This window comes from Castanea sativa, chromosome 7 (assembly GCF_040712315.1).
Source record: "Castanea sativa cultivar Marrone di Chiusa Pesio chromosome 7, ASM4071231v1".
Lineage (NCBI taxonomy): Eukaryota > Viridiplantae > Streptophyta > Magnoliopsida > Fagales > Fagaceae > Castanea > Castanea sativa.
The window spans coordinates 46,943,481-47,087,659 of record NC_134019.1 but is presented as its reverse complement, the minus strand read 5'-3'; the positions used below and the strand labels follow the sequence as shown (position 1 = coordinate 47,087,659).

Below are 144,179 nucleotides of genomic sequence, written 5' to 3'. Positions count from 1 at the left end.
CTTCACCACAAGACGTTTCCGAGGGTCATTTAAACCTCTAACATTCCACGAAATCATTTTTATCTTCATAAAAACTAAAATATCCCCAACTACAAACACCATCACGAGACCACACTCTATCTTCTGTCATAATTCACCGAAGAAAACAAGTTTTGCAGCTCTTTGCAACCCTTATTTTTGGGCTTAGCCACCTTATTGCTGCCCATTACTTTCCTGTGTAACACATTGGCTGCCTCCATCTCTGATTCAAGCCTTTGTAAGAGAGCAATGCACAATTTCTCATGTCGAGTCATAGATAACCCAACCAATTTACTAAAGTCAGGAATTCTGTGCTTCACCCACCCAGAAATATCTATGTTAGTTTCAATACTAAAAACCTCATCAACCTCCTCCAACTCTGCCAAGGTTGTTGAACCACTCGGATCAAAGATTTGCAGAGGAAAGGCAACCTCACCCACAACAGCTGCTTCCTCCACAATCATAACCTCCCCAGGAAGGCAAATTTCCTTACTATAAAAAGAATTAACCTCCTGACCCACTACTCCCAAGCCCCTTGGTCCAGCTCGCACCAACTCCAGAAAGAGGTCAGGGAGAAAAGGTCCTAACGACCGTGGCACAAAATTGAGATTCACTGACCTCTTACCTTCAGAAAACAACCCCCTCGAGTGCGAAGTGGAACCGAAAAAGTAATTCCGGCCACAGCTCAGCCTGAAAACCATCGCCGGAGGGGACTCGGCACACTCCGCCACCCCTACCGGTGGCGCGCGACACCGATGAGGCGAACCCACCAGATCCCCGGTGCGCCGCGTCGCCGGTAACGGCAAAGCAGGGCTCGTCGGAGACTCTTGAGACACCGAAAGGCACAGGCCACCCTTATCGGCCTGAGCCCGTACCTTCGGAGACCACACACGACCTCCGGCCACCTGCGACGGCGTCTCAAAACACGTCGGCCTCACCCCTAGACATTCCCCAGTCTTCTCGTGATTATCGGCTAAGGGTTAGGGCTCAACCCACTTATCGGAACACTCCCCAGGCTCAAAGGATAATGGGCTTGTGAGCTGTGGGCCTAAACAATTCTCACTAACTGTCATTTGGGCTACCATCTTGTTTGGGCCCAAACCCAGACCCAACTTACCCTGAGGCAACTCCTTACCAGCCCGTGAAACCCATCTGTCTTCTGATCTCTCCCTTTCTTCCTATCCCAGGAAACCCGCCTCCTCTCCATCGCATCAACCTCCACGATAAGACCTCTCCCTGTCCAGCATGGTCTCCTTACATCACTCCTTTTCCTATTGTCATAGGCTTTTGCATTCAAACTGAAACTTGGGAAGTGTATCCTACTTTCTGCCACTGACTTCTCATTAATGCACTTCTCCCTCCTATCACCTCCTCCCACCACCATCTTATCAGACTTACCTACCAGAAAAACTCCCACCTTAGCACCTGTGAAATTCCGGTTTCCCTCCATCTTCTCCCCTCCTAAATGCATCTTCATCCCCTTGGCAATGGAACCTACCTGCTTTGGCTGCTTTCTATCCTCTACTCTTCCATGAATGCCTTGCACAGCTTCAGCAAAAGTTCTAGGTTGTTGATTCTCCAGATATTGCCTATGCACCTGAGGAATAAGAGTTGGAAGACCTGTTCCACCCACTGCATATTGGGAGGGGTACAACACCTTTCTTAGTTCAAGGCCAAAAGCCCTCCAACCATATCTCTCTTTGCCTTCAGGGATAATGATCGACCTCCTACACCCGCCAACTTTTAGTTCAGTCAGAAGTAAAAACTGACCAAAGGAGTTGGTGCTACGCTGGAGAGTATAAGCAGTGTCACCGTCCCTGAATGTAAAGAACTGTTGAGAGCTTGTCCCAACAACAGTGTGTTCAATATTCTTCATCAGCCATAGTGCTGCATTCTTACCCATGAAGACTGATCTCATAGAATATTTGCCCCTCTCATAAATCTGTAACAAGAAATAACGCCCCCCTTCCTCTACAACTAATTGAAAAAACTTGGATTTGACAATGAAATTGTGAAAACCCCCCTTAAATCTATCTTACTGAAGTACTCCAAAGAAAAAAATTTGAAAGAAAAAAGCAACTAGCAGGATCAGAAATGTTATTTAACAGAATAAAGCTTTTTTTTAAGTGGGTTTTCAAGGACTACATCAATAAGGAAAATAATTCTAAAACAAAACATAATCCCACATAATCTTCAGTTAGGATAAATAAATTAATAAATGAATAATAGCACCTGGTTTTTAGGTTTTTGGGGACATTGAACAGGCTAGGTAGAATTTATTCTTCTACAAGCTGCTGAAAGACTAATTAACTAATAAAATATGTGTTTGGATGCATTGCGTTGCATGCATAACATCTACTGTATAAGAATTAGGAGTCATTACATGCAAAACTCATGAATGTTGACAAAGTACTCATTATCTATCCACAAAAATAAATAATAAATAAAAATAAAACTCTCATGAATGTTGATGAATCTGAACTTGGCATTATTTTGGTTCTGTGACTCATCTGGAGTTGGAGAAGAATATAGCAGGAAAGTCTGAATGCTAGTCACAAGAAGCAGAAGTGTATTTTTGGTTACTGTCCAAGATTGTGTGGGAATAATTCAGGGAAGGGTCGACTATCTTACTACCAAAAAAAAAAAACCTTAGTCTCAAATGCAATAAATTAAATTTTATGTGCAACTGGCTTATAATCATTGTATTTGAAGCCTTCTTGATAAAATAGAAAGAATCAAATAGGAAATTGGGTTCTTCTCTTTTCTTCCTGATTAATTTTAAAATTGCTATTTTTTGTTGCAACATATTACCAAAACAAAAATTTTCATGATTTAAAAAGAAAAATATATATTTTATCTCTCCAAAAAATTGGAGACGGTAAGGTTGCCTGCCAATCACCTCTTTTATACCTCACAAAAGTGGGAGTTTTGTGCACTAGGTACAACCATTTTTTTACCCATAATTTTTAGGATTTTGTGGTATACTGACCTTGTTACTGGAGAAAACCATTGCCTAAATGTTACTTTCTGTTTCATTTTTGTCTGACCTGCTGCATATATTTTTTCTTATATGTGCAGTTCTCCGGCATAAATGGGGTTCTGTACTACACACCTCAAATTCTCGACCAGGCTGGTGTTGGAGTTCTTCTTTCAAACTTGGGCCTTAGTTCGTCTTCTGCATCTCTGCTTATTAGTGCGATGACAACTTTGTTGATGCTTCCTGCTATAGCTGTTGCAATGAGGCTCATGGATGTCTCTGGCAGGAGGTACTTTATTCCTCTTTTTGTCCATATTCTTTAGTAACTTTTTTGAAAAGTATATTGTTTAGTAACTTTGTTGAGAGGACAACAATGTCTGTTGCCATATGATAATATATATTTTTTTCAGAAGGTAAAAGCCTAAATTTTTATTCTTTGTACCCAGTTGTATAATTGTAGGTCTTGGTTGAAATTCATAAAATGTTGCTTAGGTGGTTTTGTTGATTACTTGCGCCTTTTTGAGTTATAACTGTCAATGAAACATGTCAACTAAATTCATGGCACTTTCTGGTTTTTCCAAAGGAGAGGTCTAGGTTTCAAATCCCCCCTTCCTTATCGTTGTAAACTTGGTAATTATCAAATTATAATAAATAGAAAACTAGATCTCCATCAGTCCTATCCATATTGGGATATGATCAGATTGATGCGTGGGTCTGTGTCAGGTTTGGGTTAGATGGCTCTTATAATTTGTTGCTGCACATAAAAAAAAAGGTATCTGTACCATTGAATCACAGATATATGTTCATAATTAATGGGCTTCTCTCTTGATCTATCTAACCCCTTAATGAAAAAGCAATTGGTCATTCATCATTGACTTCTAGGAGGATTGACCCTATTTAGGCTGCGTACGAGGTGGGTCACCCCATTAAAAGGTCTTCCAACAGCTGTCCCCATTTTAATTTGCATCAGTTATGAGAAAACCCAAAGACAATCCATCTCTATTTTAACCATCATGGCTACTTATCAAAAAAAACCCAAGGACATTTTCTTTTCCACTCAAATGCATGTCTTATATATCTCCCTCCATAATGTTTAATTTGTCCATCATTTCAATTTAGGATGTCCAAACATATTGCCTGCTATGAAAAGTTAATAGACACAATTTACATAACTTTCTTAACCTACCTTTATTTGAAAAGTCAATACTCCCATCGTTTTATTATAGCTTAAATTAAGAAGATAATTTTTGGACATTAATAATATATATATATATATATATATATATATATATATATATATATATATATATATATAAATTTTAAAGATAAAAATGACCTTCCATTAAAGGTTGGATTTTCTATGGTGAACAAACAAAATGGGACAGTAATTAGCTTCCCGAGTATGGTGATCCTCAGGAAACTTGCACATATATGTAGATTTGTGTCATGTTTCCTAGTCACAAAATATTTTGTGAATTTCAGCTACAACTTGAAAAAAAACTAGAACTTAGTTTTAATCTTTTTCATTTTTCACCATTGCACAGTTGGTTAATATTTTATTCTAACTATCGTGTTTAAGTAATACTGATGGTAAGAGGCATGAGTGGATGGTTCTCTTTTTGAAGTGCTTGAATGATCCATTTGGATCAGTATATAGCCTGGACAGTCATTTAGTGACAGAATCGTTTCTAGAGACTAGCCAAGAAGGCTTGGGACTTTGAGAGAACAATTATTGCCTTTTTCTTTTCCTGCTGATTTCCTGTTGAACTTTGCTTAGAGTCTTGTAATGTTTTATGTGCAGCTGGAGTCACAATGAGTGTTAATTTTGTGTCTTTTTTTTTTTTTTTTTTCCTTGGGAATAAATGCTTCACATGTACTGGAATCTGCAAAATTTTGCTTGAACGAAGAAGTTTTCCTGCTGTATGTGATGATGAGTAACATTAGGACTTCCAAAGTCCTTGACATTCATTTCATTGTAAGGATGTCTACAAAGATGTTCGCATGAATGGATGATAAGAAAGATGCCACTAAATGCAAATATGTCATGTCATATAAAATCAATATCTTACCTCTGCTAATTTGAGTTTGTTAGTTTGATGTGAACTTGTGTACATTTTCCCTTAATTGCTTTGTTCTTTCATGTTTTGGTTCATCTCATGGTTTGTTTTTCGTTTTTTCCCCATTGCAGGACTTTGTTGCTTACCACAATCCCTATCTTGATAGTATCTCTTGTCATCCTAGTCCTTGGAAGTCTTGTGGATATGGGCAGTGTTGTGAACGCATCAATCTCAACCCTTAGTGTTATTCTCTACTTCTGCTTCTTTGTCATGGGGTTTGGGCCAATCCCCAACATTCTCTGTGCAGAGATCTTCCCTACCCGAGTTCGTGGCCTCTGCATTGCCATATGTGCCCTCACATTTTGGATAGGTGACATCATTGTCACCTACACACTCCCAGTGATGCTCAAATCCATTGGCCTTGCTGGTGTTTTTGGTTTGTATGCGGTTGTGTGCCTCATATCATGGGTGTTTGTTTTCTTGAAAGTCCCTGAAACCAAGGGTATGCCACTTGAAGTAATTACCGAGTTCTTCTCAGTTGGTGCTAAGCAGGCTGCAGACACCAAGAACAATTAACTTGGTTGCCATGATGTATTGAAAATTTTGACTAGTGTTTGTCTTTCTGCTTTCATTTGGGTCAGTTTTTTTTTATCATATACTTTTTGGGGTATGGGAAGCTTGATTTCTGTAGGATAAAAAAAAAGGTATCATATTTTTCTTGTAAACATTAGTTTATGGCTGAAATGAATGACTTTATAGTAGCTGTGCTCTTGTTTAAAAAATGAAACTGTTGAATGACTTCTTGTGATGCTAGGCTGATGGCAGAGGTGTTGCAGCTTGAGGGATGAGGATAATTTTTTGGAAAATGTACTACAGTGGGAGAAGTGTGAATTGCAAATTTTTTGTTTGCATTTAGGGGAGGTGCTAATGTGCTAATCTCATGAAAGCTGAGCAACAAGAAGGACCAGAGGAAAACCTTACCAAAGTTGTAATTAGTGCAATTTTTATTACTAGAGATTAATATGCATGCATGCCCAGTTAAAATCCATCTATCCCCTTGAGGCCTTGAGCATTATATGAGCAATTCCAATGACATTAGCCACTCGGGGGAAAAAAATAGTGACACTGGCACGACATGACAGGATAACTCATGGCACATGCATGGCTTCCTCACCAGATAAACATTGCACACAAACAACAAAACCCAAAGATCTACTTGTTTGGTTTTCTAGATGCTAAATTAAAAAATTTAGGTGTAAATAAAAAAAAACAAAGGCACATGCACGGCTTCCTCACCGGATAAGCATTGCACACAAACAACAAAACCCAAAGACCTACTTGTTTGGTTTTCTAGATGCTAAATTAAAAAAACTTAGGTGTAAATTAAAAAAAACAAAGGCACATGCATGGCTTCCTCACCAGATAAACATTGCACACAAACAACAAAACCCAAAGACCTACTTGTTTGGTTTTCCAGATGCTAAATTAAAAAATTTATGTGTAAAAAAAAAAACAAAGCTTGGGCTATGCTCCAACTCATAACAGTAGATGAGATTCCCAGTCGAACTTTAGAGGATTACAAGCATTAATTTAATATGTATATCATTGAAGAGTTCTTTGAAGTCATCTATAATGGCTCTTACAAATCTGCCATACATAAGCAACCTAGAAAAAACTAGTCTAACAAAATACTAAACTGTTGGGACTAGCTGGCGAGAAGTCTTCGGTGCAAAAGGATTGGACTATTTTTCTCTGAATCACATAATAATTTCTTAGTTTAGGATTGAAAGAGACCCAATTATTAAGTGTTCCATTAGGAATTGAAAAATCTTTAATCAATCTTAGCAAATTCCTAATATTAGCGCCATGTCAAGTGATAACTGATAAGATGATAATCATGCTATGGAATAATTAAAAACGTTGCCGGATTTTCAAGACTGATTAAAGCTTGGTTCCAATTAATGTATATGCACAACTTCTAACCCTTAATCATTATCAAGAAATTAAAGGCAGAAAAATATACATCAAAATAACAACAATACTAAAAATGTTTGTAGTCCTAACCATAAAAAATTCATTAATCTAAAATTTGAATAAAAACAACAACAACAACAACAACAACAACAACAACAATAATCATAATCGCTGAAACAAAAAGCAAAAAAACTTACATTAACCAAAAACTTACAATCTTTAGTTGTGCACGCTGAAGCAAAATAGAAGAAAAACTGAATAATCAGAGAGATGAAAAGTAGAAGTGTAAGTTTGTAAGAAAACTTCAGGAAAGGCTTGCCTTTTATTACAAAGATGTGAAATAAAAGACAAAAAAAGTCATTTGTCACGGGTGGCAAATTGAGATAGATTTTCTTTGTCACATCAATCATTTTTTTTGCAGAGATTCTTATTCAAGTACCGTTTGATTCTTAGCTAAGAATCTCAGCAAAGAATCTATGTATTGCAAAAATCTCATTTGTCACATCAATCATTTTTTTTTTTCTTCTATAACTTTCATGATTTAAAATCTATGTACTTTGAATAAGAATCAAACGGTACTTAAATTTGTTTCAGACAGAAGGATAAGAATCCCTCTATTTCGGTAATGCCATTGCCACAATTGATTTTCCTTTTTAAATTTTTTTTTCTTCACATTTTCGGTAATGGCATTGCCACAATACCCACAATTCTTTTTTTTTCCCCCTATTTTGGCAATAACATTGCCACAATTCTTTTTTTCTTTTTCTTTTTTTCTCTTTTCCTCCTATTTCTGCAATACCATTGCCACAAATTTTTTTCCCCCCTATTTCGATAATCCTATTGCCATAATTTTTTTTTTTAAAACCTTTTCCCTCCATTTTTGGCAATGGGATTGTCACAAAACTTTTTTTTTTTTTTTTTGTTGCTTTTGGGCACTCACGCACGGGCATTGGGTACTCACTGACTCGGGCAGAGGCTGGGCAGAAGGAATTTCGATAATAGTATTGTCGAAATTCCAAAATCTCTCTCTCCTCATTTTTCCTTTTCTCTCTCATACTTTTCTTAGAATTTCGGCAACACTATTGCCGAAATTCATTCTCTTTCCTCATTCTCCTAAATAACTTCGAACAGTGCCTATAACCACAAAAAACTCCATTTTTTACAATATTTACCCGAAAGACTCAACTTTCCATAGTATGTAAACATTCCAATAAAGCATGGAAAATCATTTTAGCCTTATCTCCACAACATTTTTAGGCTGGGTCTAAGAGTATTAATTTTTTTTTTGATACACACACTATATTGTTGGCATAAATCCACTTTTGGTCTCTACATTTTGACCTTATTTCTATTTTGGTCTCAACATTCTTATTTTACAGTTTTTAGTCCCTAAATGAAAAAAGCATTCCATTTTGATTTCTACCGTTACTCACTTAACGGAAGTATTCTACACGGCAAACGGAATATAGTGCTGACACACTTAATGCTAACGTGACCATTTTAATAATAATAAAAAAAAATTATTTGGCAATTAATAAATGACAAATCAACATTTTGATATATTAAAAAAAGCCACATTAAAAAAAATAAAAAAATAATTAAAATAAACATGATTTTTTAAAAATAAAATAAAATATTCTTTTCATTATATATATTTTTGGAAGACATGTTATTCACTAGAACATGATTGTATGTTCTTCCCTGAACTCTCTCTCTCTCTCTCTCTCTCTCTCTCTCTCTCTCTCTCAATTGAAAACCCCAAATCTTAATGGTTTTGTGGGTATTTTTTTCAAATTTGGGTGGGAGTTGTGTTTGTTATTGTTGGTGTGGTTGAGGGATTGAGCTGGGTTTGTTCGATTTTTTGGGTATTTTGTTCATGATTGTATTGATTAAATTTATGGATTTAAATCTATTTTTTCTTGTGTATAATTTGGTTTATGCATATATGTGGATTGATTTTGTTTTGTACAATATTCATTTATGATTTTTTTGGGTTCAATTTTCTTGTGTTCTTGTGTTTGATTTTCTGGGTTTGTACGATTTTTTTGGGTTTGTGCTCTTGTGTGTTCTTGATGAAGAGGATGTCAGATTTTAATCATGTGTTGTTGACTTCTAATTCAGTTTTTTCCTTTATTTTGTTAAAATTGATAAATTAATTTTTAGGCGTAAATGCACTTTTAGTCTCTATATTTTGACCCGATTTCTATTTTGGTCCCTACATTTTATTTTTACCACTTTTAGTCCCTAAACCAATTAACGCGTGATATTTAGGTCCTTACCGTCATCCAACTAACAGAAAATGCTGACATGACTAACGGCACAGTAAAATAATAATTAAAAAATCTATTTTGGCATTAAAAAATTTCCACGTCAGCTTTTAAATTAATTTTAATTAAAAAATTAAAAACATAAAACTGTTTCTTTTTCAAAATTTTCAGATCTAAAACTGATTTTTTGTGTGTTTGAAACTCGTCACCTCTAGAAACTTTCTTTCAGATCTGTGTGTTTGAAACTTGCTTTCAGATCTGAAACTCATCGCCTCTGGAAAGCTCGTTAAGGTGAAAAACTTGTTCAAGCTCGCTCCTGCCGCTCCGGTGAAGAAGTCCTCAACCGTTTCTGCTCCGGTGAAGCCTAAGTCCATTGCAAAGCCGAAGGCAACCAAAGTGGCTCCCAAGGCAAAGAAAGTTTCAACCAAGCCAAAGCCAAAGCCAAAGGCAAAAGCCGTAGCGTCTATGAAGCCTAAGGCGAAGTCCGTGACTGCAAAGCCAAAGCCAAAGGCGAAGGCAAAACCAGTTGCGAAGCCAAAGGCGAAGGTGGCGAAGACTTCAACGAGAACAACTTCGTCGAAGAAGGCGGCGCTGGCAAAGAAAGCACCAAAGCCGAAGAGCATGAAGTCTTCGGCGGCAAAGAAGAAAGCTCCGGCGAGCGTGAAGTTAGGGTCTGGTTCCGTCTCGGTGGAAGAGAGTTTTGTGTTGTGTTGTGGTTTGTTTTGTTTCTAATGGGGTTTAGGACTTGAATCTTTGTTAGATGTTAGAAGTTAGAACGCTAACAACAAAGATTTCATCTTTCGTTTTTGGGTATTGTTTAGAAAGTTGGGGTTCTTTGATTAAATTTTGATTGATTCGTACAGCTTTGAGTCCGATTCGCAAAGAATCATTGAATTCTGCTGGGCATTATTGAAGCAGGAAAGGATCCATTCTTGTATACTTTACTGTTGCAGGGTTTGTTGTTGTTGTTAGTCTGATCGGTGTGGGTTTGTTGTTGTTGGTTTGGGTGTGGTTCAGTTTGATCTATTTTGTTATTGTTGATGTTCATGTTCTTTGATGTTCATGTACTTGATTCTGGGTTTGTTGGTTTGGGTGTGGTTCAATCTGATCTATTTTATTGTTGTTGATATTCATGTTCTTGATTCTGGGATTGTTCATGTTCAATTTTTTGTTTTTAATTTTTTTATTTAATTAAAATTAATTTAAAAGCTGACGTGGCAATTTTTTAATGCCAAAATAGATTTTTTTAATTATTATTTTACTGTACCGTTAGCCACGTCAGTATTTTCTGTTAGTTGGGTGACGGTAAGGACTTAAATGTCACGCGTTGATTGGTTTAGGAACTAAAAGTGGTAAAAATAAAATGTAAGGACCAAAATAGAAATCGGGTCAAAATGTAGGGACTAAAAGTGCATTTATGCCTAATTTTTAAAATCCTTAGCTAACGTGAATCTGACGTGGTATTTAATAAACAACAAATAAATTTTATTATTATTATTATTTTAATGGCCACGTCAGCATTAAGTGTGTCAGCACTATACCCTATTTGCCATGTAAGATACTTCCCTTAAGTGGAATGATTTTTTCATTTAGGGACTAAAAGCAATAAAATAAAAATATAGAGACCAAAATAGAAATATGATCAAAATGTAGGGACCAAAAGTGCATTTACGCCTACATTGTTAATTTGTTATGATTTTATGAGTTAGAGTAGGACCAAACCTACACATCTTGAGAAGATTGATCAAGAAAAGTCTTACTCCCTTAAAAATTAAAACTGAAGAAGCCTTACTATGGTATTTTGTGTAATAGTTAACCTTTCGAAAAAGTCATCCCATATGAGACATCCTAGTGTTTTCAAAGTAAACATTTAGGTTCAAATTTCTTATTCTCCAATTCTTAAATTATAAAAAGAAAAAGAAGAAGAAGAAAGGTTATATCCAACCGTTACCTAAGGTTATAAATCCAATAAGGGAGAGGCTTGGGTCCATCCATCCTCTGAAGGAGATTGTGCTTTCTCTTCTTCTTCTTCTTTCTTTTTGTTTTTGCTTAAATGAAAGGAGAGCTTTTATTAAGAACAGCCAGAGAGGGGAAGAGAGGAAAACGCAAAGAGGGTTAGATGCAAAAAAGGCCTACAAAAGCCAGGGGAGGAACCCAGCCTCATTCTAAACAACCCATGGAAAAGAAGGCGGGCCATGTCCCACAACTAAAGACCCAAAGATGGAAGTAGCTAAGGACCACACCACAGAGAGCCACATGGAGCAACATTCTTTTCTTTTTAAGGTGTTTTCTGAATAGCATGTGAAGGAAGTGAACTAGTCATACATAGGGCTTCTTGATCCAAAATGCATACTCAAATTTTTTTTATGCATGCTGTGGCAAGCAATAAAGGGAATATGTGACATAATTCTATACAGCCTAAAGAATAAGCAATTTTTCTATGCATACAGAGAAATACTTCAAGATTCAGTTTTTATTTATCTAAGTGAATTGGGAGATGTGGTAACAGAGATAATCGTAAAGTAAAAAAAAAAAAAAAAAAACCAAAACCAAAACCATAGGAAAATATAAAACATCTTCTTAACAAAGGAAGAACCTAATTTTAACTGGTAGTTAGTGAACAATTGTCAAAATTGGTTGCTGGTTTCTGCTACACTCAACTGTTAAATCAAAAACCAAATCCGAAATCAATGATGCTTCACCAAAATACAAAATTTACCCTCTATTGCAATCATCACAATCATCTAGGCTTGCATTGATTTTGCTTCTACATCAAAGCCAAACACCAAACCAAAGCTTTCACCCAAAAAAAAAAAAAAAAAAATTTACCTTCTATTGCATTCATCATGATCGTCCAGGCCTAGGATTAGGAATAAATTTCGTTTTTGGTGAAACCATTGATTTTGGTTTGGTTTATGCAAAACTCTACAACAAAGCAAAGCAAAACCAAACCAAAACCAATGCTTTCAACAAAAATAAAATCTACCCTCTATTGCAATCACCATCATCATCATCATCATCATCTAGGCTTGCTATCAACAAGCCTAGCACCCACCCGATCAAGCTGATTCAGTGCCCCCACCGCCTTCAATCCCCCTTCTCTCCAAAATGCAGCCCTCATTTTCTTAGTTGGAGCCTCGAATTCAGGGCTTACCTATACAAAGTAAAGATCTTTCTTTTCAGGGAAATTCAACTTCTTCAAATCCAAGGGCTCGTAGTTTCGAATCAAAACGAAGCCTCCCATTATCGGCGTGATAACCGGAAACCTTCTCCTCCAATTTCAATCCGGCGAGCACCAGCCCCTCCTTCTAGAGCTTCCCACTGAATAGTTCATTGACTGCGATTGCTCCGGCGGCAACGCTAGATCCGAGTCCACTACCTAAAGGCAAGCCTTTTCCTAGCGAGAAAAGTAGTCCAACCGATCGGATTCCGAGCATGTTCATGACCTCAATCACGGCGATTCCAACGCAATTAGAGAGAGGATCACGGATATTTGCGTGATGGCGATCTCTCCGGGGCGGACGGAGAGGGAGACGAAGTCTCCGAGACCGTCAACGGCGAAGCCAGGCTGAGGTAGGCCACGGTGGCAGGAGCAAAGGTTTTGACGGAGGCGAATACGGGTTTGGGTTCGGGTATGTGGGTGGGTCTTGAATTCGGAATAGGGAGGTTGCAGTTGCAGCGTAAAGAGTTGAGCTTGAGAGTGGGTGAGATAAGATTCAATGTAGAAGGAGGTTGATACCAAAGAGCCATTGCTTTGTTTTTGGGTTTTTTTTCCAAAATAGCACTGAATTTCAAACAATTTTGTTAGTTAGTATGTTTTCAAAACAATTTAGCAAAATAATATTTCGAGTGCAAGGGACTCGATTTGGTTAAGATATCATCAAACCAAAGACCCAAAGTCAACGAAACATTATCAAACATCATTGCCTAGAGCTTGGTCGCTGCCGCCACCTCCTCTTGGAACCTTTGCCGTTGTTGCCTAGGTTCAGTCTGAGCTGAACAGTTTGGGTTAGGGAGATCTGGGTTCGTGGGTTTCTTCCTTCTTCGTTTGGTCTGGGTTTTTTCGTGTTTATTCCTTCTTTGTTTGATCTCTCTGGTCTGTTTGCCTTCTTCGTGTTTCTTCTTCGTTTGGTCTGGGTTTCTGGGTAATTCTTCTGGTTTGTTTTCCTTCTTCGTGTAGTTTGAGTTTCTTCCTTCTGGTTTTATGGAACTCGAGTGTGTAATGCTTGATTTCCATGCATGGAACTCGAGTCTGTAATGCTTGATTTAGTGCACCAAAATCAAGTTCCTTGCACTTGAGATGTTAGCTTGCTAAATAGTTTTGAAAACATGCTAACTAACAAAATTGTTTGAATTTTAGTGTTATTTTGAAAAAAAAAAAAAATCCCTTTGTTTTACCAGCCTTTTGCTTTGCTTTTAGCTTAGCACTCAGTCACACAAACACTGTGATAGTGAGAGTGAGAATGAGAGAGGCTTGGGGCCAATATACAATTTACAAAAAAAACTACCTTAAATTTTGGATCAATGTTTAGGTACTACTAATTTTTTTTTTTAAAGAAAATTTTGATTTGCTCCTTAATAAACAAAAAAGTTACTTTTTTTTTTAAGAACAAAAAAATTGCTTGATATTGTGAAAATTTCCAACATTTATCTCCATTTTTTACTACTAATTTTTAGCATATAGGACATTGTGCATAAATTGTCATAATGTAGTGTGAGATCAAGTGTGAGACTTATGCAATTAAGACAAGCTATTGGAAGTTTTGTTTTGGTTTAAAAATTGATAAGACAATTGGTTGACTTGAAGCAGGAAACTTTGAAACAGTATTAAGTGTCTTTGTACTTAGAGAGCAAATTTGATGTACTTTGAAAAATTTTGGTAATATCTTGTATTAGCCAAAACCTTTACCATAGATTAATCTAGTAAATAGTACTTTGTGTAACATCTAAATTTTAGGGTACATTTGAATGGAGGGAGAGTTTCTCCTTGGTTTCTGTCTCTCTCTCTCTCTCTCTCTCTCTCTCTCTCTCTCTCTCTTACCTATCTCTCTTTTGATGGTTCTATCCCAAATATAAATAATTTTTTTTTTAATGTCTCTTTTAATGGTTAGATATTTACAAATTTGAACAAAATAGAAATGGAATCAAACATTGGTTAAATAGAAATGGAATCAAACGTTGGTTTAAAGGGCAGGGTCTCTAACCTTGGTACAAAAAGAAAACAACTCCAAACTTTTAGTCTTAGAATTGTAAGAGCATTGGCATAGGTGTGCCAAATGCCAAATTTTTGGCATTTGACACATCCAACACCAAAATCTTAGCTTCCTGAAGTGTTTCAAATCTCAAAAAATTTTCCAACATGCTATAGTATCGCTCTATTAATAGAACGACATTGTAGCAAAATCTCAAAATTTTTATTTCTTTTTTATTCACCTTGGTGAGCCCTCTCTCTTTCTCATTTATTGTTTACTCTCTCTTTTCCCCTCACATGTCTACGTTTTAATATTTGTATATATTATTTTAATGTATAGAATTGAAGAATAAAAGATGTGATGTATGATGAATTGTAAAATGATATGCTAAAATAATAAAGTAGCATTTTTGGTGTTAAAATGACATTTTTAGAACATCTGATGTTGATGCTAACAAAAGAGAGTATTGATATTTGAACCAAATACATTTGTGTAGACCATCAAAATCTTACAACAATACAAGCTGAAGTATATACTATAACAAACAAAATGATCTCTACTTGAAAAGCTATTTGAATTTCATAACCTGTTGCACCTATATCTTGCTTGAAAATTAGTGATATAATTAGGACAAATTAAAATTGTTAGTGAACTGAAATCTCGCAGTCATGCCTCTGCTGAGAACTGTCCATTTGAGTTCTCTTAGATTCATCTTCTTTCACACGACTACTTGATTGCATTTCTTCACGTTTTCTTTTTGACTTGCTTTTGTACACATCTTCCTTTTCATCAGCAAATGATAGGAATGTCCGCACACGTGCTGAATGTGAGCCAGCACCTCTAGAAGGATCGGATTCTTCAGGAATTCCATGCCTGCTATACTGGCATAATATCAAGCAAAAGTATATAAGAAGAGCAAGAATACATGCTGCCCCACAGATGAGAAATAGACCCAAGAAGCTTTCTAATTGAAGCTCATCTGATTCATTAGCCTGGGAACCACAAGATTTCCTTGACAACCACTTGTCATGGATCCTTTGGAGTTCACCATTCTCTGATAGGGTGAGTATGGCGGTAGACAGGTCCAAGGCTAAAGGGGAGTCTCTTGGAAATGCCTTAATAAGAACACAAAAAGTATAAAAATCAATTGAACTAAACGAATGTATTTAAGAAGATTATATTGGTATCAATATTGACTGTCAAAAATAATGAGCACAGTAGATACTGAAAAATTCCCACAGACATGAGCCAGTTAAATTATGGTTTCTGAGAAGATTGATGATGTGTTATTAGAAAACTCAAGCAAAGATATAGTTCAATGGCCATGAATATCAGTTTTTGTGCTCTATTTCAAATGCTTTATACTGAAACAAAACTGAGGGTCAGGATATGGCCAACCTTTAAAAGAAAACATCTTATTTTCAAAGCAATCATTCATTAGCTTCTCTTAAAGAGAAGTATGACACCAGCTCTTAGTGCAATTATTTCAATGGTTTATAGTTCATCTAGATGCCATTCTTATTTCTTTGCTTCCAAATAAACCCATATTCTTTTTTGTTTACCCCATCTCTGTGTAAAGAATATGGTTCTATCCACCTTGATACTGTCAAATAAAATATTCTATATATATATTTTAATTTTAACTGTCAGTGCTTTGGTTACTTACCAATTCACTTTTGTGCTAACTAACCTGCACACACATCAACCTTCAAGCATTTAGAATCCAGCTAAAATTTTACACAAGTTTCTATTCAAGGCCATATAATTTGAAAGATAAAATCAACTGGATGAGCAGGTGTAGAAATGACAACTAAATTAATCTACGTGTTGAGATACTTACAAATCCCCACCCGCTTTTGGTGAACTCTTGGCCTCTAATTTTAAACTTGCAGTGGTCTGACAGGAAGAGCTCTATATATGGCTCTTCATCAACCACAGCAGCAACAGTTCTGTTCTCAAGGGCAACAGCATATTCTTCTGGTGAGCCAAGAGCAACTAGTCTAGATTTTGGGATGTTGAGTTCCTCCATCAAATAGTTTTCAGCAAAAGATCCTACTTGGAATCCTATCCGTTCAGTGCTAGTCACCAAGGAATCAATTCCTGTGATGGGGGAGGAAAGCTGTTGCACTGTGAGTATTGATGTCAGGCTTGCTGTATAGCTTGAGTTGATTATGAGAACCACAAAAAGCCAGATGATAATCACAACACGACCAAGTGTGCTCACTGTATTTTCTCCTGGAAATTTGAAGAATCCAGAGTTGGCACTATTGGGTAAGGTACTGTTAAGATCCAGTAAATTAATATATTGTAGACTGTCAAAATGGAAATACTTACTATGCGCAAAAAACATGGTAGAGAAGCTAAACCTGCAAGATTAAAAAAAAAAAATGGCAGATGAGACATTACAGAAAGAACTATGTTAAGATGATGCAAAAAATTCACTTGTCTGTGTTGAACCCCATTGTCAGGTTAGATACACCATGACTGGTTCTTTTATTGTTCATTCATGTGAGGTACACAAAATTTTTATTTTAATTTATTTTTGGCACATTCAACAGAAGTTAGATGCTGGTCTTTCCTTAAACATGAAAGCCATATGTTGATACCATGTACACAAAAATTTCTGTCTTATATGTCCAATGTGCAAAGTACTCACCATAGTATTGTGGCTATTTGTTTCCTAGGAGGTCCTCGGAATTCATCATTTATTCTATGTTCAAGAATCCACACAACAGTTCCAATAATAAGGAAAAAAACTGCTGTGACAGCCCACATGGATGGAGTAAATGGTCTTAAGAATGTCCAGGCACTTGAATTTGACTTCTTGACAGGGGCCACCACAACTAGTCCTGACTCTATATATGGCTGAGTAAAATCCACTATCTTTGTTCTGTTTGGGACAATTGCAATGTCACCTACAACAGCATCAAAAACCTACAAAACAAAGTCACAGGATCACTTGGAGCCATATACAATGTTTTATCTGTAATTGTAAGAAAAAAAAATTTCTCATTAAATTATACTCACATTTGTTGTGATCATATTTACAAGCTCAGAGTAGCTTGGATTCTTATGACCATCTCCAAAGAGAATGAACCTATATGGAACTGCATAAGGAAGCAACTTTATGGCAGCAAGGAAGACATCTATGCAATATCCTTGGACCGTATCAGTACCATTTACTCTTGATCGTGAGACAAAGTCCTGATAACTAACTCGGTTTGGAACTCCAATTCTCAATGGCCTTCCATTGTTTGCAAAAACCCATCCACGAGGCTTCTCTGTAGTTCCTCCAGGCCATACCACACTGTCTAATTGCTGACTCGAACTAGAACGGTTTGGTGGTCTTGTATAAAGTGTCTCCGGGGTCACAACAGATAGTCCAGAATAATTAGACCAGTATCCAATCTGCCTATGACCAGTTTCAATCACGTTAAGGATATCAAATGAAGGATGGAATGGAGATCTGTCAGGACTAAATTGAATAGGTCCCGTCAAACCTGTCATATTGGTCCGCAATATGTTGTCAAGCAGCTGCTTCCCCCCATCAAAAATGCTTAACGCACTAAGATTCAGAGTCCCTTTCCCCATACGATTTAAATAAGAACCGTTGGAGAATGAAATTGTTCCTTGCTGATCAAGCAACAAATCTACTGCACGAGCAATCATCCAAACAGTATCATAGGCATATAGACCGTAAGGGTTGAACCCAATAGAATTATTACTCAGCTTTTGCCACCGTGACATAAAAGCACTTTTCCTTGTTGAATTTGGTGTGTGTGGACGAAGTGTCAGAACTCCTTGGATAGAGTGTGCAGTTTTTGAAGGAAGTGGTGAGACTGAATCTAGAACAGTAGATAGCCAAGTGGAAGCTATCCAAACATACCCATGATCCATCATTCCAAGATTCTGGGCCTCCTTGAAAACCAAGAGACCTGTTTTGGAGTAGGTATGTAAAACAATTACTCGAGCTTCCATCATTTGAACCTTTACTAGTTGATCTCTAACGTCACTTTGTGTTGCTGTAGGGTCCGGGGGAAGTGCTGCTTTATAAGTAATTTTGCAGCGTCTTTCTGCAAGTTTATCACCTAAAGCAGTAATACCATTTCGGCTCTGATCATCATCGCTATAAACTGCAACAATCTCTCCCCAACGAAAATAACTAATCATATCAGCAATAGCAGTCATCTGGAATTCATCATTGGGTGCTGTTTGTATAAAGTAAGGGTATTGCAGACGTGATAGGGTGGGATCGAGTGCTGTGAATGACAATAAAGGAACATGGAGTTCATTTGCAAGATGTGAGAGTACATGGGCCATCACAGAATGTTGTGGACCAATTATAGCTACTGTGTCAGTCTCCATGAACTTTAATGCTGGAATCAATGAAGAAATGCGAATCATGAACATTATTGTCCAACCAAAAATATAAACTTCTACTTAAACAAAAAGAAGCCAAGTACTTATGAGGCCAAATTAAGAAGAAAGCAGACAGCTAAAATAAACAGGCAAGAAGTATTCACGAAAAAGAAAAGTAGAAAAGTTTACCCCCAATGATGCCAAGAAATCCACTAAAGTTGGAATCATGCATAAGTATAGACAATTTAGTTCCACCAAGAATGCTTGGATCAGAATTTATGTCATCCTCAGCAGCCTTAATTGCAATCTGTGATACCTTCCCATTGATCGTGCTAAATGTGAAGATAGCTCCAACATTAACTACATCAGGTCTTGAAGCCCCCTCAGAGAATATTCCAATATAGAGAACAAGAATTGACACATGCCAAACCAGATTCATGGTGATACTAATTGATAAGCCTCACTGCTGACTGTCCTGAATGAAACAGACCACACTTGCCAGAATGAAAATAAACATAGGAAATTTGCAAACAAAGCTACCAAAAGGTCCAAAACACACTGAATATCTCCCACATCAGCATCATAAGCAACTTATACTAGTATAGGAGCATCTCCAATCAAAAGAAAATGAACTTAGGAAATATGCAAACAAAGCTACCAAAACACAATGAATATCTCCAACATCGGCATTAGAGGCAACTTATACTAGTATGGTAGCATCTCCCATCAAAATTAAATTTAGGAACACCACCTTAGTGTCCTTGTTCAAGGCAATTAATATAGCTTAATAAACTCAAAGACAAAGAAACTGAAAAGCATTAGGCAATCCAATATGCTCAGGAAATCTTGAAAAAGAAAAAGAATCACCCTTCTAAGTTCTGAGTGACATTCAGGGCCAAAGGCAATTAAATTAATTAAATTTACAATTTGCATTACTTTAACCCCCAAAAGCAACAGGCAGACAATGAGAAACAAAAAACACAATTTTGTCCCACAAAAACAGCTAACTTTAAATATAAGAAGTACCCATGAATGGTTAGTACTTCAGGCAACTGCAAAAAGTTCACAAAGATTAGATACGCACCTTAAAGAGAGAACATTTGGAAGGAAGAGCTGTAAGACAAACCACCTCCAACTCTAAAAAGAAGGAAAGATACATTAATGCAAAAGAACCAGTGTTAGAACGACTGAAAAGGAAAGAGTAGCGAATACAAATATAAATAAATAAAATAAAAAAGAGAACACTCACAAGAGAAAAGCTTGAGTGCAAAACATAAGGAGGGAACAAAAGCCACTTAGCTCAGCAGTAACCACTTTCCTATTATTTAATTATGGTGTGAGAGAATACTAAAGGATATAGAAAGAGAACAACTTGATGAGTTGGGTTTCCACCTTGTGGAGGGTGTATCTGAATCATGACTTTTGAGTTACACTCTACTTCTTGTGTCAGTCACTCTCTCAAGGGCATGGTTGAATCCTTTTGGAGAAAAGAGACAATGATAACAGAATATCTAAGGCAAAGTGTGGGATGGAAGTCCAGTACCAGTAAAGGACCATGTTTCTTTGATAGGTTTATAGTTTGGAAAACGAAGGGAGTGGTGATGAAGCAGCGATGTTGATGCGCAGTGAAGACAACAAGACAACAAGCAAACTGGCCAACCAGAAAGGAGTTTTCCACTAATAAGCAATTACTATAATCAATTAAAGGTTAAATCAATGAAGCTTTTTGGCTTTGTTATTAGAGCTCCACAGCAGTGGTGCTAAAAATTTAGCAATTTAGCTCCATTAAAAGTTACTTTATCTATTTTATTTATACACATGCTGCAGCAGTGGATCTATTTTAGCTTTTAACACAATAAAATAATATAAATATCACAATAAAATAATATATCTACCACAATAAAATAATACATCTCACTACAATAAAAACACCACAATAAAAAAGGTAATGTGAACACAAAATAAAAAATTAATTTTTTTTTAGCTCTCATGAACAGTGCACATCTATCTATAGATGTGCACTAAGAAGAATGAAATTTAAAAAATATAGATTTAACCATTTCTTTGCATCTTCTTTTTGGTGTTTTGGTAGAGCTAAAATAGCTATATAGCTATTTAGCTCCACTGCTGCAAGTGCTCTTAGTTGTTACTCGTTAAAAAAAGATGGAGTATTATGTCGGTCGTATTCAAAGTAGTAATTTTCTATTGTATTCCAAACTCCAAAGTAGTAAACTAGTAATTATCTTGGGCATATTCCCACTCGGTATAGTGGGAAAACTAGTAAATATTTTTCATATTACAGTAATGAATTAAACCTTCCTCTCATCTATTTTCACTGTGACTTCAATTATTCGGACTTACTAGTATATGAGAGGATGTCCTCGATATAACAGGTGTATAAAACATCCCATATTTTATGTTTGTAGGGTCCACTTTAATGTGAGGGGAGCATTATACTCCATTACACCTTATAACACCCGGTTGTGAAGCCTATAACTGTATGAAACACAAAATGTGAGAGAGAAAATACATATATACAGGGAGAATGTATTTTTTTTGCATTAAATATATGAATCTACTATTAGAAATACATGGTTAAATGTTAAATTATCGATTCTTCCATTGGTTAAAGCTTTTGGGAAAATCGGTAATTTAATATAGTATTAGAGTAGAAAATCTTGAGTTCGAAGTTTTTGGGACAATCAGTAATTTAACATCCACAAATTCTAAAAAGAATAATGTATACATCAAAAAGTTTGAAATAATTATGGATGTATGTTGGACAGTGGCGGCTCCGAGAATTTTTTTAAGGTGGTCCTTAAGAAACTTAAATTATACAAAATCTAATAAAAAGATAATTTCATATATTGACAAAAACACACACACAAATACATAAAATCTTACAATTTCCTTCTATAAATCTTTTTATTTTGAAATCATTACATGATAGGCTCATTATCAATGTTGCAAGTTACATCTCTTCAAAATTTTAGTTAAATAAAAATTTTCTTGGACTTTTATTTTTGTTTGTAAAGACTTAATATATTGTTAAGTGGACCAAAGTTTAAGAATAAAAATTGGCTACAAACTTTGTTGTAGTCACTCTCACTAAATGAATTAACATTGTTATATATTTTGAAAATCTAATCAATAAATTACATGTTCTCTATATTCTGAAAACACGTTAAAATTTCATGCTAATCGGATGTTATTTGTCATTCGATCCATAAAACTATCTTTTATAATTTTGAAATGTTGCAAGTATGAAAGATTTAAGAAAAAAATGTAATTAAATAATAAATTTGTTAAAATTCACGTCTAATAAAAAAATATTGAATAAAGTTATAGTTTTAATTTACAACCATATTTGTTGTCAAATTTTGTCCAAGATTTAATTATATTGGGCCCAAAAGAAAATTTAGAGTGATCACAAAAAATTTTTAAATATAAAAAAATCATAAATTTATAAATAATAATTGTCTTTTTTTACAAGCCAGGGTGGTTTTGTGACCACCAGAACTCTATGTCGAGCCGCCCCCTGAAATTGGATACATGAGATACTTATTTTTTTAAGTTAGCAGGTGCTTAGGTAGACTGTCATCATGTCTAAGTTAGACATGATGACATTTGACTCTTGTAGTGATGATGATATTTGCTATGCTATTAAAAGGAAATGGGAAACGTGCTTGGATAGTTGGATTGTGATTAGATGCGAGGGTGAGCGGAACAGTTTAAGATGTTGTCTCTTTGAGTGGCACAGCCACTTTCTTCTCCAAGATAATCAAATGAATTGGAGCTTGGAGCCTATAGGCTTCTGTGGTTTCACTTTTCACATTCTAATGTCTCTTTTTCTCCTTTTTGTTTGTCAAAAGGAATCTATTGAGTGCATTCTGCGATCTGGGTTAGGAGTAAGGACCCTCTTCACACACTTCACTTTCATCAGTGGATTTGTTGAACAAAATCCTAGGGGACCACTGGAGCAATCAATTCTGAAATGTCAAAATAATTAAAAATTGTTCACAATGTCTTGCCCATATAGGATGTAATTTATGCCTAAGAGGATAAGACATGTAGGTTTACTGGTAGAAACAAGCACCCACAACAAATGTCTGAGTATATAAATGTAAAGCATTGTATCAAAAGATAAAACTTAGATGCTGTTTCTCCACTGTTGCACCTTAAATTTTGTTAATATATTCAAACATATGCCATTATTGATTAATAAATTATGAAATGTGTTATCTTTAGCTATGTAAGTTATTGATAAATGTCATCATATATTTGAATTTAATTAAAATCTAAGATACAACAAATCTTAGGAATTGTTTGTCATCAAAATATCTCAAGCCATTTTGATGTTGCAACTTTCAAGAAGAGCCCAGACAATTCAGTGACATGTGAAAAGTCAAATATATTGGCAGGTGGGGAATATTATTATTGGGTGGAATAGACAGGGCAAGTGGTGGACCTGGTGGACCTTGTCAGCTCTAAATTTCAAAGGCATCTGCAAGGGTCTCTCAATGGAAGCTCCACCATGTTCTTTTAAAAAGGATCAATTGTCCTAAACATCATTAATTACTGTATTTATAACACCTATGTTTCTAAAGCTTGTAGGGCATATCTAAATTTTAACCAAAATACCCGTGACACTGGCTTGAAAGCGACGCCCATCTGCACATGTCATATATAATGTATGATTAAACATGAGAACTTACTTCTTCTTTTTTTTTAAATAAATATTTTATATAACCACTTCACATATCACACCTATTTTTTTACCATTTACTATCTTCCTTCCTCATCAGGAAATGCAAATAATGAACAAAAAATGCAAATATATAGCTACAGTAGCCAAAATTTTGCATTTAGGCCATTTTGCATGGTCTAATGCAGTGCTCTTATGTGCCTATTTTATTTGTCTCATTGGATAAATAATGGTAGAGATATTTATATAAACTAGTTTGAATTATTGCCCGTTTGGATACCATGTTTTCATGTTTACGTTTTCATTCTTGCATTTTTTTTTTTTTTGGGTTCAATCGCAGTTTTTGACCAATTCAACAGTAAACAGTGCATTCATGCACTGTTTACGAACTCACAAATTTCACTTTTCAGTAACTTTTTCATTAAAAATAGGTCTAACGGCACTATTTACACATTTAAAAATTATTTTGCTACAGTGTTTTCAGTTTTCAACAAAATAAATTCTATCCAAACGGACTCTTAAGATTAGTTTTTTATTGATAAATGATAGAAAAGTATTTGCTTTTATCAATTTTAGAGGTTTTGGTTCCCTTCAAGCAACCAACAAAAAAAATTGGGTACTCAAGCTAACACTCTAGCTAATATAATTATGGCCTTTGAAGTTTGAATTGCTGGCTAAATGGATGCATAGTTATCAAGGCCCTAGTTTTTAATCCATTCAAACTGAAATTGAAATCCGATTAAAGTTTTATCTATGAGGTATTTCATTTTGTAACGTGATATATAGCAATAATAAAATGATGAAAAAGTTTCCGGTCAATCTAATTAGGTGTAAGAGTGAATTAAAAATTAATACAATATTTTAAGAACAAGATGAAGAATATAATTTAAGAAACAGATAAAGAATGAACTCGTGGAGTGCCTGTGTAATTATTAATTAAAAAAAAGAAGAAAAAAAGCATGTATAGCAAAACAAAGCATGTGTGTGTAACACTCTGGCATCAACTGCCTAGAATTTGACATTTCTTGGTAATAGTTCTTTTGCCTATAAGTGCTGTGCTTGTCTTATACGTCCTTTACACAAGGTAAGGACCCCAAACCAGGCACATTTTAAATGACATTTCTTTTAGTTCACTATCTATCAATTTCAAATTCTTTAAGACCATTTTAAATGACACTTCATGGCTTGAAGAATATACAACAAAAAGAAATAATTCATATAAGTGACATCTTAGCCACATTCAAGTTTGATAAGGTGAAGGATGCTTGATAACAATTCTAGGCATTCAGAAGTCTAAAACTAAAAATTGGAGTTTGTGTTCCTTCCATCTGAAGATTTAGGGATTGTACAATTAACATGTCTGATTCACCATATGGTTGCCCAGGTTTACACAGCTCCAGAAAATGCACCTTGATTTTCTGTATGGTGTCAGCTTTGCTTGAACATGTTGAAAAAAGAGGAAATATTTCATTTTCCTGAACTAAGTCTGCTCAATTGTATTGTAGAGATCAGAAAAGCATGAGCAAATGAGCCCAATTTAATTCACAATAAAAATCAACAAATGATTTTTCTAATATTTAAACCAGTCAATGCTGAAATCTTTCACTTTATAGGTTTAATTTACACCCTTGTATATATAATGAGCCGTATGACAATTACAACAAGCTTACCTCAGTCGAAAATCCTCTCTCCGGTTGAGAGTAATAAAAATCCAAGAGAGCTGATGATGCAGAGCACCCCCGGTATCATGAACACTGATTTCCAGCTTTCTGGACTCAAAAGATCTGAATTATCAGTTCTACCAGCTTCAAGAAGCCTCCCAGTAAAATCAACTCCAATAATGCCAGCTAATGTTCCAGCAGTGTTAGAAACTCCCATCACAATTCCTGCATATCTTGGAGCAATATCCATGTGATTCACAGCAAATCCAGCTCTTCCTAGTGCCAGGAAACCAAGTGCCATAGAAGAACAAAAGACAGCCCCACAAGAAGTGTGGAAATAAGGAAGTGCCACCAATGCAACAGAAGCAACTACAAATCCTATTGTGTTTAGGAACTTCCTGGTTCCAGTCACAGACAAGATCCTATTGGTGATCAAGTGGTCAGCAATTACCCCACCAACATTTGAGAATATAAACATGTTAAGAAAAGGTATCATCTTATAAAAACCCATTTCCTGAAGACTAAGCTGGAGGCCTTTTTCAAAATACGTTGGCAGCCAATTCATCAACACATATAATGCATAATGGAATGTGAAATTGTTTACCACAATTGCCCAAACTGGTAAGCTGACTAAGATGCTCTTCCATGGTATTTTAGCACTTCTGATAGAACCTCCTCCATTCTCCACTTTGATCTTCTGACTCTCTTTTATTGACGAAAATAATTGTCCAAAACCAGCAGCATTGGATTTTGGATGCTCAGGCAAAGGAGGGTCACTGGCATAGTTTAACCAAAGCATTGACCATACAGCACCCAATGCTGCTTCAGCAAGAAAAACAGATCTTGGGCCTCTCAGCTTCACAAGGCTTGGGAGGACAAGCATTCCTGCACCTGCACCAAGGTACATCCCAGATGTTGCAAGAGAAACACATCTAGACCTCTCATGAGGTTGAACCCACTGTGCTAAGACAGTGTGGATAGATGGGAAGATAAACCCTTGTGCCATGCCTACAAGAAAGCGGGCTATCACCAAAACTATGACATGATTTGGATCTGTTGGGACAAAACCACAAGTTAATGACCATAACATAAATGAGACGAGGAGAACACATCTTCCCCCTACTCTCTGAGCTGCCCATCCTCCTGCCACTTGTGAACAGGCATATCCATAGTAGAAAGTAGAAAGTATTGAACCTTTAATTGATTGGTTTACACCAGCAGCATCAGCCTCAACAGTGTATGCAATTGAGAAGCCCACGCGTTCTACATAGCAAATAAACGTACTGATGAAGGTTAAAAGGACAATCATGTAACGCTTGGGTAGTTTCATCCTCCTCAATACTTGTTCTTTTGTGGAAGAACCACATTTATTTACACTATTCCCTCTGCCAATAAGCCTTATTTCCCGAAGCTCATGTCTTATCAATCCTAACATCAAGTTCTTCAGGAGAAGATGGCAGCAGTTTCATGCCCTTAACAAACCTCTGTTGAAGAAGATGGTCTAGAAAAAAAAATGGACTTAATAAAAGGAATGTCTATGTCATTTATATCAGCATGTATGCAGATATCAAGGCACTATCAACATGCAAAACATGTTCAAATTGTTTAAAGGAATGTAACAGGCTATTAAACCTTGTAACTGAACAGCTCATAAAATTTAACAGATACTATTTGATGTGCCCGGCGTGTTGGAAGAACTGGCCATTTCAATGGACCCAACTGTCAACCAGGTAAATCCTTGAGTAAAAACCAGATGCAAGTTATTTGAATACATCAACACAATTCACCCACTTCTTCTCACACGTCTAGAAGCAAATGGCAAATGATCCCAAACATTTGTTGGAATTACTTTTACAATCATATGAGGAATTGCTTATTGGTGCAGTATCAGCAGGGAGTCATCACCCAACAACAACCTACGTTATTAGTCCCAAAATTTTGGGGTTGGTTATGGTTATGGATCCTCAAACGACTAATCAAGGAAATGGTGGATCCATTAACAATAAAGTGAATAAATTTTACTTCGGCGGTAAACCTACTTCAATTCTCCACCATGCTCGGGACTAGCTTTGAACAAATATATGAGACTAAATACATGAGGACAAAGCTTGGCTCCAAATTGGTTTGGAACTATTTTTTTCAACTTATTACATATGTATTTAAACAAGTCACATAACTCACTAGAAAAATCATGTCGCTAAAACTACACATGGATGGTTTCTTCAATCACCACATCATGGGATTGGAATAGGGTAGCTCTAAACCAATTTGAAGCCAAAGTTTTTCCAACACGGAATCAGTACCTTAAAAAAGGTACATCAATTTCAATGATTAAGCATTCATGATTATGATTACAAAATTCCATAATCTCCCAATGTTGGATAAATTCTCCAATACATTGTTGCACTGTTGTAGTTATGGATTCTGTCTCTCTACCCTCCTTTTTCCACCTCAGAAACAAGTTTCGAAGATATTAAATTAAACCAGCTCAAAAAGTTGTCATGATTACCTTTTAACGACTATTTTTTAAGCCTAAGAACAACAAACCACGCATTGGAATTATTCATTCAATCAAAGTAAATAACAGGAAAAAAAAAAAAAAAAATCCCCTATTGTGTTAAATATGGCAAACACATTGTAGGCATTTCCAAGAATATTTTAGAAAACAGCTCAGAACAAAACACTTTCAAGCTTCAAAGAGTGACACGTAGTAAAAGATGTAAACCTTGATAACAAAGTATATATTGCGGCTCTAAAACTGACTTTCTGTGCTTTGCCTTCATGTCCCATACCCACACAATTCAGGTGGGAACTTTTTATTACTGTTTTCCAGTCTGTGTAGGTTCCATTTTTGTTACTCTTATGTAAACAAATTCAGAGTTAGTCCTCAAATGACAAAATGGTAATAATCTAGGGAAAAAACTTAGCTCCAAATCCATTTAAAGTTGTTTTCCTCAAATTCACTATGTGACGATTGAATAGATTTATTTGAGGATAACAAAAATGACTTGTCCCACTCCACCTTAAACAGATTTTCCCTGACCCAAAGAGGAGATGGGTGGGGACAGGTTTTGCGCGTCCTCCCTTGAATGCGTGTGTATATATATATTTAACTTATTTATACATATAATATTTTCTATACTTATCTTAGTTATACATTTTTTAGTATTATCTTCAAAAATACCTATGGCCACTTCTGTTTTAGTACTTTCATAATCACCCTTTTTCCTTTATCTTATCAACGTCAGTGCAATCTCATTAATATTAGTAAAATATTTCTAACTTATCCCAAACTTGACTTGATTTGCTACCACCTTGTACGAGTTTTCCCCACCTTAAAGAGGGCACGAGATAGGGACGGAACACCCGTAATTCGATATCACTCTGCTCCATTGCCATTAATCCCTAAAAGCCATCCATATGTAGTTTGATTATGACTTGTTGAATAAGTTATGTAACTTGTTTAAATATAGTTTTCTCAATCATTATATAACCAAATAAGTTTAGAGCCTAATAATATCCATAATTTAGTCACTAAATCTTTTTCTTTTTCTTTTTTTCGTGACTAACGAGATACTAATCACCATAATTTTTTAATTACCAAAGTTGAACCAAAACCATAAAAGGACAAAAATGGAATTAAACTCATATATAAGGAACAAAAATCAAATTAACCCATAGATGAAAGGACAAAATTGTTCAATTTTTGGAATATCAAGAATCAAATTTGAATTTTTTTAGATTTGAAAAATTAGAATTGAACTTAGCTCAAATTTCAAGGACTAAAAATATAACATTTTACCATATTTGTTTTCCTTTTCACATTGTTTTCTCTGGCTTGTTTTTTTTTTTTTCATTTTCAAAAATGAAAAAACATGCGTAGAAAAGCGCATCAAAAAGCATGCCTTGTTTGTGTGTGTGTTTGGTAGATGTTGTAGAAAACATGCACTTTTCTTTCATCTGTTTGATGCATGCATATTTATTGGCTCATTAAAATAAGAAACACGTTTGGATTGCCTCTTCTCCATCCGTTTTCTATTAACTTATGACTTATGGCAAATTATCAGATGAGAACAAAAATATTATTAACCTTTTCAAGTTAGGCCTTGTTTAACTTATATGTAAATCCATGAGTAGACTACATTATCTCTTTATATTTTATACGCACAAGAAACATCAAGACTATTTCATCTATAACAACATTAAAATTTAAGTGTTTTTTTTTTCTCTAACTTTAAAATTATACACAAAATATAAGCTAACAGATCAAAAGGTAAATTACGTCCTATTAATACTAAATTTAGTTTGTATATATAAAATATAGAGAGCATGTATCAGTGTATCTAACAATAAGATTCTTAAAATATTAATTTAATAATTACTAGTATCACGCCAAGATAAATTACACCATATAGCCACAAAGCTTTCGTTATTTATTTTAACATAATTTGGCTATAATGATGTGTAGTCATAACTCATCAACAAGACAGTAAAGGTAGGGTCCTCATGATAGATAGTTTTAACACCACTTTTATGGGAAACTAGTCGTAGACCTGCCCGATGCGAGAAGAAATTTGATATAAATATGTTTTATTGGATAATTATTGAATTAATATATTAGATTGTATATTTTTAAAAGTCAATATGTGTGTTATTTGAAATTATGTTTTATATTAGAAGTTGTGGTGTAACAACTAACAAATTAAATATATTTTGTTGTTGGGTATTATTTATAATGAAATATGTAGGAAAATACAACGTAATAAATTTTATATAAAAAAAATTTACCGTGTGAGTGTGAGAACTATTAGACTAAGTTCTAACTATGTATACTTTGTTTATTACTATACAGATGTATGTGATTCAATACTTATAAGAATATTTTTCTTCAAAACATAGATCCACGTCTCTTTCTTCCACACAATTGAAACTAAGTGAAAAAGTATATAGAGATAGCTATGCGATAGATCATAATCAATAAATCATATATCATAGAGTGGAAATATAAAATAAAATAAAAGGCAAAAGGCAAACTTTATTTCATTATATGAACATATGAACAAATCCTGCAATATATAACTCTTCAAATTCATAAACAACATGATTACTTAGATTTTATAGTAAAATAAGATCAATCCATTCATCATGACATTGCTGTATACGTTAGATATAATTATATAAAAATCATGTTTTGTTGATCATGTTTCATAAACCAAAAGTATCATCTATACATTTAATAAAATCCTTAAAGAGTAACACATGCGAATTCTTAATTTGAACAGCCGATTATATATATATATATATATATATAGAGAGAGAGAGAGAGAGAGAGAGACATATATAGATGGTAGTGGAGGGGGATGGTGGGTTTTGAACCACAAATAGGGGACACCATAAAGAATGTTGCTAGGCTATTACTTGAACCCCAAAAAATTAATCTAAGGGACTAGACATAAGGATAATAGGAATTTCAAAAAAGAATCAACCAAATTCCTTAAGTTTCTATACATAAAAACATTAATAGCATAATGATGCTCTAGAGTAAATTGAATTTTTTTTTTTTTGGCTTTTTCCTTAAAGATGATCAACTAAACAAAGTAAAACCTTACCAAGAAAGCTCAAATTAGCTAAAAATTTAATGGTGGAGATTCCTATTATTTGTAATAGAATGAACAAAATAAAAACCACAAACAAATTTGAGAAAAGACACATTAGATTTCTAAAAGAAATTTTACCAAACATATGGGATGTAATATTAACAAAATTATTGCACTGGAAACTTTTTGACACTTTACAAATAAACACAACAAATGTTCATTATAAATATGTTTCGTATCAATATTAGGAATTTCCACAACAATGATAGGCCAAATAAAATTGCATTAACAATTCTAAGTCTCAATAAAAAATAACAAAAGTCAATATCATTGAAAAATTTGGAAAGGAAAACAACAAAATCACTTCAAAAAATGCAAGAACACTAAAAGAAAGGAAAACGAAAAAAAAAAAAAAAAAAATTATTGTGCATTTTGTTTACCTCAATGGTCTTCCTATTGTTGCCTTAACATTAAAAGTTTCTAACAAAAGTAATTGATGTATTATCAAAATAGTGAAAACTAAAGCTTGATTGAAAAATATGGAAAGCAATTAGTATTGTGCTAATTTTTTTTGTTGTAGATGACGGGTGATTGTATCTAGAATGTGCATTGGTATATATAACACTGTAAAACTTAAATAAATAATCAGTGTATGAATGAAAGAAAGATAAGGTTGTGAAAAACCAAAATTTTGGAAGAGAAAATACTATAACGGTAGATAAACAAAGAGACACTTAATGCTTGAGGTCTTCTCAAAATGGTGAAGCTAAAGCTTGATTGAAAAATATGAAAAACAATTAGTATTGTGCTAAATTTTTTGTTGTAGATGATGGGTGATTGTATCTAAAATTTGCGTTGGTATATATAACATTATAAAACTTAAATAAATAATCAATGTATGAGTGAAGGAGAGATAAGGTTGTGAAAAACTAAAAGTTTGGAAGATGAAATACAATAACGTTAGATAAACGATGAGACACACTTGAAATGTTAATTTATCTACTAAAAAGATAATGAATTATTCAATTTTAATAATTCATTAGAAAGAAAAAAACAAAAGGTTGAAATCGATTAGGGTAGTTGAATAATCAAATATTTGTATCCAATGAATAATAATGTTTGTCCATGACCTATATTTAATTATTTTATATGAGAAAAATGATTTAAAAAGAAAAAGAAAAAGAAAAAGAGTATGATGTGACTGATGAGGTGGTTCAACAAAAGCATAGCAATATTAATTGTTACGTCTCAGCTTTTATGTAATACTAGTAAGTTACCCGTGCAATGCACGGATAATATTGTAATTTTTTATAGCATAATTGTTATAAAATTTTATTAGTAATGAGTTCATAGTCAATTTTAATAATTCATTGAAATTAAAAAGAAGAAAACAAAAGGTTGAAATCAATTAGGATAGTTGAATAGTCAAATATTTGTATACAATGAATAATAATGTTTGTCCATGACCTTATTTAATTATTTTATATAAAAAAAATCATAAAGAGAAAAATGATTTAAAAAGAAAAAGAAAAAGAGTATGATGTGACTGGTGAGGTGGTTCAACAAAAGCATAGCAATATTAATTGCTACGTCTCAACTTTTATGTAATACTAGTAAGTTACCCGTGTGATGCACGGATAATATTGTAATGTTTTATAACATAATTGTTATAAAATTTTATTAGTAATGAGTTTATCATAAAAAGTAACAATTATAAATTGCAGACACATATTCATTATAATTATTCAATTAAGTAATAAAAAAAATACCTTTGAAGAAAAATTATAGAATAAAATTTCTTATAGAATATGTCTTTTTCTCTCCATAATTCTAAAACAAAATACACATCTCAAACACCCACGGTTAATCACATCGTTTACAAACCCACAAATTTACAACATCCGACCTTGACATCAAAATCATAATCGCCGTTGTCACTCAATATAAAACGCAAGCCCTCCTTCCTTGGTTGTAACTAACTCAAACAGAGTAGGAGTAGATGAAGTAACAATGTTAGAGTTAGGTAAGTGTCGTCGAAAGATTAAAGATAAATGACATAATTTTTTGTCTATATGTATTTGACATGGGATAGCATGAAGGGCAATAGGTAGATATATATAAAGGGTTAGAAGTGCAAGAGGTGAAAAGAGTGAATTAAAATGCAAAGTGTTTTGTGTGTATGTGTGAGAAATGAAATATCTTCAAATATTGAACCAAATAATACAAAGAATATCTTTTTTTAATTAGAAAAGTCTTAAAACATTGAACCAATTAAAACCAAAAGTCAATAATTAATTTGTTCTTATTTCTGATGTGAGTTAAGGTATTTCAATTCTCTTCACAAAGTGCGCCACATGACAGAACTTCATACTCTCCTGTATGAGATCTCTGCTTTTATAATAATAATAATAATAATAATAATAATAATATATATATATATATAGATGGAAAAAACTGTCAAAATATTAATTTTTTTTTTATAAAAACTTTCTTTAAATAGATTATTAATCATTTCTCTAAGGGTATCCGTTAGCATTTTCCTTTTAAAAAATTTACGATCTTTATCATGAGGTCATTTCATTTGCACATTTATTTGCTTCTTTGAAATACGGGTCATTCTATTGTGCCATTTATTTTTTGGGTATAGTACTCATCTAAATCTAAACCATTAAATCAATTGTGTTTTGATCTTGACCATTCAATTATTTTAAGTGGACACCATATAAACAAAAAATCAAAAACAAAAAAACAAATTTGAGACTCTTCTCCTACGCTTCGCTCTTCTCTCTGCTCTACTTCTACACTTCTATCTCTTCTCTCGCTTATTTCATCTCACTTCTTCTCTTCCAAACCAACCACAAGAAACCCTATGGAAGACCCACAAAAGAAAAAAAAAAGTAATTCAATTCCCTCCCCGGCCAAATTCAATATCATACTTGTATAACATGTTGATTGAATTCTAGAACCAAAGAAAATTATTTTCTTGGTGTTTTTATTTTTTGCAGTGAAGTTTTGTATATTTATGTTTTTATCGTGGTCTATGACGTGGATATGTTTAGAGATTCATATCATCAGTTTTAAATGAAACTGGAATATCAGTCATGCGTGAGCATTTCGTTTTGCACTGCTTGGATATAGTTAGCAATTGGGCATAGTTGTGGAATTTTATTCAATAACTAATAACTATTGCTGATTCCATTAACGTATATGAGTATATCTATCATGGCATGATAAATTATTTTTCATATGAATATTGTGGGACTCTGACTCATGTGGCATATACATAGTTGTTGAATTTTATTCAATAACTATTGCCGATTCCATTAACGTATATGAGTATATCTATCATGGCGTGATAAACTCTTTTTCATATGAATATTGTGGGACTCTGACTCATGTGGCATATACAAGGCCGAATAAAGGGGAGATTTTAAAACAATTTCTTTAACTTTTTTTTAAAAAAATTTGCCAAATGTATACTAAAGTATATTTATACTATAAAAAAAAAAAAAAAAAAACTAAAAGAGAGTGAAGTTGTAGAATAATCCTAATGGAATGAATTAAGAAACCGCGTAGTTCAGTTCAGATATTTTTAATTTTTTACCTCTTTTTCGCTTTCAAGTTTCAGCCACACATTTAAATCTTATGATCTACCCCAAGTTTCTCGTCAATTACCTTAGAGCATTTTCATTAACAATTGTAAATGATATATATAGGGAAAATTTAACATAAAGGCACAAAAAGTGCCTAGCAGCGGAACTTGTAAAATCTTACAATTGCAAACTTTTTTGCAATTGTGCTACAATGTCATCCTAAATGTAGGATGACGCTGTAGTAATTTAGTAAAAATTATAATATATTTTAATTAATAAAGTGGAAGAGAGAGGTGGGAGAAGAAAGTGAGAGAATTATATTAGAATATATTATATTATTTTAATAGGTAATATATATTATTTTAATGAATAGAATAAGAAAATAAAAGTTGGGATGTTGGGTGTATTGTAAAATAGTATAGTATAATTGATGAATTAGTTTTTTAAAATGATAAAATAGGATAGGATGATATTTTCCACCGTGAAACCTCTTAGCCTCGTGACTTGTGAGACATGCTCAGGAATAGTGATGCAGTTGGGTTTATAAAAAGGGATTTAATTAAGTGTAATACTATATGCATATAAAAATGCATAATTTTGTACCACAAATGTTATGTGTGATTATGATCCATGTAGGGAGTCTAAGAACACACTTTTACTACTCACAATTTGATATATGATAAATTATAGTATAAAATTATACATTTTTATGTGTTTAGCACGAGTCTTTAATTAATAGAGTTTTGAATCTTATCTACACGAAATTTCTCATCAATTAGACCATCAATAAGACAATAACCTCCCTATCAAAAATAATAAGACAATAACCTCGATTCTCAAAAATAAAATAAAAAATAAAAAAAGAAGACAATAGAGCTTTTTTTTTATTTTATCTACACGCTCAGGAATAGTGACGCAGCTTTTATTTTTTTAGGTTTTTGGGTCTATATAAAGGGATTTAATAGAGTTTTGAACCTTATCTACAGGAAGTTTCTCGTCAATTTCCTTAGCCTTTTGAGACACGCTCAGGAATAGTGACGCAACTGGGTTTATAAAAAGGGAGTAATAGAGCGAAACATGCGGAGAGTGCAAGCTGTACGAAGTGGAGGAAGGAAAATAAATAAATAAAAAACAGTGCCTTTCTCAGAGCGTAGAGCTTGTTGCGTTCTTTGGTTTCACTGAGCTTGTTACGTTATGTTTGAGATAAATAATAATAATTTTATTATTTAACTTATTTTCTTTATTACTTAATTTTTATTATTTATTTATGAGTTTTACTATATTTTTTAGTACTATACATTAGTTTAACGGCACCACACGACCTTTTCTTTTTTTTTTTTTTTTTTTTTTTTGATTTTGCTCTCTCTCTCTCTCTCTACACCCATCTCTACCCATCCACAACCCAATCCATAGCTCCGATCACAGCCCGATTCGCAGCTCCGATTCGCAGCTCTGCCGATCCACAGCACCTATCCCAGCTCCGATCCACAGCCCGATTCGCAACTCCGATCCGCAGCTTCGATCCACAACCACCGATCTCCCTAGCTCCGATCAGGCAAGACCCAACTCCGATCAAGTATCAATCTGTCTCTTTGTTGTTTGTCCATGTGGGTTTGTTTGTGTGTGGGTGTGTTTGTGTATCTGTGTGTTTTTTTTTTTTTTTGGAGCAAGTGTATGTCTGAGTTTGTTACTGAGTATCTATGTTAATTTCTCTGCGGATGTTACCGAGTTTGTTGAGTTCGTTGAGCACGGAGAAGAGAGGAAAAATGGAGTGAACGGGAAAGGAATAAAATAGCTCGTGTATGGATTTCCACATTTTTTGCTATTTATACACCCACTGATGTGGGTGTTTTTTTACATAAAATGTGTAAAAGTTGTAGTTTCTTTTATTTTAGAAGTTTTTAACTGAGCTGGTGTGGATGCTCTTACATTTTGGACCTTTTTTTTTTTTTTTTTTTTTTGAGAAGGACGTTTTGGACCTAAACTTGGACATTGCGTTCTCTACTTTATTGCAGTAGATTAAGTCTTGTGTGATTGATTTTCTTGGTTATTGCATACTCTTTTTTTTTTTTTTTTTTGCTAGGTTTATATTTAAATTTTATTAGCACATAGAAAAATTTACGGCTGATGTCCTTTTTGTGAAGTGACTCAAAACTTCCATAATTTCAACTGTTTGTATAAGCAAAACCAAGAAATACTTGAACAAAATTTCTTTTCAAATTAATTTAGAAATTAAAAAAATAAATCCTTCAAACTTTTTATATTACTTGAACAAAGTTTTTTTTTAAACTAATTTAGAAATAGATCCTTCAAACTCTTTATATATCTTTATATTCAGTGTTGATTTTGAAAATTTAATTTTTGAATTGTATAATTTTATTATATTCTTTATACTTGTCAAATTTTAAAAAGATTAAATATCAATTGCTATATCATTAAACAAATGTTAAAATTTTAAAATTTTAAAATTTTAAAATCTAAAAATAATATTTGATTTAAAAAAAATTTGATATATATATTAAGAATATAAAAAACATGAAATTCAATGGTTAGATTTTTAAATTTTAACAGTTGAATATATATATATATATATATATATATATATATATATATATATATATATATAATTTTGAAGAATTTCTCGGGGAGAAAAACTTTGTTCAAAATACTGTTCATAAAAAGTTGTCATTTGACCACATTGTTCTCATTTTTTCAGGATTTGGAAGAGTTATACAACCATACCGTCAACCCGTGTTTACTCTCATGGAGGTGCTTAAATCATTGGCACCATGGTTCACACCTGCTGTTTTGCTTGTACTAAGTCCCATGGTAGAAGATCTCATACCTTTTGCAGTCAGCAATTATCTCTTCTCACGCGCTCAAGATTATATCTTTCCTCGACTCACTGTCATCATTGAAGAGAGAGGTGATTTCATTAGCGATCAAATCTATGAAGCTGCCACAACCTACCTAAGAGAGAAGATTAATGATTCACCAAAACCAAAACGTTTCAGATGTAGAAAAACAATTAAACAAAATAAACCAATTTTTGATATTGCGAGGGAGGAAGAGGTTATTGATAACTTCAGAGATATTAGGCTCAAATGGAAGTTACGTGAAGAAAAAACTGAGCACCTCCAACTCCAACCTCTTCCTGCTAAGAAATTTTTTGAACTTACCTTTGATAAAAGATTCGAAGAGGATGTGGTAGAGTCTTATTTACCTTATGTATTGAATCGTGCTGAGGAAATACAAAGAGAAGAAAAGGTGATAAAGCTTTATAGCCTTGATTGTATCCCTGATATGCCTGTTCTAACTGGTCGAGAATGGGGTTCTACTATTCTTGAACATCCAGCTACATTTGATAAGTTGGCAATGAGCCCAGAGCTGAAGAGGAGTCTCAAAGATGATCTTGACAGGTTTGTTAATAGAAAGGAGTGGTACAAGAAAGTTGGCAGAGCATGGAAGCGAGGGTATTTGATTTACGGCCCTCCAGGTACAGGTAAATCATCCTTGATTGCTGCCATGGCTAATCACCTCAAGTTTGATATCTATTTTTTGGACATTTCAAATATAGTGTCAGATTCAATGTTGAGAAAAATATTGCTTTCAATATCTAATCGTTCAATGATAGTAATTGAGGATATAGATTGTGCACAGTTGGAAAAAAGAGGGGAAGAAAAAAAGATTTCTTACTATAAGGTATGCATTCTTTATTCTCTTAAAACCTATTTGCAGATAAAGTTTAGTATGTTATTTGCTTCACCAGTACTATCACACTAACAGTTGCAAATGACATTATCTTATGATTTACTCTTAATAATATTTACCATCATGTTATTTTTTCAGTTCACACTTTCAGGTTTATTGAATGTCATGGATGGATTATGGTCGAGCTGTGGAGATGAGCGAATTATTGTGCTCACCACCAATAATAAGGACCAACTTGACCGGCTTGATCCTGCTTTGTTTCGCCCAGGCCGCATAGATGTGCACGTGCCCATGTCATATTGCACCATGGATGTGTTCAAGATGTTGGCTTCTACTTATCTTGATGTCAATGAAGATCACAGACTCTATGGACAGATTAAAGGATTGTTAGCGAATGCAGAGGTTACCCCAGCTGAAATTGCTGAGGAATTTTCAAGGACTGAAGATCCCGATGCTGCTCTTGAAGCAGTTGTCGAAGTTCTCAAGCAAAAAACCAGCTCTTGAAGCAGTTGCCCAGCTAGCTATTTCCGAAAGATGGAGTCTAGTGATTTTAGAGGGTGACTCAAAAATTTGCTTTGATTCTATTGTGGGCAAGTTCTCGTCCGTAGATTGGTCGATATCATGATCAGCGTTGATTGAAAATATTCGTAGTTTAGCTGTGTCGTTTGTTGCTTGCTCTTTTTGTTGGATCAATAGAAGTTGTAATGGCGCAGCTCATGCTGCCGCCAAGCTAGCTTTAGTTTCTTCCTCTCCTTTTTGTTGTAAATATAGCTGTTAGAAATACTAAATTCAATAGTATTGTATTTCTCATTGAAAGAATATACATGAGTGCCTTTATATAGGAGGCATATGAGTGCAGTACAAGTAAATATGAGTATAGTACAAGTAAGAGTGCTAAACAAGTAAACTAGTTTGGGCCTAAAGCCCACAACACTATACATGTTAACAGCCCCCCTCAAACTCAAGGTGGATGTGAGACCAACTTGAGGTTGTCAACCAAAATACGAAGGCGTTCCTTAGGATGTGACTTGGTGAAGATATCTGCAAGTTGATCTGTAGAGGAGACTGAGATTAGCTTAAGAGCACCATGGACAAGATGATAACGGATAAAATGACAATCGATCTCGATGTGTTTAGTCCGTTTATGGAAGACATCATTGTGAGCAATATGAATGGCACTCTTGTTGTCACAATAAAGAGGAGTAGCAGAGGATGTAGACACACCTAAGTCTTTGAGAAGCCATCGTAGCCAAAGAAGCTCAGATGTGGTATCAGCAAGGGCACGATATTCTGCTTCAGTACTAGAACGGGCCACATGAGTTTGTTTCTTACTTCGCCAAGAAATCAGAGAAGAACCAAGAAGAAAGCAATAACCAGTGGTGGACCTGCGATCAGTGGAATCTCCTGTCCAATCGACATCAGAAAATGCACGGAGAACAAGAGGAGACCGAGCAGAGTAGAAAAGACCATGGAAGAGAGTACCTTTTAGGTACCGAAGAATGCGCAGAACAGCAGCATAGTGAGTCGATCGTGGAGCAGACAGATACTGACTCACCTAGTGAACAGCATAGGAAATGTCTGGACGACTAACAGTAAGATAAACTAGGCTGCCAACTAAGCGTCTGTAAAGAGAGGGATTAGACAATGGTTTCCCCCCTGAGGGAGTCAGATGCGCATTAAGCTCGACTGAAGTGTCAACAGTCTTGCTATCAGTGAGTCCAGCTCTAGACAAGAGTTCAGAGGTATACTTGGCTTGAGTAATGTAAAGTCCATCTGTAGAATGAGTGATTTCAAGACCCAAGAAGTAGCTGAGATGTCCTAGATCTTTCATCTCAAACTGCTGACTGAGAAAATTCTTGAGTTCTTGAATGCCACTGAAGTCATCACCAGTTATGATCATATCATCCACATACAGGAGAAGTAAAATAGTGCCTTTGTCAGTGCGACGAAGAAATAAGGCAGAATCATAATGACTGGCCATGTAACCCAAACGAGAGATGGTAGAGCTGAACTTGGCAAACCAAGCACGTGGAGCTTGTTTAACGCCATAAAGTGCACGTCGAAGGTGACAAACCTTGTTTGATTCAACAGAGAGACCAGGAGGAGGTTGCATATAAACTTCTTCACTCAAATCCCCATTAAGGAATGCATTTTTGACATCCATCTGGAAAAGATCCCATTTACTGGCAGCAGCAACAGCTAAGAGGGCACGAACAGATGAGATACGAGCAACCAGAGCAAAGGTCTCTTCATAATCAATCCCATACTCCTGTGTAAAACCTTTTGCAACAAGACGATCTTTGTAGCGCTCAATGGACCCATCAGAGCGAGTCTTAATCTTGTGGATCCACTTACAACCAACCACAGATTTCCCAGGGGGGAGAGTGACCAAGTCCCAAGTATGGCGGCTGCTACAGGTCCGGAACCTAAGGACGATGTCTGGAAGACTTGAAGGTTCAACGGCGAAAGGCTGTGGCAGTTGTTGTGACAGCGGAAGCAATACTGAGAATGGAGTTACACCAATAAAGACAAGACTGCTAAGAAAAAGTTAGAGCAGTGGCTCTGATACCATGTTAGAAATACTGAATTCAATAGTATTGTATTTATCACTGAAAGAATATACATGAGTGCCTTTATATAGGAGGCATATGAGTGCAGTACAAGTAAATATGAGTATAGTACAAGTAAGAGTGCTATACAAGTAAGAGTGTTAAACAAGTAAACTAGTTTGGGCCTAAAGCCCGCAACACTATACATGTTAACAATAGCAATCTTCCGTCTGCTTTACAGTCAGCTTGTAAGGTTGATTGCTCCTCTCTTGTTTTTCCAGTTTTAGTTTAATAGAATATCGCAACTTATCAAAAAAAAAAAACCAGACCTGAGAATGCAATAAACAATTAAACATGCGATGGGTTTATGGATATTATTCATGGGAGGGTATGGCTATGTATGGAATGCATAATTATTAAATCTAGCTCAGACATTGAGCTTCTTTTTTTTCTTTTTTTTTTCAATCAATTGTCTATCACGGCTAGAAGCTTGGCAGGTACTAGAAAATTATTAAGTACTCTCGGAGTACTATAAATGTGTACTTCTTGCTCTCATGTGAATGGTGGGTTATACTATGAATTTAATTAGTGAGACCCACCATTCATGTAGGAGAAGAGAGTATGCATTTATGATATTCCGAGAGTACACAATAATTTTCCACAAGCACTACTCTTTCCCGTGTGAAGAGTTGGGCACGTGGCTATCTCTCCACCTTTCATTTGGTTTGTAATTTTTTTTTAAACTTATTTGATTTGATTGTTTCATTTATTTACATGTGATTCAGTCCTTTCTTACACAGCATATGGACAGTAAAATCCCACCAATTCTCACAAATTTATTTACTGCTTTTGTACTGTCAATGTAAATGTAATTGTAGGTTAAAAAATGCACAAAACACATTGTATATATTTATAAAAAAAGTGTATAATATTATACATATTTACACGAAAGTGTACAATATTATAAGTATTTATTTAATTTATAATGTAAATCTTACTTTGATAGTATATTATAAATAAATTATTTTTTTTTTATTATTATTTTTTTTAACAATTGATAATATAGCGTTAATTTTTGAAACACTATAATGAAAGTTGTGATATCAAAAATACTTTTGAAAGATGGTCTTTAAATTTATTTGGTTTATTTTAGTCAAATTTTCATTTATACTAATTTAATATATTTATTTATATTTTAAATAATTATTAAATTAATTAATACATTATCACTGTTGAACCTCAATCTGACCTCAAAAACTTTGAACCTCTTCTTTTAACAGTTTGATAAATGATCCGGGTTTCAAAACCATGAATTTAACAATCTCCCACTTGGATGGCATAAGTCATCCAACCAAAAATATTAAACGTGAGCATCTCCAAATTCAACCTAGTCCATAATACGTTTGCAAGTACCTACTCATATCAACAATACATCGACAGAATGCATAAAACATAATCAAGTGCTTACCAACACGCGACAAAGTTATTAGAATGCAAGTGTGGCACATAATTAACATAAAAATGTCATCAATTCACTTAGTTCCACAAGAAGTCCTTCGAGACATAACCTAAATGTCTCGCATTATAATACTTAGATTATCTCAAAATCTTTAAGTGTCTACCCAAGACACAAACTAAACGAGGCTAGGTCAAAATGCCTCTCACGCAATGTAGTGCTTAATCCAAAATAACACAATGTATTGTTCGAGCATTGCCATAAATATACATGGTCGTGCACACCACAACAACACATGGCAAACATAATGCATTATATTGTTGAGAATGATATTAATCAATATGGTCGCAACCAAATGCCATAACAAAAAAACAAAAGAAGGCTCCCACTAACCCAGTATATCATGAGACTTAAATAGTCACATACTGGTCACGTGGTTTGCAATTCAGCTTAATACAATAGAAGACTCCATTAATCCCATGAGTCACAAGCTCTTGAAAATTTTAGAACTAATTAAAGCCTTTAGTTAGTAAGTCCTTCAAAATTATTTTATATCAACGCACATGTTGTATGCCGTGTGCGTGGGTTGGGCTTGAGCTGTACGTCGAAACAAAATGTTTTATCTCTAAAACCTAAGATTGGTTTAGGGCCTAATCTGATTGAAATTGGCTTAAGGAAAATGTTTGTTTATGATTTTCACTGGATGCACATGAATGATTGAATTGTTTTTTATATTGAATGATGAACATGTACAGTTGCTAGTCTAGTGATATATTTTTATAATCAATAGGTTTATGTTAATGCTAGAATTAAAGTATTTCATTTACTAGTTGACATCCTTTAATGAAATTTATTCCTAATGGGATTAGGATTTTGTTTTCAAGGGTTTCTAGCATTATTATGGTTCTTGATCTATATCTCGAAACCCTTAATGTTTGATCTATAAATCTTTATTTTAAAAATCAAAAAGTGTTTTTTTTTTATGGAAAACAATAATTTTTTATTATTAAAATTCATTTTTTTTTTCCACATAGAAAAAGGAATTCTAAAGTGATTAACTTTTAAAGTCCTTAAATGTTGTGAACATTTATTAATCAAGATCTAACTAAGAGGCCTAATAAGATCAAAGATTTAGTTAAATAGAACTTTAAGAAACATTCTAATTAGATTGGAAATGTTGTATGATTAAAAGTTGTATGATTAAAAGTCCTTGATTTGTTTTAATTAGAAGTTTTTAATGAGATTAAATCTCTAATTAAAACTTATATATATTCTAATGAGAATAGAATCCTTTATTAAGTAAGTTAAGGATAGAGTTCTTTATAACTAACTAATATGTAGCCCCGTAAATATGCATAGGTACAATTTAAAAAAAAAATAACAATTATATTATTCAAATTAAACTTTTTTTTGAGATGTTCAAATTATATATGGTATTAACTTACACTTTTTTTTAAAAACCATACATTTCTAAAATATGTAATAGTTTCTCACTTGTGTGTAATTTAGAATTTAATTAGTTTTAAACTTTTCAATTTTGCACCCAATAATTCACATGTCACAAAAATTAAAAATTTAGATCAACACGTGACAAAAAATTTGAGTTATTGATTGTACAAAAACTCAATGGATACCTCATCATCTGGATAGGACCTATAAAGAGGAGAAAAACTTACTACACCAGGAACAAACTAATGACGACATTCTCTTCTTGGCTTCCAACTATGGAGCTAATCATTTAGAGTACTATTAAAATTTGATGGATAGATGTTGTTGGAGGCAATAAATGCAATGGTCAGTGACTCAATTGAGAAGGTTGTATTATATTATTATGCACAGAGTTTGATGTGAGAGTGAGACCATATTTTCCAAGGCTCTCTCCACAGCTACTCCTTTCTCTATTGATCCAATGATCAGTTTTACATGCTTGGATTTTTTAGATTTGAAAAATCAGACCTGAACTTAGCTCAAATTTCAAGGACTAAAAGTATAACATTTTACCATATTTGTTTTCCTTTTCGCATCGTTTTCTCTGGCTTGTTTTGGTTTCATTTTCAAAAATGAAAAAACGTGCATAGAAAAGCGCATCAAGAAGCATGCTATGTTTGTAAATCACTCCATCGTCTACCCTCTAAATACTGATTACTATCTTAAATATTTATAATTTATTTAATAATATAAAATTTTTAATAGAAAAAAAATGTGAAAAAAAATTTACCCAGTACTTTATTTCTTGAAAGTAAAGTACCATACAAAAAGAAAAGAAAAAAAAAAGATAAAGATAAATTTTTCTTGAAAGTAAAGTACCATACAAAAAGGAAAAGAAAAAGAAAATAAAGATAAATTTTTCCACAATATATACTTTAAATACTAATTACTATCTTAAATATTTATAATTTACTTAATAATGCAAAATTTAGTTGCACATTATTTTAACCTTTTTGAGGATAAACAGCAAACACAAAGGTTTAACCTTTGATGTACACAATTGTGAAGGTGGATTAGACTTTGTAGGTTTTGAGCTACACGTGAGTGAGAGAGTTCAGACTTGGGTCATAAATCATAATAGCTGGGCTTGGGCCTGGGCTTTTTGTCTATTTTGTGAAGGTAATCATTTGTTTCTAAAGAATTACACTTGTTTGGTCTAATTGTCAAACTCAACCCATATCAATAACTAATAGTAAAAATAAGTTACTATAAGTTATTGGGTAATAGTTTAAAAACTTAATGAAAAATGTTTTAAAAACTTAATAGAAGCTTAGAGCACCACATGGCAGGAATTTATGCATTTTCACATGAAGTTTCTGCTTTTATATATACTAGCCTCATTACACGTGTGATGAGAGTTTTTGTTTTTTTAGTGGGTGTAGCAAAAAAAAAAAAAAAATTCTATGCTTTTTTATTTTATATATATAATTCTTATTTTGAAAATTTAATTTATAAGTGAATAAATAAATTTGAAAATCAATATGAGAGTGACCTCATTTTTTAGGTAATATTTTAGTGGAAGTTAGGGTTATATTTTTACCAGATTGTCATTTAGTTTTATCTATACTTAAACATAAGGATGTAAAGATATTTTAGAACAAAAAAATCCGGTCCAAACAAAGGAAGCCTCTTAAATAGTAGTTGTAAGGACACAATTCAAATTCCCAAACCACGACTAGGAGGAAAATGGGCTTGAAAGGCCTTTCTTCACAATGAATTTGTAGAGGATGGGTTTATAATTTAGATTTTAAGGATGGCTTTAGACAATCACAAAAAGAACGGGCTTTGGGCCCAATGGAACAAAACAAAGAATCGTTTGCAAAGAGTAATATTGAGAATTCCTCCTCGGACTGTTTCCGAGGACAGTTTCTAATAGTATTTCTCAAGTGTGGATACAAATAATGTTTATCATACACTTTTTCTTTCTCAAAAGGCCTCCTTTACGGCTTCGGAATGTTCTTTTGAGGACCTCCGAGGAAGTTGCCTCCTCGGCACTACAGTTGGATTGACCCTTAAATGATGACATATGAAGTTTGGATCAACCCCAGGGGCCTCATACGCGTTCCAAGCGAACACATCCATATTTTTCTTTAAAAATAAAATCAGCTCTGTCTTCTCTTCCTGTGGCAATTGAACTCCAACCTGGAAGAACTTTTCAGGATCATTGTCTATGATAATTTTCTCCAATTCTTCACATACTGCCTCATCTACCTCGGCTATGGGAAGAGACTTTGATTGCTATGCTTCACCGATAGCCGAGGACGGGGAGTCTGGTTCTGGTCGACGCAAAATTGCAGCCGTGACACACTGTCGAGCCACGGACTGGCTCCCAAGTAACTCCACCACCTGGTCTCCAGAATGAAATTTGATTTTGACATGCAAGGTTGAGGAAACAGCCCCTAACGCATGCAGCCAAGGTCTTGCCACAATAGCCGTATAGGGAGAATAAGCATCGACCACGATGAAATCTACGTCTACCACCTCCGGACCTGATTGCACAGGCAGTCTAATCTGTCCCTTTGGAACGACAGCTCTCCCTTCGAAGCTTATCAAGGGTGAGTCATATGGCATAAGATCTTCAACTCTTAACTTCAAGCCTCTAAATAGGTCAGGGTACATGATATCTGCACCACTACCTTGATCAACCATTACCCTCTTTACATCATAGTTCCCTATTCTGAGGGTTACCACTAAGGCATCATCATGAGGCTGGATGGTCCCCATCTTGTCCTCTTCAGAGAAACTTAGGACTGGCAGGATACTTGCCTTAATCCTCTTCGGCTGATCCCGTGACTCCTCGGCAAATGTTCGAGCAACTGACATTACCCTGAAAGGAGCTGAGCCAGTCCTACCAGGTGCTGCAAAAATGACATTGATAGTACCTAGAGGAGGTCTGGATGAAGGACCATCGTGGTTTGCCACTCCTGATTGGTTTCCTCGCCCGTTGGGTTGGTACAGAAACTGCTTCAGCTTTCCCTCTTTAACCAATTGTTCCAGATGATTCCACAAAGTGCGACAGTCCTCGGTGGTGTGACCTCTCTCCTGGTGATAATGGCAGTGGAGATTTTGGTTGCGTCTCAAAGGGTCTCCTGCCATTTTATTCGGCCATTTGAAAAAAGGCTCATGCCTTATTTTCTCCAACAGCTGCTGCACCGGCTCCCTGAAGACGGTGTTGACCACTTGTGGGGGTATGTGACCAGCCTGCCTGGAAAAATCCCGCGTAGGCCTGTTGTTGTTGTATCGGTCCGACCTGAAATCTCTCCTTTCTTGTGGGATAACCTTCGCCTTGCCTTTTCCCTGCTGCTGATCTTCCTCAACCCTTTTGTACTCGTCGATGCGATCCATCAGTCGACGTACGCTTCTTACAGGCTTCTTCGTCAAGGATTTTCTCAAGTCATGCTCCGTTGGTAGGCCGACCTTGAAGGTCCTTATGGCTACATCGTCAAAGTCTCCGTCGATTTCGTTGAACATTTCCCAATATCGGTCCGAATACGTTTTCAGGGTTTCCCCTTCCCTCATGGCCATGGATAGTAAAGAATCCAATGGACGAGGAACTCTACTGCACGTGATAAAGCGAGAACCGAATGCTCTAGTAAGCTCTTTGAAAGAATCAATGGAGCCTGCCCTTAAGCCGTCAAACCATCTCATGGCTACGGGCCCTAGGCTAGAAGGAAAAATCTTGCATAACAAAGTTTCATTCCTGGAATGCACTGCCATTCTCTGGCTGAAATGACTTACGTGCTCCACAGGATCCGTCCGACCATTGTAAAGAGTGAAGGCCGGTTGTGTAAAGCGCCGAGGTAACCTCCCTTCCTCCAATCTGCGCGCGAAGGGTGATCTGGAGATTTGGTGTAACGCTCTTCCCATTGCGTCATTTCCCAAGCCCCTAGGGGGGTAGTCTCTGCCACGCCTTCCATGCAGATTGTCTTCCTCGGAAGAGACATATTCACCTGGGGGAGTTCTGGATCTCCGCTCGTAATTGTCATCCTCGGATCCTTCTGAAGAGGGGTCAGAGACCGGAGGAGTTCTCCTTCTCCTCTCGTGACGCAGTCTCCTTTTTAGGCCGTCAATCTCTTTCTGCATGGCCCTGGCATTCCTCTCATAAGGAACTCTACTTCCTCCTTGCGAATGACTATCACTTCTGATGGTGTGTGTAGTATGTACACTTCCTTCTCGGTTCTCTCCATGATCAGGACGTAAGGAGTGATCCTCACGCTGGGAGCCAACGGACTCTGCACTGCGTGGTGGTTCCGATCCTACCATGATGCCCTAAACTTCCTTAAAAACTAAATCCCCACAGACGGCGCCAATTGTAAGGACACAATTCAAATTCCCAAACCACGACTAGGAGGAAAATGGGCTTGAAAGGCCTTTCTTCACAATGAATTTGTAGAGGATGGGTTTATAATTTAGATTTTAAGGATGGCTTTAGACAATCACAAAAAGAACGGGCTTTGGGCCCAATGGAACAAAACAAAGAATCGTTTGCAAAGAGTAATATTGAGAATTCCTCCTCGGACTGTTTCCGAGGACAGTTTCTAATAGTATTTCTCAAGTGTGGATACAAATAATGTTTATCATACACTTTTTCTTTCTCAAAAGGCCTCCTTCTTTTCTTCGTATGCCTTCCCTCCTATTTATACTCCTCCTCTTCTCTTCATCATCTTCCACTTTATGGCCGCGACCCTCCTTTTTTGGATACTTGTCCCATCCATTCTTCCCTAAAGCCCGCTGGGATTTGGGACCAAGTTCCAAGCTCTATGCTCAGGTCCCATCCTTCCATCTCTATTGTCAGCGTATCAATTACAGGGTCTTTAATATATGGGCGGTGGTAGCAGCTTTACTTTAGACATTCCATCGCTCTTTCTGCTGTCCTCCACGTATACTGTGTATCCTCGGCTTAACATTCCGAGGACAAATCTACTCCTCGGACGGTATGGGACACTTAAACACTCCACGATCATTTTGATGTTTTCGGATTTGGGTTTCTAGCCCAAAAGACCTTGTTGGGCCGTCCATTATAAATTACTGGGCCCAATACCCCTACAGTAGTATAGATATATCGATTTGATTTGATTGCTTCATTTATTTACATGTGATTCAGTCATTTCTTATACAGCATGCGTACGGTAAAATCCCACCAATTCCCACAAATTTATTTACTGTCTTTGCACTGTCAATGTAAATGTAATTATTGATTAAAAATGCACAAAACACATTTTATATATTTATAAAAATTGTATAATATTATGCATATTTACATGAAAGTGTACAATATTGTAAGTATTTATTCAATTTATAATGTAAATCTTGCTTTGATAGTATATTATAAATAAATAATTTTCTTTTTTTTTTCTTTTTATTATTATTATTTTGTTTAACAATTGATAATACAGCGTTAAATTTTGAAACACTATGATGAAAGCCGTGATATCAAAAATACATTTGAAAGATGGTATTTATATTTATTTGGTTTATTTTAGTTAAATTTTCATTTATACTAATTTAACATATTTATTTATACTTTAAATAATTATTAAATTAATTATGACATCATCACGGTCGAACCTCGATTCTACCTCAAAAACTTTAAACCTCTTCCTTTAACAGTTCAATGAACGGTCCGAGTTTCAAAATCATGAATACAACAGTCTCCCACTTGGACGGCATAAGTCATCCAACCAAAAATATTAGACGTGAGCGTCTCCAAATTCAACCTAGTGCGTAATATGTTTGCAAGTACCTACTCATATCAACAATACTGTCAATACATCGACAAAATGCATAAAACATAATCAAGTGCTTACCAACACACGACAAAGTTATTAGAATGCAAGTGTGGCACATAAATAACATAAAATGTCATCAATTCACTTAGGGTGTGTTTGGTTGAGGTAAAAACAGGTAGAATGAAAAATAAGAAAAGAAAAATAGAGTGAAAAATCTATTTAGTTGAGAAAAGAAAATAAAAGAGATAGTTAATATGGGAGAATTATGAAACCACACACTGAATTATGAAACCGCTCATTCAGTTTAGATATTTTTAATTTTCTACCTCTTTTTTGCTTTTAAGTTTCAGCCACACATTTGAATCTAATGATCTACCCGAAGTTTCTCATCAATTACCTTAGCCTTGTGACTTGTGAGACACGCTCAGGAATTGACGCAGCTGGGTTCTATAAAAAGGAGGAAGGAAAAAACAGTGCGTTTTTCAGAGCAGAGGGTACAGGCTGTCGGAAGAGGAGGAAGAAAAAAAAAAAAAATAGTGCCTTTTGCAGAGCGGAGACTTTGTTGCGGTCTTGGTTTCCAGTGATGTGCAGTGTAAGAAATGTCTACCATTGCGGCTTCAACAGAAATAAAAAGAAGAAGGTGGAAACCCAGACATTGGGAAGCGCAAAACGCGCTTTCCAAACGTACAGAATTATGAAACCGCTGGTTTAGTTAAATATTTGTAATTTTTTACCTCGTTTTTGCTTTTAAGTTTCAGCCACACAATTGAGTCTTATGATCTACACGAAGTTTCTCGGCAATTACCATAGCCTTTTCACTTGTGACGCGGCTGTTTAGATAGAACATATTTTACTAAAATTGAAAATTAAAAATTAAAAATATTATAATAAAATAATTTTTAAATATGTAAATAGTACTGTAAAACTTATTTTTAATGAAAAAATTATTAAAAATGAAATTTATGAGACCCACAAATAATGTATTTGTACATTATTTAAGACTGAAAAGTCAATACATGCTGCTGGTTAAAAAAAAAAAAAAAAAAAAAAAAAAAAGCAAAAACGCGGACTTTAACGCACTGGATCCAAACGTCCTTTTTAACAGAAAAAAAAGGAGGCGGAAACCCAGACATTGGGAAGCGCAAAACGCGCTTCCGAAATGTACAGAATTATGAAACCGCTGGTTTAGTCTAGATATTTGTAATTTTTTACCTCGTTTTTGCTTTTAAGTTTCAGCCACACAATTGATATAACTTATTGTTAAAAATTGAAAACTGAAAATATTATAACAAAATAATTTTTAAATATGTAAATAATACTACAGAACCTACTTTTAATAAAAAATTGTTAAAAAAATACATATACAATACGCGCACTGCACACTTGTTCCCCATAGCAGCGGAAAAAAAAAAAACACCAAAACGTGTACGCAGCAATTTTAAGCTGCATCCAAACGCCTTCTTATCATCTGCACGAAGTTTCTCGTCAATTACCTTAGCCTTTTCACTTGAGACACGCTCAGGAATAGTGACCAGGCTGGTCTATAAAAAGGGTAAGGGGATTTAATAGAGCGAACCATGCGGAGAGTGCAAGCTGCACTAAGAGGAGGAAGAAAAAAAATAAAAATAAACAGTGCCTTTTTCAGAGCGGAGAGCTTGCTGCGTTCTTGGTTTCACTGAGTTTCTAGAGAGGTATGAGATAAGTAATAATTATTTTATTATTTAACGATTTTTTAACTATATAATTATTATTATTATTTATTATAAGTTATGCTGTATTTTTTGGTATTATAAATTGGTTTAAGGGCACCAGACGCCCTTATTGTATTTTTCAAATTTGTCGTGAACTTACGTTTTGGACGTAAAATTGGACATTGCATTCTCTATTTTATTTCAGTAAATTAAGTCTTAAAAAAGATTTTCATGGTTATTGCATATTTTTTTAATTTATTTTATTTTTGGCTAGAGTTATATTTAAATTTTATTAGCACATAGGTGGAGATTTATTTCAAAAAATTTACGGCTGATGTCCTTTTTGTGAAGTGACTCAAAACGTCCATACTTTTAAATGTTTGTCTAAGCGAAACTAAGAAATACTTGAACAATTTTTTTTTTTCAAATTAATTTAGAAATTAAATAAATCATTCAAACTTTTTATATTACTTGAACAAAGTTTATTTTTTAAACTAATTTAGAAATTTAGAAATAGATCCTTCAAACTCTTTATATAAAAATATATTAAACATAAATTTTAAAAATTTAATTGTTGAATTGCATAATTTTATTATTTCTTTATACTTCTAAATTTTTTAAAAATTAAATATTAATTGGCGAATCAGATTCGGACGGTTGCTGCTCCTTCTCAGATCCTTTGTTATATTACTCTGCCTTAACCGGTTAGCCCTATGACTTCTGCTCTTTTTTTTTTTTATGAACTGTGGTGTGTTGACTGCTGTGTTTGTGAGTTGTGGCTTTATACGCTGAGTCTCTCAACTACTGTGTAATTTTGTGGCTTTTTGTGTTGACCGGTTTCAGTGTTTGACTGTTTGTAACTCTTTTTTGTTTTGGTTTTATCTACAAAAAAAAAATAAAGGGACCACTAGGACAGTAGTAATATATATATATATATATATATATATATATATATATATATATATTAGTAATATATAAGAATTTGTGAACGGTGTCTTTGTCTTTTTGTGTGGCTAATATTAATAATACATATAAATTTATGCTTGTTTATTTGTAATTATTTTGGTTTTAGATTTTTTTTCTTGTTATTGAGAATTTCTTATTTTTAGTTAGTGGATAGAATTACGAAATATGAAAATAATAATTTTTTAAAAATATTTGTAGATCATAAAAAAAAATTTTGTTTTAAGCTTTGGGCCTCTCAGGTTCAAATTTTGGTTCTCTGTAATTTTTCATGTTATGAAACAAATATTAAAATTTTAAGTTGGTGTAATCTAAAAATAACATCTGATTAAGTTCGAATTTGGTTCTCTGTCAATTGTCCTGTCATATTATTAAACAAATGTTAAAATTTTAAGTTTTTGTAATCTAAAAATAACATTTAATTTAAATAAAATTTAATATACATATTAAGAATATAAAGACCATAGACCATGAAATTCAATGATGAAATTTTTTAAATTTAATCGTTAAATATATATATATATATATATATATATATATATATAAATAAAAGTTTGAAGAATTTCTCATGGAGAAAAACTTTGTTCAGAATACTGTTCATAAAAAAGTTGTCATTTGACCACATTGTTCTCATTTTTTCAGGATTTGGAAGAGGTATACAACCATACCCTCATACCATGTTTACTCTCATGGAGGTGCTTAAATCATTGGCACCATGGTTCACAGCTGCTATTGTGGTTGTACTAAGTCCCATGGTAAAAGATCACATACCAGTTGTAGTCAGCAATTATCTTTTCTCAATCTATGAAGATTATTTCTATTCTCGACTCACTTTCACCAATATTGAAGAGTATGGTGATATCACTCGCGATCAAATCTATGAAGCTGCCACAATCTACCTAAGAAAGAAGATTAATGATTCAGCAGAAGCAAAACGTTTCATATGTAGAAAAACATTGAAACAAAATAAACCAATTTGTGATATTGCGAGGGAGGATGCGGTTATTGATAACTTCAGAGGCATTAGGCTCGAATGGAAGTTACGTGAAGAAAAAACTGGGTACCAAAACCAACTCCAACCTCCTCCTGATAAGAATTTTTTTCAGCTTACCTTTGATAAGAGATTCAAAAAGGATGTGGTAGAGTCTTATTTACCTTATGTAATAGATCGTGCTGAGAAAATACAAAGAGAAGAACAGGGGATTAGGCTTTATAGCCCTAATTGTTACCCTGGTATGCCTCTTAGAACTGGTCAAGAATGGAGTTGTGCTATTCTTCAACATCCAGCTACATTTGATAAGTTGGCAATGAGCCCAGAGCGGAAGAGGAATCTCAAAGAGGATCTTGACAGGTTTGTTCAAAGAAAGGAATGGTACAAGAAAGTTGGCAGAGCATGGAAACGAGGGTATTTGATTTACGGCCCTCCAGGTACCGGTAAATCAACCTTGATTGCTGCCATGGCTAATCACCTCAAGTTTGATATCTATTTTTTCGACATTTCAAATGTAACGTCAGATTCAATGTTGAGACAAATATTGCTTACAATTTCTAATCGTTCAATGATAGTTATTGAGGATATAGATTGTGCACAGTTGGCAAAAAGAGGGGAAGAAAAAAAGGATCCTGGCAAATACTATAAGGTTTGCATTCTTTGTTCTCTAAAAACCTAGTTGCAAATACTCCAATATACATGAACTATGAAGTTAACTAGCCAGAATATATATATATGACAACTTGTCAAAAAATAAAGTTTAGTATATTATTTGCTTCACCAGTACTATTAAACAAACAGTTGCAAATGATATTATCTTATGATTTACTCTTAATAATGTTTACTATCATGTTATTTTTTCAGTACACACTTTCAGGTTTCTTGAATGCCATGGATGGATTATGGTCGAGCTGTGGAGAAGAGCAAATTATTGTGTTCACCACCAATCATAAGGACCTACTTGACCGGCATGATCCTGCTTTGTTTCGCCCAGGCCGCATAGATATGCACGTGCCCATGTCATATTGCACCATGGATGCGTTCAAGATGTTGGCTTCTACTTATCTTGATTTCAAAGAAGACCACAGACTCTATGGACAGATTGAAGGATTGTTTGCGAATGCAGAGGTTACCCCAGCTGAAATTGCTGAGGAATTTTCAAGGACTGAAGATACCGATGCTGCTCTTAAAGCAATTGTCGAAGTTCTCAATCTCAAGCAAAAAACCGAAGTTGAGAATGCAATAGACGTGTGATGGGTTTATGGATATTATATATGGGAGGGTATCTGGGTATGGCTATTTATGGAATACATAATTATTAAATCTAGTCAGGCATTGACCTAATCTATATATTAGTCTATCATGTAGTATATGTTCGAATTTACCAAAAGCCAGGTTTTTTTCTGTCAATGAGTTGTCTATCACTATGGCATTGGCTGGCAGGCACTGCTCTTTCCATATGCAGAGTTGGACACGTGGCTACCTCTCTGCCTTTCATTTAGTGTGTAATTTTTTTTTTAAATTACTAGGAAATTGCGTACAATGAATAATATTGTAATGTGTTATGTAAATTTTTGAAAAATGTTATATATATTATAGTATATTTATTATAAGACTTTGTTATTAATGAATTTATCATGAAAAATAACAATTATAAATTGTACACATATCTATTATAATTATTTTATTTAATTAATAAATAATAATTAAAACAACTTTAGAGTAATATTGTATAACAAAAGTTGATCAAAGCATATTAATTCTTTCTAAATTATTGATTTTTATTATATGACGTAATAAAAAGCTTCATTACGATTTTTTTTTTTTTGTTTCTTCAATGCTTTATTGTTATGGTATGATGACTCTCTTAAAACTTGTTGAGTTTTGAGATTTCGTCACTTTTTTTTTTTTTTTTGTATCATTGTGTTAATCCCTATTAAATTGGTACAAGGAGATTCTTGATTGGATTTTACTAAGTTTGAACTTTGTCACTAAGATTTTTCTTAGGTATTTGTATTCATATTAAATTTCAATGATGTGACGGTTTTTCGTAAATGTTTTTACATTGTTTTTGTTAATTTTGGAAGTGCAGCAAAAAGAATTAATATGACATATTGGATTTGTGTATTTTTTTTTCCATATCTTTTTGATATTTGAAGGTCTATAAAAAATCTTAGCAACTATGTAATTTTCAAAACTATCATTTAGATTGAATTCATTCAAATAAAGTAGGAAAATCCATTTTTTTTCCTAATTTTTTTTTCAAATCATGTGGGATTCCTTCTACAATATCAATATTTTTACAAATAATTTAAATAAATTGTAGCTTAGTTAGTTTTTAAGCAAGATCTCTTGTAGATTTATTTAAGATTTTCTCGGCATCTTGATCAAATATCTCAAAAGTTGTTTTGTTAGTTGCATCAAAAATTCAATTTGAATCTTGTAACTGAAGTAGTTTGCAATTGTATATATATATATATATATATATATATATATATAGTAGTTATACTAAGATTAATATATTATAAATATTTGGAAAGTATGTAGTTAATGTGAGTGTCTCTAACCTTGGGATAGAAAGATTTGTTTTTGTTTCACATTTTGCACACCGAAATTTTTGTTTGTGGTTTGACATTCCTTTCACAAAGCATGCACGGAATGTAATACCAACCCACTGTTGTATCAATGTTATTTATTGTTGCAATACCCTAGCAATTTGCATTTTGCAATGAACTTTGAAATTAATATGTATTATTTTTTAATGTAAATAATATGATGTATTATTATTATTTTATGTAAATGATGAGTATAATTTGAAATGATTAAAAAACTTATTTCGTAGAATCTCATTCAATGCATTTTATCTTTACTATTGTCTACATATTCTTTAAAGATAAATCTTCCTATGAAAATTATTTTGCATGTATTTTTGGTATTTCTTTTAGAGGATCATGTTTTTGACCATTACTATCATTGAATTTTTTTAAAGAAAATATTAAGTAAATGACATTTTGTGAGATAGTATATGCTATTAATTACATTTTTTTCTTATTAAAATTTTTAGAAACATGCACTTGTCAATTGTTTCAGCAATCTCAAGGATCTCAAGATCTATATATATTTTTGTTGCACAGGTTGATGACAAAGAGAATTTGTTTGCATAAATTGCATAGAACATTATTAATAAACAAATGCATATTGAATTAAAATTGGAAAAAAAATGAAAACATAATTTCATGAGAATGAGATTTTCTAGAAGTATCATCTATACGTGGGAGGAGGAAGAGAGTTTGTAAGCAAGTAAGAGTTTTGAATTTGATTTACACATAGAAATGGTCAGACTTGGGTCATAACATGTAAAGTAATAACTGGGTTTAGGTGATCAAAAAGGCTAATTTATATAATAGTAAAAAGAAGTTATTATTTATTGGGTAATAGTAAAAATGAATTAATAAAAATAGGTAAAAAAAATGCTAAATTTATATAATAGTAAAAAAAAGTTACTATGATATATTGGGTACTAGTAAAAAAACTTAATGAAAAAAAGGTAAAAAATGCTAAATGCAATATTAGAGTGCCACATGGCAGGACCTCATGTACTCTCGTATGAGGCCTCTAAAAAGAAAAAGAAAAAGTGAAAATAAAATTACATATTACTTTATTTATTGGAAGTAAAGTACTATACAAAAAGAAAAATAAAAAAAATAAAGATAAATCGTTGTACAGTCTACAAATTAAATACTAATAACTATCTTAAATATTTATAATTCATTTAATAATATAAAATTACAAAAAATATATTTTTTTTTTTTACCCAATACTTGATTTCTTGAAACTAAAGTATAATACAAAAAGAAAAAAAAAAGAGATAAAAATAAATCCTTCCACAATCCACACTCTAAATACTAATAACTATCTTACATATTTATAATTCACTTAATAATATAAAATTTACAAAAAAAAAAAAATTTTACTCAGTACTTTATTTCTTGAAATTAAGTATCATACAAAAAGAAAAAAATATAAAAATATATATATATATATATATATATATTCATATATATATATATATAATACTTTACTTTCAAGAAATTAAGTACAGGATAAATTTATTTTGTAAATTTTATATTAGTAAGTGGATTATAAATATTTAAGATAGTAATTATATATATATATATATATATATATATATATATATATATATATATATATATATATATATAAATCACTCCACCGTCCATACTCTAAAAACTAATTACTATCTTAAACATTTATAATCCACTTAATAACATAAAATTTACAAAATAAATTTATCCAGTACTTAATTTCTTGAAAGTAAAGTATCATACAAAAAGAAAAAGAAAAAAGATAAATCATTCCAAAGTCCACACTCTAAATACTAATAACTATCTTAAATATCTATAATTCACTTAATAATATAAAATTTACAAAAAAAAAATCCTAGCACTTCATTTTTTTAACGTAAAGTACCATACGAAAAGGAAAAAAAAAAGATAAAGATAAATCACTTCACAATCAATAGTCTACACTCTAAATACTAATTACTATCTTAAATATTTATAATCCACTTAATAATATAAAATTTACAAAAGTGAAAAAAATTTTACCCAATACTTAATTTCTTCAAACTAAAGTACCATACAAAAAGAAAAAGAATTAAAAAGAAAAAAGATAAAGATAAATTATTCCGCAGTCAATACTCTAAATACTAATTACTATCTTAAATATTTGTTTCACTTAATAATATAAAATTTAAAAAAGAAAAAAAAAGTGAAAAAATAAATTTATCCAGTACTTGATTTTTTGAATTAAAGTACCATGCAAAAAGAAAAAAAAAAAGATAAAGATAAATTATTCCACAGTCTACACTCTAAATACTCTTAACTATAATAAATATTTATAATCCACTTAATAATATAAAACTTATAAAAAAAAATTCCTAGTACTTTATTTCTTGAAAGTAAAGTACCATATAAAAAAAAAAAATCCCTCCACTCCTCACTCTAAATACTAATTACTTTCTTAAATATGTATAATCCATTTAATAATATAAAATTTACAAACGAAAAAAAAGTGAAAAAAAATTTACCCAGTACTTTATTTCTTGAAATTAAAGTACCATACAAAAAGAAAAATAAAAAATAAAGATAAATCACTCTACAATCCACATTGTAAATACTAATTACTATCTTAAATACCTATAATCCACTTAATAATATAAAATTTACAAAAAAAACAAAAAAAAATTTACCTAGTACTTGATTTCTCCAAAGTAAAGTACCATACAAAAAGAAAAAAAATAAAAAATAAAAAATAAAGATAAATCACTCCCTAGACTTTAAAGTAAAGTAACATACAAAAAGAAAAAAAAAAAAAAAAAAGATAAAGATAAATCACTCCACCGTCTACACTCTAAATACTGATTACTATCTTAAATATTTATAATCTATTTAATAATATAAAATTTACAATAGAAAAAAAAATGTGAAAAAAAAAAATTTACCCAGTACTTTATTTCTTGAAAGTAAAGTACCATACAAAAAGAAAATAAAAGAAAAAGAAAAAGATAAATTTTTTTTGAAAGTAAAGTACCATACAAAAAGAAAAAGAAAAAGAAAATAAAGATAAATTTTTCCACAATGTATACTTTAAATACTAATTACTATCTTAAATATTTATAATTCACTTAATAACACAAAATTTAGTTGCACATTATTTTAACCTTTTTGAGGATAAACGGCAAACATAAAGGTTTAACCTTTGATGTACACAATTGTGAAGGTGGGTTAGACTTTGTAGGTTTTGAGCTACACGTGAGTGAGAGAGTTCAGACTTGGGTCATAAATCATAATAGCTGGGCTTGGGCTTGGGCTTTTTGTCTATTTTGAGAAGGTAATCATTTGTTTCTAAAGAATTACATTTGTTTGGTTTAATTGTCAAACTCAACCCATATCAATAACTAATAGTAAAAATAAGTTACTATAAGTTATTGGGTAATAGTTTAAAAACTTAATGAAAAATGTTTAAAAAACTAAATAGAAGCTTAGAGCACCACATGGCAGGACTTTATGCATTCTCACATGAAGTTTCTGCTTTTATATATACTAGCCTCATTACATGTGTGATGAGGGTTTTTGTTTTTTTAGTGGGTGTAGCAAAAAAAAAAAAAAAATCTATGCTTTTTTATTTTATATATATAATTCTTATTTTGAAAATTTAATTTATAAGTGGATAAATAAATTTGAAAATCAATAGGAGAGTGACCTCATTTTTTAGACAATATTTTAGTGGAAGTTAGGGTTATATTTTTACCAGATTGTCATTTAGTTTTATTTATACTTAAACATAAGGATGTAAAGATATTTTAGAACAAAAAAAAATCCGGTCCAAACAGAGGAAACCTCTTAAATAGTAGTATAGATATATCGATTTGATTTGATTGCTTCATTTATTTACATGTGATTCAGTTATTTCTTATACAACATACGTACGGTAAAATCCCACCAATTCCCACAAATTTATTTACTGTCTTTGCACTGTCAATGTAAATGTAATTATAGATTAAAAATGCACAAAACACATTTTATATATTTATAAAAATTGTATAATATTATGCTTATTTACATGAAAGTGTACAATATTGTAAGTATTTATTCAATTTATAATGTAAATCTTGCTTTGATAGTATATTATAAATAAATAATTTTCTTTTTTTTCTTTTTATTATTATTATTTTGTTTAACTATTGATAATACAACGTTAATTTTTGAAACACTATGATGAAAGCCGTGATATCAAAAATACATTTGAAAGATGGTATTTATATTTATTTGGTTTATTTTAGTCAAATTTTCATTTATACTAATTTAACATATTTATTTATACTTTAAATAATTATTAAATTAATTATGACATCATCACGGTCGAACCTCGATTCTACCTCAAAAACTTTAAACCTCTTCCTTTAACAGTTCGATGAACGGTCCGAGTTTCAAAATCATGAATACAACAGCCTCCCACTTGGACGGCATAAGTCATCCAACCAAAAATATTAGACGTGAGCGTCTCCAAATTCAACCTAGTGCGTAATATGTTTGCAAGTACCTACTCATATCAACAATACTGTCAATACATCGACAAAATGCATAAAACATAATCAAGTGCTTACCAACACACGACAAAGTTATTAGAATGCAAGTGTGGCACATAAATAACATAAAAATGTCATCAATTCACTTAGGGTGTGTTTGGTTGGGGTGAAAACAGGTAGAATGGAAAATAAGGAAAGAAAAATAGGGTGGAAAATGTTATTTTTCACTGTTTGGTTGAGAAAGGAAAATAAAAGAGACAGAAAATATGGGAGAAAGTTTTTCCTCCTGGACCCACTTTTTTTATCCTTCCAAATTGGGAGGAAAATGAGGAGAGAAAAGTGCTAAGAAATGCATTTTACACAAATTCCCTCTCACCTACCCCTCACTTTATTTCTTACATATTATGTAACAAGTGTATTATAGTCAATTTATATAAATTACATTTTCTATCATTTCCTTTTTCTCTCCAACCAAACAAAAGAAATTTCCACCCTCCCACTTTTCTACCCCTCCAACCAAACACACAAGAGAGAAAACCAAATATTTTCTATTTTCTCACTTTTCCATCCTTCCACAATTTTCTATCCTCCCACTTTTCTATATATGCTTGTGCACACCACAACAACACATGGCAAACATAATGCATTATATTCTCGAGAATGATATTAATCAATATGATCGCAACCAAATGCCATAACAAAAAAAAGGCTCGTATATCATGAGACTTAAATAGTCACATACTGGTCACATGATTTGCGATTCAGAACTCCCAGTAACTTAAAACAATAGAAGACTCCATTAATCCCAAGTCACAAGCTCTTGAAAATTTTAGAACTAATTAAAGCCTTTAGTTAGTGAGTCCTTCAAAATTATTTTATATCAACGCACATGTTGTATGCCGTGTGCGTGGGTTGGGCTCGAGCCGTACATCGAAACAAAATGTTTTATCTCTAAAATCTAAGGTTGGTTTAAGGCCTAATCTGATTGAAATTGGCTTAAGGAAAATGTTTGTTTATGATTTTCACTGGATGCACACAATGGCGGAGTTAGAATTTTAGTCTAGAGGGGGCAAAATTAAAAAAACGATATTAAAAGTGAAATTTATCTAAAAAACATTAATCAACAATAATAACAAAATAAATAAACAATTGTAAGCAAATATGAATATATTTCATATTATTAAAATAAATAAACTAAAACAACCAATTCATAGCTACTAAAAAATTTATAAACTGATGGAGTAAAAATATGATTAGTGTTACTTAAAAATATAATGAATAAATGTTTGATATTATTTTTTGTGATTGATAACATGCCAATTTGTAAGACATAAGTAGTAAAATTTGTAATATTTCTAGCATCATTCAAAGATAAAAAGCTGTGAAAAGTATCATAAATAGTAAAAATTGTGTAAATAATGATATAAAAAAAAGTGAAATAGGTGGTTTGGTCACTTTCAAGTTTCAACAAGTAGAAGTCTTTTTTTTTTCCCTCCATGTGACTACTAATACAAAAGAAAAAAAAAAAAAAAAAAAAAAAGGAGTCAGGGGGGGCACCTAGGAGTAGGGGGGCAGGTGCCCCCCTCTGGCTCTGCCAGTGGATGCACATGAATGATTGAATTGTTTTTTATATTGAACGGTGAACATGTATAGTTGCTAGTCTAATGATATATTTTTATAATCAAACGGTTTATGTTAATGCTAGAATTAAGGTATTTCATTTACTAGTTGACATCCTTTAATGAAATTTATTCCTAATGGGATTAGGATTTTGTTTTCAAGGGTTTCTAGCATTATTAGGGTTCTTGATCTATATTTCCAAACCCTTAATGTTTGATCTATAAATCTTTATTTTTAAAATCGAAAAGTGTTTTTTTTTTTTTATGGAAAACAATAATTTTTTATTATTAAAATTCATTTTTTTTCCACATAGAAAAAGGAATTCTAAAGTGATTAACTTTTAAAGTCCTTAAATGTTGTGGACATTTATTAATCAAGATCTAACTAAGAGGCCTAATAAGATCAAAGATTTAGTTAAATAGAACTTTAAGAAACATTCTAATTAGATTGGAAATGTTGTATGATTAAAAGTTGTATGATTTAAAGTCCTTGATTTGTTTTAATTAGAAGTTTTTAATGAGATTAAATCTCTAATTAAAAGTTATATATATTCTAATGAGAATAGAATCCTTTATTAAGTAAATTAAGGATAGAGTTTTTTATAACTAACTAATATGTAGCCCCGTACATATGCACAGGTACAATTTAAAAAAAAAATTACAATTATATGATTCAAATTAAACTTTTTTTTTTTGAGATGTTCAAATTATACATGGTATTAACTTACACTTTTTTTTTAAACCATACATTTCTAAAATATGTAATAGTTTCTCATTTGTGTGTAATTTAGAATTTAATTGGTTTTAGACTCTTCAATTTTGCACCTAATAATTCACATGTCACAAAAATTAAAAATTTAAATGAACATGTGACAAAAAATTTGAGTTATTTATTGTACGAAAACTCAATGGATACCTCATCATCTGGATAGGACCTATAAAGAACAAACTAATGACGACATTCTCTTCTTGGTTTAACTATGGAGCTAATCATTTAGAGTACTCTTAAAATTTGATGGATAGATGTGGTTGGAGGCAGTAAATGCATTGGTCAATGACTCAATTGAGAAGGTTGTATTATATTATTATGCACAGAGTTTGATGTGAGAGTGAGACCATATTTTCCAAGACTCTCTCCAGCTACTCTTTTCTCTATTGATCCAATGATCAGTTTTACATGCTTGGATTTTTTAGATTTGAAAAATCAGAACTGAACTTGGTTCAAATTCAAGGACTAAAAGTATAACATTTTACCATATTTGTTTTCCTTTTCACATCGTTTTCTCTGGCTTGTTTTGGTTTCATTTTCAAAAATGAAAAAACTTGCGTAGAAAAGCGCATCAAGAAGCATGCTATGTGTGTGTGTGTTAGGTAGATGTTGTGGAAAACATGCACTTTTCTTTCATCTGTTTGATGCATATTTATTGGCTCATAAAAATAAGAAACACGTTTTGAATTGCCTCTTCTCCATCTGTTTTCTATTAACTTATGACTTATGGCGAATTATCAGATGAGAACAAAACGTATTATTAACCATTTCAAGTTAGGCTTTGTTTAAGTTACGTGTAAATCCATAACCAGACTACATTATCTCTTTATATTTTATATGCATAAGAAACAACGAGACTGAAGTAAAAAAAAAAAACAAAAAGAAAAGAAACGTCGAGACTATTTCATCTATAAAAATATTAAAATGTAAGTGTTTTTTTTTTTTAACTTTAAAATTATACACAAAATATAAATTAATAAATCAAAAGGTAAATTACATCTTATAAATAATAAATTTGGTTTGTATATATAAAATATAGAGCATGTATCAGTACTGTATCTAACAATAAGATTTTTTTTTCTTCCTCAAAAAAAAAACAATAAAAATTTTAAAATATTAATTTAATAATTACTAGTATCACGCCAAGATAAATCACACCATATATCGGTATCCACAAAGCTTTCTTTATTTATTTAACATAATTTGACTATCATGAAGTGTAGTTATCGGTCATCACTCATCAAACTTGACAACTTAAAAGATGCCTTTATATACAAGACACTGAAATGCAGGGCCCTCATGATAGGTATGTTTTAATTCTTTAAAAATCTACAATCTTCATGGTGAGGTCGTTTCATTTGCACATTGATTTGCTTCGTTGCAATACTTGACCAGAACTTGTATTTTGTTTTCTCACCTAACCCTTTATTAATTCTAGTTTTATTGCCTGTACCAACTACCAATTCTTATATTTATAGTACAGTATATTTTATGGACCTTGATTGTTGGTTCATCATCATTTTTCCAAATTTTAGTCTTCTTAAAGACCCCATCACCCCCCCTTTTTTTTTTATTTTTTTTTATTGTTGTTTAAAGCCATTGTTGAAACTTGAAATTAACAATGTTCTGAAAATTTAGAATTATTTTAAAACTTTTTAAAGTGAAAGCTTGAAATTTACTACTGCAAGCTTCAAGGCTCATAAAGGCAGCAGTTTAACGTGACACCATGTCGCCTTAACAACAAGTGTTAATATCCAAACAACAAGCACTTCTCATGGAAGCGTTTAATGTACTTATCATGTTCATTATCTGTGCAATCCAATTCTAAATAAGAAATAGCAGAGTACATGACCTATTCATCAACAAAAAAAGAAAAGAAATCACATACACCTTGTAAACTAATGCATTGTAAATATTACAAGGCATTGCATAATTGATTTAACTAGCTACGGTTCCGCCCGATGCGTGAATAATGCTTTAAACTTTTATGTGAAAAACTTATATAGAATATCCAAAATATTTTAAAGTAATAACATGAAGTAATGCTGCAATAACATGAAGAGATTTTTGTTAAATTAATGATGTAATAAAAATTTAACGGGATGAAGAATTTAAACTATAAAGAAAAAGTTACATAAATTAGAAATTAGTTATTATGTGGTGTAATATCTTTTAAAAAAAAAGTGGTGTAATAAGTTGATTTTTTGTTTAATTTTATTTTTTTGCTAAAATTGTTAATCATAATTTTTGTTTCTACATTGGCTTGGAGTTAGTATTGTAAGTGCACAATTGCACCTGGACCCAAAGACAACTACGGGCTCAGGCCCAATGAGCCTTAGACAATAAAATTTGTAGAGCGTGGGCTTGTAACCTAGATTAGAAGTGTTGACAACTTAATAACGGGCTAAGAGTTACAAACACATGTAAATAATAAACGATAACTGAGAAAAGGCCTCCTCGGACGTAAGCCGAGAACCACTTCTGTATTATTGATATTTCTTCCTTAGAAGTTACAGCTCTTCGTTTCTTTTTTTTCTATTCCCCTCCTCCCTCCTTTTTGGCCTTTACCCCCCTGAAATACTTCCTTCCCTGATACTTTTTGAACAGTGACTAGAAGTGTCCACCTCACTGTTCAGGGGTCACTTCCCCATTAATGCGGCCAGGGAGGTAGGTGCAGAGCCTTTAATGCGGAGGTGGCAGCCTTTGCACTTGATATTTTCTTTAACACTGGTGCATCTAGAAGGTTCAGGGTGTCCCCCTTTAACCATCAGTCTTTCCAGAGTTGTGCTTCGACCTTCATAATCAAGTTTCGAGTTTTCTTGGATCTGTCCGAGGAGAAGCTCTCCCTCGGCTGTATCCTCGGATCCTCGGCATATGGGCCAATTCGTAGAGTTTAATTCTGGAGCAGGTCGGCCCTCCATGCTACAGTCCAAAGGCCCATATACCCACTTGGGTCCTTTTACTCCCCACAATAGCCCCTCAAAACTCTATTTTTCACCATCCGAGGAGAAAAATAGGGTTTTGATCCAACGAAAACTCTCCCCACACGTTCTGTAAATAACTACACGTGTGAAGACCGTTTGGCGTTCCAGAGGATGCCACTTGGCGGTTTTATTTTCAAAAACGCGCGTATTTATTACCGTAAGTTATACCTTGTCCCCCACGTTCATCGGTGAGATGAGCATCCAACGGTCCTTGTTACTCCATGAAAATTTGGGCGGGACAAATACAATTTCGAGGCGGCTTCCCGCACGTTGTGACGCTTCGGGAACCTGCGCCTTCATTTATTTCTCCAGAGGCTAATCCCATCAAAACATCAGCAATCACCTTTTGTCTGCACAAATCCGTGGAAACTCGCACAAGTTCAAGTCTGTAAGTTCCTATTCCTTTTTTCTCTTAACCCTTTTCTCCTCGGACCCTGTCCTTGGCTTCCCTTATAATCATTCTCCCTCTTAGAATTTAGCCTTTCGTTCCTTTCTGATGGGAAAGTTCTAGTGTCTAGTTGATACCGCCGCTGGGATGGAAGGCTTTAGAGCCAAGTATCGTATTCCCAGCGACGTAGGTTTAGAATACTGTCCGGCGGAAGCCGTGGCCGGTTCTAGGAAGGCTGGAGAGGTTATCATCCCAATGGTAGCCTTTGTAGAAGGTGGGATGACCCTTCCAATGAAGCTTGTAGCCAGGGAGTACCTCTGCAACCACCGGTTGTGTCCCGATCAGTGCGCCCCAAATGTTTTTAGAGTTTTGGGTAGCGTCGACGCTCTAAACAAGCAAATGGGTCTGAACCTTACCTGGCATGACGTCGTCTTTATGTACGAATGCCACAAACTCACTGGAGTCGGTTATTACATCAAATCCCGCTCCAACGTAGTTAGGTTGATCTCCTATTTGCCCAAGTCCAACAAAGGCATGAAGGATGACTACCTCATCGTCTCTGGCAATTGGCACGACGGCCCCCACTGCCCAGTTGAGTGGGGGGTTCCAGGTGCGACACCTTAGGATTTAACTTCCCATCCCATAACTCCCTAAATCATCTAGGAATGTGTATTTGCATTTACTCGAGCGTATACCTTTACTTTATTATATGTTCTGCGCCTCTGACCATGTTTGTTTATTTGGATGTTTTTCTTTGCAGATAAGCAAAACGTGCGCCCGCGCTTAAGCCACTGCAACGTTGCAGACTTGAACAGAGTGCTACGCTCCGAGGTGTTCGTTAGCAGAGACCTACAATTTAGAGCGGCCTACTTGATTTTGGGGTACGATCCCGTCTCCTCGGACTTCCAGGAGATCGAGAACGCCATAATCGCGGGTGACCGAAGGCGTAGGAGAATTGACGTAGCCAGACCCCACTTTTTGGCCGACCACGACATCCCTGGCGCCCTACATACAGTGTTGTACACACAGCCCATAGCGGCAGTTCCCCTCGCTGTGCACTCTCAAGCTATTGACGTCCCAGAGGAGCGAGTGTCTTCCTCGAACACCTTGGACGAGGAGATAGACCAGTTTCGGCTTGAGGACTCCCCACGACCTCGCGGAAACCCGTTTGTTATCCTTTCCGACGAGGAAGAAGAAGAAGCTGAGGCCTCTGGGATCGCGGGTCTGGTAATAGCGCGTCCAGACGACAGCTCCATTGAAGAAGAGATGGACAAGCTAAAGGATCTTATGACCGATAGAGGCGCCCGAGTGGCAAAAAAGGGAACACGGGGGTCCCAGGTTCCCTCGGCTTTACCACTACCTCCTCCTCCTCCAGCCGACCCTAAGCCTCCAGCCGAAGATCCCAAAAAGAAGAGGAAAGCGGAGGCTGAGGGGGCTGGAGGTGAAAAGCAGAAGAAGATGAAACAGCCCGCGCCGGCCCAGCAGCAGAAGTTGGACAAGGGCAAAGGGCGCGCCTGCTCAGTTGAAAGCGGGGAGATCAGAGACGTGGCCGAGGTGCGCCGAGCACCAGCTACCTGGTCTCCTGACTTGAGACTGGACGGCGCTCCCATTCCCTGCCATTCCAGCATTAGGGCGGTCCAGCAAGGCCACGCTCATCACTTAGCCGAGGTGCTGGAGCACCCTCTTCTGCTACCCAAGGACATGGAAACCTTGGAAAAGATGGGCCAGTCGCAGCTGTTCCTCTCGTTAAAAAGGGGTTTAGCTCTGGTAAGATCCACCTTGCACTCGTACCTTATATTCACTTGTAAATACTTTAGCATATTTAACCTCCCAACATTTTTGCAGTCCATCCAAGAAGTTTTCGCGGCTAAGAAGTTCGTGGAGGATTCTCGGAAGCGCGCTGGGATGGAGCAAGAACTAAGGCAAGAGGCAGAAAAGTCCTTAAGCCAGGCCCTAGCTGAGAATGGGAAGCTCACATCGAGGTTGGTCGATCTAAAAAGAGAGAGAGATGGTGACAAAGCCAACCTAAAGACGATGGAGACCCAAGTGGAGGGACAGTGTAAGCTCCTTCGTCAAAAGGATGACGAGCTCGCCCAAGTCCAACAGGCACGCTCTGACTTGGAAAAGGAGCTTACGTGGGCTAAGGAGGAAGCTCGCGCCCATAAGCACTCCTTGGAGGCTGCGAAGAAGGCCAGTTATCAGGAGGGGGTGACTAGAACGCAAGAAGAGCTGACAGAGGCTTTTGCGGCCTTGTGCCGAGAGTACTGTCAGCAGGTCTGGGGAGAGGCCATGAATGCAGTAGGGGTTCCTCAAGCTTCCGAGCTGAGGAAGCCCGAGAACATCTGGCTTCCCCTAGACATACAGGAAATTGAAGACCCTCTTGTTGCTGCCTCTCTTGCCCTTCCTCCTGTGGTGGAAGAGCTCGTTCCTGCTCCTACAGAACCTGAAGGTTCCCATAAAGAGAAGGACGAGTGCGGTGGTGCCGAGAAGGAGCAGATCCAAATCGCGGAGCCCCCCATTCCTTCAACAGACAAAGGGAAACAAGCCTTGTCCACCTTTGAGCTGGAATTAAAGAGTACTGAGGCTGGCAGCAGCTCCCTTCAAGACCCCCCTTCCCTAGTTTAGGGCCTAGTATAGGAACTTTCTGTACTCCCCTTCTTTGTATATAATTAATGAAGAAAATTTTTATTCAACTTTCGTTCATGTTGTCTTTGTTTTACTTTATTCTTTCGGTGTTTGCCATGAAAGTTTTCAATAACAAATAGTTAAGGGGAAAACAGAATAAATAAGTATAACTCCACCATGCAAACCAATATGACTTCAGAACAGTCACATAACTTAATTTAGACATCAAATAATGTCACAGTTAGACAACTCACATGACAGTTAAACCTTTTGTAACCTGACGTATTGCTTTCAGTAGGATGTAATGTCCGAAGACCATTCCTTACGAAAATTTGTTTAACACTTAAAAATGAAGGACTTGAGATCCAAATTAATGAATGGTGAGATAATGATTTCCACAAAACGGGTAATAAGAATAAGAACAGTGACAAGATATTAAGAACAGTGGCAAGGTTTGTGGTCCGAGGACTATACTTAACCAAGTTTCTATTTGATTCTTAGGAATAGTAACTTCAAATGTTAATTTCCCCAAAGTAGGAGGTCCGAGGACCCGGCATAACTAAGGTTCTGTTTAACAAATGACAAGACATCAATTTCCACAAGGTTTGTGGTCCGAGGACTACACTTAACCAAGTTTCTGTTTGATTCTTAAGAATAGTAACTTCAAATGTTAATTTCCCCAAAGTAGGAGGTCCGAGGACCCGGCATAACTAAGGTTCTGTTTAACAAATGACAAGACATCAATTTCCACAAGGTTTGTGGTCCGAGGACTACACTTAACCAAGTTTCTGTTTGATTCTTAAGAATAGTAACTTCAAATGTTAATTTCCCCAAAGTAGGAGGTCTGAGGACCCGACATAACTAAGGTTCTGTTTAACAAATGACAAGACATCAATTTCCACAAGGTTTGTGGTCCGAGGACTACACTTAACCAAGTTTCTGTTTGATTCTTAAGAATAGTAACTTCAAATGTAAGAGGTACTTATAACTTTGAAATGTTAACTAACAAAAGCACATTTTATTAATAATAATACCTTCTAAGGTTATTTACATTCCATGGGCATGGTACAATTCTTTCATCTAAGTCAGCTAGCCGATATGACCCTATGCCTGCTACTGAAACAATGCGATAGGGGCCTTCCCAGTTGGGACCTAACTTACCCCAAGCTGGGTTCTTAGAAGTGCCCACAACTTTTCTCTGTACAAGATCACCAATTGCGAGCGGCCTTAGCTTCACGTGAGCATCATATCCCCGTTTTAGCTTCTGTTGATAATAGGCCATTTGGACCATAGCTGCCTCGCGTCGTTCCTCAAGTAAATCAAGATCTTTCTCCAGGAGTCCATTGTTATTCTCTAGGCTAAAAGAGCTCGTCTTTTGGGTGGGAAAACCAGATTCCAGAGGTATCACCGCCTCGGCTCCATAAGTCATAGAGAATGGCGTTTCTCCCGTGGACCTGCGGGGTGTGGTCCGATACGTCCACAGGACATGAGGGAGCTCTTCTACCCATCTGCCTTTCGCATCATCCAACCTTTTCTTGAGCCCACTGACTACGACCTTGTTAACGGCCTCGGCTTACCCATTTCCCTGAGGATAAGCTGGGGTGGAGTATCTATTTATGATACCCATGTCGCCACAATATTGCCTAAAGGCCTTGCTGTCAAATTGAACGCCATTGTCTGAGATAAGTGTGTGTGGTATACCAAATCTAGTGACAATATTTTTCCAGACAAACTTCTTGGAATCAACATCTCTGATATTTGCTAAGGGCTCGGCCTCAACCCATTTAGTGAAATAGTCTGTTCCCACAAGAAGCCATCTTTTGTTTCCTGCAGCTCTCGGAAATGGCCCCACTATGTCCAATCCCCATTGGGCAAAGGGCCAAGGATTGGAGAGAGGGTTAAGAACCCCACCAGGTTGATGAATATTAGGGGCGAACCTCTGGCATTGATCACATTTTCTGGCATAGTCCTGAGCCTCTCTCTGCATATTGGGCCACCAATAACCCTGAGTCAGAGCTCTATGGGCTAAAGACCTTCCCCCAGTGTGGCTTCCACAAATCCCCTCATGCAGTTCCTCCAGTAATGCTTCCGTTGATTCAGGGTGCACACACAACAAGTACGGTCCTGAGAAGGATCGTTTGTACAGCTTCTGGTCCTCGGACAACCAGAAACGGGGCGCCTTTCGACGTATCTTTTCTGCTTCAGATTTGTCCTCAGGAAGGATATCATTCTTAAGAAAAGCTATAACCGGGTCGATCCAACTAGGTCCAGGCCTTATCAGATGAATGTGAACTGTGCTGACGACGGTAAGAGTTGGCTCCAACAAATCCTCCACGAGGATAACCCTGGGCAAGCCCTAAGCCGAGGATGTCGCCAACGTAGCCAAAGAATCTGCATGGGTGTTTGCACTCCTAGAAATATGAGCTAAGACGAAGGAGTTAAATTCAGCTCGCTGATGCTTGACCTGGGCCAAATATTCCTGCATTTTGGGGTCTCTAGCCTCTATGGTCCCCATGACTTGGCCGACCACTAACTGAGAGTCCGAGAACACATGGATTCCCTTTCCACCCATCCTACGTACCATCTGCATGCCTACCAAGACGGCTTCATATTCGGCCTCATTGTTAGTAGCCAAGAATGCCAATCTCAAAGATTTTTCGAAGACAATTCCCTCAGGGGACGTTAGAACAAGTCCAACACCAGACCCTCTCTGATTAGCAGCCCCATCCACATACACTTTCCAAATTGAAGGCACTGCGGCCGTGATCACTCCAACTGATTTTCCATCCATGTGTGCTTCTTTTAGAGTTTCTTCTAACAATGGTTCAGTAAACTCTGCCACCAAGTCAGCGAGGACCTGGGCCTTCACCGAGGTGCGGGGCTTGTATTTAATGTCAAAAGCCCCTAAAATGGTTCCCCACTTTGCCACCCTTCCAGAGTAATCAGCGCTGCGTAACACCGCCTTGAGGGGCAATTGGGTCAGAACCACTACGGTGTGAGACTGGAAATAGTGGGGAAGCTTGCGCGTGGCGTGAACTATGGCCAGAAGCGCTTTCTCTAAGAGCAGATAGCGCACCTCGGCCTCATTCAAAGACTTACTAACATAGTAGACCGGTCTTTGTACCCCGCTTTCATTCCTTATAAGGACCAGGCTGACCGCGTGGATGGCCACTGCCAAATAAGCAAACAAGACCTCGTCCGCCTCGGGGCGAGACAAAATGGGTGGCCAAGAAAGATATTGCTTAAGCTGCTGAAAAGCTAACACGCAATCCTCGGTCCATTGAAATCCTTTCCATTTATTCAACAATTGGAAGAAAGGACGGCATCGGTCAGCTGACCGAGAGATAAACCTATTCAATGCAGCAATCATTCCGGTCAATTTCTGGATCTCTTTTGAGTTTCGAGGCGGCTGCAAATCCTGAATAGCCTTGACCTGCGCTGGGTTCACCTCTATGCCTCTGTGAGTAATCATGTACCCCAAAAACTTTCCGGACCCCACGCCAAAAGAGCACTTTGAGGCGTTAAGGCGCAGCTTGTACTTTCTTAGCACCTGGAAGGTGTCGGCTAGATCTTTGACGTGTGAAGGTACTGTTTTGCTCTTCACCACCATGTCGTCTACATACACCTCAATGGTCTTCCCTAGTTGCTGTTCAAACATTCTAGTCATCATTCTCTGGTAGGTAGCCCCAGCATTCTTCAACCCGAATGTCATGACCTTATAGTGGTAGTTCCCTGTTGGAGTAATGAAAGCAGTTTTCTCCTGATCCTCCAATGCTAGTGGAATCTGATGGTAACCCTGGAAGGCGTCCAAAAAACTCATTCGAGAATGTCCGACAGTGGCATCCACCAGTTGATCAATACGCGGCATTGGGAACGAATCCTTGGGGCAGACCTTGTTCAAATATGTGAAGTCCACACATACTCTCCAGGTTCCATTCTTCTTTTTAACCACAACCGTATGCGCCAACCATTTGGGGTAGAAAATTTCTTTAATAGCCCCAGCCCTCTTGAGTTTGATCACCTCTTCCTTTACAGCCTCGACATGCTCTTTGGAAGAACGTCGAGGTGGCTGCCTTCTCGGCACAATGGCAGGGTTGACATTCAGACGATGACAAATGAAGTTCGGATCTACGCCTAGAGCCTCATAAGGGTCCCATGCAAAAACATCAATATTGTCCTTCAGAAATTCCAACAACTTCATCTTCTCCTGGTGTGGCAAACGTGTGCCTACTTGGAAGAACCTCTTTGGATCATCGGCTATCAGAAACTTCTCTAACTCCTCACAATGAGCCTCCTCTCCTGTCACCATTCCAGTGCATCAGGAGCTGTTAACTGCTATAAGTCTTTGGTGATCGAAGTCGAAGACTCGGCTTCTGTCTGGTGCAGCACTGCAGCCGACATGCATTGCCTGGCCACCGATTGACTGCCGAGGATTTCTTCAACACATTCCCCCGAGGGGAACTTAACCTTAACATGTAAGGTAGAGGGGACAGCTCCAAAAGCGTGCAGCCATGGCCTGGCGAGGATGGCTGTATATGGAGAGTACGCGTCAACCACAATGAAATCCACCTCAACCGTTTCTGAGCCAGATTGAACGGGCAAACGGATCTGTCCCTTCGGCAAAACGACTTTCCCTTCGAAGCTTATAAGTGGCGAGTCATAAGGAGTAAGATCTTCCAACTTCAATCTTAACCCCTTAAATAGATCAGGGTACATGATATCTGCACCGCTGCCCTGATCTATCATCACCCTCCTCACATCATAATTTCCTATCCTAAGCGTAACTACAAGAGCATCGTCATGGGGTTGGATAGTCCCTACCTTATCCTTCTCGAAAAATCCCAAAACGGGCAAATTTAGCTTCAACCTCTTCGGTTTGCAGCCTGACTCCTCGGCCTGAGGATGTGAAACTGCCATCACCCTGGTGGGAGCCGAGTCGGTCCTGCCAGGTGCAGCAAAAATAACATTAATTGTTCCTAACGCCTGCCGAGATGAATTATTCCTTTGATTGTTTGAGCCAGATTGACTGCCCGGCCCGCTAGGTTGGCACAAGTGCTGCTTCAATTTTCCTTCACTGACAAGCTGCTCCAAGTGGTTCCAAAGGGTCCGACAATTCTCGGTAGTGTGGCCCACATCCTGATGGTATTGGCAGAAAAGGTTCTGATTCCTCTTCGCAGGGTCTCCTGCCATCTTACCAGGCCATTTGAAGAAGGGTTCCTTATGAACTTTCTCCAGCAGCTGATGTACTGGTTCTCGGAACACAGTGTTCGCGGCCTGAGGTGCTGCCGAGCCGGACTGCCAAGCGTAATCTCTCCTCGGCTTGTTATTGTGGTATCTGTCCGACCTGAAATCCCTTCTCTCCTGCGGGATAACCTTCTCCTTACCCTTTCCTTGCTGTTGGTCTTCCTCCACTTTTTTGTACTCGTCAATACGGTCCATGAGGCGACGTACGCTGCGGACGGGTTTTTTAGTCAAAGACTTTCTCAGGTCGTGATCAGTAGGAAGACCTACCTTAAAGGTATTGAGCGCCACCTCATCAAAGTCACCATCTATTTCATTAAACATCTCCCAGTAACGGTCAGAGTATGCTTTCAACGTCTCCCCTTCCCTCATGGTCATGGATAACAGCGAATCCAATGGCCGAGGTACTCTGCTACACGTAATGAACCGCGAAGCGAATGCTCTAGTAAGCTCCCCAAACGAACCTATAGACCCCGATTTAAGGCCGTTGAACCACCTCATAGCAACAGGTCCCAAGCTAGAGGGGAAAACTTTACACATCAGGGTCTCGTTGTGAGAGTGCACCGCCATCCTCTGGTTAAAGTGACTCACGTGCTCCACCGGATCAGTCCGGCCATTGTAGATGGTAAAGGTGGGTTGAGTGAACCTCCTAGGGAGCCTCCCCTTCTCAATCCTCCGTGAAAACGGAGATTTGGAAAGTTGGTGCAATGCTCGACTCATAGCATCGTTCCCTAAGCCCTTGGAAGGAGCCTTCTTGCGTCTGCGAGCTGGCTGGTCATCCTCCTCACCAGAGGACATTGCACTGGGGGGTGAGTAGGATCTTGAGCTGTAGCTACCTCCCTGTACCTCCTTTGAGGAAGGATTAGATGAGGATGGTGAAGATCTGCGTCTGGGGCGGCGTAACTTTCTCTTCAAATGATTAATCTCCTTCTGCGTGGCTTTAGCTCCACCCCCATGGGTGGTGCTGCCCCCACCATGAGTATGGCTAGCCCCGGGGTATTCTGTATGGAAACTTCCCTCCCGATCCCTTCGACGCTCAAGACGCTCGAAAAGATCCTCTGACTGTGATCCCTGTGACTCTGCATGGTGGGAACCCAAGCCTGCCATAGTATACCAACTCCTTCTAGACTAGATTTCCCACAGACGGCGCCAATTGTAAGTGCACAATTGCACCTAGACCCAAAGACAACTACGGGCTCAGGCCCAATGAGCCTTAGACAATAAAATTTGTAGAGCGTGGGCTTGTAACCTAGATTAGAAGTGCTGACAACTTAATAACGGGCTAAGAGTTACAAACACATGTAAATAACAAACAATAACTGAGAAAAGGCCTCCTCGGACGTAAGCCGAGAACCACTTCTGTATTATTGATATTTCTTCCTTAGAAGTTACAGCTCTTCGTTTCTTTTTTTTCTATTCCCCTCCTCCCTCCTTTTTGGCCTTTACCCCCCTTAAATACTTCCTTCCCTGATACTTTTTGAACAGTGACTAGAAGTGTCCACCTCACTGTTCAGGGGTCACTTCCCCATTAATGTGGCCAGGGAGGTAGGTGCAGAGCCTTTAATGCGGAGGTGGCAGCCTTTGCACTTGATATTTTCTTTAACACTGGTGCATCTAGAAGGTTCAGGGTGTCCCCCTTTAACCATCAGTCTTTCCAGAGTTGTGCTTCGACCTTCATAATTAAGTTTCGAGTTCTCTTGGATCTGTCCGAGGAGAAGCTCTCCCTCGGTTGTATCCTCGGATCCTCAGCATATGGGCCAATTCGTAGAGTTTAATTCTGGAGCAGGTCGGCCCTCCATACTACAGTCCAAAGGCCCATATACCCACTTGGGTCCTTTTACTCCCCACAAGTATAATAAATTTGTAATTTCATGTAAACGTTTAGTTTTTTTTTTTTTTTTTTTGAGAAAAATGTAAATATTTAGTTGGCTTATGGAAATATCATCTAAAATTTATGATGTCACGTTTATGTTATTGAAGTATGATAGTGGCAAGTTAAACACTCAGTGAAAATAGTGATATCCTATTAATAGAATTTTATTATAATCCAAATATGTAAAGAAGTTGAGGTGTAAAGCTAAATGAAAAATTACTCTTACAAAGCGCTGCAAGACAGAATTGCATGGTCTTTCACGTGATTTATATATATATATATATATATATATATATATATATATATATATATATATATATATATAATTAGTGCATACTTATAGATAATTAATGTGTATTTACTTCATTGACACATTCAATGAATTAAAAATTTTACATAAATATAAATTTTGATGAGGTGAAAATCTAAATGAGAGAAACTCAACTAATGTGCCACTTGAGAAAATCTCATGCTCTCCCACATGAAGTTTCTACTTTTATATATATACTAGTAAGTTTCCCGTGCGATGCACGGATCCTGTTGTAATATTTTATATAAATTTGTTTTTGGAAAATATTAGACATATCTTATAGCATATTTATTATAAAACTTTGTTAGTAATGAGTTCATCATAAAAAGTAATAATTATAAATTGCTCACATATATCTATTAAAATTATTTTGTTCAAGTAATGAGCAATAATTAAAACAACTTGGAGTAATATTGTCTAATAAAAGTTGATAAAAACATATTAATTCGTTCTATATTATTGATTTTTATTATATGATGTAATAAAAAGTTTTATTACAATTTTTTTTTTTTTTTTTGTTTCTTCAATATTTGTTATTAAGATATGGTGATGCTTGTTATCTTAATCAGTTTCTCTATCTTTAACGTTTGAAGTTTAGTCCGTCCATATTTGTTCAATTTTTGAGCTTTCATCATTTTTTTTCCTTTTGTTGCATCATTTGTGTTAATTACTAATGAATTGGTATTGAGAGATTCTTAATTGGATCTTACAAAGTTTGGATTTTGTCGCTAAGATTTTTCATAGTATTTGCATTTGTATTAAATTTCAATGATGTTACAGTTTTTTGTAAATATTTTTATATTTATATTTTTGTTACTTTTGGAATAGTGAAGTAAAAAGAATTAATATAGCATATTAAATTGTGTATTTTTTTCATACATTTTTATCATTTGAAGGTGCATCAAAAATCTTAGCAACTATGTAATTTTCAAAACCATCCTTTAGATTGAATTCATTCAAATGAAGTAGAGAAATCCATTTTATTTCTATTTTTTTTTTTCAAATCATGTGGAATTCATTCTCCAATATCAATATTTTTACAATAATTTAAATAAGTTGTACCTCAGTTTTTTTTTCAGCAAGATATCTTGTAGATTCAATTAGGATTTTCTCGGCATTTCAATCAAATATCACAAAATTTGTTTTGATAGTTGCATAAAAAACTTCAATTTGAATCATGTATCTGAAGTAGTTTGCAATTGTATATATATAGTAGTTATAGTGAGATAAATATATTATAGATATTTGGAGAGTATGTAGTTAATGTGAGTGCCTCTAACTTTGGGATAGAAAGATTTATTTTTGTTTCACATTTTGCATATCAAAATAATTTTGCTTGTAGTTTGACATTCCTTTCACAAAGTACGCATAAAATGTAATACCAACCTATTATTGTATCAATATTACTTATTATTGCAATACCCTAGCAGTTCACATCTTGCAATGAACTTTGAAATTAATATGTATTATTTTTTTAATGTAAATAATATGATGTATGATTATTTTTTTACATAAATGATGAGTATAAATTAAAATGATTAACAAACCTGTTTCATAGGATCTCATTCAATGCATTTTATCTTAACTATTGTCTTCATAATATTTAAAGATAAATCCTCCTATCAAAAATTTTTTGCATGTATTTTTGGTATTTCTTGTATAGGATCATGATTTTTACCATTCCTATCATTGAATTTTTTAAAGAAAATATTAAGTTAATGGCATTTTGTAAGATAGTATATGATATTTATTAGACTTTTTTGATATTATAAAGTTTAGAAATACGCACTTGTCAATTATTTTAGCAATCTCAAGAATCTTAAGATTTATATATATTTTTGTTGCACTGGTTGGTGACAGAGATTTAGTTTGCATAAATTGCATAGAACATTATTAATAGACAAAAGCATATTGAATTGAAATTCGAGAAAAATGAAGACACGATTTCATGAGAATAAAATTTTCTAGAAGTATCACCTATACGTGGGGAGGAAGAAGAGACTTTGTAAGAGGGTAATGGTTTTTGCTTTGATTTACACGTGAGAATGGTCAAACTTAGGTCATAATATGTAAGGTAAGAACTAGCTTGAGTTTTTCATAAGGTTTGGTCTACAATGAAAATGTTTTTCATAGTGAATTAATTTTGGTCTAATGGGTCTAATTGTCAAGAACAGTCCATATTTTATATAATAGTAAAAAGAAGTTATTATGATCTATTGGGTAACAATGAATAAAACTTAATAAAAAGAGGTAAAAAATGCTAAATTTATATAATAGTAAAAATAAGTTACTATGATCTATTGGGTAATCGTTAAAAAAACTTAATGAAAAAAGGTAAAAAATGTTAAATGCAATATTAGAGTACCACGTGACAAGACAGTAAAAAGAAGTTACTATGATCAATTGGGTAACAATAAAAAAAAAACTTAATAAAAAGAGGTAAATAATGCTAAATTTATATAATAGTAAAAATAAGTTACTATGATCTATTGGGTAACGGTTAAAAAAACTTAATGAAAAAAGGTAAAAAAATGTTAAATTCGATATTAGAGTGCCACATGGCAGGACCTCATGTATTCTTATATGAGGTTTCTGCTTTTATATATATATTGATAATAGTAAAAATAAGTTACTATGATTTATTGGATAACGGTTAAAAAAACTTAATGAAAAAAGGTAAAAAATGTTAAATTCAATATAAGAGTGCCACATGACAGGATCTCATGCACTCTCACATGAGGTCTCTGCTTTTATATATATATATATATATATTGATTGATTGATGGATGTCATTAAGAACTAACAAAGAACTAATTAGCATATAAATTAATGGGTATGCAACTGTAATTATTTGAAACAAGTGTAGCATTTTTCTTTAAAAATTAGCACTTGAATATCTTAAAGAAAAATAACTAAATATACGCTAAGATGGAAAAAATTTGGGACCTAAACTGGGAGACTGGGAGTCTCTTGGCTATAAAATTGTCAAGAAATAAAGCTTGGAGGTTTGGAAGCAACCTTAGCAATGAAGAGAAGGTTTTTACTTTGGTTGAAGCTGCTGGCAGTAGTAGATGAAGCTGGAGAAGAGAGAAAGTCACTTTGAATTATCGATTGTACGAAAACTCAATGTATGGATACCTTATCATCTGCATAGGACCTATAAAGAGGAGAAAAACTTACTCAATACACCAAGAACAAACCAATGACGACATTGTCTTCTTGGTTTCCAACTATGGAGCTAATTATTTAAAGTAATATTAAAATTTGATGGATAGATGGGATTGGAGGCAGTAAATGCATTGGTCAGTTGAGAAGGTTGTATTATATTTATACTATTATGCAGAGAGTTTGGTGTGAGAGTGAGACCATATTTTCCAAGACTCTCTCGAGCCACTCCTTTCTCTACTGATCCAATGAGTTTTACGTGGCTACTCTTTGCAAGCGAAGGCACTTGTTAGCATTTGGTCCTCCCTATCAAGATCAAGGCAATTTAGCTGAAGAATTGAAGCAGAGGAAGCAAAACTCCACTGATGTGATTGAGGTTCAAGAAGCCATATCTGATGCACTTGTAGTTTAGCAGCTATGTAAATAATTGTTTCATACGACTTGTAGTTTTCACTTGTAGCTTGTAATTTTACTTGTAGCTTTCTGACACGTGAGCTGATTAGTTAGTCACACGTGAGAAGTTGTTTAGTTGTTAGTTAGATTAGTTAGTTCTGTTTTTAGTCACTAGTTGAACCAGAGATTGTATATAAACAAACAAACTAAATTTATTCAAGTAATTTTTCAGTTTTCCCAATTCTGTTGTTCTTCATATGGTATCAGAGCTCTCTAGAAACTTTCATTTTCTAGGGTTTGTCAAAATTGGGAATTTCTTCTTGTCCGCCATTGTTACTCTTTTTCAAGCTTTCTCAGTTCAAGCTTTCGTGAATCTTCATCACATTTCATTTCTCTAATGGCCAACACCACAGCTACTGCTAGCGCTTCCACCATTGAATCCTCATCTTCTTCGCAAGAATCATACAATCCCAATGATCCTCTGTTTCTACATCCTGGTGAAAATCCAGGAGCTGTTCTTACTTCTCAACCATTAATTGGTGGAGAGAACTATTCTGCTTGGGCAAGGTCAGTGAGGAAGTCTTTGATTGCAAAGAATAAGCTTGGATTCATTGATGGTTCTTTAACGATTTCATCACCATTGGTGAATTCACCAACATCCATACAGTCTTGGATCCGTGCTGACAATATGGTTGGTACTTGGATCATCAATTCAGTTTCACCAAGGCTTCAAGCAAGTATTATTTACAGAGACACTGCGCTTGAAATCTGGACTGATCTTCAAGACACATTCAGTCAAGGAAATGGCACTAAGGTCTTCAATCTCCAAAAACAAATTGCTGAGATTCATCAGGGAGAGCAATCACTCACTGATTACTTCACTCAGCTCAAGGTTTTGTGGGATCAACTTCAGAATCTTAGTCCATTCCCTCAGTGCACTTGTGGAAAGTGTGTGTGCAACATCAACCAGAGGCTGAAGAGTCTTCAAGAAAAGGAATCCACAATGAAATTTCTCATGGGAATTAATGATGTGTTTTCTCAAGTCAGAACACAAATCTTGCTCATGGATCCATTGCCTTCTGTTAATAAGGCACATTCTTTGTTCATTCAAGAGGAGATGCAGAGGTCTAATTCTGTGAGGGTTGAATCTACTGTTTTAGCTACCAAGAGTTCAAGCAGCAATTCTAAAGGAAAGGAACGGCCCATGTGCACTCACTGTGGAAAATTGGGTCACACTGTGGATAAGTGTTACAAACTCCATGGTTTTCCCCCAGGTTACAAGTTCAAGAACAAGAATATTATGGCTCATCAAGTCTCAACTGTTGCAGACCAATTTCAAGGCAATCACTCTCATCCAGCTTCAGATCATACTTCTGTTGTTGCTCAAGCACCTGCTTTTACTCCTGATCAATACCAGCAACTCCTTTCTTTAATTGGTTCTTCTTCAATTGGAGTGCACCAAGCCCCAACAGATCAGGCACCTCACATGGTCAATGCTGTTTCTTTGCCTTCCAATGCAATTGCAGGTACTGTTCCTTGTACCTCCCATTCAGTCTTTTCTGCCAAGATTGTGAATAGAAAAGCTTTTGGTATTAAAACTTGGGTTGTAGACACTGGTGCTACAGATCATATTGTGTGTTCATTACATTTGTTGACTTCTTTTACTGCAATTACACATACTGTGGTTGAACTGCCTAATGGGGAGGCTGCTATTGTGACTCATGTTGGTACAGTTAAACTCTCACCACATATTACCCTAACAAATGTTCTTTGTGTACCTTCTTTTTCATTCAACTTGATATCTGTTAGTGCATTAACTCATTCTCAGCCCCTTTGTCTTGTTTTTCTTTCCAAATACTGTTTCATACAGGACCTTACCTGTTGGAACACGATTGGAATGGGCCAAATGCTTGATGGACTCTATCTGTTACAAGGTTCAAGTCTTTCCAATGCTTCCAGGTCTCTTGATGACTTCCTTCTCAAAAATAAGTTCAGCTCTTTCACTGCTTTCTCTTCTTCTGTTTCACATGCCAACTTGTATTCCTTATGGCATTCTAGACTAGGACATCCATCTGATATGAAACTTCATTCTTTGAGTCATCTTTTTCCATTCTTACAACATTGTTGTACTAAAGATTGCAATGTATGTCCCTTGGCTAAGCAAAAGAGGCTGCCTTTTCCTTTTGATAATAAAAGAGTTTTTCATTCATTTGATCTTGTTCACATGGATGTTTGGGGTCCATTTTCTGTTCCTACTACTGCTGGACATAGGTATTTTCTTACCATTGTAGATGATGCATCAAGGGCTACTTGGGTTTTTCTTTTAAAAGCTAAATCAGAAGTTAGGCCTTTGATTGTTTCCTTTTACAATATGGTACATACTCAATTTAACACTTCTATCAAGTCCATTAGAACTGATAATGCCTTGGAGTTCAATATGGTTGATTTCTATAGTTCTAAAGGTATTATTCATCAACAAAGCTGTGTGTATACTCCACAACAAAATTCAGTTGTGGAGAGAAAACACCAGCACATTTTGGCTACTGCTAGAGCCTTACAAATTCAATCCAATCTTCCTCTTGTTTTTTGGGGAGATTGTGTTCTAACAGCTGTCTATTTGATCAATAGACTTCCTACCCCTTTCCTAAACCATAAGTCTCCTTATGAGGTCCTTTTTCACCAAGTTCCTTCTTATTCTCACTTAAGGACCTTTGGCTGCCTTTGTTTTGCTACTGATGTTACTCCACACAGACACAAGTTTACTCCTAGAGCTAGAAAGTCCATTTTCCTAGGCTATCCTTTCAATATTAAAGGTTACAAATTGTTTGATCTTCAATCTCATACCATCTTCATCTCTAGGGATGTAGTGTTTCATGAAAAAGTCTTTCCTTTTGCTTCATCCTCTTCTCTTCCTCCCACTGATCTCATTCCTTTACCCAATGTCCCTTCTATTCCTCCTGTTTTTCTTGATCATACATCCTCTGTCACTGCTGATTCTATTATCCAACTCCACCATGATCTTGATTCAGATGATCAAGCTTTTCTTGATGCTTTTGATCATGTTCCATCTGATGCTATTGATCATGTTACATCTGCTGACCCAGCTGTTCCTAGGAAGTCTTCTAGGATTTCTAAACCTCCTTCTTATCTTAAGGCTTACCATTGTAACCAGGTTTCCTCAACATCCATTCCCAATCAATCCCAACCAGGTACTTTCCATCCTCTTTCTTCTTTTCTCTCTTATGCCAATCTATCTCATGCCTACAAATCATTTTGTTGTTCTATTAGTACTACCACAGAACCTACATCTTTCTCACAAGCAGTTTCTGACCCCAAATGGCAAGATGCCATGGATGCTGAAATTGCTGCTTTGGAAGCCAATAACACTTGGTCTGTCACACCTTTGCCTCCTACCAAACATCCTATAGGATGCAAATGGGTCTATAGGATTAAGTACAAGGCAGATGGGTCTATTGAAAGATACAAGGCTAGGCTGGTTGCAAAAGGATTTACTCAAAAGGAGGGTCTAGACTACCTTGAAACCTTCAGCCCTGTTGCAAAAATGGTTTCTGTCAAGTGTGTTCTTGCTGTAGCTGCTGTGAAAGGTTGGTTCCTTAGCCAACTAGATGTCAATAATGCATTTCTTCATGGTGACTTACATGAAGAAGTGTATATGGCTCTTCCTCCTGGCTTTCACAGCAAGGGGGAGCATGGAGAGCAGCTTGTATGCAAATTAAACAAGTCCCTCTATGGGCTTAAGCAGGCTTCCAGACAATGGTTCTCTAAATTCTCAACTACACTCATTCAGCTTGGTTTCACTCAGTCTAAAGCAGACTACTCTCTCTTCACTAGGCAGCAAGGAAGTTCTTTTATTGTTTTACTGGTATATGTAGATGATGTTCTCATTGCAAGTAATGATAAAGAGCAGGTTGATCAGTTCAAGATGCTGTTGAATCAAAAGTTCAAGCTGAAGGATTTGGGAGAGTTGAGGTATTTTCTTGGTTTGGAAGTAGCAAGAACAGATAAAGGCATTTCTTTGTGTCAAAGAAAATATGCTCTTGAGATTTTGGAGGATGCAGGACTACTTGGTTGCAAACCTGTCAAGATTCCCATGGATCAAAACTTGAAGCTTAGTAAACATCAAGGTTCATTGCTTGATAATCCAGGGCAGTATAGAAGATTGGTGGGAAGATTGCTTTACTTGAGCATCACAAGACCTGACATTACTTATGCAGTGCATAAGTTAAGTCAGTTCATGGCTAGCCCAAGAAAACCACATCTTGAAGCAGCACTTAAGGTTTTACAATACTTGAAAAATGAACCTGGGAAAGGGATTTTCTTCTCAGCAAGTTCAGAGCTTCATGTGAAAGGATTTGCGACTCGATTGGGCTGCGTGTCCGGATACAAGAAGGTCTGCATCCTTTGGATATTGTATTTTCATAGGGGATTCACTAGTTTCATGGAAATCAAAGAAACAATCCACTGTTTCTAGATCCTCAGCTGAAGCAGAATACAGAGCAATGGCTATCTCCACTTGTGAAATTGTTTGGATTCTATATTTGTTAAAGGATCTTCAGGTTGATCACAACAGGGAGGCTTTATTGTTTTGTGACAGCCAAGCAGCTCTTCATATAGGTTCCAACCCTGTTTTCCATGAAAGAACGAAGCACATAGAGATAGACTGCCATGTTGTAAGAAATAAGGTGTTGGAGAAAGTTATCAAACTTAATCATGTTAGAACTCAGTCACAATTAGCTGATTTGCTCACTAAACCATTGAACCACAAACAATTTTCTGCACTTCTTTCCAAGATGGGACTTATCAACATTTATCAATCTAAAGTCCATCTTGAGGGGGAGTATCAAGATCAAGGCAATTTAGCTGAAGAATTGAAGCAGAGGAAGCAAAACTCCACTGATGTGATTGAGGTTCAAGAAGCCATATCTGATGCACTTGTAGTTTAGCAGCTATGTAAATAATTGTTTCATACGACTTGTAGTTTTCACTTGTAGCTTGTAATTTTACTTGTAGCTTTCTGACACGTGAGCTGATTAGTTAGTCACACGTGAGAAGTTGTTTAGTTGTTAGTTAGATTAGTTAGTTCTGTTTTTAGTCACTAGTTGAACCAGAGATTGTATATAAACAAACAAACTAAATTTATTCAAGTAATTTTTCAGTTTTCCCAATTCTGTTGTTCTTCATACTCCCTGCATGCATTTAGTTGACACATGATACCTGAGTTCGCTTACGGCCACACCCAAACCAACATCCAATTCACAACATATATATTTGAATGTCAAGTTGCGATGGAATTTTAGCACACTTGCACATGGGATCACCATAAACCAATTACAAAGTGAGATTTGAATGCATACTTTGGGTGTGCTCCATAGCCTTACTCCTTAATACTTCTATTTGATAAAGAATAAAATAGACATATTGTGAATCGAGTTTCATTTTCAATAGTACGTAGGACTTTCTTTGTCTATAAGCCCATTAGGGTTGGACACGGATTAAGTCTAATGTTTCAATGTACTAGAGCCGACACAATGTGAATACATGATTATATCATATCGACTCCAGTGCAATGAAACTAACCCATACCAATTACCATCATGGTTTAGGTTGTTGGTCTTAAAGGCCAAACTCCCCTAAGTTATAGGCCAAAGGTCATAAATCATATTGCCCCGGTAAGGTTCATGTTACTTTTGTCTGCAAAGATAGAGCAAGCATTAGAATACTAATGGGTTTTGGTAAAAGACATTGTTGCCACTTTGTAAAAGGTTGAAACTTGAGTCATCTCCATTTGTGTTGAGGTGACTCATCTCCAACATTAGATAAAGAAAGAAATTACTACTTAGATCTTTTAGTAAAAGACATGAATTTTTACTTTTTTAAAGGAAAGCAAAGGCATAAATTAGCTGTAGCTCAGCTGTAGGGAACCTTTTATGTTGTATTAGATTAGATCCTCATCCTCCTAACTTTGTTGTAAGTCAATTATTGATAAAGATCCTCATGAAAAAAGATATATTGATAGATATGTATTGGACTGTCAAGTGTCAACTATTGAGACTTGTGTTGTATTTAAATTTCCATTAAAAACAAAAAATCTTAAACGGTGTTAGAAACGACGTTTCTGTGATAAGATTCAAAGCAAATAGCAGCTGCACACGTGCCCCCACCCCACACATCCAAATTCCAATGTGTCAACTGCTGTCAACTACCTTATACTCGGCCTATGAAAACTGTCTCCCACATCTGACCGTTTATTTCTCCCACGTACAAAAAATCCAACGGCCAGGATATCTCAGCCGCAATTGTTGAAAAAAACACACACTCTTCCAAATCTTATCAACTACGTAAACTCAACCTCCCGAATCCCACATAGCCACGTGTTCACAAATCACAATGGTACACAACTATGTCCTACACTTTCTTTAATTTCCAACACCAATAACAGTGTCCTAGACTCCAAAAAGTCCTAGTCCCTAGTACCCATTATCTCAAAGTTGAAAGCTTTATTTTTGTGCCTTTGTAGTTGTCACTAAAACTCTTCCTTTTTTTTTCATTCTTTCTTTCTTACGAGGAGTCAAGCATCATTTTAAAGAATTGTTCACCATAATTGTACGGCAAGTATAATGATTTTATGATTATCTTATTCTTCATCTTCTATCTGCTGCATATATATGAATCTTATGATATCTATAGTTGCCTAGTGCTTGATTTGTCAGTTTCTTCTTTTTTTTCTAGGATTCGTATTGTTTTGAAACTAGTGAATTTTGTGAAATTCGATATGGGTTGTGGATATTCTGATGTTTGTGATCTGGGTTTGTGACTATTCCTATGAATGTTTATTTACATGTTAATTTTTGGGGGAGAATATATCTTATGAACCTTTTTTAGCTTGCAAGTCCAAAACTTCAGCTCAACTTGGGTTGCACATGGTTGTGGTACTAGCAATTATGGTAGAGATGAGTTTAAAAGTTTCTTGGATTTTTCTACCTAGCTTTTTCCATATAAAGGAAAGAAATTAAAGCTACTTTGTTCCCTTTGTCTTTCTCTTTCTTTCCTGCTACTAGCAATTGGTCATTTACCAATTTAAACCTCAACTTGATTGGCTTGCTTTTGATTCAGATTGAATGGATGCAAGTTTTAAAATTAAAAAAATGGCTGCAGGGACTGAATACCAACCTCATCTTTCCATTTTAGAAGACGGTTGCAGAAAGGGGAATGTGACCTCGATGAGAAGTGATAAATCTGAAACTGCAGAGTGCACAAAAGTAGTGATCATGGGGAAACCTCCTCGGCACCTCCCACCAATAAGACACTGCATGAGCTCAATTCAGTTGGCTTCTACTGCTGAAGTGGTGAAAAAATATATATTGCAGTGTTCATCTTCTTTTCATACTGAATTTGTATTACATGTAATGTATTGCATTTTGATTTGTGACCCATTTGCTTAGGAATTGGATAGTGGGGTTGTTAGCACAGAGTCACCATCAGATGGTAATGCCATGTTTGTACCTGTTTTTCGTTCTGGAAGCTGTTCAGAGATTGGACCCAAGCCTTTTATGGAGGATGAGCACATATGTATCGATAATCTTTTCGAACATCTAGGTTCAACTGCACACTTCCCTTCTCCTGGAGCTTTCTATGGGGTCTGTATTTTAATTGCTGGAATCATAGATTTAGAGTTTTAATTCTAGATTGCTGATACTTTAATTATAGATCGGTAAATAAGCAATAGACCAGGGGTGACTGCACAATTGCCATAGCATGCCATTAGCTATGTGATCTGATTATTATTGTCCTGCTGCAGGTGTTTGATGGTCATGGGGGTATAGATGCAGCTTTATTTGTGAGAGAGAACATTCTTCAATTTATATTAGAGGACTCTCATTTCCCAAGTTGTGTGAACAAGGCCATCAAGAGTGCTTTTCTGAGAGCTGACCATGCTTTTGCTGATGCAACTTCTCTTGATAGTTCCTCTGGCACCACTGCCTTGACTGCCCTTATTTTTGGAAGGTAATGTTTCTATTCTGAACTTGCTATTTCTGTTCACTGTTTTTGAAAATTTAATTTCCTGAAATTCTAGTCTTGGATGAATTAAAATCTTACCACATAACTAAAAATGATTTTCCTATGATTGTTAGCTAGTGTCTATGTAGTACATAATACTATTTTGTATGATTTTATTTTTATCTGCATTATCCTCGAGGCTTACGGTCTCATCAGAAATCATTCATGTCCACAGGAAATAATAATTGATCAATTGGCAATGAAGATATTATGCAGCCTATATGTGGAGGAAAATGATTAATGAAAATATAAGTTGGACTTTGCAGATATAACAGTTACTTTTTACTCTTATCTTGTTCAGGTAATAACCATGCTTGGTTAACTGTGGAATAAAACTTCAATTGCCACTAAACTACTTTTGCTGTTTGGGGGCCACCAATAATGTTTTCTTCTCTGGATGTCTTCAATCTTCATTATGACTTTCTAGTTCCTGAAATCACGGTTGGGAACATGGGTATGTTATTTTGGGATTGGGTTGGCAAACACTACCATCCATTGTAGAGACATGGTTATGGTATAACTTGGTAATAATTATCAAATGAGTGATCCTAAGGATACTGCAAATTTTATCACATAACTAATGGTTGAGAAGGCATCAATCATGCTCATCATTACCACACTAGTTTGAAAAAAATTTGTATTAAAATCAGTAGTAGTTTTAGCGTCTTTCCTGTCAATTTTCTATATCAAATAAAGTTAAGATGGACACTTGCTACATGAAGAATCTTAACCACTCAATATAGGACAGTCTCTGGATGCAATGTCTGAAGAATTTAGCTATGATTATTCTGTGTCTCTATGGATGAGGCCACTTATGTTTGACATATGATCTCTCCTTCAGGATGATGCTGATCGCCAATGCAGGGGACTGTCGAGCTGTGTTGGGGAAACGTGGTAAGGCAGTAGAGCTGTCCAAAGACCATAAACCTGATAGCTCCTCTGAGAGACTAAGAATTGAGAAGCTTGGTGGTGTGGTACATGATGGATACCTTAATGGTCAATTATCAGTGGCTCGAGCTATTGGAGATTGGCACATGAAAGATCCTAAAGGCTCATCCAGTCCCTTGAGTGCAGAGCCAGAGCTTCAGGAGATGGTACTGAATGAAGAAGATGAATTCCTTATATTAGGCTGTGATGGCCTATGGGATGTGATGAGCAGCCAGTGTGCAGTAACAATTGCAAGGAAAGAGTTAATGCTTCACAATGATCCGGAGAGATGCTCAAGGGAGCTGGTTAGGGAGGCACTCAAACGCAATACACGTGATAACCTGACAGTTGTTACTGTGTGTTTCTCCCCAGACCCACCACCTGTGCTTGAGATCCCAAAATTCCAATTCAAAAGGTGTATATCTGCAGAAAGTCTAGATCTCCTCCAAGAGCTTCTGGACGGTAATTAATATATGATTAGATTGGATGGATGCTTGATAGCAAATTTGAATGATAATACTGGATGGATGCTTGATTGCAAATTTGAATGATAATATTATGAACAGCCAACCGTGGCATGCATTTGATCTTGCTCGAATTAAAACTTGAAATATAATTTTCATTTTGAAGATTCATGTTACCCTTCGTACGAGGTCAAGACCTTTCATTTTTTAACCTTTTCGTACCACCTCCCTGGATACCCACAAGACCATCGTAAGTTCCAAGCTAAATTTTGTAAACAAATTTTTTTATTTTTCTTTTTTAGAAACAATTCTTTAGATATTGTACCTTATTCCCCAGCTAAATTTAACCATAAGATTACACTAGTTAATAAGCTACATGGATGAATTTAATTGTCATTAGGTAAAGATAACATCATTTTTGTTACATTGACTGTTAATCATCATTGCATCGTCGGAAAACTTAAATTACAACACTTAAGAAACTGTACCTAAGGTGCAACAACAAAACATAACAATTAAATTCATGGTTTTGCACAAGATCACTTTCCAATGATGCACCTTAAAGAGGAAATTTCATTTATCATTTGTTTTTCGGTTTCATTTCAAAGAAATTGTAGTACACTTGTAAGGAACAAATAATTGGCAGTAGAGCAGAGCAAAATCTACTGACAAAATTACTAACCCATTGGCAAAAAGAAATACAAGCCTAACCCAAAGAGGAAAATGGAACTCGAATCTAATGAACAATGTGTACAAATGCACAGAAAACTGCATTTGGATAATAAATTCTCTACTCGTTGTTCTGCATCACTATGATAAGTGTTTACACATGCACAGAAAACTGCATTTAGATCATGAACTCTCTACTCGTTGTCGTTTTGCAGAACTATTATCACATTTATCAGATATATTAGTAATCTCTTTCTCATCATTGCCATCAATTGTTTCCTTGCCCTCATGTTTAAAAGTCCAACCAGGAAAATCAGACTCCGAGAACAAAGAGGTGGGAGTAGCTTTGTAGAATGCTAGTGGAACCTGTTTTACCCTTCGCCTAATCTGCAATATTAAAGGAGAAGCTTTGAGGGAACTTAAAATGCATAAAAGAAAATGTTTAGGAATCCAAAATATCAACAAATACTTCATCGTACTGTGTCCTTGAATTATTTCACTAGAAAAAATAAGCTTTAACTAATTTAACGAACAGCTAAATTTGAGCCAACGTTTAAGTTGACTAAAGGCATAGATTTGAAATATGGTAGCACTGTGAAATATCCTAGTTGAGCACACACAGAAAACTGTCTCCATGATGCAATTAAAGTTATATCATTTAATTTTCCGGATAAGTAATACTGAAGCAACCCCATGTTAAGCTTCAAAGATAGCACTGTAAAATTGCATCTATATAAGTATGGGCACATTGACAGGTACTCACTACTCAACTACCAATCATGCTCCAATCAGGGTTAAAATAGTATTTCATTGTTAAATCCGGTCAATGGCATAAAAAGCAGATTTTTTTTCCTGATTAATGGAAAATTAATAAAAGTTTTTCATGTATTGACAGACATGAGAACATTACCTCATCCCCAAAAATTGTTGCATATGAACCAGAACTGAAATCTTGAACTGTCATTTCAGTCGTTTTAGCTCTGACTGTCAAGTCATTCTCAAGTGATAAAACAAACCTAACACCATAAGGAAAAAATACATTACAAAAATAGAATCAAGCATATGTACATGCATTACAAAAATATATTTACATTGAATATTTACGTGCAAATGTAGGGGTGTGATAACCAGGATCAAAGCATGTACCTTGCGACAGGGGGGCAGTAGTGGTGACGGAGGGTATCAATCTCCCAAAGGGAACTTTCTGTTCCAAAAACGTTCATCAATATGTAAAATTACGATAGAAAGTAATTGCACCACTCAGAGTGAGCAAATATATTAATGAATGAAATCAAGCAATGTAAACTGGAGAGAAGACATGGAGAATCCGTGTGATGTTCACATTCATTGCTTACATGATACAGGGATCACACTAATTTATATCTATTAAAACAGGATGCCTTCTTAGGTCATCAAACCTGAGAGTACTAAGGAACTGAAGAAGAAGAAAAAAGAGAGATTTTAGGCTTCAAAGCCAAACAAACAAAAAAGTACAGAAGTCATGAACTATACTTTTGAGTGGTTTTACTTAGTGAGCCTAGTTGAATCAAGAAGATTAATCCAGCCTCAAAGCTAAACAACATAAACCATAGAGGTCAGTTGTATTATAATGTTGAACCAAAACATCTTAAATGTGAAAATAAAAGTCCAAATACAAACGATCTTTTTTCATCCCAGTTTAATGGCTCTACAAGTTTTCCAAAACATAAGAGTGTGCAACTAAGACTAATAAAATTCAACCTGTGCAATAATTGGGAGCATCATAGTAAATTTGTACTAATCTGCAAGCACTCAAGCTCTGTATTCTTCATCTATGGGTAAGTAAGATAATAAAAAACAAAAGTGCATGCAGAGTGATGTGATGGATAAACTCATAATAATGCATTTCACAACTACTTTGGGTTGGCTAAGGGCAGTAAATTAGCCGAAATGAGAGAGGAATAGAAAAAGATTGAAGAAGATACTTACTCATGGCCTTGGACTTTATAGGATTACTTTCCTCATTGTCAAAATGATCAACGCCTAGTTTCCTGCTGGACATATCTGCATCTGTTTCTTTTGAGGTTTCCTCTTGAACTTCCTGCACAAACTCCTAATTTAGCCCTTCTTACAGAATGCATGAAAGGAAAAAAAATATATTTATAGAAACCTTTGGAAAGAGTTATTAGATGAACTTAAAATTATGATATTTAAAGAATTAGAGGAAATTGGATCAAAACCATTCATTCACCAAAGTTTAGAAAGTAAAAAATCTGAGTAGCCAAATCTAATTTGGCGAACCTTATGTGCTTTTTTTCCATTGGGTTGAACATACTGGAAACCAACCAATCTAGCGTTACTAAACTGACAGCTATTAATTACTGAACACACAACCAGAACATAATAGGACTCCAAGAAAAAGTTTGCCATTTCCATTCATAGTTCAGAATAGTAAACAGATAAAGCTTCATATGCAGCATGATGCAAGTGTCCAAAACTCCTGCTAAAATAGTAACTCTCACTCTTTCCTCTGTTTGACTCCCAATCATCCATATTTTATTTCGTACATTAAATTTGACCCTTTAACTGTTGATGCCAAAGCGTATTTTTCATAGCTAACATAAATTTTAGCAACTCATGTCAACTTCATGGACAAAAGCTACAACTTTAGCAGAAAAATGCATCATGGAGCTGCAAACACCTATTCCAAGTCTTCATTTAATAATTGCAAAAACATAGTGGGGACCAATAATATGACTTGATCTAATTGTATCATTCAAGTATGTGCTGCACCTCTAAATTTTCTTGTACTACCAATCACACAATCAGGTGGCAACTTTATCATTATACTACGTAAAAAAAACCTTGATATTCTAAAACCCAGCATATTTTCCTCCATACCACAATTATAAAGCCTATCTTACATACTGGTATTTACCATGCGGAAACCAATCTATTTAACTCCAATTTTTATGTTATGTTATTCTGCATTAGGCAACAAACAGAGAAAAAGTTTCAAGAAACAAGCAAAGGAGATGCAATTTATGCAATGCACAATAGAGAATCTACCTACAATCCCACTCATAATAATAAACCCAGTGAACCCCACTTGCACCAAAGTCAAATGGATCATGGGTAAGTAAATTGAACAAAAGAAAAATTGATAGTAAATAGTAAGATTGTATTGCTACCCGGTGCACTAAACAGTTGATTGAAGGATGTCTTCGTAAAAGATTGTGAATCAGAGCTATAATAACCAATGCTCCTGAGGCAGGAACTGAAAGTGACAGCCGACTCAATTTCTTAGCAAAAGCAGCTGCCAAATATGCTGGGAGAAGTGTAGACTTTAAGCAAGAATCAAGAAGCTACAGAAAATACATTGCATTCACTTAGAAAATAAGAAATTGCTCAAGAAGAGCCTAAATTCCAACACTAAAGCATAAAGCGTAAAGACGAACTATGTAGCATTACCTGGAAAAATTTTGCCCGATGTTTTGCCATGAAGATAGAAGGGACCAATAAAGCATAAAGCTTTTCATAAAAGTTAGGGTACTCTAAACCATACTGCGTCATGAGGATGAAGAGACTACTAAGAGCCATGACACTGACAACACCACCAATGTCATATGATCTCGTCAAAAAATCACTGTACATTGTCAGGGACTAAATTAGACACAAGTTCACCATTCAAAAGAGAAAAAGACGCAAGATGTAAAATATGAAACAATATGAAATTTACTAAGTACGTAAATTTTACCATAACATTATAGGATTAGACAGGTAAGGAATGACAGCCTGGTGGAGAGTCACAAGAACCTGAACATCAAAAGGTGAGGAGGTGAGAAAATAATGGAGCACCTTAAGATAAAAAGAACAGCAAAAAAAAAAAAAAATAACAAACATGCTGAGAGAGAGAGAGACTGCAATTACCAAAAACCAATCAAATTGGTGCTAACATTAAGAATCAAGAACTCAACTCATAAAGTATTGTTTTATATATGTAAACAAAACTCATGCACCCATATGAGATTTAAACCATTACCTTACCTTCCACCACTTTTGGGGGCAGAAGATTCCATTTGGTTCAAATGCAATTGGTGTGAGAATGAAAATTATATCATCACAAGTTGTACAAAAATAAATATTGGCTTTAGATTATTAGGGGGGAAAGAAAAAAGTTACAAAAATGACAAGAGAGCCTATTAGGATCTGGGGATTCAAGTTTGATTGCCAGGGCATTTGTTTTAATTCTAACCTCAAGACTAGCCATAACAAGTAAGACAACTTCATTTCCATGCATTATGACATTTAATAGATTATGCTTAAGAGCACAATATGTTGTTTCTAACATAGTGTGAAAAGTTTGAGGCTTACCTCCTTGTATACATCAAGTGGAAGCTGTAACCTAAGAAATGAAATCCATGCTTTTGTAAATTTTAATTTCATCTTTTTGGCAATTTTGGCAGCAGACAACACCTAAACACAAATACACAATATCAAAAGAAATATACCAGAGAATATCAGCAGGGAACATTATCCATTTAAGAATAATAATACAATGGAGTTTATGAATGAACCATTAGAACCATTTTGAACACTAGTACAAACATTAAAGAGCCTGCACAAGTAAAACAATAGCAATTTACATTATTCTTGTTCTTCTCAGTCTGGTGTTGTTTATCTTCTGCCTTTGGATTCCCAGAGAGCTCTTTACTATCACCTCCTTTAGATAAGAATCTTAATCAGTAAAGAAACAAGCAAAATTAAAGCTTAATTGAGCCAAAATAACAAAAGTCGTACAGTAATTAAAATTATGTATTTCCATCTTCTATGTTCGCCAGGCAGTCAGCATTAATGTCGGATAATAATGCAACTGAGTAAAGGCCATAAAAAGGATAGACTAGATTGATACATACTAGTCATGAATACCTATACATACATACTAAAGGAGTAAAGACACCATATATTGGAAGAAAACTTAAAAGGAAACGATAAGCTCCAAGAGTAACCAGCAAGCAATCACCTGGTCTGCTCCACATCTCGAAATCTGATTTTTCATCTGAGCCTTCAAGTGGGGGGATGTGCGATATAACATAATGTATATTGTGAATAAAAATCTCCAAGCTGCAAGAAAAATAAAATTCTTTTATATAAATTCAACAGCTATCATCTAGATCCTGATAAAGAAGAGCACAGATAAGAGGAGGAAGTAACAACTACATGAAAAATGCCTACCTAGATTTTGAATGACTCTCATCGTTGCTGTCTGCATTCAAATCTCCGTGATCTGATGAGGAAAATCAATAAAAAGTTCTTATGTATATACCCAAAAAAAAAAAAAAGAGTTAGCAGACAAGTTTCAATGTGGTGCGTGGCAGGAAAAGTACCAGAAATGTCTTTTGCCTCCAAAGTTCTAGCAAGTTTTTCCAGGCTAATGTAGGTAAAATAACTGCAAGTGAAAAATGATAATTCAAAAAAAAATATTTCAACAGTAAAAATTAAAAACAGAAATAGCATTTAATTTAACTACAATTTTAAGATACCAGGCGCAAGCAATTGAAGTAAAGCCTGAAAGAACCATCTAGACACAACAGAGACTACATCTATCCTGTCCTACTGTGAATGCTAAGTAACAACATGTCAACATACCGCATTATCATCCAAAAGCAAAATTCACAAATGTTGGTACGTAAGAAAGTGATCATACCATACATCAATGTACTTGAAGTACTTTGACACAAATCAAGTCTACTATAAAATTAACATACACCATGGCATAGACACAGCAGAGATTACATCTTTCCTGTCCTACTGAGAACACTAAGTAACAACATACTACACCATCATCTAAAACTGAAATTCACAAACATTGGCAGTGTAAGAAAGTGATCATACCGTACATCTATGTACTTGAAGTACTTTGACACAAGCAAGTCTACAACGAAATTAACCGGCACCGTGGAGTGAACCTGCAACAGAAATGTCCATCGATCACATCACTAAGCGAGGTAGCAAATAATAACAACATAAAAAAAATAAAACAAAAAACCTCAGAAATTGTCCAAACTTACAATAGCATGTAAAAGCCTGTGGTATATAGCAGAGTGAAACCTCCCACCATTTGCAACCTTCACAAACTCCATTATCGTATCCAACACAACCTCCTATTCTCATTACCCCCAAAAATAAAAAATAAATAAACACTCCAAATTAGACAAACACACAATCAAAATAAACAAGAGTAAATTATACTTTTGGGGCATGAAATTTGGTGAAGCCTCGATTTTCATCACTCAAATTTTAAAAAAAATGAACAATTTGGTCCCAATGGAACCAAAAATTGTTAATTTTTTTTTAAAATTTTGGAGACCCAATTCGAACTTTTTAAATTTGAATGACCAAAAATCAAACTTAGAGTCTAAGAACACTATATTTTTCATAATTAACATGCCCTATAGTGATTGACAGATAATAAAAGTCGTGTCAGTGGTGAACCAAATTGGAAGTAACGTCACTCCAATCACAACAAGTCATGTTAACATTTACAAAAAAAATTATGTCCCTATGAATAATACTTCAAAAAACAAACAATTTACAAAGAAAAAGAAACAGACTTTGAGGGTTTCGTCGGCGAGAGGAGAGGCGGCGAAGTCGATGAGGGAACTGGCGAAGATATCGAACTTGGAACGGACCCAAGTGTTGTAGATGAGTTCAGGGTCGTCGTCATGGTGGTGGGTGGTGGAAGAAGGCTTGGAAGAAGGGAGGTCGGAGAGGATGGGAGCGAAGAAGGAGTGGAGAGAGAGGAGGGATTCGAGAGCGTGTGGAGGAGGCGAGGCCGGAGACACGTGGGAGAGGAGGATAGGGAGGTTGTTGATGTGAGCTCGAGATGAGAGCAGCTGGTGCCCTAGGGTTTTCAGCTCTGACAGAGAGAGTCTCCCTTTCGATTTCGATTTCGATTTTGATTTGTTCTTTGCGTTTTTTGAAGCAATGGAAGCCATAGCTGAGCTCTGTGTGTGTTCTTCTCTCTGGTTAGGGTTTTTGGAGGAAGTAGCAAAAGAAACAGAGAGAAACAGGGTTTAAGGGGGAGGGTCTGTTTGGATGCGCGGGGTTTTTATTCTCTTGTCACGAATGGGAATGTGACTGAATTAGTACACGGAAGTCGGAACAAAATATATATATATATATAATTTAAAAACAGTCACTTTACTCAATTGAAATTAGCAATGTTAGGTAGTTGTGCGCGCCTATAGCTCGGTTAATGGGCTGACTGCTAGGCTGGGCTCACAATCTATTTATTGTTATGGGTGTATGGATATCCTACAATGGGGAGCTCCTAGAATCTAAAGTTTTTCACCTTGCCTACAATTTCTGATAACCTCACCGAACAAGCTCACCCTCTTCCTCTTTAGCTCTTCTCTTCTCCTATTTATAGGCTCCCTTAGTGGGTTAGTTATGATTGCATCTCATGATTTTTCGTATAGATGGATCCCTTAGAAACTATTCCTAATGGAGAGATACCCCACTTTCGAAACAGGCACGTCGGCCTTGGGACTCGCGATAGATGTCAAATGGTGCTCGGCAATGACCTCCCCCAAGGCAATACTAAGACACCCTGGAACGAACTACAAGCAATACCAGGCCTCGAGGTCTGAATAGTCCACGATACCCTAGGCCAAGTAGCATGGACTACGCCCAATGAATGACTCCTCTCCAATCTTTAGCCCATGGGCCATCTTGCGATGGGCCGATGACCGCACAATAATCATAGCCCACTTCATTATTTTCCATTAGAAAAAACACTATTTTATAAAGACTAAAATATAACATACAACGAATCAAAAATAAACTCAAGAGAAACTTTGTCCCACCATAATGAAATCCAAGATTATGACACCAATCTTTATCTCACATGGACATATATATATATATATATATATATATTCCTATAAAATAAAAAAATAACACTAGATACATATTTATGTGCAATGGAAAATCAAAGCATGATATCGAGTTTAATTTTTTCAAGATTTCAAACCTTAGAGAATGAACATTTGGTGGGTAAAGTGAAAATTTTCAAACCACAAATAAACAATGTGAAATCTAGCCAAATTATAAGTGGATAATTTGTAATTATTTTTTACATTAAAATTTAGACTTAAGTCATATTATAATATAAAAAAGTACATCTGGCAAGTTGCAATTGGTGGAGGATAAGAAGCTTAAATCAATTGACCCACTTTATTTTAATAGAGTTATAGGGAGAACAAATATTAAGACATATACAATGAACCCATCTTTTACTGAATCAAGCTATATAAAGGCATTGGGATTTAGACTGAAGCATTAAATCAAACAAAGCATTAAGAGCACTAGTACTGGGATGTAAAAACCCCCCAAATTGCTATTTTACAACTCGAACCATTAAAAGCATGCCACAATTAGATTGCTAGATGCAAAAAATTATACCCACCAGCTACACTAAGTACTTACTTTTGAAACATCACTGTTCATAGGATGCAAACTTAAGCTTCTTTTGGGAGTTCATAAGAGAATGGAATGGAATAGAATGGAAATAAATGATAATAAAGGAATAAAAAGGAATGGAATGGAGTGGATTTAAGTAAGGAAAATGAATGGAAAAGAATGAAATGGAATGAAATTAAGTAACCTTGATTGGATGTTTTATAATAAATTAATGAAAATGAATAAAATGTAAGTAATCTTGTTTGGGAGTAATATGGAGGGAATGAAATAGAATCATTTTATGACAATATTACTATTAGACCCCTATTTTAAAATAAAGAGTTGAATATATAGAGGTATTTTGGGAGTTTTAGTAAAAAATTCATTAAATCTAATTCCATTCCGTCCTATTCCTCCCAATTTCGGAGGGAATGAAAATTTGAGGATTTAAGGGAATAGAGAAGAATGAGTGTTTCCTACTACCCATTCCATTCCCTTTATTAAAACTCCCAAACAAAATAAGGAAAAAATATTATAAAATTATTTTTTTCATTCCTTTCCATTCCATTCCATTCCCTCCTCCCAAACGAGGCCTAAGGCCTCTTCTTAATATTTTATTGACAATGAAACTTCTTTCTTCTTTCTCTCCTCTAAGTCATCCTCTTCTATCTATTCTTTGCTTTCACCGTCTCTCCCTCTTCTCTCTATTTCTCTCTTCTTCCTCTCTCCCTCTTCTCTCTATTCTCTTTGTTTCTCTTTCATCTATTTCTTCTTGTCTGAATCGGTGACTAGGTTCTGGTGGTAGGTCTTGGTGATAGACTTCTCTCTATTCTCTTTGTTTAGTAATTTATTTTTGTGTTTTATTTTAATTATTATGAGTAGCTAAATTTATAATTAGGGTTGAGGATGAAACCTTGTTAAGGATTATTAGTAATATTTATGTGATTTGATTTTTTCCACAATAGTTGTTCTTTAATTATTTAAATTGTTCTTACTTCATATCAATTGACTAAGATGAGATTCTAGATATGAGTTCAATCATGTTTTTCTCATGATTTAGGATTTGTCTTAATTAATTGAATGTTTGGTTTATTAATTCTTGATTATAAAATTGGATATCGCTTGTGATTTATCTGTCAATGGATACAATTTATGATTTGATTTTTAGAATTGGATATATCTTGTGATTTGTTTGGCTATAGATACAATTAATGATTTGATTTTATACTTAAGAAGCGAAGAAGAACATGCTTTTGATTTTTAAAATAAAGATTTTAATGAGAATATTTTCCATGATAGCAAGATTGATTTCTAGATTATTATGTAGTAGTTGGGAAAAATTAATGATCATAAATATATGCTGATATGACTTATAAGGCGGATTCCAAAACCTTAATTATTTTCCCTTGATTGTTTACATCTTTTTATTGCTTTATATCTTTTGCTTAGTTTCATTATTTGCTTAGTTTATTTAATTTTAAAACAACCAATTTTTATTAAACTAGATTATGATTAATTTGGTTAAGATTTAATTAATTTTCATACGTTCATTCAAGTCCCTGTGGGTTCGACCTCGTTCTTGTCAAACTATACTTCGGTATGGTTCGTACACTTGCGAGTATTTTAAAATTTCACAACAGTTGTAGGCAAGGCTGTGGTGGTGGTAGGTATTCTAAATTGGTTGCAAGTAATGGGTATTTTGGCTATGATGAGTTCTATGGGTTTGGATTTGGGATTTCGGTTTGGTGTTCCAATGGTGGGTTTGAGGTTTGGTTTGGTGTTTCAATGATGTTTAAGAGGTGGTGGTGGTGGTGTTTGGTTGGTTTGGTGTTTCTAGGAGATTGGTTCAGTGGTGCTGGTGATTTAGTGTGAGTTTGGTTGTTGAGGATAGAGATAGAGATGAGAGAGAAATCAATATATTTTTTTATAGTATTTGTTTTGTAGTTTATATTATTTTATTGAGTTGTATGTAAAAATAAATAATGGGAATTATAGTGAGTTGTAAATTGGGATGACAAAATAGATAAAATAGATTTTTAGGGCATAAATATAACTTTTTTGCATCCTCAGCTCTAAATGGTAATGGGTAAATGGTTTGTTTCAATCAAATTAATGAAAGAAATCCAACAAAGAACTAAAAGATGAAATCTTTTTACCTTAATATCTAGCTAGCATGTAACTCATGCAAATACATGGGTATATTTAAAATTAAACACAATTTTTATTATAAAAGTATAAATAATTAGTCAAATTATTAAAAAAAATATCATGTAACATATGCATACCTATAGATACATTTAAAATTAAACACAATTTTTATCATAAAAATATAAATATTTACTCAAATTAATTTTTTTAAAATTAAACGTAATTAGTCACACATTAAATTCTTACCTAAATTTATAACTACTTATGATAATTTTTTTCCTAATTTTTAATAAGATAGAACGTGTAGTGATTTTTATTGAGTATATATATGTGATTGGTTTTTTTAGTTAATTAATATTAGATCCTTATGGTGTGATTTTTTTTTAGTTAAGTGGACACATGACACAAACTTAAGTGGATAATTATAGTGTGGTCCTCACATAAATTTAAACACATGACACAAAATTGGATTCTAATTTCAAATTCTAATTGAACTCTCTCTCTCTCTCTCTCTCTCTCTCTCTCTCTCTCTCTCTATATATATATATATATATATATATTAGAGACTCTTGTAAGTGATTGGAAATTGCAAACTAATTAGCTACCCAAATTTTTTCTCTCTACAGTCTACACACACACAGAGGAACAGGAAAGACTTGGTCTTGCAAGTGAACTGGGACCAATTTCAAAAGTTTCAAGCCAAGAATGGAGGCATAGGTGGTGGGGCAGGTTTGGTGAACCGCATATTTCTCTTTCCTCCTACCATTATGGGATTAGATTTGGTATTTTGAAGTCCATGTGTGTCTCATGTGACTATTTCATTAGTATATTAACAAAAGACTAACAAATGTATTGATTTGGCTCTTGCATAAAGTTCAATGAATAAATTAGTCAAAAAATAAAAGTTTAAGAGGTGTAATGACCACTACTCTAAAATTTAGTAAGCTCTAGCAAGGTCGGAGACATGTGGGAGAGGAGGATAGGGAGGTTGTTGATGTGAGCTTAAGATGAGAGCAATTGGTGCCCTAGGGTTTTCAGCTTTGACAGAGAGAGTCTCTCTTTCGATTTCGATTTCGATTTTGATTTGTTCTTTGCGTTTTTTGAAGCAATGAAAGCCATAGCTGAGCTCTGTGTGTATTCTCTCTGGTTAGGGTTTTTGGAGGAAGTAGAAAAAGAAATAGGGTTGATATTTTTTCTACTTTGATACTTTAAAAGGAAGAAATATAATTTTTTATATTATTTGATGGTGTAATTTATTTGTGGGATTTTGGGCTTCAGCCGAGAGCGTGGGGCTTTGGCCGAGATCATGAGTAGTCCGAGTCCGAGGAGGAATATCTCCTCGGATAAGCTAAACGCAGATCGGGTATAGATCCTAATGATCAAAGTGACATTCCAGGAAGTTCTAATGATAGGGACAAGCATTATGAACGTACAAGAGGGATAAGGATTCAAAAATATCTATGGGAAAGCTGCTACACTGCATTGAATGCCCTGCAGCTAACTTTCTGATGGCATTTATGTGGAAAAGACCTCTAAACAGTGCTACCTCGGCAACCACAACTCACAGAAGGCCATAAAGGGTGTCTGATGGGACCAGCACTCAAGTGGTGGCTCAAAAGATCAATAAGTGTAGGATTAAGATCATCCAAAAGGAACTATATAATGGAAGAGACCCTTCATGAAAAGGGGATGGAAAAAGGAGAAGAGAAAGCACTATAGCAATCTCAACAACTCCTGTAACCATTGTCATCCAATATATACTAGAACGGAGCTCCTTGGACTGTGTCGAGAACAAACTTTCTGGCACAAACCGAGTTCAATTCTTGTTGGCTCATCATCCAAAACCATATTAACTATTATTCATGCGCTAAAACCTAACTCTTTGACCCACTTTCTACAAATTTATTGTACGAGGTTCACTGGGCCAAGATCCCTTACATTTTAGACTTGGTCTGAAAATTGTGTCCCTACATATATTATTTTAATAAGTTGTATATAAAAATAAAAATTAGAATGTTGAGTGAGTTGTAAAATAATATGGTAAAATAGATAAAATTTGTTTTGAAGTTGTAAAATATATGTTTCTTAACAAACCCGGATGCTAATGCTTATGTGGGTCGGGGTGGGAAAAATTGAAATCTTAAACTATTTAGGGAAATTAATTATCATTAATGAATTAGCAAATTTACAAAAAAATTTTATTATCATTACAATTTAGCGTTAAAATTGGGTGAGATTTCTCTTGTTGGAGATGATAAAAGAAAATTATTAAAATTATTTTGAATTTTATTATAAATTTTACAAAATAATGTGTTAATAAATGTGATTAGTTAGCATAAAAACCTAATTAGTTTTTTTCTTTTGTTATTGGTGATTCACCATTTGTTTTGTTTTGTTTTTGTTTTTTCTTAAGAAGGTGATTGCCCATATGTAAGTTTTTTTTTTATACTAATTTTTTGTTTTTTCTACTTTTGGGATTTTGGCTTTAGGTGTTCTTAGATGAGAGGAGGAATGTTGTGCTGTAATGAGAGAGAGAGGAGGAAGACGTTGATATGTAGAATACTTTAGTTCAATACTAGGTGGTAGGTGGATCTAGGAAGTGGAAAGCCACTATGATTTGTGCTGCGATTCTCCACCCAAATTCTCTCTATGGTTCCTCTCATGTCTCTTAGGTTTGATATTTTTAAGGGGTATTTAGTTCGCTTAGGAATGGCAAATGGCAGGTTAGGTCATAAATGAGTTGGGTGTGTAATTACCCATTTATCCATTTATGACCCGTTTATATATAAATTAATTATCCATTACACGCCCAACCCATTTAATTAGTAACCCGCCCATTTAACCCAATATGATCCAAATACATAAATAACTTGTTAAAAACTTTAAAAACAAAAATTAAAAAGTTCAAAAATCACTTTTTCTATTCTTTCCTTTCATTTTCCCTTCACAAAATTTATTTCTTAGCAACCAAACAAAGCCATAGAGAGAGAAAAAAAATGACTTTTTTCTTCTTTGTTTTTTTTCTCGGCAATGAAACAGAGTCTCAAGAAATATTATCGTAACGCTCTAGACGAAAGTCATAAAATTCCTTTCATTTCCTCTTTCCCTTCTATTCCCTATGTTTTACTCGGCAACCAAACAGACCATCAGAGAAAGAAAGAGAAAAATTTAAAGTTGTCAACTTCAAAAAAAAAAAAAAAAAAAAAAAGCTAAAAAATCTAAGTGAGAACAGACTTGGCACAAAACTGATTGGTACCATTCAATCCACCGAGATAGACATTGTAGCAAGTCCGCACTACATGAACCAAACAATCACCACAGATCAACACGGTGGGAGATCGAACCGTAGAGAGAAGAACCCGAAGCACGCTGAGCTCGATTTGTTCCTCTCTGAGCCCCCCGGACTTACACACCAAATCGATAATCTTGTAAACAATATTGGAATTGGAATCAGAATTAGAGTTGGGATCGGGGTGCTCGATCTCGGTCTTGATGAGGTTGAGGGAGAACAATTTGAAGATGCAATCCAAAGCTTCGTCGTACATGAATGCCACTCTCGATCTCAACAGGTTGGAGGTCATTCACGACTTGTTTTACTTGCTTGAAGATTTGGCCAAGGGGGTGATGCCTTTCGATATTGGTACCCAAGTCAATGACGTGTTAGGGTTCTTCTTCTTCTTCAAATTTGAGGGAAAGTGTTTATGCTTAGAAATCTAGAGGTTAAAGTGTTTGGGAAAGTGTTTGATTACTGAGAAAATCTGAGGGAGAGTGAGACTGAGGTCATACTTATTATTTAAGCTTTAGATTTTAGAAAGGTTTAGTGGGTATTAGTGCGTTTATTTAATTTTAAATTTTAGATGGATTTAGTGGGTATTAGTGGATTTATCCATTTAGACCCATCTAATTAAATAGTTAAATGAGTCTTTATCCATTTAACCCAAATACTCAAATGGGTTGGGTTATAATTTATCCAAATAAGATGAGTAATGGGCAGGTTTATGAATATGGATAAGGTTTTTTGGTTAATTTGAATTTTTATAACATTATCATAGTTTGAAAATTACAAAATATATCACATCATCTAAATCTCATTGCCTTCCTAAATAATGTAATGTTGTATTATTGTATTGAGATTACATTAATGTAAGATTACAATAACATAATATTATGGTGTAATATAACATTACAGCGAACCAAACGCCCTATAAGTGGTGGAGAAGATGAAGAGTTGGATGGAGAAGATGAATTTGGGTGGAGATTATGAGTTGATGTTTAAACAATGATCAGCGAAAAACTAAAAGTTTTTTTTTTTTTTTTAATTTATTTTCTTCAAATATGAGTGAGAGAATTTACATAATCAGTTGGAGAGGTTCTTAGGCCTGCTGACAAATATATTATAACTTTGGCCAAAGTTACCGGACAATAGAAGGAGACGAAAAAGAGGATCGCCAAGAATTGTGAGCATTTGTGATTCAATTGGATGAGCAGTTAAATTATAAAAAGAACTCAACTGATTGGCACAACTCCAGTATTTCCAACCCGCAATTATCGAATTAATAAAAAACTATACAAAACATAGAATAAAAACTCAAAAATAGTTGGCAGTGCATTGTGCACGTCTTAATGGTTCTAAAAATCCATTCCACAACTTCTAATTATTAAAAAATATGAAAAAATACACGGGACTGTATGCAAAACTATGAATACTGAAGAGTGTGATGAATCAATTTTGGCAACAAGAACGAAAGATATGTATATGGTAGACTGGTAGTTGTTGGATTGAGAGCCTTGTGACCATTTTATGGTTTAAAGCTTGAAGTTTGACTAGGATTGGAACTTGGGCCTAAATGGGTAGATAATTGAGGGATTGTGAGAACTGAGCTAAGGATCTGATGATTTCGGCCTTGAAAATTTGAAATTTTGTGAAAATTGTCGATTGATTAAAGCAAAGAAACGAAACCTTAAAATCCAAAACAATTAGCTTGACCAATTGGGGTTGAAATTGGTGGTGGTGGTGGTGGTGTTGTTGTTTTTTTTTTAATTTTTAAGTAATTTCTGCGTGCATGTGTGGCCTTGGTACCTCAAAAATACTACAATTATATGAAATTCTAATACTACCATGTCGTCAATGCAAATGCAAATACATTTCGTAAAGGAGGCCCAATGAAACACGCAATGGTGAGGGTAAATCCGGATTAGTGTTATAAAAAAAAAAAACAGTGGCGTCATGAAGTGAATCAGCAAACCCTAAAGTCACAGGGCAGTGACGAAATTACAATTTTGGGCTAGGTTTTTCGACAGTTTCGTTGTCACAATGTGATTGGTATTTATGTTACACAGCCAAGTACTTGTCCCCCCAAACAGACAAAGGGAAAACCTAAGTAGCAAAAGAGTAACGCGCGCGCGCGAGGGCGTGCAATGCACACGAGCGTGGAACAGTGTTGATGGGCGGACATTACGAACCCAAGAGTTTCATAACTTGGTCCCACACACAAAAACCTCTCACTCTCTCACTACTATAAATTTGTGGTATTTTCTTTTTCTTTTCTTCCACCCAAAGAAAGAAAAAGAAAAAGAAATTTATTTTGAGATTGTGAGAGAGATTTTTGGTTTGCATATGCATTGAGAAGAAAGATGTTTGTGAATTTTTCAGAGAGTGAAACTAAGAAAATTCTCTTTTTTTTTTTTTTGGGGGTTTCTTTGAATCAATCAAGGCTTATTATTATATAAAAAAAAAGCAATAAACAAAAGTTCTCATTGACTCTTGGATTTTTGTTTCTCTCTCTCTCCCTCTACATGTCATTGTAAGTCAGCTCCACATTTATTTATTTTAGTATTTTATTTAGTTTGAAGTTTTAAAAACACAGTTAAAAATTTTAAAAATTCAACAATTTTTTAATGTATTTTATCTCTGTCTTTTTCTCTTCCACAGATCCCATAGAGAGAGAAAGTAAGAGGATCTAAAAAAGTCCTTTAATTTCTTGGCTGTAAAACAGGAGGACCATTTGAGTATATTAGAATTTCATATAATTGTAGAATATCATACGACATGGTTCCATGGTACTATGAAAAAAATAGGAGGCCCAATGAACCACGCAATGGTGAGTGAGTCCCAGGTACTTTTTAAAAAATGCTACAATTATGTGAAATTCCAATACTACCCATTGGCCATGCAAATGTAAATGCATTTCGTAAAGGAGGCCCAATGAACCACGCAATGGTGAGTGAGTCCCAGGTACTTTTTAAAAAATACTACAATTATGTGAAATTCCAATACTACCCGTCGGCCATGCAAATGTGAATGCATTTCGTAAAGGAGGCCCAATGAACCACGCAATGGTGAGTGAGTCCCATGTACTTTTTAAAAAATACTACAATTATGTGAAATTCCAATACTACCCGTCGGCCATGCAAATGCGAATGCATTTCGTAAAGGAGGCCCAATGAACCACGCAATGGTGAGTGAGTCCCATGTACTTTTTAAAAAATACTACAATTATGTGAAATTCCAATACTACCCGTCGGCCATACAAATGCGAATGCATTTCGTAAAGGAGGCCCAATGAACCAGGCAATGGTGAGTGAGTCCTAGGTACTTTTTAAAAAATACTACAATTATGTGAAATTTCAATACTACCCATCGGCCATGCAAATGCGAATGCATTTCGTAAAGGAGGCCCAATGAACCACGCAATGGTGAGTGAGTCCCAGGTACTTTTTAAAATATACTACAATTATGTGAAATTCCAATACTACCCGTTGGCCATGCAAATGCGAATGCATTTCGTAAAGGAGGCCCAATGAACCACGCAATTGTGAGTGAGTCCCAGGTACTTTTTAATAAATACTACAATTATGTGAAATTCCAATACTATCCGTCGGCCATGCAAATGCGAATGCATTTTGTAAAGGAGGCCCAATGAACCATGCAATGGTAAGGGAGTCCCAGATACTCTTTACAAAATACTACAATTATGTGAAATTCCAATAAATGCATTTCGTCAAGGAGGCGGTGGGTGAGTCCCATGTGGTAGGAGGGAGAGCAAGGAAACGGGGAGGATTCTGTTTTCGCACGACAAACCTTTCAACCTTCATCGTTAAGTGCCTATATAACACCTCATCTTCATGGTTCAGAGTTTCAAGCTAGCCATTGAGTGTTCCAAGTGCCTATATAGCATCTGAACTTCAAGCCTTCCAAATTATCTATGGCACGTTTTGCTTTTGCAAATCCTCCAACTCCTCTCACCGCTTACACTTTTGCAGATTCTCCTCCGCCTGATCTGATCGGGTAACACTATCTATATATAGTTATTAGTAGTTATTATCATTTTTTATACATGTGTTTGTGTGTTTCATTTATTGTCAATTTCTGAATCTTTTCTGGTGATGATGCACAAAAAACTTCAACTTTGTAACAGGGAGGAAAAGCTTCTCTTAGGCATCAAAATCGCTGTCGCAATAGTCGGTTTCATGATCCTCATTGCCATACTCATTCGTAAACTACGCGAGTGTGATTCCAACAGTGGCAGCAGCGCCAGCGAAGGTGGCGTCGTAAAATCCTTCTCATAGTATATTCAGGATTCACACACGTGAGAAAGAGTGCGTATCACGAAGAATTCAAGAATTGTGCAAACTGGTCCAAGAATTTAGTTTTTTTTTTTTTGGGGGGGGGGGGGGAGGGTTGTTTTTTATTTTTTAATATTACTAAATATTATTTTTGTTCTTTGCAGTAAATTGGTTTTTTTTTTTTTTTTTTTTTATTCTCTAAAGTTTTATCACTACAAAAAAAAAAAAAGAGATTTATTTTTACTAAATTTTTTTCTGTTCACTGGAAAAAGTTCAAAATAAACACTAAAAATAGATTTTCGTGACAAAGTATGGCCTGTGGATCCTGGTCCTCTCCATTTCACTCGCAGTGGGGATTTATTTGAAATACATCTACGGTCTAAGATGTGCCACGTCAATAAGAATCTTAAAACCTTAACTCAACTAATTCAAACCCTGGTTATACCAAGGTTAACTAAGATGAGAGAGAGAGATAAGCAAAATCCCCACGGTCTGCATACCAGATCAGATGTGAATATTTCAAAATCTCAATTTCTCTCTCTTCTCCATTACCCCTCTCTTTCTCTCTCTATCCCACGGTCCTCACCGTCGCCGGAGATGTCAAGAAGGGCTTTGGAGGGTTTGGGAGCGAGGCGAGCTGGGTGGAGGAGGAGGCGGCGTAGCCCCCGTTGGCTCCGCCATCGCCTTGCTTACCAAGTCCCAAGCCGAAATCGCCGACGCCAAGTCGAAAGCAGCGTCGTCGTTGTCTGAGACAACCAATTCGGTGGCGGAAAATGTGGGTCCCACAGTGGTAGCGACGGTGGCGGTGGCTCCTCCGCAGGTGAAAGAGGCGGCGTCGTTGTCGTTGTCCACGCACCCTGCTTCGGAGGGAGGGAAGATGGTGGTGGCGTCGTCGTATGCGAAGAAGCTGGCGAAGGAGTTGAAGGTGGAGTTGTGGCGAAAGATGTTGAAGCGGCTGCTGCTGTTTCTGTGGGTCCCACTGCAGCAGAGGCGGCGTCCGTGGCTGTGAAGAGTGTGGGGATTGAGTTGGGGGGCAGGTTTAATTTTTCTTGGGCCTAAATTGTAACTCAAGCCTATTGCATATATATGGCTGTTGGTTTTTCAAAATCTCAGGGGGGGCAATGGCCACCCAATGCCAAACTGTAGCTCTTGATCCAACTTTGAAGAATCACCGCAACCCTTTACTCCATTATTCTCTCTGTCTCTCACTTTCTATCTACTATGATTTTCCCTTTTTGGCCGTCACCTCTTAATGTACTGGTTTTGAAGACTTGTTTTCTTTCATTGGTATTATTATACTTTTTAACAACTTTCAGCAGCTAAATGAGAAAAATTTTCAGAAAAAAAAGACCAGCACTAGCTTCGTAGAGTTCATTCATCAAAAATATATTCCTAAAAATGGAAAATGGATGAATGATTTTTCTTTTAATGATTAAGCAGCACAAATAGATAGATAACAAGAAATGAGAGATATGCAAAAGAAGTAATAATGAATTGAAACAAAAGAAGTAAATGAGACAGAGTAAAGATTCAATCTTTATCTCAAAAAAAAAAAAAAATTCAATCCTTATCTCAAAAAATAAAATAAAAAAGATACTCCAAGAATCATCCAACCATTATAAAAATTCAATCTTTATCTCAGAAAAATGATCAAACATCAAATAAGATAAGCTTTACGGATATACCTCTGTTTTGGCAAGATAGAAACAGAGCTGTCTCTGAACTTGTTCTCTGATCCTGTCCGTGAAGCTTTTTTTTTTTGTTTTTTTTGGGTTAAAATCTATGAAGCTTTGAACTGTTTCACGTTTCTTTCCTAAAAAGCTTTGAACAAGAAATACCTCTATTTCACTTGTTCTCTGAACCTTCTGTGAAGTTTTTTTTTTTTAGGTTAAAATTTGTGAAGCTTTGAACGTGAGAAATAGGCTGATACACCACTGTTTCACTTTTCCCTCCCAAAAGGTTTTTTTTTTTGGTTTTGTTTTCAGTAGATTTTGTCCGGTTGAGTTAAACAACCCTCCCAGTTAAGTGCTTAACCCCAGTTAAATGTGTGTTTCCCTTTTAATTGACGTGACAGTATTTTGAGCGTTGATCTTTCTTCAAACAAATCCCCACCGAAAAAATGGACACTCTCCATTTCCTTGAAATGGAGAGGATCCAAATCCACTACTTTATTTGGAGCGTTATCTAAAAGTTTAACCAATACAACCTTTAAAAAAAATTAATAAATAAAACCTCAAAAAAAAAGGACAGTCTTTTCCCTTTCGGCCTTTGGGCTCCAAATATTTACGAAGAGCAGGAGACTGATGAGCGAAAATGAGTTTAATAAATAAATAAAAAAACTCAAATACAGATCTCCGACGACGAACTGAGCGCGGTGGTCGGCAATCTCAACTCCGCCGCTGTCTCTTCATATATATATATATATATATATATATATATGAAGGATTTTATTGTGTCTACAGTGAGGAGTATCAGGAAATATTTGCATTTGAACTTGTAAGTGTGGACGTAGCAACATTATCTAAATTTAATTTCCCTTATCTGCTTATTGTTTTTATATTCACATACATACTTTTGGATTAGTGATGGGGTTATTGCAATATCTATAATTGAGCATTTGATAAGAAGTGAGTTCTTTTATTTTTGTAGGTGCTAGTATTTATGTAAAAAATCTCCTTTGATATTTACAATAACTTGTTGAGATTACTCATTATGTGGAATTCCTTTTATTTGTTGTGGTCGTTTTGTTTGAGAGATACCACAATAGTGTAATGTCTTTAGCTCTATGAATCTACAGGATGAGAAAGAATTGCTTGATAACAACTGTTGCAACAAGATTTCTTGATAACAATTGCCATATGCACCTGAAGTCATGTGTTCTGCAGAAAGAGGATAATTACTACTTTGCACTATCAAAATATAAAAAATTCTTGGAAGAAACTTTGACACAAAATCCAATTTTTTTTTTCAGCCTTCTTTCGGGTTAAATGAGGTGAGATGGTAGGTAGTTATGAAAAAACTTAGTCTAGCGTGTCCTAAATAGTTGTCCCTGAGCTTTACTGTAAAAAGATTTTCTTGGGGGCTGCGTTAAGCATGATTAATTTCCTGCTAAGAGCCTGAGCATGCTGATTGAGAATGCTGTAAGCTTAATAATTGGCATATTGAGTATATACTGTTGTAGTAAATTTGTATTAGCTATTGCTATAGTTATAGACACATGACAGACTGTATTTGATAGTACTTTCCATTCAAGATATTCTTTTTGAAGAGTCATTATGCCATGATTGCTAATATATTCCTTAAAACGTTTTTGTGCTGAACCAACAATACTTTAAATATGCCTTTTGGGTAAAGATTTATTGTTGACATGCCCTGTATTGATAGTGCTTCTGCCCTCAAATGTTGATCATGCTTGGCAGGGGAATCAGTTTTTATGAATTTAATCTAAAATTCTCTCTGCATCTCTTTCCCCTTGGCAATTTATTGATGAAATGTTAGGAATACTCTTTTTTGTATCTTGCTATATGGAATTTTCTATTAATCACTTCCATAATCTTTTTTGCTTGAAGGTGCAAAGCTGGATCAAAAGTGGCTTAAGAGATTTTTTTCCGTTTCCCGAGCATCAGTGTATTGGGGCATCCCAGTTCCTAATGACAATAAGCAAACCATATATGTGTGGCTTGATGCATTACTAGGGTAAAGTTCTTTTCTTTTGTCATTAAAAATTTGCTAAGCTTCTAAGTTCCTAATTTGTATTACAAATGTTTATTTTATCTATTTATTTGTTTTATTACCACAAAACGTGTAGTAGACATCAGTCAATTTCCAACATATGAAACAACTGTTTGTATATATGTGTGTGTGTGCGTGCGCGTAAGATTTATGAAAGCTTCTGCTTGATGTAACATTAGCAATCTTTATCTATTGACTCTTTATTTTATTTTTCTGTTGAACAGATATGTATCAGCACTATCAGAGGATGCAGGGCAAGCCAATCTACAATTACAAAGTGCTGTTTCTTCAGGTTGGCCTGCCTCACTACACTTGATTAAATAAGGTATAAGCATCTTCTATGCTTATTGGAAAGTTCGTGTAACTGGCCACTTAATAGCTGTACTAAATCTATTATCTTCATTCTAATTATTAAAACCTAACATAAGCTGTAAGAGCCCTGATTCATTAATAGAGAATTTTGCAAATAATTATCTCTCCAGGTAGGTGCCGTATTTAAGTGTCTAACTTTGGATCGTGCATGCTGTGAAATATGACCTCATATTTTTTGCTCAAATTCTATTAAATATTAATAGTGCTAGATTTTAGTTTCTTTTGAATGAAAAGTAACACTTACATATGAAAATTCCTTAATTGGTTTTGCTGCTGACTGCTGCTGTATGAGACCAGTAAATATGGAATGACATAAACATTGGTGAGAGTGAAGCAGACAAAGGCCACACGCTGTTGGAATTGGAGAGGCAATGCTTAGAAGTCTACAGACCAAAGGTTGAGGAGGCTGCCAATGCCAAGGCACGCCTCCATTGTCTGTTGCAGCCGAAGAAGCTGAACTTGCCACTCTCATGGCTGAACGCCTCCATCAGGATTTTGGATTATTGTGGACTTGGTGAAATGTGGTATTTTGTTATTTTGCTTGGATGTTTTAGTTTATCATGATAGGATTTTGGAACTATTGCGGACTTGGTAATATACTAATTTGTGGTCTTTTGATGTATGTGTGGTTGTGGAACACATTGAAAGAGACTTGGAGCATTTTATTTAATATTGAGCTTTGAGATAGTTTAGACTTTGTAATGTGGTTCTTTAGAGTACGTGTATGGTTGTGGTATGTATTGAAATGATTAGGTGCAAGGTATCTAATATTGTGTTTTGGAATATAATTTCCAGTAGGTTACGTAATATAATGTTTCAAGCAAGTTATATAACTATTGTTTCAAGGGTCATAAGCCACACTCCTGAAAGTTGCAGAGATTTACAATAATAACACATTATAAAATAAGCAAAGCTGCTAACGTCAAATATCAAATACATTGTTTTTGGTTTTTAATTATGACTTGAGTTGTCCAACATTAATACATTATAACCACATACAAACCATATAATACAAACTAAATAAAGCTATACGGAAACACATTGCGTAACAAAAAGTCCGATTGAGAAAGTCACAAACAAAGTCGATTACTAGGCCCACATTTATACAAGGGATAGTACAATGGGTCCAAGAATGGGCTTGGGCCTGAGACTTCAATCGTAGGCAACCTTGCTCTCACACCTGTGAAACAGCTCAGACTCAGACCATGCTACCTTCATTTAACTAACACTAAATACGCATCCTAGAATGAATTTAAATTAAGCTATAATTCTTTAAATATGCATGATCTCCCTTTGAGGGACAATTCTAATCTTCATTGTTGTACTCATTGTTAAACTAGCTGATTATGGAATTAATTCAAGCTGTGGAATGGGCATTAGTGACAGTGACAGTGGTAACCAACATACTATGTAAGGCTCCACATCATTTAGAGCTTCAAGAAGAAGATTGTGCTGCTTGTTCTGTGTATTATGTCCCTGTGCTGCGTTTGCTGCTTGTGGTGTTTTGTGTCCCAGAGGGCAGAGTGTGACAGTCTTATTATTAAGGGTGGAGATGGAGAATAGCATGACCTGAATAAATCTCAATTCTCCTATATATACATATATACATGTGTTTAATTAGTTTCCTTTTTATGGAGTTTCAAAAAAAAAAAAAAATGATGCCCTTTAAGAGTTCTAAAACTTCACTGCACAATGTCTTTGCATAGAAAGTAACTTATCTTTTTTAAGGGAAAATTATTGTGTATTTCGGAAGTATATTCTTTCCCTCTCACATAGGGATGGGTCCTACTGTACACTTACATAATTATATATTTAATTGAAAAAATTATCTTTAAAAAATTCTTATTATTTAAAAGAGAGAAAAAGAGTATACTTGGAATTGGTAGACGCTAATTACATGCATCCTTAAGGTTTAGGTTTAAATCTAACCGTATTATATTTCACTCACACAAAAAAAAATCTAACTGTATTATTTTTATTTATTTATTTACTTTGTAGGATCTCATTTTATAATGTCTAAATGGCATGCATCAAAATTGACATTCTTACGGTTTGTATATTAAAACGAAACATTTTAATATTACTTAATTTTGACTTACCATTTCATAGTTACCTCTAATAACACAAAATAATTCATCAAAAAGTTGTATAACATATCAAATTATCTATGCAAAACCAAATCATAAACATTTTTAATATTACCATATATATAATAAGGACATTAATTTTAGAATGAATTTATAGTTTAGCCTACACCAAATTAATCTCAAATATCAAATCAAGAAAATATTTATGATGAATCAAATAAATAACTCAAATTGCTCCAATTTCTCTTGACAGTGATATCAAATAAAAGAATCATATCCAAATTCCATATTCTAAGAATAAAATTAGAAACTTGAGCCAAGAAAAAAGCTTAATGTTTTGTCCACATACTGCCGAAATTTCATGGAACAAATTAGAATAAACTAGAATTTAGGCAGAGATGAAACATATGAGTGATTCGTACCAATTAATAAACCATAACAGAGTTTTTTGGTTAGAACAGAATTGATAACATTGATGTGTATTAGACTATTAGTGTTTGAGTACATTACTGAATGCTTAATCCATTTGAGTTGATTGTGATATAAAAATTTTCATTATCCTTTTCACAACTTGCTAAAGTTGTAAATTGAAATTTGAGTAACATCTTGTTTACCATGCCCTTGAAAATATTTTATTATAAATAAATCACAACAAAATATGTTGTGGATTTGGGTGTGTGAGTCTGTCCCTAACATTATTCAATCATGTTAATTGGTGAAAAAAAATATTAATATAGAACTAGATGCTGATGTTCTTGTACATTTACTTACTAACCCTTCCTCTATTAATCTCATGTTAAAACTCCTTTTGAATGATTGCAGGAACCTGATCAGAGCCTTCTCTAATTGCACAATGACTCATATTTTTAGGGACGCTAATAGCTATATGCGCTGACAAGCTTGCTAAGACGAGAGTGATTCAGCTTACTGACTTCCTTATTTTGTATGAACCACTGCCTATGGTAGATAATCTATGATATTTGAACAATACCAAAAAATCCAAATACCATTCCAAAGTTCAAACACATTCAAATCTTTCAACTCACCTATTACGCCATTAAACAGTTACCTAAAGACACAAAAAAAAGTTCAAATACATTCAAATCTTTCAACACACCTATTATGTTACTAAATGGTTAGTGAATGAGTTATCTTAGAAATACAGTCAAATCTTTCAATCCACCTATTATGCCATTATATGGTTACTAAATTAGTTCCTCTAGTTACACAACAAAAGTTAAAACATATCCAAATATTTCAACACACCTACGCTCTGTTTGTTTCAGTATTAACATTTTCTAGAAAATAGTTCATTTTCTAAAAAGTATTTCTGGAAATCTATATCTTTTTTTAGTGTTTTGGTAACAACTTTGAAAATGAGCTTGAAAGCATTTTCTAGTGTTTGGTATTCACAAAATTTTTATAACATTTCTTGTATAATTTAAAACATGCATAACAAGTGATTTGTGTAAACCCAACTAATGTAATCAATATTAAAAAAAAAAAAAAAGAATCAATTTGATTTTCAAACTAAAATTTTGACAATAGATACAATCAAAATTAAATACAATTAAAATTAGTTGTCCAATTTTCATGATCTCTACCATTCATCTTACTTATATATATATATATATATATATATATATATATATATATATATATATATAGAGTAGGACAAATAAGGTACATAAGAAATATAAATTGATCACTTTGTAGGACAAAAAACAATTATAAATTACTCAAAAAAATTCTGCAAAATATATCTGCAATGCTAGCCCATACATAGGACAAGGGAATAGATTGCAATTGATACAATAGTTTAAAGAAATCAATGGCTTAGCGTTGAAGTTTGAGGAAAACATTGTAATCCACTTTATAATATTAATATGATAAGCTACAAAATGCAATTCCCCTAAAAAAAATTATCATTTATTATGCTATTATTTGTAACAACATTATTAATTTATTGTATGGATTGCCCTATGTAAAAGTAATTAGCCATATAGCACTATGTTGGCAAATTTTTGTCTTTTATTTTTTTCATTCTTTCTATTTTTTTCTTTTCTTTTTTGTTGCACTTTTATCTGCGAAAAAGAATGAACTTCTACAGTTGTCCATATGGGAATCCACCAAGCCAAAAATTGTTTAGAGAAAAAAAAATATATATATATATATATATATATATATATATATATATATATAGGTCAAAATTCAAAGAACTTTGTTACAGAGGGGAAGGGAGACCGAGAGAAAAGAGAGAAGAGAGACAAATAGGGAGAAATCCGTGGGAAAAGAAGAGACCAGACGAAGTCACAGTGAGGGTGTGAGAAGAGAGAGAAAAAAAATAAAGACAAGAAGAAGTGAGAGAGTTATAAGTGTTATGCGTTGCACAAGAGAGATTGTTTTCCAATATTTTTTTTTGGAATACAGCTTATAGAAAATAAACCTTATTTTTGTTAGAGTTTTTCATTGACTAAAGATAGTTTTCTGTTGACCAATTTATTTTTTTATGCTATCAAACACTGAAAAATGTAGAAAACTATCTGTACAGAAGGTTTTCCAACAAAACAAGCAAAGCGCTATTATGTTATTAGATAGTAACTAAATGAGTTATTTTAAAAACACAACAAAATGTTTCAATATCTTCATAATAAGTAAGGTATCAACCAACTATAAGTCAAAATAAAATATAATAAATTATATCAAGACTCATAACAGCTCAAAAACAATAGTATTGTAAAATGTCATGACATTTAGTGTTGTCACTAGACTTTTTCTTTTAAATTTAAAACTAACCAAATTATTTTAATTTTCCCCTCCCATGTTGTCCTAAATCCTTGCCTCTTCTTTTAAAATTTGACCCTATTATTGAGCCAAAAGCTTTCCCTAAACTACCTGAAAATTTTACTCCATCTGTTAGTAATTTGCCAAATTCAAAATTCAATATTTTACAAATCTTTGACGTTTGAAACCACAATACCGTAGGATCTGTCACCCTTAAATAAGATTCACACACCAGATGTTGTTGTTGAACAGATTTCAAAGTTCAAACCTGAAAATACCATATTTTTCGTAGTTGCAAACCTGGATATTCACATGTTTCTGTTTTATAAGTCCAACTTCACCACCATTATCTTTTCTTAACAATAAAATTTCAACAACAAAAATTTCTTGCACTTGCTTGAAAATTTTATTGTTCAACGCAGAAAACACTAAACTGTTCTGAATCAGTTGCCAGAAATAAGTATAACAAAAAAAAAAAAACTAACAACATCTTTCATTCGTAGATTATGTTGTTGATAGAATCTGATATAGACCCATATGACCAGTTCAGAATTGGTCGCAACCCTGATGGCACTATCACTCGATACATAAACCTCCCAAGGATCAAGGCAAGCCTTGTGGGCTCTCATAGTGACCCTGTGGTCTCCAAAGATCTCACTCTCAATCCAAAAAACAAAACCCGAGTTCGAATCTACATGCCAACGTCTAAACTGTGTTCTTCAAATGACGATACAAGAATTCCCATCATAATTTTCTTTGCGGGTTCTGGATGGATCTTAAGGAACTGGGACACTAACATTGTCCATTCACAATGCTCAGCGCTCACACAAGAAGTTCATGCCATTGTTGTCAATGTTGACTATCGCATTGCCCCAGAGCATAGGCTGCCGGTTCAATATGAGGACGCAATGGATGCGGTTCTCTGGGTTAGAGAACAAGCTTTGGATCCAAATGGTGAGCAATGGATTAGAGAATATGGAGATATTTCGAGGTGTTATCTACATGGAACTAGCAATGGTGGCAACATGGTATTTTTCACTGCGTTAGAAGCAACGAGTACGGAGTTAGAGCCGTTGAGAATTGCTGGGAATATAATGAACCAACCCTTGTTTGGTGGCATGGAAAGGACTAACTCAGAGATCCAAAGCATTAAGGACCCGATGTTGCCCTTGTGTGTACAAGATATGTTCTGGGAGCTCTCGTTGCCAGAAGGTGTAGATAGGGACATTTGGTATTGTAATCCAATGGTGGAGGGTCCTCACACAAGCGCCATTAGCAAGCTTGGTAGGTGCCTTGTGATTGGGTTCTGCGGGGACGCCATCATCGATCGGCAACAGGAGTTTGTAACCATGTTGGTGAAGCATGGAGTCCAGATCGAAGCACAGTTTAGCAACATTGGTTTCCATGCCATCGAGCTTATAGACAGGGAGAGGGCAAATTATCTTGTGGAAATAGCTAAAGACTTCATAAACAACACATGTGCTCAATTGTTGCTAACGTAAATTTGTTCTTAATTAGCTAGTGGTGTCAAATGCTTGACTTGTTTTTTAGTTGATAAAATTAGAGAAAATGTATGAATGTGTGATCTGATGATCATGTACACAATTTATGCAAAGGTAAAAATAAAGTTATTTTAAGTTTATTTCTTCCAAATGGTGAAAGAAAGAATCTCCTCTAGTTAATTTAGTGGCTGTTCAAATGTTCATCCATATATATGTTTTAATTAGTTGAGTGATCTAAATAGGTCACACATTATACTTAATTTCATGTGAAATATAAATTAAACTTAATAATGGACAATAGTAATGGAGATTGGAGAGATGATTAGGAAACTTTACGAATTTTTTGATTTTGCAATAAGGGATAAATTATTTAATTTAATTTAGATTGATGTGGGCAAAACTTTTTTAGATCGTGTTTGTAATATTATTTGCACAATTTTTGTAGTTATATGGCTTCAAAAGGAATCCTTGTTAATTTGAATATGGGAAATAAATTGGATGGGAACGATTATGAAATCTAGCAGCATAAATTCCAAGATGTCCTAAATGAACACGATCGAGGTCTTGAAGACCCAAACCCATTAATTAGCTGACCCTAATCAAGCTGATATCGAACAACATCATCATGATTTTATTGCCTTCGAGAGTTGGCTTAAGAAAAATCAAAGCACACACTTTACAATATTTCGCAATACATGCACAATGATGTGATTGGTGAGTTAGAGTATCCAATACCTCAATAGATGTGGAAAGCAATTGAGATGAGGTATGGTGGAACTTCAGCCATTAGGTATGATGAGAAGTGAAATCTAACCAAACTATAAGTAGACAAAGCGAAATCTGGCCAAACTACAAGTAGTGAAGTAAGTAATTTGTAATTATTTTTTTATATAATAAATTTTAAACTTTGTAATATAAAAAAGTACATCTAGCAAGTTACAACTGGTGGGGGATGAGAGGATTAAATCAATTGAACCACTTTTTTTTAATGGAGTTAGATGGAGAACAAATATTAAGAAGAATACAATAAACACATCTTTTACTAAATCAAGCTAAATAAAGCCGTTAGGATTTAGATTGAAGCATTAAATCATACAGGTAATGGGAAAATGGTTTGTTAATTTCAGTAAGATCAATGAAAGAAATCCAACAAAAAAACAAGGAATTGTAAACTAAACCAGAGAGAGAGAGAGAGAGAGAGAGAGAGAGAGAGAGAGAGAGAGAGAGAGAGAGAGAGAGAGAGAGAGAGAGAGAGAGAGATGGGGGTATTTGGTTTGTGTTTTCAAATAACCATTTTCAGTTTTTAAACAATATTACACGTATTTCAACACATTTTTTCACTCACATATATTTATATAAATATTTTCAAATAACAATTTTCGTATTAGGCTAAGAACGGAGAGATAGGCCGTGGGCAAGTCTGGTGAGTCGTATGTTTCTCTCTCCTCCTACCTTTGGGTTCATGGGATTAGATTTGGTATTTTGAAGTCCATGTGCGTCTCATGTGACTATTTCATTAGTATATTAATAGAAGACTAATAGAGTTATTAAGGATTTGGATCTTACCTAAAATTTGGGGAGTAAATTGGCCAAAATAAAAATTCAAGGTGTGTTATGGCTACTATTCTAAAGTTTAAGAGATGTAAAAGCATTTTTCTTCTAAATAGTTGAAATAACACAATGCATGGGAGGCAAGCACAAAAATCAAAATTTGCATTTGTATTACAGGATTTTGAATCAACGCTTCTAAATTATAGAGATGATACTAAAATTTAACAAAAATTTATAATTTGAGTTTTAAGGATTTTACTATAAAAAAAAAAACTATTAATTAGAAGCTGAAATAATGACATTTAACATATAATTATTTTTCAATTTGCATGTTAATAAAGCTTAAATCCATCCAAAAAAATTCCATAAATGAACAAAAAAAGAGGTCATTTGATTTATTAGCATTAACATAATAGGAAAAGTTAGTTATTGATTTTTTTATTGTTTAAAATATTATTTCTATAAAAAAAATTACAAAAAATTTAAACTAGTTTATTTTATTAAAAAAGTATAAGGGCATATAAGAAAATATTTTAAAACTTATTATAATATAAATCTGTGATATCTGAAAAATCCCAAAAACAAAAAATTCAAGTATCATGTCAAAAGTTCAAACACATTCAAATGTTTTAACCAACCTAGCTATTACGTCATTAAATAGTTATTAAATGAGTTATTCTAGAGAAACAAAAAAAAAAAAAAAATTCCAAACACATTCAAATCTTTCAACACACCGACTACGCCATTAAATGAGTTATCCTAGAAACACAACAAACACATGCAAATCTTTCAACCCACCTATTACGCCATTAAACGGTTACTAAATTTTTTTTTTTTTTTTTTTGAGAAAAAAAGGGTTACTAAATTAGTTTCTCTAGTTACACAACATACGTTCAAATATATCCAAATCTTTAAACATACCAATTATGTCATTAAACAGTTACTAAATGAGTTATTCTAAAAACACAATAAAATATCGCAATATCTTGATAGCAAGTAAGGTGTCAACCTATAATAAGTCAAAGTAAATTAATGAAATATAATGTAATAAGTTATATCAAGACCCATCACAACTTAAAAACAAGGATACTGTAAAACTGGTGTAACATTATACTGTGTCCTTAGACTTTCTCTTGTTAAATTTAAAACTAACTCCTTGGACTTGCTCTTGTTAAATTTAAAACTAACCGAATCGTTTTTATTTATCCCCTCTAATGTTCTCCTAAATCCTTGCTCCATCCTTTAAAATTAGGCACTTACCCAAAAGTTTCCCTAAACTTCCTGAAAATTTTACTCCATCTGTTAGTAATTTTCCAAGTTTGAAATAATTTTTTTTACAAATCTTGGACGTTTGAAACCACAATACTATAGGATTTGTTTTTTTCTTGTTCCACCCATAAATAAGACTCACCACAGTACTGTAATCTAGAATACAGATCTGTACAGGATTAGAAAATTTCAAACCTCAAAATACCCTATTTTTGGTCGTTGCAAACCTGCGTGTTTCTAGTATATATCCAACTTTCTCCGCCATTATCTTTTCTTAACAATAAAAAATTCAACACCAAAATTTTCATGGACTTGAAACATTTATTATTCAACGCACAAAACCTTGAACTGTTCTACATCATTTGCCAGAAATAAGTATAAAAATAAAAAATAAAAACTAATAACATCTTTCATTCATAGATTATGTTGACAAATTTGGGTAAAATTATAGACCCATATGGCCACTTTGGAATTGTTCGCAACCTTGATGGCACTGTCACTCGATATTTGAACTTCCCAAAGGTCGAGGCAAGCCCTGTGGCCTCTCATGGTGAGCCTGTGGTTTCCAAAGATCTCACTCTCAATCCAAAAAACAAAACCCGAGTTCGAATCTACATGCCAACGTCCAAACTGTGTTCTTCAAATGATGATGATACAAGGATTCCCATCATAATTTACTTTGCGGGTTCTGGATGGATCTTACTCATCTGGGACACTAACATTGTCCATTCGCAATGCTCGGCGCTCACACAAGAAGTTCATGCCATTGTTGTCAATGTTGACTATCGCCTTGCCCCAGAGAATAGGCTGCCGGTTCAATATGAGGACGCAATGGATGCGGTTCTCTGGGTTAGAGAACAAGCTTTGGATCCAAATGGTGAGCAATGGATTAGAGAATACGGAGATATTTCGAGGTGTTATCTGCATGGATGTAGCAATGGTGGCAACATGGCATTTGTCACTGCATTAGAAGCAACGAGAATGGAGTTGGAGCCGTTGAGGATTGCCGGGAGTATAATGAACCAACCCTTGTTTAGTGGGATGGAAAGGACTAACTCAGAGATACAAAGCTGTGATGACCCTGTGTTGCCCTTGTGTGCACAAGATATGTTCTGGGAGCTAGCGCTGCCAGAAGGTGAAGATAGGGACATTTGGTATTGTAATCCAATGGTGGAGGGTCCTCACACAAGCGCCATTAGCAAGCTTTGTAGGTGCCTTGTGATTGGGTTCACTGAGGACCCCACCATGGATCGGCTACAGGAGTTTGTAGCCATGTTGGTGAATCATCGGGTCCCGATCGAAGCGCAGTTTAACTATACCGGGTTCCATGGCATCGACATGGTAGATCCAACAAGGGCAAATGCTATTGTGGAAATGGCTAAAGAATTCATAAACAAACCCTGATCTCAATTGTTACTAATGTAAATTTGTTATTAATTAGCTAGTGATTTTAAGTGTTCTACTTGTTTTTTAGTTTCTTCTCCAAAAAAAAAAAAAAAAAAACACTTGTTTTTTAGTTGATGAAAGAGAGAAAATGTATGAATGTGTGATACATTTTATGTAAAGGTAAAAAAAATATATATATTTCAAGTTTATTTCTTCCAAATGGTGAAAGAATCTCCTCCAATTAATTTATTGGCTGTTCAAATGTTCATCCATATATGTATTTGAATCAGTCGAATTAATGAGTGATCTAAATAAGTCACATTATCCATAATTTCCTGTTATATTAATTAAAATTAATAATGGGTAATAGTAATAGAAATATGAATTGGAGGAAACTTGCAATTTTTTTTATTTTGCAATATATATATATATATATAAAGCTAAAGCTAAGAAAAAGAAAATCCAAATAAAGTCCTTAATTAGTGTCTAACTTAGTGCTATGTGTCTCTAATTTCTTCTTAATTTTGGTGTCAAATGAGTTATTCAACACAAAATACAATGAGCTTTTTCTTTTCTTTTCTTTTTTTTAAAGTTTTAATGCATGAATTTACACTATTGTGAGAATGAGAGATCCAACAGGTTAAAACTTAAAAGAACATAAAATTTTTAAATCTTGGGGCCAAGTGACCTTCATTCATAATGCTTAATGTGGAAACTGAGATGAATATTTTATCATTACAATTATTAAATGTTTCCGTATGTAAACACGAGTTACATGTTAATCTATATATTACTAAAAGCCAAAACGTAGCATTCATTATTACTACACTTCTATTGAGCAACATCAACAACCATGTCATTCATTTATTTTTTATATTTTCTTTTCTCTATTTAAACTTTTCTTCCCCCTATTTTCAAAAAAAAAAAAAAAAAAAAAAAAAAAACGCTTCTTCTTCTTATTAGTTCACACACCTACTATTACACTTCTTCCAACCTTTCCTTTTCTTTTTAGCATCTTTATCTCCCCACTACTTTACAGTTATATTTCTTTCCTCTTTTTTATATTTTTTTCTCTATTTAAACTTTTCTTTAATTTCCCTATTTTTTTTATTTTAAAAAAAAACAATTCTTCTAACCTTTCCCTTTATTTTTTGCCTCTTTATCTCCCCACTACTTTACCGTTATATTTTCATCATCTTTTTTATATTTTGACTCTTCTTTTACCCATTTTATCTTGTAAAAATTTGATATCATTTTCTCATTCAATTCATATTTTTTCCATACAAAACTATGAGTACTCTCTCTCTCTATTTTCTTTCGGTGAATTTTTGTTCTTTCTTATAACTCTAATTAAGATTGATATATATATATATATATATATTAATATTTGTTTTGGTATTCAGTTTTTTTTTTTAATATCCCGTTAGAAAGTCCTTTCTTTCCCTTTTATAGCTCTGGTTGAATTTTAGTTTGGGTTAATACTTAGTTTTCTTGGAAATAGGAATTTGAACATGCATAGCATTTGTTTGAGTAATAAATTATTATAAAGCCTATTATTTATTCCTTTAGTTTCATTTTAATTTTGGCTAAGATAATATTGTAATTTTGTAATGAGTTTCGATTATAATGATAATTTCCTTATTCCCTAAGAGATGAGAAATTTGAATATTAAATTTGAAACTTATAAAATTTAGTTGTATATTAAGTAAATATAATACACTACAATAGAAGTTAGAAGAATATAGTTCACCTTAAAAAAAATATTAATCAAACATAAAAAAAAAAAAAGATGATATATTTGTAGAGATAAAAAGATTAAAAAAAAAAAACTTGTAGAAATCTTTTTTTTTTAATAGACAATACTTGAAGTAATGGTTACTTTTTATATATTACACCTTATTACATAATATTTATATTCCCACACATTGTGTGGGTCTGCGGCTAGTATATATTTAAAGCTAAAGTTTAGAAAAAATTCAATTAGATTATAAATTAGATTTCAATTGCGGGCTAATGTGTCCATTTAAATTTTTGAATCTTTATGCCAAGTGAATTAATGAATGCAAAATGCTAAGAATTCAATATATTAATAAACTATAAAATAAAAATTAAAAACCAATCATATATCTACTCAAGAAAAATCACCACACAACAAAGGTTACCACATTTTCTATGTTATTAAAAATTAGAAGAAGAAAAAAAAAGCATAAGTAGTATTAAACTTAGGCAAGAATTTTAACATGCAACTAATTACATTTACTTTTTCTAATAATTTTACAAATTATTTATATTTTTATGATAAAAAAACCATGTTTATTTTTAAATGCATCTATGTGCACGCATGAGTTACAAGCTAGTAAGGGATAAATTATTTAATTTAATTTAGATTGATGTGGCAAATCTTTTTTAGAACATGTGTATAATATTACTTACACAATTTTTGTATCCATATCTTATATGGCTTCAAAAGGCATCCTTGTTAATTTGAATATGGAAAATAAATTGGATGGAATGATTATGAAATCTAGCATCATAAGATCCAAGATGTCCTAAATGAACACAATCGAGGCCTTGAAGACACTAATAACCCATTAATTAGCTGACCCTAATCAAGGTGATATCGAACAACTTCATCATGATTTTATTGCCTTCGAGAGTTGGCTTAAGAAAAATCAAAGCACACACTTTACAATATTATGCAATACATGCACAATGATGTGATTGGTGAGACGTTGGAGGAGTATCAAATACCTCAAGAGATGTGGAAAGCACTTAAGATGAGGTATGGTGGGACTTCAGCCATTAGACCATGCAGGTTGGCCATTAGGTTGATTTCATTTCTACAAGATGCTCTCTAAGCATACCAAGAAGCAAAATATAGTAGTGAAAAAGATACTCTCTAACTTAATTAGTTTCCCATTGTGTCTTTGCAACCATTCAAGTTATGGTTGCTCATTCTTCTCCTATATGGAATATTATAGACTCACTCAACATGCAGCAATCAAGCATGTAGCGTGGGACTAGGTCAAATTTGTGAAATGCCATTGGATACCAATTCGGCTAACTAAATAACATAATTATTACCTTCTCAAAAAAAAAAAAAACATAATTATTATATAATTTCAACGGACAGGTCTATTAATAAAAGTGAACATATATATATAGCTAGTAATTAAGACATGAGCTCCATGTTTTAATTATATTATTAATAAGAAAATAGTCCAAAATTGAGGATGAAAAAAAGAACTAATAAATTGAAATCCAAATATTTATATTTTTTTTATATACAATATAAAAATTCTACTCTAACCTAATATAAGTATATATGTGTGTAAAACTATTTTCTGGAGATTTAAACCCTGACCATTCCCTCCATAACTCACAAGCACTTGATATTTGTGAAATGATCATCGCACAAAGGGTGCACAATGATCCAAATGTTTACCTTTACACAAATCTTTAATAAGTAATAATTAGTTCCAAGATCCAACTAATTCTGCAAAAAGATTTATTGATAAAAGTGAACTTTGAAAAATGACGAAGGGAGCGTGCATTTTCTGATTCTTCTTCGATAACCTCAATACTCCTCAACTCTTTGCTCTTCACGTTGTATACAAACAACTTGTGGCAAAACTGTATCATGATTTCTACTGAATAAGAGTGCAAACTATGGTATATTGCCAGAGGTAAGAAATTATTATGAACGAAACTCTTCAAACTTGTTGGCTTGCAGATCATCGATGAAAGGCGTAATGTATATTGCTTGATCCAAATAGGTTTAAGTTTATCCCAACCCTTCAAGATCCAAAAATCAAATCTATCCTTGGAACTTGGATTAGCATAACAAAGAAATTCATTGAAAGCTAATAGCTTGCAATTGAAGAATATTGTCATGTTGCACAAGCTGGGTTTAGATGGCAACTCAATTCTTTTCCCAAGCTTCTCACTTGATATGTCTATTGTTGATACGTATGCCATCAGATCTGTTTCAGTTTTTGAAATCCAATTCAGAGCCCTATTACACACAACTCTATCAAAGTCTACTGTGGGATGAGTTGGAAAGTTTACTAGGAAAGAAAAGCTCAACTCCCTCCAGGTAGGAGCGTCATTTACTTCATAATCATTACTATCCAGAACATATATATAGCACTTCACAATATTATTACGCAAACAAAAGCAAACGACCTTGTACTTTTGGATGGAAACATCATGTACCAATGAATAGTAGTTTCTTGAACTCGTTAGTGGCACAAGAGGGATGGTGGTCATCTGGTCATTGCTATTATTATAGACGTGGAGATCATTATAATTTGTAGATTTGTGAAGTATCAGCCCATTATAGGCATCTTCAATTCGAAAAAATGTGCACCAGGAATTTTCTAATACTTTACCTGTCAAATTGCCATTGTTGACATTCAAAACTAAGTACTGAAGCCGAAGAAATTTTCTAATGATGAATACTTGCTTAAATTTCAATTCGAAGTTTGGATCATGAATCATTCTAAACCAACTTTTGCAAACCCTTTCACATTGGATAAGGCTTTCTGCTGGCAATCTTGCTAATATTTCCAAGATGACATCATGACCCAAAGAGCAATTTTCATCTGCTATGTGAGGATGTGATTCATTTTCCATGATCAACTTTACTATTGAAGTTTTCACTGCAATTTATAAATGTAAAAAAAAAAAAAAAAAACGTATGAGTTACAAGGAACCAATTGTAATTATGTTGACTACCTTTCTTATAATACCCTTTTGCTATGTTTCACACCAAATTTTTTTTAAAAAAAAATTATTAATAAAAGAAATAAAAATTTGATTAGTTAAAATGAAGGCAAAAAATAGGGGTTTTTTTTTTTGGCATAGTGGGGCAAGGGGAGTGATAGAACCAGAAACATGATGCAATACAAATAATGACATTAGTTATGGGTTATCACTTAACCCCTTAGAGCATTTCCATTGAGCAATGCAAACAAAAAAAACACTAAAACTCTGTATAGGTGTTGCTATTGTATTCTTTACTTTTAAAGATTACTGTAGTGTTGTGTATCTTTGTGAAAACTAATATTTTATACTCTCCTTTGACTTGTCTGACAAGAAGAAAATAATTATAAAAAAGTATGTGGGAGAAAAAAAAGTATATTGTTTTAGTGTGAAGGATTTTAAAATAAAACATGGGATGTGAGGTGTGTTTTTAAAGTGACAATATAAAATAAATAAAATGTGTTTTAATAGTACAAAATGCAAATTTTTTTTTAAAGAAGCCAATAGAAATGCTCTAGGATAGATATGAACTAATCATTATGAACTTTCCATTAATAGGCTATAATGAACTCCATATTTTGATATAAAATTATATGAAAAATTAATTGAGTTAACATAAATTTGAGAGAAATATAACAAGTTTAACAAATTCGATAACCATTTTCTTTAGAAGATGGAAAGTCTTTAGAACCCCCACAAGAACAACTCCCAAAATAAAACATCTTTACACATATATACACTTAAATTAGGCTAGAGTAGAATTTCTATTTTATATAAAAAAAATGTAAATAAAAAATATGCGAATGGAAATACCCATATTTATAATGATACAACAACAACAACAACAACAAAAATTCTGTTTTGGCTGAAAATGACTAAGGAAGGGAGGTATCTAGCACATGAAAAATTATCTTAGTATCATGAATAAGGGAGGAGTTTTTGAATCAAGATTCTCTTTCAAGAAGATGCTGGTAATGTTACTAAGTTACAAGACCCTTGAACATTCTTTGACACTTTTACTAAACGATAAATCATAAATGATAATAAATTATATGCAGTCCATTAAAAAGTTAAAAAATACGTACCTCTTCTTCTTTGTTTTGTCGTCTTGATACAAGTCCTTACTAGAGCAATTCTGTCTAGAAGGGAAACTATAGTGAAAGAGATGAACAATAGACTTGGCATCGTTGGCGCCTCAGTATGTTTAGAAGATCTTTTGATGTCTTTCTTTTTTGTTTTATGTGGTGATTTTTTACTTTCTAAACATTTCTCTTTTCAGAAAATTATATTTGCACTCATTGCCAAAAAAAAGGGAAGGGGGGGGGGGGGGGGGGGGAAACACTGTTAGAATTAAAAACTTTGACCTAGAACTTATCTGGGGTACATGTCACACTATTGGAAAAATCTAGAGAGAGAGATTGTACGGCTGAGTTTAATTACAACGCACTTGAAAGTAGGGCGAAGGCTTTTGACCACAGCACATATATGCATGTCATTGAATAGGGTAGTTGTAAAAACAAGTATGGAATTGGTTGTGGTAGTAGAAGTTCAGAATTCTCTATTTATCAAAAATTTCATGGAATAATAGAATATTTCCCAGCTTTGAGAAATTATTTGAAAAAAGAGAGAGTTACAAGTACTATCAAATTTACTATAAAAAAAATAAAAGACTTACGAACTCATGTTATAATGAATATAATAAGTGTCACATCAACAACATAATAATTTAATTAAATAAATAAATAAGTATGATAAAATAACTTACTTATTAATTTGTCAAATGTTTAAAATTTTACGCATGATTTTTAAAGATTAATATAATAATAAAACTTGTAATATCTCTAACATGACTATTTTTTATTCGTAATCATTAGGAGCCAAAATCATAGGTTGAAACTCAAAAATACTTTTTTTTTGGTGCTAATTATTAAATCCTACAATTTCGGGAATTTTCTTAGGAGATCCATAAAAAGCTCTCTTTAGCCTTGACTCTAAAGCCTCATCCTTTTTAATATGGTGGTTCATAAATTATAACCCTTCGTGAATCTATCGTGGTGAGGTGTTATAGTATAAAAGAATATAATGTTATTATATTACATAACATAATATGACCTAGGTGATTTAGCGTTTATTAATTTATTATTTTCTTTTTTCTCTTTTTCTTCTCATATTATTTTCTATAATTTTCTTAGTATTCTCTCTCTCTCTCTCTCTCTCTCTCTCTCTCTCTCTCTCTCTCTTGATTCTTTGATCTTTTTTGCAACTCTACTTTATATCAATGGATCATTGTGATTTTTAAACTTTATTTTGGGTCCATACTTTTTGCTTTTCTATTTTTTAGTTCCCCACTACAAGATCTCTCTTTCTCTTATAGTTTCGGGTTGATTTTTGTTTGAGTTAATACTTGATTGCTTTGGAAGTAAGAATTTGAGTTTATATCAAAACACAATCTTGACTATGTTAATTACAGATCGACACAATGTCCATTTTAATTTGTTTTAGTCCACTTCATCTATTCGGTCTACTTCTATTAACTTCAATCATTTCGGTCTACTTCAATAAATTCAGTGTGATTTGGTCTATTTGGTCCCATTCAGTCCATTTGGATCACTTTGCTCAATTTCAGTCTATTCGGTCTTCTCCGATCCTATTCGGTCTACTTTGGTCCATTCCGTCCAATTTGGTCCATTTTGTCCATTCAATCCACTTCAATTTATTCAGTCCATTTGGTCTATTTCTAATCACTTCGTTCCATTTATTGTACCTACTTAAGAGTGAGAAAATACACGTTCGGGTTGAGAGTACTATCAATTATTTGAGTAATATCAATTGTAATTATATAACAAGTTTTGGTTATACTTGTTATCATGATAATCTTCTTAATAATCTCCTTAATAGAACAAGAATTTGAATAATAAATTTAAAATTTAAAAATTTTAATTATACAAAACAATATAAAAATATAATGCATAATAACAATAGTTAGAAGAATGTGGACCATTTCAAAAAAGAATAATATCAATAAAAAATTTAAAAAATGATTAAATTATATATTTGTAAAAAAAGAGTAATGGAAATTACTTTTTGAAATTATTTAATTTTTAGGGAGAAAAAATTATGTTCAATAAAAATTTAGAGAATAAATTATATATATTTAATACAAGTTTGTTATGAGTTTTGATTATCATATTTAGTATAAATTTATTTAAACAAAAATTACACACACACACACATACACATATATACATTGCTTGAAAGTATAATCATCTTTATGCAATTCTTTTAAAAGTAATGACTTTAAAACAAATAAGTAACTGCCTTAAAAATTAAATTTGTATATTCATAACCTTCATGTTTAGAAATTTGAGGTTTAATCCCCGCCTACACCAAAAACTAATTGGTGTCTTAATCTGATGACAAATAACTATCATCAAGAGCAGACGTCATAGGTTGAAAGTCTCTCAAAAAGAAAGACTTTCACTTTAATTTAGCTAGAGCAAAATGTCTGAAATGCTACATTAATGTGGCTCAACAAATGTGTAGCAACAAAAAATATTATACCTAAGATTTTTTAGATATTATGAGTTTGAGATCTATATATTTTTTAATAAATTTAGATTTAAAATCAGTACTCTCAACCCAAACGTGTCTTTTCCCTATATGTAACTCCACAAAATGGATCAAAGTGGACCAAAATGAATCGAATTGGACCAAATGGAACAAAGTGTTCCAAATGGACTGAATAGGACTGAATGGGAACAAGTTGAACCAAATAAGACCGAAGTAGACCAAATAGGATCAATGGGGACAGAATAAGAACGAATGGACAAATTAGGACCAAAGTAGATGTAATCCAAATAGGAACAAATTGGACAGAGGTGGACCGAATAGGACCAATGTGGATAGAATGAATCAAATGACCAAAGAGGACCAAATAGTCCGAATAGGACTAAAGTGGACCAAAATGGACTAACTAGGACCAATGTGGAACTAATAAAACCAAAGTGGACGGAAGGGGACATAATTGACCAAATTGGACTTTTGAATATACATCATTTTTATTGCATTTTTAGGGCCCATATTTCTAATTTTTAATGTCTATTTTGTTTGTAGTTTTTTTAATTCAAAACTAAAGAGTTTAGCTCAAATATAATAAAATTTTATACTTTTCAACTCAAATTTTTTGAAAAATAATGAATTTATGAGCTAAACTTGAAATGACAACCTTTAAGAAGAATCAATTTAAGGCTCAATCAATGCAAAATGAATAAAAGGGGATTGAAATTAACCGAGTTGACCAAATTGAGTGGAATGGGAGTATGGGACCAAAGTAGACCTAATTGGATCAAATTGAAATTGTTTAAATTTTAGAAAGAACAAATTATCTTCAACAATTTTTTTAAAAAAAAATTATACATTATATTATAAGTTACAAAATAAGTATTTATTCTCCCACATCCCATGAATCTGCAACTAGTTAAATTAATATGTTTAATATATATATATATATATATATATATATATATATATATATATGAAAAACCATTACATATTTTAAAAATGTATAGTTTTAAAAAATTGTAAACTAATATAATGTATAATTTAAACTTCTTCTTAACAAAATGTATAATTTAGATCGTATAATTGTGATCATTTTAATTATACATGTGCATATACACAAGGTTGCACACTAATAATAATAAAGCACACTAGCACGTGAAACACCCTTGCAAGTAGTGAGTTCTGACTTCTGATTGGATGCATTAAAGTTTTTTTTTTTTTTTTTTGATATAGTGAAAAAATTTAAGACCACTAATAAACCCAAGTGATAATAAATATGATTTGTACCAATATCACATCAAATATATATATATATATATATATATATATATATATATATATATATATATATATATATATATGTATGTATGTATGGTCTTGAGTTTAAAAGCTCAAACTTCAATTTGTGATATTTCTAGTATTACTCCCTTTTTTTTTTTTTCGCTACTAATTGCCAAATCCTACAATTTCAGGAATTTTCTTATGAGATCCATAAAGAGCTCTTTTAGTCTTGAGTCTTGAGTCTTGACTCGAAAGCCTCATCCTTTTTAATATAGTGGTGCATAAATTATAACCCTCTGAATCTATCGTGGTGAGATTCATTTGATATCAAAACTGCAATGTGTCAACAAGTACATCTGATGCCACAAATCAACAATTAGGATTACATTCTCATACTGTGGCTATTTATCAAAGAAAATAAAAAGGCTTAAATAAAAACTGAAAGAGTATACACTAAGTCATGGCATCTTCTTGCCTATATATTAAGACCATCTGCAAATGTTTAAACCTCAGGAGATAACCACCTTGACGAGCGCAAAGATATGTGTCTGCTACATTAAGTTGTTAAATGTGTCAATTACAGAAGTTGGTATTGCTGTTGAGAAACTCAACCTGTGAACTCGGGGCCAGATCCTTTAGTGTAAATGGTGCTGTATATGTAATTGTAACAGTGCCTCGTCCACTTTGAAAACAATTCTTTTGCCTGGACTCATTGTCTAACCCAGTCAACATATTCTCTCCCCATAAACTCTGTCCATTAAATGAGAGACAATCATTCATGCCAATTAATAAATAAGAACTCATCACTAAGTTACTCTAAAAAAAATTGAGGTTGAATAACTCATCACTAAGTTACTCTCAAAAAAATTTCAAGAGTCTTAAGCAACCAATATTGAAGGTGGTTCTGGTGAAGTTACAAGACAATAATGAAGTGTATGTGGTCACTACACTAACCTGTTTTTGCATCAAGCACCTTCAATACCAAGCTGCTTGAGGGAATCTGGACCAACAAGGAATACACGCCTTGAGGTTTGGTACCGGAAAACAACTACTCCTTTATATGCTGTCCTTGGTATACCATCCTGAAAAATACAGTAAAAGCAAGAAGATAAGCATGGCATAAGCTTTTATGAAAAAGCAGCAGAAAAATCAGTTTCAAATAAAGATAATACAAGCACATTTGCAACAACACATAAAGCCAAAGAGGCCAGATTAAAATAATTCAGCTAGTATTCTGTCACTGTCAATGTGCTAGTTTCCTAGTGCAAGTATAGGAGTGTGTGTGAGAGAGAGAGAGATCAACTCCAACTTTTCATTGTTTCCTAAAGTCAAGGTGAGAACAAAAGCACCATTAGGTTCATTACCACACACTTGATTGAATGCAACATTCAAAATAGACCCCAAACATTACAAGTCAGACTGACAATAATAGCTAGGCAAAAAGGACTTATCCAACCACTCGATAATAAGAATGCCAAAGAGATTTCAAATTTTTTGGAATACCATGTTCATCACTTCCTCTGCGCAATGATAACAGTAATTGTATGCAATTATTTAGCTTAAAAACTCTGCTGTTATTAATCAAAGCTCTAGCACTAACAAAGTTGATGGACAAAACAGGAATTATCCACCATATCATCCACCATATTCAAATAAAATCAAACATTTTAGTCCCCACATGAGTTTAAATGAAAGGAAATGTATGCCATAACCGTGAGGGATTACCTTCCACTCTTCAAAAATTCCAAACTGGCTTGCGATGCGTTCAAACTCTGGTTGGTCTTCGTACTGTATTCGTACATCACCATCTATATTATATGCCTTCAGAACAACATCTGTTCCACGGACAGGTTTGGCCTTTTTCACCATGCCACCAAAGTGCTTTGTGAACTTCTCCTAAGAAGATTAGAGGATATTTTATATAACCATAAATGTAACAATGGCTGCAGTCACTTCAAAAAGAACTAAGATATATTTTTACCTCCATCAAGTAGCTCAAATCCATGGACTTCCAGTCAACCTTTTGGAAAGAAAAGGAAGAATCTTTAAAATTTAAAATGTAAAAGAAACGAGTACGAAATCAAACAAGACAGAATAATCAGAGAGAAATTGGTACTTACCTGGACATCATTAAGCTTAATTGGCTCAAGGTATTGTTTAAAAAACTGCCCCATACTAGAACCCTACAAGAAATCACGTAAAGACTTCAAAAGAAATCCATAATAAATCCACATTGATAAAGACAGCTGCATCCACATTTTTTCAATGGTTAAGTTATGCACTCAGAGGGTTTTGGACCCAAGACCTCACCCTCAACCTTGCTCTTACAAGGGAAGGAGGTGCCATTTGAACTAGAGCTCATTGGCATGGGTGCATGCACTCTAGGTTTACTTTAATCACTGAGTTAAGTCACTAATATTCCTCAGTGAAACAACAAAAATCAGCACAGCATTTAGCATCAAACTTTAAATGGTAATTCAAAATTCTGAAAATAGGTGATTTTCATATAAAGATTCAAAACAAGTAGACATCTAACAGTATATTATCCATTAAAAAAACTTGTTGACCGCATATAACCAGGTTGAATTGTCCAATTTAAACATACAAACATTTAATTCACCACGTTAATTTCCTGAATATTTGCTGTTGCAAGGAACAATTTTAACTGTCTAAGAAGATTTGGTGGCATCACTGATAAATTTCAAGTATTTGACTGCATGCACATATAATAATAGACATTCACTGACTAAATATTCCAATACATGCTTGCATTATCAGCAAACCTGAGGTGGGGGATAATGAAAACCTAAAAACCAAATAATAAAAATAACAAATAAATAAATAAAACTAAAAATAAAAACCTTAACACATAAATCAATACATACATGCTCACCAAAATTGTAGGTTCTGCACACTTCTGGACGAATAAATTGTCGACCTTTGTGATTCTCTTTTAACCTCAACCAGTCATCCCAGTAAGTAAGGTTTTGTTAAAGAAAATTTTAAACAGAGATGCATCAATATGTATGGATAGTTAGATCCAAGCACAAAAGTAAATTGAAACAAGGATATGCCTTAGGCCATTTTGGAGACAGCTCATCCCATATAGATCTAGTCAGCATCCACCCAAGTCCAGGAAAGAAATTTGAACGATAGAGTGCATCTGCAGAGCACATCAAATAGCAGATCAGGCAAACAAAAAGTACAGGAAAGTTCTGTTTCAATCATTATCAAAATATTATTTAAACATTAGCAAATAAAATGTCTAATCAATGAATGATACTAAAAGGGGGATGAAAAGAACTTACAAGGATCATGCACAAACTGCTTTTGTCCATTGTCGTTCCATGAGGAAACAGCCATAATGGTCCTAGCATGGTTCAAAATAAAAAAACATGATAAAAATCAATTTCGGAAGTATAACTCATATAAAATGATATCCATCATTTAAAAGTTTTGAGTTCTCCCAGAAGACAGTACTTATCCTTGTCGAGGAGCGCTGCTGCAGCCTCAAAGTAATCAAAAAAGTCGGGTGCAATTTCCATATCATCTATGCACAGAGACATTATTTTATCAGTATACACTTCTTCCACAAACTCAAAGGAATATTATAAGAAGTGAAAGAAAAAAAATAAAGCAACAATTTTTCACCTTCAAGTATGATTACTCGGCTTAAGTTATGCTTATAGAACAATTCATCCAATGCCCATTTGTAGTGACCTAAAAATAAGCAAGAATATAAGCAGTGAAGTTTATAGAAGTTATAAAAGGAGGAGCAAAATATCCTTACGAGCAATTTTATAGTATGCAACCATCTCTCCAGGCCTTTCAGTTTCCACTGGCTCAGAATCCAAGTGCTGCAGTGAAATGAAGTCAGTGTTCAAGGTAATCTGGACAGCTCTCAAGTTAAGGCTATTCCTAAGGACATAAGTTGATGATTGAACATTAAAATCACTTTCTAATTAAAAGTATATGAGTATATCAACAAAATCAAATCTTTATATAACATGATAAACTTGTCTCATGTTCATTTAAAAGCACTGCCAAGGAAAACTTACTTTGAAGATATTTGATATATGCAGGACAGTTTTAAAACATCTATATGTTCAACAGTTGCAAGAAATCCCTACTATCCAGTGGTATTTGACCACGAAAAACAACTTCACAAAAGCACAACAGTTACCTGCATATATGTCAGCTGATCATAACTCAATGCCTTACTTCTAACATCTGGATGTGTTCCATCCTGAGAGAAAATAAAAGCCACCATGCTTGGCGGTGAGTCTCTTCAAAATCACAGCTTCAGTAAGAACATAGTTTTAAGGGCATCAAGCATGCCCATAAGGCAAACCTTAATTTGTAAAACAGCAATAACAAGCCTATAAATGTCAGTACCTGGGATACAAAAACAGGATACTTCAAAGCAACAGACCTTTGATATCTGGAAAATGGAGAATCATGCCAGAGGGTCAGCTGAAAATATGAAAAATTGACTTAAAAGCACAAAACATAGAACGCTATGAACATACTTTAAGACAGAGTTAATTGTTCTCTCCAAATAATCTGCACGATTGCATGCCATAATCACAACTGCAGCCACCGGCACCTAATAAGTTTGGCAGACCAACTTGTCAGGTGGATTAGAAGCAAAGACCCGAAACAACAAGCATAGTTAGAAAACATCATATTTCATCAGAACCTGTACTTTGTCAGTCAGTCTCTGTAGGCCCTTTCCTGAAAATTTATCAAGAGACGATGCTAAGTGCCTTGAATTGTGTCAAACAGGTAATTTCATATGATATCAAAATGACATAAAAGAAAAGAGCCTAAATGCAACAGCAAAGAAATCTACTCAATAATTTGGAGATTCACAAGTAAGAAAATCATCAAGTAACCAATTAATTTAAAAAGAAAAAAACAAAAAACTAAGGTCGATTAGCTGTAAAGAGAGCAGCAAAGGAAATAAATCTGCACAATCCATATAAGACAAACATGAATAGAGAATTGCCAATGTCTTTCAAGGCTAAAGCTTTCTTCTTCTTCTTCTTCTTCTTCTTCTTTTGATAAGTAAAATAATTTTATTTGAAAGAGAAGCTAGTATGAATAAGCAAAGTGTGCTTTGAACCACTCCTAAATCATTACAAGATGAGATTCAAAAGATCTAAAAATTTAGAAAAGATGATGAAGAGACACTACCCAATGTAGTCAAAGATCTTAACATAGATTGCATAATGGGCGTTATATGCCATTAAAAGTTCTATTGTTCCTCTCTTGCCAAATTGTCTACAAAACACATAATTGAACTGCTTTCCATATTTTCGAACTCTTGTGACGGTGAAATCTTCCTTGCCAACATTCTAGCACCTATTGCACAGTTTTTGGCATAACCCAAGCTACCTTGAGTTTAGCAAATACAAATTACCAATATCCCAAGCCACTAAACAATGAAGTAAGAAGTGCTCAACTAACTCCGTACTATTCTTGCACTTAAAACACCAATCAAAAACCTCAAGACTTCGTTTTAGAAGATTGTCAGCCATTATAGTTTTATCCAAGTTATAAAAAAATATAATAATAATAATAAATTAAAAAAAAAAAAAGAGGCAACTTTCTAAGATGCTGTCCTCCATTACAAATTGGACTCTTTTAGATTCTAAGAAAATCATTGTACTAACGTCAAACCCCAAACTTTCTATCCTTAGTCAAGCTCTAGGATAATTGATCCTCTTGTTATTAGACGGAAAGTTTGAATACTACAAATCAAACAGATTCTCCACAGAATCTAATTCTTAATCCTGAAAGGACTGTGAATTAAGGATTCCAATGCCATGTACCTCAATTATCAACAAGATACACGGCGATTGAGAAATCTTATCCATTATTAATCTAAACAAGTTAAGAAAGAACTCTTTGAGAGAGCAATCCTTACACCAAAGGTCAAAGCCAAGATGAACTCAGGAGCCATCTCCAACCATAAACCTAATAAGTTCAGAAAAAGTATTCCACACTCCTGCACTTATTCTGAGAACACCTTTCCATAGACCCCCAACTACCACCTTTGTCCAACAACCATGTTTCTCCATATTTGCAAAAATGAAATGTCTCAAAAGATGTTCATTCTCAACTCCAAACCTCTGCAACCATTTCTTTAAAAGGGCTTGATAAAAGTACTCAATTTTCAAATCCCCAATCCTTCCCCCTCCATTGGTGAACATGCCTTACCCCCAATTCACTAGATGGAATTTAGAAACATTGCCCTTCCCTCCCCACTAAAAATCTCTCTTGAAGTTTTCTCAACCTGTTTAAATACAAATTGGTATGGTAAAGAATCACATGGAGTACGTAGGAAGGGAAGATAGTTCTCCCCGAATGCCTTTGAGAACGTGAACCCAGATTCTTCAAATGATGAGGACATTTTTTTTGGGGGTGGAAGAGGGGGGGGGGGGGGGGGTATGCATTGCCCTCTCTCAAGATTGGTCTTTGAAGCTCTTTTCATTTCAAATTAGCTATTTTCAGGTCTCCAGCCTTTTGCCAGCAATTAAAATTCACATATAAGTAGAAAATTTTTCCAAAATGTAAACAACTAAACCATATTTTTAATTTGATTCGATATATTTGGGAAGGATTTACTTGTGTACATACTTTTTTTAAAGATTACACAACCTGAACATATATACATGCATGCTATGAAAGCATATAGGGAATCACTTAATCAATATCCACAAATTTTCAAAACAGCAATGATTATCTGATGTTATGCATGGGGAAAGAAATATTAAGAGATAAAATAGACTTAAAAACAAGAGTTATGTTTAAGTATTGATAAACACGCACTTTCAAGTTCTTCAACAAGGTCCTTCAGTTGTGCACACTCTTGCTCTCGGCGTTTCCTTTCTTCTGAAATAGAAGCAGTCTTAAAAGAATAAGTACCAATAACCTCTCTGTTAGTTATTAACAACTTATACAAAGAGAAACGGAGATAATGAAGCAATAAAAATTATCCTTGTCCAGATCCTTGTGAGGAACTACATATATGAAATGTTTTAATTTTTTTTACAGGGGAACAACAACAGACAAAAAATAGCCACAGAATGACCATGCAATGCCCAAGGAAGATCAAGCAGTTATGCAAAATCGACTACCACTACCATGGGATCACGTATGTGTTATGTCATATGCAAGAACTTTATCTCAAGTGTTAAAGTTAAACATGTGCCATAATCATCGTGACAATATGACCCAAATCAAAACATGGATTTTATTCGATGACCTAGACCGATTGCTCCATAAGGATTTTAACAAAAACAGCAACAACCCAGCCTTAGTCCTAATAATTTTGGAGTTGGCAATGGCTCCTCAACAGACTAATCACAGTTAGCCACATGTATTGTTTTTCACCATTCTATCATATCCGAAGTCATACTCTCTATTACCTCCTTAATTAACATGTCCCAGTTACAATTCCAAATTAATCAGTAACATTTAATGTGACTCATATCTAGATAATGACCACATTCTTCAACCATTATGTGTGTCTGCTGATCACTTAATTACCCAACAACTTTAACACATTACAATCGCCAAATCATGTCCAAACCAACGGCTCCCCAAAATTTCTCATTGTCTACTACACATCTCTTGGAAGAGACCGTGTAAAACTAGTAACTGATGTGTGATGTTCCTAAAACAAACATCTATAGCAAAATCAAACACCCACCTTCAAGTACCACAATTCGCCCTTGTTGCATACTTATTTGATCAATTAGCAATCGCATTTGAGTCGTACAATGATTCTCTTCTTCAACCTATCCAACAAAAAAAAACAATCAATGGGCAACCCCATGATAAGTTTATACCTTAAAAATTATCTTTTAACAAGCATCATGATTAGACATACCGCAGCAGCAAGGCGATCAGCATATTCTGTTTGTGTAGCGAACAGTCTCATCTATTCAAAACCAAACCCAAAAAAAAAAAAAAAGAGGATTGAGAAAGCTAAAAGCTTTGAAACATAAATACCCACATTACGAAATTGTCAAATGAAAAGTCCCACTACTTTTTCAGAGAGTATTATTGAGTGATATTCATGGCTTTAGCAAAATTGGTACAACAACAACAATAAAGGAAGTAACTTGAGCGTGAATTCCGAGGAATCTATGAAAGCGAGAGAATTTAGTGGGTACCTGGATGTAGATGAAGGCCACGGCTGCGACGACGAGAAGGAAGCGATAGTCGCATAAGACCATGTTCGCCATTTTTTTTTTTTTTTACTTTCTTTTGAGAAAAATTGAAATTTTTTGATCACTATGAATTTGGAAGAGCTAGAAGCTAAAGCTAAAGCTTCCTCTTCCTCCGCAAAACAAAATATATTTAGTTTTAGTTTTAGGAAATTGGTTTAAGGTTCAGAATTTCATTTCTTTAGATCCGCGTGCCGTTTACTCTCGACTTGGCTCTGAAGAGTCAGTCAATTCACTCTGTTTATTACTACATTTTTATTTTATTTTATTTTTTACGATCGAGAGACTCGGTTCAAAAATAGGCAAAGACTTAGTAACAGTACTTAAGTATTGTCTTTTAAATTTTCTTCTTAAGTTTTGCCTATTCTCCAATATGCAATCCTCTTTTAAGCTTCAGGTGGCTCTAATATGCTGACAAGAGATTTTGAATCTAAAATCTCGTAAATATCATGAAATATTAAGAACCATTAAGCTAACCTTAAATGTTATTTATTACATTATTAGTTTACTAACCTCATCATACGCGCTTTGCGCATATAACGGGTAATTTTCTTTTCTTTTCTTTTTTGGTCTAGTTTCATAATTTGTCTTTTTCTTTTTTTAATTTTGGATAAGTTTTGTTTTGAAGATATAGATTAATAGGAAAATGTCCTATTTTGTAGGCATTTTAAGTGGTGTTGAAGATATATTTTTACCAGGTTGTTTTCAAGTTTTTTTCCTCTAGTCAACCTAAGCCCTCATTTGGGAGGAGAGAATCGAATGGAATGGAAATGAATGAAAAGAATAATTTTAGAATGTTCTTTCATTTCCTTGTTTGGGAGTTTTAATAGAGAGAATGGAAAGTTCATTCATTTATTTTGGAGTTTAAGGCTTTGTTTGAGAATTCATAGGGAAATAAAATGGAATGAAATGAAATGATCATAAGGGAATGGAATGTATTTAAGTAAAGGAAAGGAATGGAAAAGAATGAAATAAAATGGAATTAAATAGCCTTGATTGAATGTTTTAAAATAAAAGAATGAAAATGAATGGAATGTAAGTAATCTTATTTGGAGTAACATGGAGGAAATGGAATAGAATAATTTTATGACAATATTACTATTAGACCCCCTATTTTAAAATAAAGGATTGAATATATAGGGATATTTGGGGAATTTTAGTAAAAAATTCATTAAATCTAATTTCATACCCTCTCATTCCTCCCAATTTCAGGGGAATGAAAAATTGAGGTTTTAAGGGAATAGAGAGGAATAAGTGTTCCCTCTTATCGATTTCATTCTCTTTCCATGAGTGGGAGGGAATGAAATGAGTAGAAGGGAATACTCATTTCTTTCTATTCCCTTAAAATCTCAAATTTTCATTCCTCTCGAAATTGGGAATAATGAGAAGGAATGAAATTAGATTTAATGAATATTTACTAAAACCTCCAAAATACCCCTATATATTCAACCATTTATTTTAAAATAGGGGGCTAATAGTAATATTGTCATAAAATGATTTTATTTTCATTCCCTCTATGTTACTCCCAAACAAGATTACTTATATTCCATTCATTTTCATTCATTTATTTTAAATATTCAATCAAGGTTACTTAATTTCATTCCATTTCATTCTTTTCAATTCATTTCCCTTACTTAAATACATTTCATTTCATTGCATTCCTTTATGATAATTCCATTTCGTTCTCTTATAAGTGTATTTCTGAACCACATAAAAGTTCAATCCAAATAGGAGAATTCTCTTATAGATAATATAGATTACTCCTTGCTAACATAAGCCACCTTCATCTTCTTCTTTCTTACTTTTTTTTTTTTTTAGGTTATAATTTTTTTTATAAGAGAAATATAATTTGGCCCATGTACATTATTTTGGTCCCTAAAAGTTATAAATTAATAAAGTTTTATAAAATGAAATCAATTAAAGCAAAACTAAAAATCTCATAAGTTTAAAATCAGCATTACTGGTCTCTTCATTATTTTTTATTTTTTAGTTAAAAAGTTATGCATTAGTATATGACTCAAATCTATTTATTTGAGCAATTTGTAAATGCGTCTATTTTTTTTATAAAAAAAAAATTTATTTTTTTTATGTATAATATTGTAAAATAAAAACTGGAAATTAAATAATATCAACTACTATCAAACAAGCACGTATTTAAAATTCTAGCATTCCTTTTAAGATTAGATTTTATGACCTTATTGAGTCATTGACAATTAAATAATTTCAACTTGCACCATTTGAACCTTTTGCAGTAATATAGATATTTAATCTGTAGATATAATTTTGAAATTCAGAAAGATAAAATATCTATGTAACTAGTTTTATATATATATATATATATATATATATATATATACAAAGCAGAAATTCTACTCTATGAAACTATTTATGTAATTAGTTACAAAGCAAGCACGTATTGCCTTAGATTTTGTTTTAGTATAAGATTGGCCTAGATTCAACTTGAATTGGTTCAAATTTGAGTTCCTTAGCAACAAACAGTTGGATCTTGTATCAATGGCTTCCTTTTCGTGACACCAAGCTCTGTTATCTTTTCGGTGGAGAAAGGTGAGACTTCTCTTCTAGATCCGATTTTGATGTTTTATGGGGTGAGTTAAATTGTAATGTTCTCCTTAGAGAAGCATATGAATGTTTGCCAAATTGTATTGATTTTTTTGAAGAGCATAGCAATGTTTGCATTTCGGATTGGTTTAATGAAAGGTTATTAATCAAATTCTTGAACTTAAAAATAAAGGATATTATTAGCCTATCACTTGAACTCCACAAACCCTTTCTTGGAAAGTTAACTCATCCTCTCCAAATGAGTTGGCACAATCCTTCCCAGTAAATCATACTTAGTTAATGGGTATAATTTGAAGTTAAAGTGAATGTAGGGTTCCTATAAAAAAAAAATGTAAATTATTTATTTTAGAACAAAGTAAATATAGAGTTTAGATTGACCCATTTAAAATTTAAATGGTTAAACTAATTGTAAGGACTCAAAAAATAAAGATCCAAACCCACTTAGATTAATGGTACCTTGTCCCTCAAATTGAGCCCAAGCAATAGAATTTTTAAGAGAGTGAGTATCTAATTCAAGTGCAATGCTAGGATCCAAGTCTAAGGCCGAAGGGTCCAAAGTAATTGATAGATGCAATTTATACAACAATTTGTGGAAAAATACCCCCTTCAGGTTGATCCGAGGATCAATTTCATGTATATATGTTTAGTTCAAGTGATACACAAGGCCATTCACTATTCTCTCTCTTGTTCTATTGGTCCTTAGAAAATGTTCATCCCCTTTGTTTGGTGGATTCTCTTTTTCTCTATGCATCTCAGCCTTCCACCTATACATCCCCAAGTATTTCTTAGGATACTTGTCCCATCAAAAATTTGTTGAAGGTGCTAAAAGGAGATGCTAGCTGTAAAGTTATTGTTCATGAGTTATTTCCATATTAATGCAGTTGATAAGGTTGGTGGAGGGCATTGAATGTGGAGATGGGAGGTATATCCTTTAGGAAGCTTCCTCCCACCATCCTTGTCCTCGTTGCCATCTCTTTACCTCTCCTTGGGCCTTTAAGGGATATCAGTTGTCTTGATTCTCTTGCTCTTCTCGAGTAGGTGGAGTTCTCGAAATTTGTTTACCCTCCTTAGCCTGGGTTATGAAGATTATTCCTCGGTTAAGACTCCTCGGTCCTCGGACCCCACACACTAATCTATAATTATAATTATAAGATTCTCAACAAAAAAAATATATACATATAATTATAATTTTTTAAATAAGTTGGCACAATTTAGATCCTTCATTTTCTCTAATTTAAATCTTAATAAGTCAATTATCTTTATAAATCTTAAGTAAGCTTTTTTTAATATATGGGAAACTCTTTATTAAGTTAGCACTTGGC

The 144,179-nt window shown here is 34.3% G+C and overlaps 12 protein-coding genes and 1 long non-coding RNA gene across 26 annotated transcripts in view; 7 read left to right on the top strand and 6 right to left on the bottom strand.

Moving 5' to 3' along the window:
- LOC142643068 (monosaccharide-sensing protein 2-like) overlaps positions 1 to 5,813 on the top strand; it is a 12,662-nt gene extending 6,849 nt beyond the window's left edge. For all 3 annotated transcript variants that reach the window (XM_075817606.1, XM_075817604.1, XM_075817605.1), the window contains 2 exons: positions 3,097 to 3,284; positions 5,184 to 5,813. In XM_075817606.1, coding sequence (XP_075673721.1) covers positions 3,097 to 3,284; positions 5,184 to 5,628 — 633 coding nt within the window. In that variant the 3' untranslated portion in view covers positions 5,629 to 5,813. The remainder of the gene's footprint in view (positions 1 to 3,096; positions 3,285 to 5,183) is intronic.
- A 6,031-nt stretch (positions 5,814 to 11,844) lies between these two features.
- LOC142644587 (homoserine kinase) lies at positions 11,845 to 13,043 on the bottom strand. Its single transcript, XM_075819165.1, is given in 4 exon segments — positions 11,845 to 12,535; positions 12,537 to 12,783; positions 12,786 to 12,863; positions 12,866 to 13,043. Coding segments are annotated over 4 exon segments (726 nt in total). The 3' UTR covers positions 11,845 to 12,312.
- Positions 13,044 to 14,993: 1,950 nt separating this feature from the next.
- LOC142644678 (glutamate receptor 3.2-like) lies at positions 14,994 to 20,477 on the bottom strand. 4 transcript variants are annotated; one of them, XM_075819253.1, is made up of 8 exons: positions 20,094 to 20,476; positions 19,929 to 19,981; positions 19,034 to 19,319; positions 17,513 to 18,861; positions 17,142 to 17,419; positions 16,820 to 16,851; positions 16,326 to 16,720; positions 14,994 to 15,366 (listed from the first exon to the last, which is right to left on the bottom strand). In XM_075819253.1, exons 3-8 carry the CDS (start codon positions 19,281 to 19,283, stop codon positions 15,130 to 15,132), a joined length of 2,541 nt encoding a protein of 846 aa, XP_075675368.1. In that variant the 5' UTR covers positions 19,284 to 19,319; positions 19,929 to 19,981; positions 20,094 to 20,476; the 3' UTR covers positions 14,994 to 15,129. The 4 variants fall into 4 exon arrangements, with proteins under 4 accessions (XP_075675368.1, XP_075675367.1, XP_075675366.1 ...); XM_075819252.1 differs by having other exon boundaries at positions 14,994 to 15,600; positions 19,034 to 19,314; positions 20,094 to 20,474; XM_075819251.1 differs by having other exon boundaries at positions 14,994 to 15,600; positions 20,094 to 20,473.
- A 4,414-nt stretch (positions 20,478 to 24,891) lies between these two features.
- On the bottom strand, positions 24,892 to 26,667 carry LOC142644631 (putative anion transporter 5). Its single transcript, XM_075819208.1, has 2 exons — positions 25,220 to 26,667; positions 24,892 to 24,986 (listed from the first exon to the last, which is right to left on the bottom strand). The coding sequence occupies exon 1, from the start codon at positions 26,643 to 26,645 to the stop codon at positions 25,221 to 25,223; it is 1,425 nt and encodes a 474-aa protein (XP_075675323.1). The 5' UTR covers positions 26,646 to 26,667; the 3' UTR covers positions 24,892 to 24,986; position 25,220.
- Positions 26,668 to 35,804: 9,137 nt separating this feature from the next.
- On the top strand, positions 35,805 to 38,878 carry LOC142643592 (AAA-ATPase At2g18193-like). Its single transcript, XM_075818281.1, has 3 exons — positions 35,805 to 35,955; positions 37,117 to 38,102; positions 38,250 to 38,878. Exons 2-3 carry the CDS (start codon positions 37,164 to 37,166, stop codon positions 38,613 to 38,615), a joined length of 1,305 nt encoding a protein of 434 aa, XP_075674396.1. The 5' UTR covers positions 35,805 to 35,955; positions 37,117 to 37,163; the 3' UTR covers positions 38,616 to 38,878.
- A 12,006-nt stretch (positions 38,879 to 50,884) lies between these two features.
- Positions 50,885 to 54,591, top strand: LOC142642475 (AAA-ATPase At3g50940-like). 2 transcript variants are annotated; one of them, XM_075816836.1, is made up of 4 exons: positions 50,885 to 51,024; positions 51,672 to 51,728; positions 52,630 to 53,627; positions 53,843 to 54,591. In XM_075816836.1, exons 3-4 carry the CDS (start codon positions 52,665 to 52,667, stop codon positions 54,230 to 54,232), a joined length of 1,353 nt encoding a protein of 450 aa, XP_075672951.1. In that variant the 5' UTR covers positions 50,885 to 51,024; positions 51,672 to 51,728; positions 52,630 to 52,664; the 3' UTR covers positions 54,233 to 54,591. The 2 variants fall into 2 exon arrangements, with proteins under 2 accessions (XP_075672951.1, XP_075672952.1); XM_075816837.1 differs by lacking the exon at positions 51,672 to 51,728 and having other exon boundaries at positions 50,889 to 51,024.
- A 31,311-nt stretch (positions 54,592 to 85,902) lies between these two features.
- Positions 85,903 to 89,097, top strand: LOC142642807 (putative protein phosphatase 2C 27). 5 transcript variants are annotated; one of them, XM_075817236.1, is made up of 5 exons: positions 85,903 to 86,080; positions 86,633 to 86,823; positions 86,920 to 87,114; positions 87,276 to 87,481; positions 88,377 to 89,097. In XM_075817236.1, exons 2-5 carry the CDS (start codon positions 86,698 to 86,700, stop codon positions 88,930 to 88,932), a joined length of 1,083 nt encoding a protein of 360 aa, XP_075673351.1. In that variant the 5' UTR covers positions 85,903 to 86,080; positions 86,633 to 86,697; the 3' UTR covers positions 88,933 to 89,097. The 5 variants fall into 5 exon arrangements, with proteins under 5 accessions (XP_075673351.1, XP_075673348.1, XP_075673352.1 ...); XM_075817233.1 differs by having other exon boundaries at positions 85,941 to 86,080; positions 86,591 to 86,823; XM_075817237.1 differs by having other exon boundaries at positions 85,947 to 86,085.
- A 383-nt stretch (positions 89,098 to 89,480) lies between these two features.
- On the bottom strand, positions 89,481 to 96,688 carry LOC142642806 (protein NUCLEOLAR COMPLEX ASSOCIATED 4). Its single transcript, XM_075817231.1, has 15 exons — positions 96,189 to 96,688; positions 95,646 to 95,738; positions 95,470 to 95,543; positions 94,962 to 95,023; positions 94,810 to 94,861; positions 94,598 to 94,698; positions 94,221 to 94,297; positions 93,949 to 94,050; positions 93,332 to 93,390; positions 93,046 to 93,220; positions 92,766 to 92,939; positions 91,564 to 91,675; positions 90,742 to 90,799; positions 90,506 to 90,611; positions 89,481 to 89,982 (listed from the first exon to the last, which is right to left on the bottom strand). Exons 1-15 carry the CDS (start codon positions 96,570 to 96,572, stop codon positions 89,779 to 89,781), a joined length of 1,833 nt encoding a protein of 610 aa, XP_075673346.1. The 5' UTR covers positions 96,573 to 96,688; the 3' UTR covers positions 89,481 to 89,778.
- Positions 96,689 to 110,166: 13,478 nt separating this feature from the next.
- LOC142643479 (uncharacterized) lies at positions 110,167 to 112,557 on the top strand. Of its 3 annotated transcripts, none has more exons than XR_012845876.1 (4): positions 110,167 to 110,247; positions 110,549 to 110,743; positions 111,321 to 111,447; positions 111,708 to 112,557. It is a non-coding gene; the product is annotated as an uncharacterized LOC142643479 (long non-coding RNA). The 3 variants fall into 3 exon arrangements; XR_012845877.1 differs by lacking the exon at positions 110,167 to 110,247 and having other exon boundaries at positions 110,254 to 110,743; positions 111,708 to 111,808; positions 112,153 to 112,557; XR_012845875.1 differs by lacking the exon at positions 110,167 to 110,247 and having other exon boundaries at positions 110,254 to 110,743.
- Positions 112,558 to 117,232: 4,675 nt separating this feature from the next.
- LOC142644585 (putative carboxylesterase 9) lies at positions 117,233 to 118,228 on the top strand. The gene has a single exon (XM_075819164.1). The coding sequence runs from the start codon at positions 117,233 to 117,235 to the stop codon at positions 118,226 to 118,228; it is 996 nt and encodes a 331-aa protein (XP_075675279.1).
- A 3,243-nt stretch (positions 118,229 to 121,471) lies between these two features.
- On the top strand, positions 121,472 to 122,532 carry LOC142644584 (putative carboxylesterase 9). The gene has a single exon (XM_075819163.1). The coding sequence runs from the start codon at positions 121,472 to 121,474 to the stop codon at positions 122,450 to 122,452; it is 981 nt and encodes a 326-aa protein (XP_075675278.1). The 3' UTR covers positions 122,453 to 122,532.
- Positions 122,533 to 125,893: 3,361 nt separating this feature from the next.
- Positions 125,894 to 127,069, bottom strand: LOC142644583 (putative F-box protein At5g50220). Its single transcript, XM_075819162.1, has one exon. The coding sequence runs from the start codon at positions 127,067 to 127,069 to the stop codon at positions 125,894 to 125,896; it is 1,176 nt and encodes a 391-aa protein (XP_075675277.1).
- Positions 127,070 to 132,326: 5,257 nt separating this feature from the next.
- LOC142605350 (alpha-1,3-mannosyl-glycoprotein 2-beta-N-acetylglucosaminyltransferase) lies at positions 132,327 to 140,434 on the bottom strand. Of its 2 annotated transcripts, none has more exons than XM_075776812.1 (19): positions 140,224 to 140,434; positions 139,938 to 139,988; positions 139,758 to 139,845; positions 138,875 to 138,937; positions 136,740 to 136,774; positions 136,570 to 136,646; positions 136,436 to 136,481; positions 136,224 to 136,286; positions 135,831 to 135,897; positions 135,692 to 135,760; positions 135,521 to 135,590; positions 135,349 to 135,410; positions 135,113 to 135,203; positions 134,926 to 135,019; positions 134,161 to 134,223; positions 134,022 to 134,060; positions 133,766 to 133,936; positions 132,995 to 133,122; positions 132,327 to 132,790 (listed from the first exon to the last, which is right to left on the bottom strand). In XM_075776812.1, the coding sequence occupies exons 1-18, from the start codon at positions 140,293 to 140,295 to the stop codon at positions 133,006 to 133,008; spliced, it is 1,338 nt and encodes a 445-aa protein (XP_075632927.1). In that variant the 5' UTR covers positions 140,296 to 140,434; the 3' UTR covers positions 132,327 to 132,790; positions 132,995 to 133,005. The 2 variants fall into 2 exon arrangements, with proteins under 2 accessions (XP_075632927.1, XP_075632928.1); XM_075776813.1 differs by having other exon boundaries at positions 134,926 to 135,020; positions 135,114 to 135,203; positions 136,746 to 136,774.
- Positions 140,435 to 144,179: the final 3,745 nt, after the last annotated feature.

Coding starts and splice junctions, on each gene's coding strand:
- LOC142642807 (XM_075817233.1), top strand. CDS start 86,596: ATGGATGCAAGTTTTAAAATTAAAAAAATGGCTGCAGGGACTGAATAC. Junction 86,824..86,919: donor TGGCTTCTACTGCTGAAGTG/GTGAAAAAATAT, acceptor CCATTTGCTTAG/GAATTGGATAGTGGGGTTGT. Junction 87,115..87,275: donor CTCCTGGAGCTTTCTATGGG/GTCTGTATTTTA, acceptor GTCCTGCTGCAG/GTGTTTGATGGTCATGGGGG.
- LOC142644631 (XM_075819208.1), bottom strand. CDS start 26,645: ATGTTAGGATTGATAAGACATGAGCTTCGGGAAATAAGGCTTATTGGC.
- LOC142642475 (XM_075816836.1), top strand. CDS start 52,665: ATGTTTACTCTCATGGAGGTGCTTAAATCATTGGCACCATGGTTCACA. Junction 53,628..53,842: donor ATCCTGGCAAATACTATAAG/GTTTGCATTCTT, acceptor TTATTTTTTCAG/TACACACTTTCAGGTTTCTT.
- LOC142642806 (XM_075817231.1), bottom strand. CDS start 96,572: ATGGCTTCCATTGCTTCAAAAAACGCAAAGAACAAATCAAAATCGAAA. Junction 93,391..93,948: donor CACTTGATGTATACAAGGAG/GTAAGCCTCAAA, acceptor TTTGATGTTCAG/GTTCTTGTGACTCTCCACCA. Junction 92,940..93,045: donor ATCGGGCAAAATTTTTCCAG/GTAATGCTACAT, acceptor TATTTTCTGTAG/CTTCTTGATTCTTGCTTAAA.
- LOC142644585 (XM_075819164.1), top strand. CDS start 117,233: ATGTTGTTGATAGAATCTGATATAGACCCATATGACCAGTTCAGAATT.
- LOC142605350 (XM_075776812.1), bottom strand. CDS start 140,295: ATGGCGAACATGGTCTTATGCGACTATCGCTTCCTTCTCGTCGTCGCA. Junction 135,761..135,830: donor TGCATACTATAAAATTGCTC/GTAAGGATATTT, acceptor GCTTATTTTTAG/GTCACTACAAATGGGCATTG. Junction 134,061..134,160: donor TTAAGCTTAATGATGTCCAG/GTAAGTACCAAT, acceptor TCTTTCCAAAAG/GTTGACTGGAAGTCCATGGA.
- LOC142644584 (XM_075819163.1), top strand. CDS start 121,472: ATGTTGACAAATTTGGGTAAAATTATAGACCCATATGGCCACTTTGGA.
- LOC142644678 (XM_075819252.1), bottom strand. CDS start 19,283: ATGAATCTGGTTTGGCATGTGTCAATTCTTGTTCTCTATATTGGAATA. Junction 17,420..17,512: donor TAAATATGATCACAACAAAT/GTGAGTATAATT, acceptor TTTGTTTTGTAG/GTTTTTGATGCTGTTGTAGG. Junction 16,721..16,819: donor TACCATGTTTTTTGCGCATA/GTAAGTATTTCC, acceptor TCAAATTTCCAG/GAGAAAATACAGTGAGCACA.
- LOC142643592 (XM_075818281.1), top strand. CDS start 37,164: ATGGAGGTGCTTAAATCATTGGCACCATGGTTCACACCTGCTGTTTTG. Junction 38,103..38,249: donor AAAAGATTTCTTACTATAAG/GTATGCATTCTT, acceptor TTATTTTTTCAG/TTCACACTTTCAGGTTTATT.
- LOC142644583 (XM_075819162.1), bottom strand. CDS start 127,069: ATGGAAAATGAATCACATCCTCACATAGCAGATGAAAATTGCTCTTTG.